The 121,896-nt window shown below is 38.8% G+C and overlaps 1 protein-coding gene across 1 annotated transcript; it reads right to left on the bottom strand.

Annotated features, from left to right (window-relative positions):
* Positions 1–653: 653 nt before the first annotated feature.
* ITGA8 (integrin subunit alpha 8) lies at positions 654–119,417 on the bottom strand. The gene is made up of 30 exons (XM_056336240.1): positions 118,771–119,417; positions 118,343–118,467; positions 106,955–107,055; positions 104,262–104,385; positions 101,925–101,986; positions 100,873–100,918; positions 99,756–99,881; positions 98,669–98,713; positions 95,629–95,672; positions 94,583–94,639; positions 94,341–94,393; positions 88,705–88,910; positions 86,336–86,527; positions 73,830–73,875; positions 71,776–71,883; positions 64,691–64,746; positions 64,021–64,175; positions 62,768–62,905; positions 62,239–62,306; positions 61,116–61,263; positions 54,532–54,624; positions 48,828–48,907; positions 45,750–45,830; positions 40,254–40,359; positions 38,786–38,944; positions 31,933–32,058; positions 28,544–28,657; positions 14,507–14,608; positions 6,066–6,188; positions 654–4,801 (listed from the first exon to the last, which is right to left on the bottom strand). Exons 1-30 carry the CDS (start codon positions 118,971–118,973, stop codon positions 4,715–4,717), a joined length of 3,174 nt encoding a protein of 1,057 aa, XP_056192215.1. The 5' UTR covers positions 118,974–119,417; the 3' UTR covers positions 654–4,714.
* Positions 119,418–121,896: the final 2,479 nt, after the last annotated feature.

Consider the following 121,896-nt stretch of genomic DNA (forward strand, 5'->3'; position numbering starts at 1 on the left):
AAAAATCAATAAGGCTATTTGAAGAGCCAAAAGCTATCATATATACTTCAAAATGTAAAATTTCTATAAAGGATATGAGACTCATGGCAACTTCAGAGATTATTTTCTGGTGCTGCTGGTCTAATGTGATAAATGGGCAGATTGCTTTTGCTGGGAAAATGTTAACCTTCAAGACCAGGAGAGCATCAGAAGACAGATGCTGTTTGTGCTTTTGCCATATACCTGATCTGATTGTCTTGCGCAGGTATAAAATGTGCCTTCCCCTCTTCAGCTTTGCTGTGGGGATTGCTCAGTATTTGGTCTTTATAGTGATGACAAAAGAGGGCACACTCTGGCCCCCCTTGCCAGGAGAAATGGCGAATCTAAGGTTGATATTTTGTTAATATGACTCTGAATACAAATTTGGGTAAACTGCTGAAAAGTAAGCTAGCCCCTGCAATGTACTGACCATTTCGCATAGCATCCTGAATTCTGCTGTGCTGCTGTTATCCTGAGCCTGCTTCTGAAAAAGCCGTACTGCCTGATGCAGTCCAGTTTTGGAAAGAGTTGCTGAAGTCTGCTTTACAAACCAGTACTGAAACAAAGAACAATACACAACCAAATGAAATGCGGTGCATCAGTTGAGCAACACGATGAAAACAAATCAAACCATCTGAAAAGTCAGTTGTACAATTACTTCCATTCTTTTTTTCTGGAAGTCACTGTGTACAGTAGGGTAGCATCTTGAATAGTTAAGCACCCCTCAAATACAACAATCAGGCGAAACAAGAACAGTCCTTCAACATTAAAAGCATTCCTGCTGTGTCACATCACGGTGCCTGCATAAGCTAAAATCAAGACTTTTTATTGTCAAGAGGCACTACCATTACACTACATTTTAAATATGGATCTTTGCCAAAAATCATAAATAAAACACTCATGAACCATTCCTAAAGGCAGAGTGTCAGACGGTATTTCAAGAAAAAAAAGAGTTTGCTATAATGCAGTGGAGTCCTGTAGGCCATAGCCAGTTGGGATTTTCTTTCCTCTGCATCTCTCTAGGTGTTCTGTCAGTTCCCAAAAGGCTTTTTAGTTAATGTATGCCACGCCTACCAGAAGAGCCTTCTTGCTAATAGATGAAAAAAATCACAGCTAAAAGGTAAAGAAAATCAGTGCCATTTTCAAGAGATGTCTAATGTGGGAAACCTATAAAAGCTGTCAGGGCAAAAAAGTTGGAGAAGACAGAAAGTTTGTAAATGAGTTACAGAATGGTGATAAGAAAAAATCCCTGTTAACAATCTGGTGGTTAAATAAGAATTATATTTGCTAAATACCTTTAAAGATTAAATCCATAAGTTACGACATATTCAAATGTACTGGTCCCCATTATGTAAATACTGAAGTTTTCGTAAACCATAAAATGTCGCTTGACACTTGATCCTCTTAAAATGTCTGCTGCATGGATGAAGTAACTGGACAGCCTTTCTCAAATGCAGCAAGAAGGATGTGAAATAAAAGATGAATGACTCTGTTTACTAGACTGCTGTGGTGGTTATATCAATAAAGAGTTTTAAAATGCTTTAATTTATGAAGTAACCTGTTTTTTCTGCTCTCCAGACTACTGCTATATTCTCAGCATTAGCAGCTCACCGCATACGTTTGGAAGTATAAAGCTGTATTGCTTTTACAGAAAGCTGCATTTAGTAACTCATTACAAGGCTGACATCACTGAAACAAAAGTTCAGTCATGTAGGGACGTGGCAGAGGTTATCATGCAGCACATTACTAATATACTGGAGGGAAAGATTATGTCAACTGCCTGCTAGTGTCCACAACCAGGATGCAATCTCCCCAGGGGATAAACACTCTTGGCAAGCAATGACACCCAGAAATCTTCTTCACAAAGCTGTTTGCAATTTGCAGCCAAAGCTATCCACAAACGCTGGGACCCAAGACTACAGTCCTTGACAGCACATGGCTCCAGACATTTCCATGGGGGAAGTTTAATCTACAAGGATGTAGAAATATAAAACAAAGTATTGCTCAAAGTAACTGTTTGTCAGATCATGTGCCTCTAATTTGGTTTCCAGTGACATTACACAGCTGCAGCCAATGGATTCCAGCCAGGCCCAGCAGTCAGTGATGTTCTTTTTGGTTTATATTTAGTATTCAAACATGTTTTGCCCATCATTAAAATGGAGAGTAATTGCTCAAAAGTGAACCATAGATGTTACAACTGCAAACAACTTACTAGGTCACCTAGTCCCATCCTCAGAGCAATGCAGAATTGAAAACACATTGGAACAAATACTGAGCAGAGCTGTGTTTGTTTTCATTTTTTCCCTACTCTTTTTTTCTTTATTGTAATTATTAATCAGTATATTAAAAAGTTTACAAAACAACCACAAATGCCAGTGTAAACATGCTTCAGGTATACAAGTAATATAAAGTATTGCACATACAAAAGTCCTATGTTCAGTATCTCCTTACGGTGTGATTTCATCAGAGCAGAGTTGTGCAGATGACGTGACTGCAATGAGCTAGCTGATCTTATTTTGGAAGCTGCTACACATAACAATTCAATATTTACAAAAGCTAGAAGCTCACTGTCTTTTTTATGGGAAGATGATTTTGCCTGGAATGTATGGGATACAGAGGTGTGCAAATATGGGACAGGCTTGCTTTGCTGTCATATTTATCAGCTGATTGCTCTAATCTACAATGGGTCAGCTCAAACCTGTTTGGGGGAAGGGGTCTGTTAATGATTTTCTGCAGGACCAGGAAGTAGCCAGACCTCCCCATCCTCAGAAAATGGAGGTGCTACACCTCCGTCTTCTGAGGCACGTGTCTCCTCCTCTCGTTAAGTCTCATGGGCACACCGCATCTGATAAGCTAAAGACTCCATAAAGGTCTTCTTGCAAATTTGTCTTACATAGGGAGATGGAACACACCTGCTCAGGTTTCTTAGCTTGTGCCTGGATTTCACAGGACAGTCTGCATGCAAGAAATGGTAAAACTGTAAAATCTCCCATCAGACTGACAGAAGTGACAGTATCTCATGGCTAGTCCTGTCCCAAAGTCTTAGGAAGCAGAAGGACAGTTACCTAAAAGGAGCCAAGAAGTGGCAGAATGGATGAGGTCATTTACCAATCAAGAAGCTGCGACAGACTGGAAAGAAAAGGAGCTCAGAAGAAGGAAAGTGTGGTGCATGTTTCAGAAAATGAACAATCCCTCCTGAAGTTTATACAGTATAGCTAATTTCACACTCACAGGCAGCACTGGAAGATTCAAGCACAAATTTGGACAGATCAGAGCTTAAAGCCCTTGCTGAGATAAAGACCGTTTGCTGATAGAGGAAGAAGAATGAAGTCTCTCTTCTTCAGAATCCTGAACACAGAAAAAATTAAAAATTAAATGTATATTTTTACTCTTTACCTCAATCTCATTCCTTCTTTTTGTTCATGCTTGGCTGGCTGGCATCCTGTTCTACATAAATACAAATCCTGCCCACCTTCCCTGCAAGACTTTGCCTAAGAAATAATTATCTTCAGCCCTAAACTTTGCTGAACTCAACACTTTAAATAAGCTGCCAACTTGTAGACTGTAAAATAATAATAATAATAATAATAGAAAAAGCGAAGATTTCTTTAGGTGAACAGTGTTAGGGTCTGACACAAATTTAACAGAAGACACAATGGCAGAAGTCGTTCCATTTTAAGAGGCCATTTCAACAAAGAAACAGGGCAATGGCAATGAAAATGTACCCTAGCCCAAAACCCCCAAGCCTTCTCAAGGTCACCAGTGTGACTGTGATAATTTAAATCAGTGTTTCACAAATGACTGTACCCTGTGTCAGCTGTACAGGTGTCAGCCACCAGCAATGCAAGGAGAGGGTAACTCATCCCCTGCTCTATACTGTGCATGGATTTGGTTATCTGGGTGTGATACTGCCTGCTCTGGGTTGAGAGAGATACAGCATGTACTTGTTTGTCCTGTGTCTCATCTTGTAAAATGTTGAATAAGTCTCTTGCTTTGCAAAACACCTTGTATCCAAGAAAGATGTGTTCTGTGTGTACAATGGGTTTACTTTTCTATTTACATGCAAGGTAAGTACATGATTTCTACTTTTTTACTTCATTCTCTCAAAATCTAAGTTGATGATTATATCAGATACTTATCCTGAAAAGGTGGAAAAATAAATAATTGTGCCCCATCTATAAAGTTCTTTATAGACTACCTTTGTTTTTCAGAAGTACTTTCACGGTACTAATATATTGCTTGTCTCCCTGAGCCATAATTTCATAAAAGTTCTTATTCTTAGGGAGGTGTCAAAGGTATTCCACATGATACAGTAGTGTTCAGAAGTTTTGTCCTGGTCCATCTTCTAGACAATACAGCAATGCAGGTGTTCTCTCCTTGGGAGATTTGAGCTTGTTCTGGAAGCATCTCAGTATACCACACGTGTTCAAAAGCGTCTGCTGAAATGTAGACTGATTGGAATATGGGATAAACATTCTGTTCAGTGGTGAGTATGTTTGCAAGGCTGTAATAAAGCTGCTTTCCTTGGCAAAGATGGCTGTCATGTGGCATGTTCTCAGAACATTGCATAGATCAGATTACAACACTATGTCACTTGCAAGTACAAAGGAAGACTGGTGGAAGGAATCCTTCATTTAAACCTCATCATGTTTTTAGTCTCAGGCAGGATTCTGACTTGAACTGTCACTCTCTTCCTCTATGCATCAGTAGTCTTGTTATTTGTCAGTTGTTCCCTGTCAGCCATGTCATCTTGAGGAGGTCTAGCTCTGTCAAAGAAGCCACACTGCAGGAAACAATCAACAGAAACGAAGGCGTCATGGTAAGAGAACCACAGCAAGCTCAGCTGCAGTTTGATTCTTCAGTCAGTCAACCTGAAAGGTCGGATACAATCTGCAGCAGGCTGATAGACTTTTTTTATTTCTATTCAAGTCATTCCCAATGAAAAACGAAAGTTCTACGTGCAAGGCACCAAGTTCCAAAGTATAGCTTTAAGAATTCAAATTATATGACAGATACCTTTGCAGGAGATGTAGAGTTGGTCTGAATGCTGATACTTATTGACTCTCATGAGAAATCTGCTCATTTCAGTTCAGCAAGACAGTCGGAAAAGATATTTAGATTGACAAACAGTAATAATAACACAGGTGGAATATGTGTTGGGAAATTGCACAGGACAGTGTTGTGATCTAGACTAAACATCAATGAAGCTGAGATTCCTCTCACCTAACTTTAACTGCCTAAAAGTTACCCTTTTGATCAAAAGGTTGAAAGTCACGTAGGCTTCATGATAGGTCAAAGGAGAGTATCACCAAAAGGTAATTCCTCTCATCTTGCCATGTTTCAGATAGCTTTTTTTTGCTGTTGTTAACTGACTAGAAGAATCTGGAAATTTAGCATAGGCTGGACACCTAACACATAACTTTCAGGCAGCTAAAGGCAGGTAAGCCATATCCCAACTTAAGAAATTATTTCAGTTTTTTTAAAGTTGGAATGGAAAGGATGGCCAAAAGCTTTATAGGCTCCCTCTAATACAGCAGGTTCTAGTAACTTGTCTTCAAACTTGTCAAGGGAGTGTAACAACCAACACAGAACTAGAAAACTTTAAAACCAGAAGATACAACATACTAATATAAAAGGAAATCTTCTAAACATTAATTCTCAAAGCCAGGAGTGTTGTTACATGCTAACAAAAACTGGAAATTCCTGAAGTATTCAGAGAAAACAAAGTTAGAGTCACTTCTTTTTGAACCTAAACATCCTGAAAAAGAGGATCATAGGTCTTGGGAAACAGACTCAAACTCTGTAGGCCCATTTATAACCAGACTTTAATAATAAAGGAGGACTTTGAAAACAAGTTCCCTGCATAAAGGTCAGTGACACTGTCAGAAATGCCAAAACAAAAAAGACACATGTGCATTGTTGCTTTTGCTCCAAACTGTTAAAGATCACAAAAATTCAGCCTTTCTTTTTCTTATCTGTTAGTATCTTCCAGTAACTTTCTGTGTTCTTTTTTTTAAGGCAACAGTAACAGTAATAATGCAACGTACCTTCCATAAAGCTAGGGTCAACATAGCTAGTACCAGTAGTCCGAGAAGTATTGCTAGAATTATAACCCATAAAGGGATCACAAAGGAGACATTTGGAGTGGACCAAATGACAGATGTTCTGATCTGAAATTAAAAGAATGCATTAAATGAGCAAAAATTAGGCAAGTAAAGCAAAACTGACAGTTGAATACAGAGATTATAAGCATTGACTTCAATAGCATTTTGCAGATTAGAAATACATGTTGCTTTGAATTCTCCCATGTTAGCTTCATTTACTGCAAATTCCTTTCCACTTCTTCATAATAATTACTAGAAATGCAATTCGCACATATAAAAACATCTTGTCATATCAGATACACAAATCATTTTTGTAGAGTAGTAAAAATTTTGCAGAGTAGTAAAAAAATACTTTTCTATGCAGATGCTTTAAGAAGATTCAAGGAGCAAAGTTCTACTCACACGCATGCTGGTACAGCTTAGGCCAGTATAACTGACTTATGTTGAATTACTCTGAAACAATGGTTGACTTCAGCCCAAACCCTTAATTCAAACCACAATAGATACCAGTCACATTATTCCTACTTTAATTTCTGCTGACACACCAGCATACATTTTTTCCTATGACTTGCGTTTCAGCTAAGCAGTCCAAAAATGAAACTCAAGCAGAGTGCACTGTCCTTGTGATAAAGCCTAACACACAGTATGATGGTACGTTCCTTAAAAGAAGCCAAGCATACAGACCATTACCTAAATGGGAAATAAGCATGAAACGCACTCTCTCACTGTCTGGGGCTCTAGAAAGCAGTAGGTGCGTAAAACATGAGTTATCAAAGGTTTTAATTGACTTGGCAAACTTCTCTCTGTAGATCTTCATCTTGATCAAGAATAATAATAACCCTTCTGTACTTTTCCTTCTGGGACCATCCACATAAGTAACCTCCTCCTCCCTCTCCCTTCCATACCTTGTATCAATTTTATTCAATGCTTTCAGACTCATCTTGGAAGGCTTCTCAACAATGTCATTGAATATTTGCTCTCTCCCTGCTGCTTCCAAGTGGGAAGGAATGAGTCTGAGCTTTCCTTAGCTCCTCAGCCACAATTATGTCCCTTCAGTTGTTCTTTCAAACTTTCCTCTTTATTGTTAGCCTAGGAAGTTATTTCTCTCAGGTTTCTGTTGGACCTCTCTCATTTGCTCAAAGTCTCCCTTAAACAGGATAAGTATGTAAACAGATGGAAGTTATTTTCTTCATGACCAGATGAAATTTGTTTGCAATGTAAAATGACTACACAGACTCTCAAATGATCTTCCTCTTCAGTGGTACAGCTAGGAAATAGACTCTTCTCAGTACGTTTCTTGGATATTGCCCAGTCCCTGATTTGCACTCATTGCAAGTTCCCTTTCTACTTGTTTTTTTCTGCTATTATCTCACTGGTTGATGCACTGAAATTTAGCACAAGGTTCATTTTTGTTCATTCATGGAACAGCATCCTAAGTTTGAAGACTGAACACAACTCCAGTTCAAAATTAATTCCATTTCTGTGCCTCTCACTTCTCTCCTTTAAGATGGCAAATTTTAGCCTTTCTGCAACATCTAGCCCTTTCTTCTCAGACTCTTTCTGATGATCAGCATACTTGCCTAGGCTTTTCATTCTGCAAGCACCAGCAGATCTGTCTCCCAGCTACTGTCACACTTAATTGGAAGACACTTTGGATCCTACTCAGACACGGCACTTAGAAAAATGGTAGTCTGGTGAGGTTTACTGATGCATATATATATTTTTACAGTATCCCTCACTGTTATGGGACAGAGATCATAGTTCAAATTAGGCACAAACTTTCTATGTGGGACGCCACTTGCCTTCTACCAAAGCTTACACTGAGGGTTGTGTAGAAAATTCTGAGACACTGCTCAGTCCTTCTGAGGTTAGCACTTTAACATTGACCTGTACCCTAAAGACGAAGTGCTTGCAGTGCTGGCCATACCATCATTGACCTTACACATACATTCAGCTAATATACTTCTCAGGTGCAGCTGTAAATAGTTATTACTCTAAAAGACTTCAGAAATATAGCATATAAAAAGAATAAATGTTATCCAATTAAAGCAAGAAAAAAATATTTCAAAGCGAACAGGATTAGGAAAAAACTCCATGAAATCCCACCCCTGGGTTCCAACAGATGTCTTGCTGGTGTGATCAAGTGATCAACTATGCCACTGCAGGGATGCCATTCCCCTCCCCAGACTCCTCTTTGGGTTGCTTTTTAATCCCTGCAGAACTTTATAGGCTTTCTGTATCATTAGATTCATCAAGAGCAGTGCTCACTCAGTAAGGACAAAATGTTTTTGAATGGCTCTTCTTGTGTCTCAGAGCGGTACTGTATCTAGCATTAAAATGCAAGGGCAGAAAAAATGAGAAAAAGGTCATCCGAACTGTCTGCACAGAGAAAAGCCAGTTAGAAACAGATGAATGCAAGTAAAAGGCTTATCTGGCCAGGAAAATCAGAAGGGATGCAGTCATGATCGGCTACATGAAGCCTGCAGCAAGCAATGAGCTCAGCTGTCCAAGGAAGAAAGTATCTCCCTTCTACTGCTTGAAATTCCTCATGAATGCTGCCCTGAGGCAAGCCTTGAAGACTTGATCACATATAGCACATATTGGGAAGTGCTGATGAAAACTCAATGGGCCTCCCTCAAGACAGCGAAAACTGAGATTGACTAAAAAAACCCAACCCACCCACACTGTCCACCTCCACTGTTGGAAGACTGTGGCACTACAGGCAAAAAGTTATAATTTTTTAATTTATTATTTGAAAAGGATCTGTCATTATCAACATACAGCATACATACCTTAGTTATGTAAGGTTTGAGCTTCACTGCAGTCTCTGTTCTAACACTATCACTTGTCTAAGCATGATAAGTGATCGACCACTTACCGTAATCATCTTAACAAATATTTGTAAACAACAGTAAATAGCAAACCCAAGCGGTGCTTTCTGTCCTCTCAGCTTTGACAGAATGAGTGAGTCCATTTTACATTAAGATCAAATCTAAGGGAAGACCCATTTGCTTGCAAAAATTTGATCTAGCCATTTCTGGTATTGATAGCTTGAGCCAAATTCCTAGGTGGCATAATGTGACTGAGACAAATGCAATAGAAATGGAGTCAGCATTGCTGCCATGGGCCAGACTGTACAACACCATCAGGCCAGAACAAAAAGACTCTGGCAAACTGCTGGCCAACTATGGATGGATTGGTAGAGGGACAGTCTACTGGAACTGTATGTCTTGAATACAGGAATTATCAGAGCGGGCAAGCACTTCTGTAGGAAGGATTTTTTGTTTACAGGATTTCTTAAGATAGTATCTGACTGAATCACACCTGGCACCTTCGGCACCAAGTACATTTTCGTCCAAGTTAAGGCAACTACCTCAGCACCACAGGTGCTCTCAGACAGGGATAAACTAAGCTGCTGCCTGGTGTTGTCTAGGATCTGAACAGCTCATAGGGCTGCCTACTGATAGCACAGGAGCACAGCAACTGAACTCTTAACGTGGTCCAGTTCACTGTTCGAAATTAGGTGGGGTCAATCCAGACCTCAAGGCATGTTTGAGATCCTGCTGAAATCAGTGGAAACAGTCTATGTCATTAGGGATGGTGGATTTCATCAGGCTTTGGATAAAGCTGATAGTAGTGTACGCAACTCCACGTATCTATGTAGCCATTTAATGCTTTCTGTTATGCACCTCTTCCTAGATGTTTGCTGCGTTTGCATATTGTGTTTTTTCTCCTCTTAGTCTGTGAAAACAACAAAGCAACCTAGCTCTTCTTGTGATGCCTACAAAACACCTATCAGCATGGATCCAGATAAGGACTTCCTGAGGACACACTGTAACCGAGTGGTGTAGCAGTGCTTGTACTGCATCAGTTCACAACCCCCTCTCCTTTCCTCCTTCTGTTGTTCTGCCTTTACAGACAGTAGAGTGCAACTAACAATGTAATTTCAGTAGCTCAGCTGGAGCCTGGCAAATGTTGAAATCTAAACAAGAAACTAATCTTAAAGAAGTGCAGAGCATCGTGTTTATACTCCTTAGATTATCAGCAATGAGTAAAACAGCAGGAATTAGGTCTATCCTGTATCAAGCAGAACGCTGCTGCGAAGCTGTCTCATTTCTTTTGTAGGAGTGAGGCCAATGGCTAATGAAATATTTCCTCGCTAAAATCTTAAAACCATCTTGTTGCACCCACACACTTTTCCCATGAATCCTTCTGTGTCTTAGGTTTTTGAAAGCAAGGGAAGTGTTGTGCTAACTGCTTGAGATTTATTTTGTGAGCAGGGGATTATGTGTAGGCATCAGTCTCGCTCCTGCCTGTGTGCATTACCAGTGAATATAATGCCCCTGGGCTGCCTTTTATACTCTATACAATGACTTGCAGGGCTACTAATGCAATTCCTCGTGAACAGTTTGACACTGCAAGTCCTGAACACCCACAGAGCTGAGGCAGAAGCTGGAGGGGAAGAAAGAAACAAAGCATCCCTTCAGTTCTGCCTGCCTCGTTTCACCATTTCCACAGAAGACTGTCCCTCCTCCACCCCATGCTGTCCACAACAGTTTTACATATGATTTTGATTTAAGACAAGTTTGCATTATTCAGCTTGGATTTCTGTTCTTCTCCATGTGGTAGGTTTAGTGCTGCTGGATCAGAGCCAGGGAATGTTTTTGGGAGAATTTATCGGTTTTTATCTAAGGTGGCCAGTATGAAGAAATGGAATTTTTACTTGTTGCATGTTGGCACTGCATTTTAGATGCATGTTGGCTTTCCTCTCTATTCAGGACAAGACTTTCTTATACTGGACACTGAAAAAAATGGCTGCTTCTCTGTCAGGCTGGTGAAAAGCACACCCCACAGACCTGAGAGGAGCCATCTGACTTTCGGCCTTTCACACTGCTGAACATCTCATACCTTTTGTATGCAAAGAAGTGACAAGGAATTCCATCTAGCTCAAGCGCTGAGATGAGAGTGAAGCCAACCAGAGTGTTGCGGACAGAGCCTTTGTCTGCTATTGGAAATAAAATCCAAGTTGGTCTTAGCACAGATGCTGTCTGATAGTCTTAACTTCAGAAATGCTGTTGTGATTCCACAGGGTAGCTTTTATTTTCCTTTTTTAAAATACACCACAGTTAAGCACATTGAAAGTAGATAAAAGAAATATTGGGGGTTTTGCCATTATTTTTGCACAGTTTGGATTTTGCTCCTGATTTTGGTGCTACTCAGTGTGGCTTCAAAATTGTCTTTGATTCCACTGGAAGGCAGCACAATGCAGAGAGGAGCATATGGGGTAAGCTGATGACAGTTCATCGGCAGTCCCTTGTGGATGGATGGGAATTACGTTTTCCTAGTGCAAACATTCAGCATCTGTGGTCAGAAGTCAGTGCCTGCTAGTGGGATTCTCACAAAGCTGTTTTTTCCCCTCTTGTTCTTTAAAGGACATACTTTAAAAATAAAAACAACCTCTCCATAATTGTAATCTGCTACTTTAGGAAACAGTAGCTAAACTCATTATTATTCTAATGCTAACAGTTTTTCTGCCCATCATAATCTTCCTCTAATCTTTGCTTACAGAGACTAAGAAACAAGAGCTCTTTAGTACTCTTACATGCTCCCATCCAACCTCTGCAGCATGATGTTCTCTTACGCTCTGAAAAAAATGCTCAAAATAAAATGTAAAAGCTCCCTTGAGCTTGGAGTCATAATTAACATTAACATTTATGTTTACATTTTACAGGTGTTTGTGCAAATATATTTCATAAGGAAGAATATATGCACATTTAAAATGCAAGTACTATCACCATGTATTAGCTACAAAAAAACCCAAAAACGTTACAAGCCTTAATCTGAAACCAATTTTACTCACTATAGGACACTGGTCAAACAGTTTAGATAAAGGCATCCCCTCTGAAGATCCCATCAAACATTTAAGAAAAGTAATTATATTTTATTAAATTCCAAAACTGGTCCAAGAATTCTACACTAAAATGATTTAATAAGCCTGCTTATTCTAACTGTACTTTTTATAGTAAAAAGTACTTTCACCTTGTACATGAAATTCATTAAGTAGGATCGTATTATTTACCATAATGATACTTGTAGGAAAAAATGAGAGTTTTATCTTGAATGATAAAGCTGTTAGCAAGGAAATCCAACCAGTTGTACAATATATACCTGTAATTCCAAGCCTATCAGAAATACTTTTATTGATGTCAGTGGATTCTGGTTTAAGCTCCACTAAGTTCCAAGCTAATTTTCTGTTTGATGCTATTTTCACTCTAATGTTTTACTGCAAAAGATTCAGGTTTTCTTACATTTATACAACATTTCACACACCTATGTATCATGACCCTCTGTTCAAGACATAGACCTATATTCCATGATGATGGACATGAAGACCTCAGTGCTGCAAATATGACTACATGACTGTGTAGGTTACTGATGCATATGGGATTATTCATGCCATTAAATTTAAACACACTTATCAGCCTGCATAACTGGAATCCAGCACTGTATGAGTTAAATGAAGGATATATGATCTGTCCTTTTAGAATATATTGTCTTTACTATATAAACTGTAAAGACTTAACTGATTTTTAGATTTTTACAATTAATTTTAAAATATTAAAATCTTTATTCACTTCCACCATTGCATTGTCTGAAAAAATAGCATAAACTCCCAAATAAATCTTAGAAACTTTTAAAACACAAATGGTCTTTTTCAGGAGGAGCAAAAATATTAAGCATTGCCTAACTTCAAGGAAATATTTCTTCTTGCAAGTGGAGCATCAAAAGAGCTTGTGCATATAACACATAAAGCTGTAGAGCTGGCAAGCATCCACTGCCATGTCCAGATATGAAACTACATAAAAGCGCTATCATTTTTCAACATTTTACAGTTGCCATTACAGGCATTTTGCTGTAAATCATCTGCAGCAAATAACAAGCATTATACTGGCTGGAGTAAGAGAATAAAATGCTTATCTGATCATTTGGTAGATCATCTGACACTTGTTGAGAACAGCAGACTATCACCTGGGGTAAAGCACTTTAGTCCAGATGAAGGCACTACTACCAATAGAGTTCTGCACAACATGTGTTTCTGGTATGGAACACATGCTGCAAGAAAATAAAAAGAGTCTGAGTATATCTGTCAGCTTGGAGCCTTTGAACCTTTCTGGATGTTTACTGCATCAAGCATCAAATCTCTCTGGTGAAATCATGGTTCTCCTGATTTTAGAGGCTGGAGTCACTGGGCATATAGGACCAAATTTTCACCTCATGTCTTCCCAGAGCAAGTATCAATCAACCATTCAATCTGTGCCTGTTCAAAACAAAACTTTATAGCCTGTATCCTCTAAAATATATTCAAAGTAAGCTGTAAAGTGTATTGTTACTTTGGTTTTCCATATAAGAAAATATTCTACTACATGTCAACAGATTGGTATGATGTATTTGCATCACGATTTAACTTGGAAAAGTTTGTACTGAGCTTACCTTTTAAAAGAAGGACTGTAAATGATAAATCTTTATAAAGATGATAACAATAAGCCTTCAAATTTCAGAGTGCTCTTATACTAGAATCAAATTTTGCACTCATATTTTACTTAGTTCTATGAGTAATGACAAAATAGAGTGAATTTAAACCCTGGTATTAGACACGGTAAGAAGCCAATTCATTTAAAGTGCTCCCCAAATTCAATGCTTTGGCACCAGCAAAAAATTGAATCAAGCTTACACCTCAAAGATTAATTTTTCTTATAATAATCTAGGGTTATACAAACCTTGCTCTGCAAATAAGGCAAGTACTTCAGTATCTATCTATCTATGACATCTGTAGGGATTACCAGGACATTTCATATCTTGTACCTGATGTGCTGTGAGGCGGACACCCTAGAGATATATGCAAAACTTTCTGAAAATCAGGGTATCAAAGAATCTTAATACAGATAAGAGAGAAGTTGCCATAGAAAATCCATACGCTTGGGCGAGACTGCTGACTGGGAGATCTCTAAACCTGACAAAACCAAGATTTTGGATTTTGTACAGAAATTTCCTCCAGATTTCTCTTTACTACAAACAACACAATTAGACACTTGCTTTCACAGTTTTGTTGTTTTCTTCGGGTGACAAATCTGTCCTGATTGCAATAAAGCAGTCTGCACATCAATGCAGCAAGATGTTATTTAAAAATAGGAGTTAGTATCATATATCATCAACTTCCACAGAAAGCAATAAAGGTATTTCCTTTAGGTATTATTTCAGGAATTTACACTAGAAACACAGGAAAGACTGATCTTAATATTTTCATCTATAAAAATTTTCACAGCTGGGACCAAAATGACCACATACATGTGCTTCACACGAAGATATAATTTTTAGTTACTTACTGCTGTGCTTCCCTTGGGGAGCTTTGCTGGTTGCACTTTATATGGCATGCTTTTGACTTCGAAGGACACATTGGAAGAAAGAGTATAGAGATCATTCTTTCTCTGAAATTATATAAAAGAAGGTATTATGAAAAAAATTATTACACTTAAAAACATTATGAGAAACAAACAGGGAAAGAATACAGAGCACTGATTTCCTATGGCAAACGTGGTTTCTTTTGGTAAAGGGTACAGCAATCTTAGGACCTGTATATGTCCACAAGACAAATATATAATATAGCGTAAAGTTGAAATACAAGTACCACGTGTTTAAATGGGGAAGAAGAGTTAGATATGCAGAAAGACGCAGTTGTTTCTCATATTTCTTGCTGAAACAGGAGACTGGTGAGTTTGAAGCAGGGAGGAAGGTTTATGAGGTGTCTATGTTTTAAAACCTTGCCTCTGCTCACCAAGCCCAACAACGTGAGTCTCTTGAGATTTCCAAGCCCATGTTGAGACCAGGTTGGTAGAGCTCCCCGATGGCATCAAAGGACTGGCTGTGCCTTCCCATCAAAGAACAACAACAGGACAAACATCTTTGCACTCCATTTAAGAGTGTGACTGATTTCCTATTGCAGTAGAGCTCAGAAAATCCAGAACAACTCACCTTGCTTTTTTACTACTTTGTGCAAATGCAACAGGAATGTATGGCAATCATTGTTTAACTGGTTGCCTAGCAAAATATTTACCTAGTTCTCATTAAGCACTTCAACAAACCCAAAGATGTGCAGACAGAACATGTATCTTTCTGTCAGTTCTCTGCGTTTCATTTATACTTGCTTGTATTTATAAAATATTATTAGATTAGATCAGATGAGGAATTACCTTCCCTGGTTCAGAATGACTGAAAACTCTAACACCATATAGCTCACGCGGTGACTTTTAATTAGTGCTTTCACCTCATTTGGAAGCCAGGCAGGCACTGACACACTCCATGTGACCAATTGTGTCTCTCATTGTGCTGTTCTGACCTTGACAATAATATCCCACTGTAGGCAAACTGCCTTGAAATGACAGTTAAGTGCTGGTATATCCACTGGAAAAATACCTACCTAATTCTGTTATGAACTGGCATAAGCACTGACATATGAAAGTGCATGTCCCTTAAAAGAATCTTAATGGCTGCACCATTTGCTGCAAATGGATGCAAATATTTTCCACGCACATATTTGAATCCTGTTGAGCCTTGGCAATCTAACTGGAGTTAGTTTTGAAGGCTAAGTACATCAGGTATCATGTAAAACTTTCAGTTCACTGAATCTGACATGTTTCCATTTCACTGAATGTTATTTTGCTACAGACAGAAGATCCTGCACTTGAACTATGTCCTCTTTTTCCTTGGTTTTATCCCAAGGAAGGATGGCTGAGTGGTTATCATGTTTTGCTGGAAGTCAACAAACCTGTTTCTCATTCCACCTCTGCAACTGATTTTTTGTTAATGCTACATGCAACTTACCTTGTATAGACCATCCCATGTGAAGGTGGGGTAGTGGAGTAGTGATATGGATCTCCTGTAAAAGTGCTTTTATATGCTCTGAAAAGCATTAGGTAGTTAAGTGCTAATATGCCCACTGGAATCCAGAGGGCTAGGAATTATGACTATCATTATATCCCTTTACATTAGACTCCTTGAGGTAAACAATTTTAATCTTTTGGATGAGAATATTTTTGAAGCCCTTAATTTTTGCTACCTGTCTCAATCCTTTCTGAAATATGATGACCAGAATTCAACACAGTATTTCACTACTGACTTACAGAACGACAGAGCTTTGTAACAGCTTCTTACAGTCCAGTGTATTTGGAACGTTGCTGTCACTTCCTACATCCCCTTCTGCAAAACTTTCTCCTTCCTTCTACTTCTCACACATTTAGGAGGTCTGCTCCATTGACAAGACTTGGCTCCTATGTGATTACTCAATGTCTTTTCCTCCCTGCTAGGTGGTGTCTTTCTCTGGAATTTCCTGTTGCATCAAAGGCATAAACGCTCTCTAAGAATTGTTTCTCCCTTTTCAGCTGTTTTTTGGAGCAAGGACTGAGCTAAGACTGATAATTTGGGTTACTGCTCGTTTCCTTCACTGATAGAGAAAGGTTTGTGAAAATGACCTGAAATAAGCATAACTGAAACCTGGGAGCCAACTTGAACGCAGCTGAATGACGATGGCCCAACTCAAAGTTTTCACAGAACTGCTGAGGTTGGAGGGCACCTCTGAAGAGTGTCTGCTCCAAGCACATGCTCAGAGCAGGGCCAACTACAGCAGTATGCTCAGGGCTATATTCATATTCAGCTGGATTTTGAATATCTCCAAGACTGGAGACTCCAAAATCTCTAGGAGCAACCTGTCACAATGTTTGACTATCCTTACAGTAGAAAGTGTTTTCTTATGTTTTAAATGGAATTTCCTGTATTTCAATTTGTGCTTCTTCCCTCTTGTCCTGTTACCGGGTATCACAGAGAAGAGCCTGCTCTGTCTTCTTTACTCCCTCCTATCAGATGTTTATAGACACTGGTAACATCCCACCTGAGCCTTCTCTTCTCCAGACTGAACAGTCCCATATCTCAGCCTCTCCTTGTACATCAGATGCTCCAAGCCCTTATTAATGGTTGTGGCCCTTGGCTGGACTTGCTCCAGCATGTATGTGCCTTACTTCTCCCAGGGAGCCCAGGGCTGGACACAGCGCTCCAGATCTACCTCACCAGTGCAAAGCAGAGAGGAAGTCACCTCCCTTGACCTGCTGGCAATGCCTCTTCCTAATGCAGACCAAGAGGCTGTTGACTTTCTCTGCTGCAAGGGCACACACAGTGGGCTCATGTTCAACTTGGTGTCCACCGGGACCCTGAGATCCTTTACTAGAACTCTGCCTTCCAGCTGGTTGGCCACCAGCCTGTACTGGCATGTAGGGTTATTTCTCCTGTGGCATAGGACTTTGCATTTCCCTTTGTCACACTTCCTGAAATTCCTGCCAACCCACTTCTCCAGCCTGTCCAGGTCCTTCTGAAGGGCAGTACAGCCATCTGGTGTATCAACCACTTCTTCCACTACCATCTGCAAACTTGCTGAAAGTGTTCTCTGTCCCATTATCCAAGTCATTAACGATATTAAACAGTATAGGCCTCTCTCCCATCTTGACCTCTGGGGTACACCACTAGTGACAGACCTCCAGCAGGACTTCATGCTGCTGATCACATTGGGGCACTCTCCAAACTATCCAGCTGCAACAAGGTCTTCTACCGTCTCATACCAACATACTCTTCGTGCCCATCCCTCTGCTGCCTTCTCCTTGTCTCTCCTCATCCCAGGCTCACAATCTCTCTTGCTCACTCACTCACTCACTCACTCACTCACTCACTCACTCACTCACTCACTCACTCACTCACTCACTCACTCACTCACTCACTCACTCACTCACTCACTCACTCACTCTTCTTCAGCTGCTCCCTCTTCATTGGCTGCCCAACCCCTTAACAGAACCAGCCACAGCTGCACCTTATCTACATCGGCCAACCCACCGCCCCTGAAGCCAGCCCACAGCTGTATGTTATCAATATTAATTAACCCAGCTTCATTCCTCTACAATCACACACTTCCAGCCTGGTATTTCAATCAGTTTCAAATCCACCTCTCTGCCTACCTACCTTCATTAATTTTGACAGTGTCCAAAACCCCGCTAAAGTTAAGATAAAAACCCGCAGTGACTACTTTCCCCTTGTCCACAAAGATGAACCTAATTTATCTCATTGCAGAAGGCTATCAGGATGGTCAAGCATAATTTCCTGTTTGCAAATTCACACTGGCAACTCCCAATCACCTTCTCGTCCTTCATATATTTTCAAATGACTTGTGGGTTTTTTCCCTCTATCACATTTTGAGGGACTGAAATGAGGCTGACTGGCCTTTAGTTGTCTGGATCCTCCTTCTTGAAGATGGGTGTAATATTTGGTTTTTTCAAGTCCTCAGAAATTTCCCCCATCACCATGACCTTTCAAAGATGATTGAGGGGAGTCTTGCACTGATATTGGCCACCTCCCACAGCACTTGTAGCTGTATCCTGTCAGATCTGTTGTACTTTTCTATGTCCAACTTGTTTAAATGTTTCCCTAACCTGCTATTTCTCCACTGAAGGTAAATGTTGATTGCTGCAGGCTTTCCCCCTGGTCCAGAGGTCCTGGATTACTGTATGCAGATTTTATCAGTAAAGACCAAAGTGAAGGATGCACTGAGTAACAGCCTTTCCCTTGTCCTATTCAGAACAACACCTGCATTTTCCCTAGTCTTCCTTTTGCTGGTGATATAGAAGCCTCCCTGATGCCCTTTAAGTCCCTTGCTAGGCTCAGCTCCTGGTGGGCTTTTACTTTCCTAACTCTGTCCCTACGTGCTCAGACCACTGTCTCTACATTCCCCACCCAGCCCCTGCACTGTGTTAACTGACTCTGCTTCCACATCTTTTATGCTTCCCTTCTGTGTTTGAGTTTTACTAGGAGCTCCTTGTTCATACATGCAGGCCTCCTGCCACCTTTCCTTGATTTCCTGCATGTCAGGATGGACAGTTCTTGAGCTTAAAGGTGGTGATCCTGGAGAATCGCTAGTTCTCCTGGAGTCCGCTTTTCTCTAGCACCACCTCCCATTGAGTTCTTCCAAGCAGATCCCTGAAAAGGTTGAAAGCTACTCTCCTGAGGTCCAGGGTTGTTCTGGTATTTGCCTTGTTCAGTCTGTCTTCTTTTTAAAAAAAGCGTTTTCTCTTCAAATATGCAACTGTTTACTGATGAAATGAAGCCAGCATATTTATTGCCTTCTGGAATTCATTTGGCTATGCCATAATTTGGTTCTTTGAAAATACTGAGCAGCCAACCATTCAACCTCTCCTTGGGGCTTATATTAGGAATGAGCAATATGAAGAAAACTACCTCAAATGACTACGCAGGGATAGTCAAAACAGCTCCTTAACATAGAAGGCATCTAATGAAAGGGAACTACCTTTTCTATCAACAGTGTTTGAAATGAAAAATTAGATCGATTTTAAGATTTGACTTGGCAAATAAGTATTTTTTATACACCTTCATAGTGCTGAACATCTATGAGGTGGTCTTCAGAAAAAATATTTTCCCTTATCACAATAATTATTTTCCATTTTCAGACTCAAGCTGTTCTTCACCTTTTATTCTAGAGCGCCAGACTCCTCACACAAGGTCCTAGCATGTTTCTGTAGTTATGCAATGATTTGTATTCAGGAAAGAAGCCTGAAAAAAGCCTTACATTTTCAATTCTAAGCAAGTCATATTAAGCAGGATTCTGGATATGATTTATATGATTTATAAAAGTAATCTGTAATGGAGAGAGCAGGATATGTTATATTATTAAGGAAGTAGACATTAGACATGCAGCCTGATTGGCTAAAATACAGTAAAGGCATTAATTCCCTTGAAACATCATATAAAGGAAACACAACACTTAGGGAAAAATAAATCCTTTCACCTACTATACATGGCTTATTTAATTTTCAGCTTAAATCAGCAATAACATCAGAGGAGGGTACATCCTGTGGATTAACACTTGGCTGGGGTTAATAACCTTGCGTTGCGCCCACAGCTATTAGTTCTCCTTGACCCTTCATTAGGCTCCTAGAAATGCTGCACACCTCTGTTGCTTTACTGGAATGGAGAATGTAAAAGTCTAGAGAGTATTTTTCTGCATTCACAGATTTATGCGCTTGTGGCAAAGGGCTTTGAAACAATGACTGCTGCCAGCATCATTTCCAAACAGGATTTTCAATTGCACCAACACCTTGGAGATATGGGCAGCTATCTCTTCTAGCCTTCTTTATAATTCTCAAGTAATTTCTGAGACACAACATTTCTTTACCATATCATTTCTTAAATAATGTATGTTTAAATATTCAGTGTTTACTGGAAACAGCAGGATCTGTGGTTTCCATTTCAAGCCGAGGACTTCATTATGGCTCAGAGGAAGGAGAAGAAAGAATCTGATGTTTGCGAATGTCAGTGCCTAATGACCAGCAGCAGGGTGCCCAGCCCTAGCTACATTAGCCCTTTTGAGATTCCTCTTGATTTGAACAAGCGGAGCCTGCTCTTGCGCGCATTGCTGAGACAGTAGTTTGCCAATACCCGGGTAAGTAGGCAAAACATGGCTATCCCCTGTGTTGCCTGGGTGGTAGATCCCTGCTGGTGTATTTATTAAGGCTTCTCTCTCTCTCTCCACACTTTTGTTTTACAAATAGATTTTTGAACTGAAGCCTTTGTTTTCTTTAACAGTTATGAGACATAGAAGTGTTCCCAATAAATATTCAGTGCAGTGTTTCCCTAAGTAAAATTGAGGCAAACAGAAATAATGTGGAAAGTGCTGGAAGATCTTGGACAATTTGAATGAGAGTTCTCCAGGCTCCAGTGGAATGCTGGTGGTTTCTGCAGGAAGCTCAAGCAAAGACCTGAAGTCTCCCCAAAGCATGTTTAAGGCACGTGGAGGCATCCTATTGAGAGAGCAGACTAAAATGCAGGGAAAATCTGGCCCACAGGGAGCTAGACTGAGGGTAGGAGGAACTAAGCTTTTAGCGGCTTAGAGAAGTTTGAGAGGTCATTGTTCTTCTGCAGGTTTGAAGAGTTTAACTACTAGAGAGGTTCCCCAGAATTACTTTGTTCCATAGCCTCTATGGAGCATTGTTCAACTGCTCTGAAATACTTTTTTTTCTGGTTAGATGTAGCCCAGCAAAGTCACCCTAACTGAAGGGCAGCTACTTTCTCTATTGCAAGCTACGTGCTGTGGTGGAATCTTACCCCCAGAACCTGTGTCTGTTGCATATGGAGTTCAGTGCTATTATAACAGTCTTGGCCCTGCTTGATTAAAATTTGTTTCTCTTTGTGTCTGCTGGAGTCTGGCACATTTTAGAGACAAGAGAGTAAGCAATATGATGTTACCTTTTAAATATATGCTTTGGGAATTCATTAGCTTGCTTTCTTTGACCCATTCCTTCAAAAACCTAAACTACTGCCAATAAATAGAGTAGCTTACATAAATGCAGAGAGCAGAGGTTATGCAACTATTTGTTCTTGTATTAATTTGTTTAAAAATGTATGTATGACTGTACATGGCCAAAAAGTACTTGTGCTATTTGTAACAAGAGGGTATGTCCACCCAATGTATCTGTGACCAAAGACAACTCTTCTGAAAATTAACAACACATCCTCCTCTTTACCATTAAATCCTTACCCTTCACATATCTTTTACATTCATTTAAACAGACTATTTTAAATTAAAATAGAGGCAGATATTTTGTTGTGATTTCAGAACATTTTAATATACATATTTTAATGGTCATTGATTTAAGATGTTTATTTCTTCATATACCTAACATTATCTATATCACATCTAGCAAGAGTCTCATGTTTTGCTTTTGTTAACATTTTGGCACGATTTTAAATAACAACAAATGAAAACAAAACTGGCCCACACCCAAAGAAACTTCCAGCTAATTCAGCCCAATGTCAAGGTCTCTTTCTTTCTATCCTTCATTCCACATAAACAACAAAATCCAGTATAATACAGTATTTTTGGCCACACACAGTTTTCTTTTTTACTTTGTTTTTTTCAAATAACAGCAGTTGTTTTACGTAAAGGCAAATTTGACTACTTCCTCCTTTTGTTATTATATGTGGCTTGAAGGGCAGTGCATCAAATTTATGGCTTTTCATTCTCATTCTGAAAATCATATATTTAAACTTCCATATTTGGCTTATATATGGCAATTAATGAGAGAACAAGATATCTCTCTCACTAATTTTTCTGGTGCTTCCCCACTTCCATCCACAGATGGCTGCAGAGCTATTCTTCGAAAACACTAAGCAAGCTTCCCTTGACTGAGATGTTTTCCACTGGACACAGAAAGAGGTTCTGTGCTGGGGGATGCTGAGGATAGTAACTATTGTTCCTTGAGGTCATATCCCACTTACAGATAGAGTAATTGCTCCCATAGAAAAGAGAAGAGGGAGAAAAGTGATTGAATAAAGGTGCCTATGCAAGAGCCAGATCTCTCACCTCTCTTGGACCGCCTCCACCAGTTCACCTCTGTTCTGACTTCCAAGCTGCTGCAGACACAAATGTGGTCCACAGACAGCCTGTGTGGCCTTGCTGCACTGGTTATCTGCATTCTGCCTCCAATAGCCTTTGCCCAGCTAAACTGAATCCTTGTCCCAAAAGCATTACCTGGCCTAGAGAATTTCTACCACACTACAAAGTCTCTAAGTTCACCAGTAGTAAAACACAGAGATTCTCAACAAAATTCCTCATGAAGGAAGCACAATTAGAGCATGCACTCTAACAGCATTGATAGCTCCAGGTGCCAGGCAATGAAGGCAAAGGAGCATGACAGGACTGAGAGGACTTCTAGCTGATGGCCCAAAATAATAAGATATTACATCAGGCTCTTTCTTATTTTCTATATCCTTCCAGACCTCTCAGTTTCTTTTTATGTCCTTGTAAAAGGTGGAGCTTTGGCAGATGGGAATACCATCATTCAATAAAGCAGGGAGGTGGGGTTTCTTAAGCTGAGGAGGGAACTGAATTCACATCTTCCAGTCATGAATTCTCAACTAGACTGCCAGCTCTAGCTTCTGTCACTGAATATTGAATAAACTAAGTCCTCTTTAAGTCTTTCAACTAATGCTATAGGTACCTCCTAAGTAATTTTTGGATTCTGCCTTCTAAGAGGGTGCAAAGACTCCCACTTATTCCTGATTTGGGTGCCCATCCTCCTGATAAAGGGTAGCTAGCCTTCATGCACCGCCCTAACAGTTAGTGCAAGTCACTTTGTCTGAGGTACCTCATTGTCTCCATATGCTGTATAGGGAGCCTTAAGTATTTCATTTCAGGTTTTGGATACCAGTCTGCGGCCAGGCACTTAAGATGTGGGTGTTGCAGCACTCGCCACCTTTATGTCAAGCATATATTTACATTTTTAGGCATCTAAAAGGAAACAGGAACAGTGCCTGTGAAATGAACACTGAAATAACAAGTATCTAACAGAGGAGTCAAAGCATGGCTTTGTGTGTACCAAGGGAGCACTCAATTTCAGTGTAGCTCCCAGGCTGCTGTTGCTTTTCAGCTTTCTTAGATTAAAACTAGATTTTTCTCCCTTCTAGCTATTAAAGTTCATGCAGTCAGTGGTGCCAAATTTTAATATCTGGATCTGTCTAAAAGTCAAGAAAGAAACAAAACAATTACATTCAATAACACTAAAACAAAATAAAATAAACTTCAAACCTCTTGGGAACCTCGCACACCCTCTGTGGTTGTTTTTTTTTTTCACATTACTACCTCCCCAAGCTCTCCCAGAAGGAGATTTTTATCATTGTGAGGAACTTTCAATACAGGCTGAAATAATAGTCATGAATGAGCTGAGTTCTACTTCCCACAAGTGTCCAAAGAGCTTGAAGCCTGGAAGGATGTCACAAATCAGACAGATGGTACAGATTCAGCACTTAGAAATATATTTTCAAAGCAGATGTTTTACTAGCCAAGTCCTGAGTCCTACATTAAAAAGTACCCATCAGAGTTCAAAGAACACTGGACAAGCTCCCCTTGGATCTCCCTCTGATGACTCAGAAATACCATGATTAGACAAACGGGGACATAACAGAGCCCTAATAGAACACAACGTAACATAACCATGTAAGGTTGTTTCTCTTTTGCACAAATCAGGCTATTACTTGCTTGATCAGCAAGTCTGAATCCAAAAGTCAGCTTTACTAGAGGGCTCGTATTTACAGCCAGGCTTTGAAGTTAATCCAAAAAAGTCTTTGATTCTTCTTGGCCTTTGCACAATGTCTGTCTCTATCTTTGTTGGCCTATTGGGAAATTTGGGCTGCTTTATTTACTCAAACATGTCTAATCATTGCATGTCATTTAACTGTTATTTGTTGCAGGAGTTTGGGTTTTAAGGTGACAGATTACAACTGTCAAGAGGCAAAGGGGTCAGCTGTTGTCAGTTAAACTAAGTGGAATAGGAAGGAGTCACTCAATACGTGACTGATCTTTGTGGACACAAAATATACAGGCTGATCCATAAAACTTCAATGAGAAACATGAATTATTTCATCCTCTCATTAATCAATTACTTTCAATCAGTTTTTTCTTAGGTTTGCATTAACATATGTATGAGAAGAAAATACATAATGACAGTGTGTTCTCAGCTTTAGTGAGCACAAACAAACAATTTCTTCTGCAGATCATCATATCCTATTTAGATTATAACACAGTTGAGGAATGTTGTATGTCACCATTATCCTGCTTTCTTTGGCATATGAAATTTTTGTACATTAATTGCATGTGCAAAAGAGTTTAGGATGTTGCTGTACAGACAACTCTTCCTCTAAGACTCTTTACAAAACCATGAATGTGGAGTTCAGCCTAGCCCTTGAACAGTCCTTCCTGGTTCAGAATCATCACATCCTGATTATTTTGACTGTATTTTAATCCTCAGTTTGAATCTGCATATTTCAGCCTAGCATTTGTTTTTTTTTACCTTAGCTTACTTCTGGAATAACCTTAGGAACTAGAAGTTTACAGGCTCACTAAGAGCAGATTATGCCTTTTTTAGGCAACTAATTATGCTCTACGGTCTTTTATGGTGATGGCTGTATAACTGTTAATTTTAAAAGGGGCTGTGAGAAAAGGAACTGTTTGGAGGTGAGTGGGAGGACAGCAACTAGATTTCATCACAGAATTTGCTCTTTCCCTCTTCAATGTCTAAGTTTGCGTGTGAAGCAGGGGTCATGTTATTCTGGCAGCTTCTTAGTCATAAATGGGAGGATGCAACCGTTCCCTGGGGACTATCTTCTTTTTTTAACTTAGAAAAAGATCCTGTTGCTTTAAGTGGAGTTTCTGAACGTTTACAAGGCTGGCAAGTTACTACTCAAAGGAAACAGAAATGTTTCCTAAGGATACTGATAAAAGGTAAAATCACAGCCCATAAAAAGCCTTGTTCGATAGCAAGGGTATGTAATGACAGCAGAGTAAGCAGAAGATGTACATGTAGGAGTGTTTGCCATGAGGTCTCTCCACCCAGGGAGTCTACAGGATGGCTCATCCTTGCCCCTGCCCACAGGCTAGCATAAGGTTCCATCTCTGCCTTGAGCCCACTAAGCGAAGGGAGGTGATGGCACAGTAAACAGGATTTATTAAGGAGCGCAGAAGAGCTAAAGGGACTGCAGCACTGGCATTGCCTGGTGTATTTGCACACACCTGCGTCCCAAGGCACAACTTGGAACCTTCTTCACCATCCAGATCAGAAGAATGGCAGAGAAGGTGTTTCAAATCAGCTGGGTTAAGCATCCTCTGAAGATATCTCTGTCATTACTGGCTACAGAGTTAGGCAACCAGCTTCATCATCTACTTTCATCAGGTAAATTTACCTAAAAAATTATATAAATTACCTACGATTAGGTAAGATGATCCCACTGCTCCTGCATTAAACATGTCACTGAATTTCATGCAGCTATCCTTGTTCTTAACCGAAGTCAGGCTAGCTAAGCTGACAGTCTAGAAAAAGATTCTGTCTTCATTAAGAGTCACTAAGAAAAGGAGGATTCATGTCTTCTGCAGCTAGTTTGTTCCAACTGTTACACATCCTCTGTCACAACCAAAAAATCAGAGGAACACTGTTTGTCATTAAATTTGTTTAGCTTTAATCTTTTACAGTTATTTCTTATTACATACTAAACTGGACTTAGAAAAACTTTCATGACGCTAATTCCCACTGAAATAGCTGTACATAGCCTAGAAAATTGGCATCAAAGAATCTGCACAAGAGGTTTTACTTCTGTGTGTGTTTCTTCACAAGACCTTGGTTTTAATCCTTACAGAGTAAATTAGATTCTACCAGCAGAATGATGAACAGAAAGACTTGATTGGATTTGGAATATGTCAGGTCCAGTTCCCAGTAAGATAGCTAGCTAAGGGAGCTAAGCTTTATCTCCTGCTTGGTGAAGAAGATGGGGAAGGTTCACTGTGATACTGCTTGCACACTGCAGTGGTCAGAATTATCACAGATTGTTCCAGCCAAGGATAATATCTCTGCCTCTCTGTCTATGTGTTAGGAACAGTGAACTAGTGCAGTTAACAACTTAATTCCAATGAGACTATTTGGTGTTTGCACACTGGCTAGTGTGCAAACACCAAATAGTCTCATTGGAATTAGAAAAAAATTGAATAAAATTCCCATATTATTTTTTTATATATTTCCCAATTTATAAGTTTTTCCTATGAGTGCAGAGATGCTTTCATACGGGCATTTTCTGTGCAAAATTTTGTAAGATGGTTGCAAAAGCTTACATTAGATGTCCATCCCAGTTACCCAGAGCTCAAAGGACAGAGACATACCTAAGCTGCCAAACTTTTGGGCTTAAATTTGAAGCAGAGCCTGCTCTTTTTTCCCACTAGCTGATGACTCACTGAGCAAACCTAAATGAAATACATCTAGTCTAGTCTTTCACACAGGTTGCTAAATATACCTCCTATTAAAAGCGTTGTATTTGTGTTAAGGGAACTGAAGAAAAGGTATGGAATTTTCTTGGAACTGACCGTTAATAGAAAGAAAATGTACTGACAGATCAGGAATTAATTCACCTAGTATCTGAAATGATGTCCTTTGTTACTGAGCTAGACAGAAATCATTTCTCTCAAGCAAGGTCAGATAGTTCTATGCTCCCTTCAGTCATAACAGTGCTAACAGCTGTTGCAGAAGAAACACAGAATGTGACCTTAAGCCCTGACCGGTAGGTAGAAAAAACTTCCAAGTCATCCTTTTGGTAACCACTGCCATAGTCTCATACACTAAGAGAGAGCCGTGACCCCCAGAGTATGCACCCATTGCAGATTTGGAGCCATGACGGTTAGCTACTAAGCTGACATTCAATTTTCTGTAAAAACTGTCCCATCTGCTCTCTTGTTTCTCCAGGAAAGCAAGTTAAGCGACACAGATTTTCTTTTATCTGCTCTCATATTTGAGGAAAGGGAGAAAATAACTTAAAAGATATGAAGAGCTTAATTTAAAGCTGTTGTTACAAGCTGAAGATCCTCAAATCTTCTCTGTCTGGGGTAAGAGTTACTGTGGGGATAAATAATTCTTTTCCTACAGCTATGGGGAACACAGGAAGGTTCTTGTGTTCCAGGTAGAAAGACTGGGGAATTCTAAATTCCTTGAAGAAGGAAGGTGACAATCAATCAGTTAGATCAAGATAGGATCTGCAGTTATTACCTAGTAACATCAAAATGAATTATAAATTTCATGATGTACCGCCCAGTGTTAAAGAAATGACAACCACATAGTACTGCAGACACGTGGCCAGCTGTGAGGTAACAGGTCGCAGTGCAATCCCTCTGCCTTATGCAGCATAAATACAATTCTGAGAGCAGGTGAAGTTGGAAATGCAAGAATTTAGAAAGAGAAGTTCCTTTTTTCCATGGTCTGCACTGTCCCTCATTTTAGTGATAAGATATATCGGCATTACATGAGTGTTGTATGTCATATGAGTTTGATACATATTACTCTTCCTTAGATAAACAGAGAATGAATAACAATGAATTTTTAAGTTGCACATAGTGTACACCATATACTGTTTAGCTCCAAGCAAAACCTTTCATTGGGAGGTGTGATGAACGCAGGGCACATCATAGATACCTAAGAGATTGTTGATTTGGGCAGTCCAAGAGAGCAGAAACAAAACAAGGAAAGATGTTTAAAAATAATCCTGGAATTTTCAGGTAGGATTCAGGACATAAATTTGAGACACAGAAATAGTGAGAAAAAGAAAAGTAAGCAGCATGCATGTGACCTGAACTGGAATCAGTGAAATGTTATTTTCAAAGAAAGTGATAACAAAAAGGATTTTCATTTGGCCCATTTAATTTAATCATTTGTATTCTTCAATATCTGGTCAAATAAAAGATGCAGGGGTCTTTGTGTACATAAAGAGATTTTTGCATGCATTACCTCCAGGAATGCTTGGGCCCATAGCCGGGACCTGACTTTTAGTGCTGCACTCTTCCCTCTTTCCAGTTGTCCCACAGAGCAGGAAATTAGGATACACTTCACATTTGTACAGTTCTGTGTACAAAATAAAGGTAAGTCACATCTATGCTTTAAAAATGTATACAATCATTCTCAAATGCTATAAATTAGCATAATAAATCAACTTTCCCTTAAAAAGTTAAGTAGTCTGAAATGAGTAATTTAATCTAATTATACATGAGATACTCCATGAGAAATCGTGAGAACTATAAACCAAGGCGAGTATTTTTTTTTGCACCACCAATGAATACAACCACCTACGTGCAGTAATGAAGAGTAATAATTTCCAGTAATATCTACTCTGAAGAACTCTTAAAATGTCCAGGTACTTATCAATCCCTTGACACATGTGCTTTGTCTTCATCTTTTGGTTTCAGATTTTGACATTCTTTTTGCTTCTGTTCTCTATGCCTGAAGTCTTTATTTATGTCCTTAAACCTTTTCCCTCTTCTAACTTTCCTGGTTTTCTTGCTGATGTTTACATTATAACAGCCAGAACATTTGCTGAGATTCATTAGTTGCTCTACTGGAAATTTGTTGTCCATTAAATGTTCCTGATGAGCAGCGATTCTGGCTCATGCATGGTTTGAAGACAAAAGCCAAGCAATGCAACTCAAAACTACATACTCTTGTCAAAGTCTGCCAGAAGAATGTCACAAAAAAGGTTAAAAGCTGACTGGAAGCCCCTGAAGGGAACGAGCAGAGTCTTATGGGGTAACCACAGAAATTATACAGTTGTTTGGGGTATAAAAAGAAAGAAAGACCTCATAGAAAAATGATTCAAAGCATGTGCAAAAAATTGTATAGGTTTATATATACAGATGGGTTTTATCCAAAAAGGTTTGGTTTGATTCAGGAGGAAGACTGAGCTTTTAATTGATTCATATTTTTATAACAAAGAGAATCTTTCCCTTACAGGTGCTTTATTGACACTCATGACAGAAGGTCTTGTGACCTCAAAAGCAAAACTAAGTTTTCACAAGTATATTCCCTCAGGAGAGGAAGAATGGCTGCATTACCAAAGCCTATACTTAGGGAAACGAGATGATGATTTATGTAACGGATCTGAAAACACCTTTAAGGAATCCTGTATCCTTACAGACAGCCTTCCCCACAAACCTCTACCTTATCACAAGTTAAGTAGAAGCTATATGCTTAATCACTATTTTCTAAATGTGCTTGAAACTGAAACTGTAAACCCTGGAACATGCAACTATAAACCTTTTCTTGAAATGAATATCTCAAAGTATCTGTTTATTTGGTTTTTCATATTTAAACATCCTCCAACCAGATTTATTTATCTTGCAAGTAGGAGGAGAGCTGTTTTCATTAATCACGGCAGCCAAAAACACATATTAACTAAATAAATCATTAGTATGCATAAAAGCCTACTTTTGGCTGACATTTTAGGACCTGAACACATATTTCTATTTTTCTTAGTAATGCTTTTAGCCTGTAGTAATTTTCAGAACACTGTAACTTTAGAACTAATGGAAGAAAAACCAAATGTTTAATAAACAGTAAACAGAACAAGAGGTTCTCAGAACATTTTTCCTCTCTGTGAAAATGCTTTGATGAAAATAACTTAAAATTTCTGAGAAAAAAACCCCCAAATTTTAACAAAGAATTACCTTTGCCCAATCAGTCATTTACCAGAGCAACATTCACTTTCCATGTGTACTTCCAACATGTCACAAAAAAATAAAAAAAAATTCTGGATCTGTAGTATGCAATGCTGAAGGCACACAGAATTAGGACACCTTTCTAACCGAACAAATGATCTACTCCTTCTCTATGTACATCCTGGAAAAGTCCTGGTATATATCTAGTGGTAAGCACTGTACCCAATCCTATCCTAATTTGTGCTTATCAAAAGCATATTGTACTAGAAGGCTGCTTATCACAGTGCCAACTTTGTATTATTAAGTACTCAGCTAAACATATCCGTTTACATCAAGCAGCTGATAAATCTCTGCTTTGTATTTTAAGATGCAAACACAGCACAGAACTTTGTTAACCACTTTCAGTTGCTGCAGTAATTTCTGTGTTGGCAGCATATGAGCCTAATCACTGAGAAAGATAACTGATAATTAAGGTATCGCTGAAGAATGGTTTAAGTGTTCTGTGGTATTGACTGGTATGCCTTCGAAAGCCCAGGCATTTTTCCTTCAGCGCTGGTGGAACGAGATTCTGCCCAGGGTATCAGGTTGATGAAAGAATTACATAGTAATCAACAGTGATTATTGTTTAAAATGGGTTCATCTGTGATTTTGTTCTTAATAGCATTATGGTATTCATTACTTTCAGATTCTATCTTCTTCCTGTTACAAAAATTGCCAAATTAACTTGCAGAAGCAGCATACTTATTCTATTACTCCAGAATACTTAGGTCTGTGAGGTTCTTTTCTTTCTACCAAATTCTAGTGTTATGAAGGAATTCAAACATGACCTTGCAGTAAACAGCTTCATAAGAGACTGGACGGCGTGAAAGAAACTCTGCCTAAGGTTCATCAAAGTAGATGGAAAGTACTGACTGCATGAATACCATGCCGACCTCAAGGTCACCAAGTTTGAACACAGCCACTAGGTGAGGGGAGCTGACACCTGCAATGCTGAAGTACGCTAAGGATGGGACAGTGAATTCACGACTGGCAAAAACCCCAACATTCTGAAAATACAGCCAAGTCCAAATACTCAGGTACCAGACTGATCAGAACTATTTTCCTGGGAAAGAAGTCTTTGCTCTTGCTCCAGCATTGTCTGACCCATTTGCCTTGTTTGTTTTATTGTAAAAGGAAAGAGTCTTCCCTTTCCATGTGTACATAAGTACTTACTGGGAGGAACAAATATACTTCAGTGTCAGAACTATTACTTTACATGACAATGTTAATTTTAAGTGCGAGCTACTCTTTATGAAAGAGCCAGAATGTTAGGAGCCAAGCTAACAAGCAGAGACCTATCTTTCAGAAGTCAGAATCTGAAATTTAATTTGTGCAAGAGGGGCCCTTTCCCTAAACCTGTGCTGAAATTCCCTGTGGTAAGTGTGCCCCTGCGTGACCACAGAGGCTTGTCTGCAAACAGCCAGGGGTAAGACATTCAGGCATTTGGCATGCATGATCTTTAATGTAAAAATCTGTCAAACAAAATCACTAACCTGTGGCATGGTGATATGTAATAAAGAGTATTTTAAACCGAGGGATTAAAAAGCAGTTCAAAAATATTTTAAACCTGTAAATAAATGGCAGTCAAACCAACAGGCACCTTGATACACTACATGCATAGTTTCAGTTTATAGGTTTTAGATAGCTCACCCATATTTTTGCAGAGTTTTTCCTGTGAGGTTCTGCCACTGTGACATCCCTTCTCCTGATGTAATGAGAATTCGTGGAATTATATAAAAAAGCAGCAAGTTCAGGAGTGTCTTGTGGAATAGCAAACTGCAAAGAGAAAAAATATGAATGGTAATGGCATACTCATACAATGACTTTAACAGAATTGTTCCCTTCTCGGAAGTCTTGAATTCTGGATTAACACTGTATTTGTGGTTTATACAGAACAGCCATGAGAATACACTGTCTTCAGCTAGAAGCATGATGAGTGATAGCACAGCAAGATATTGCCCGGTTATAGGAATTACAGTAGGTGACATCTTTTTCCACTTTTTACTGGTAACAATTTCATTGCTGTCCTTAATTTTGTTAGACTCTTGGGCCCATATTTTGATCTCTGTAACAGGATAAATTCAAAGTTGCTGCATGGAAACCTGGCCATTTGTTCAGGTCAGAATCTGCCTATTGAAATATAATGATTTTACAAGCTTTAGAAAGTAAAAGAAAAAAAAGGAAATCTGAATTCTAGCAACACAACTTTTGATCATTATTTGTTACAGATTTCTTTTAGTAACAACTCAACTTTGTATAATGTAACAGTTGGTTCATTTTTAATCTCAAATTAAAATGCAATCTCTTCAGCTTTACCTTCACAGATTTTTATTCTCCGATTAAATCCTATTTTCATTGTTGGCAGTTTGTCTTTAGTTTCTACACAGAGCATTTATGGCTTCTCTCTCTCAAGAAGTCTCAAAGAATGCCTGGGCAATCTATCACTATGAAGGGAAAGATAAATTCTAATTCCTGACAATCCAATCATGTAAAATCACAATAAAATATAAGTGGAAGTTTGCAATAAGATCTCAACAGGGACTCACATAAACATAGGCAAGACTATTCATTAAGGGCCTCAGATTATGAAGAGCTACATCAGATCCATTTTATCAGTTCCTTTAGCCTCTGAAATCAAAATATCTTAAACAAATTCCTAAAGCAAATGTTTGCAATTGTATGAAATGTTGTAGCACTAAAGGGAAGAGAATAGCTATAAACACATAAAACCTTCCACACACTAATGCTGTGTAGTACTAGATCTGGCAAATTTGTACCATTCATCTGACCAAGATTACAAGGCTAAAGAAGGAAGTATTTTGACATTGTCTGAGATCTTCAGTCAAAAGCATCCTAAAAAGTGAAAGATACTATAATTTATTAACTGATGAAAACTCCTTAAGCAAAAATAAGTCTTTCCCCCCCCCCCGTCACTTAATTAGGTTAACATTGTCTTTTTGCAATAAAGGAAGTTAAATAGCTAGTAAATCTCCCCCTTTCAATGTGATAACACATGGGAATTCTCTTTCTAGGATTCCCTCACCAGCATGTACAGGCTTCTTTAATGATGATAAATTAAAAGAACCACAATATAATGACATGCCTTTGAAGAAGCCCTCAATACATGATCACGATACATATGTAGATCCACTAGGTGATTTTTATATTGAATTATTTTTTCATAGATCCCAGAGTGTTAACATCGTCAGTAGTGAATTATTACAGCAAAGGTTTGAAAACAGCCCTCTGTTTAAGAGAAAACATACATGTCTCCTGTAACATTTTAAAAACAGGGTATATCCAGTGGCCTAGATGTTGAGGTTAAAGATACTATTTTATCCTTCCTGAGCCAGTAGCGCGGAATTGTACAACTGCGTCTCTGTAGCTATTTCATATGCCCCATATTTAGCACACCATACCTTACTTAAAATGGATTCTCGCTCCCTCCCTTTAACTACAATGGACTGTCTCAGTTTCCCCACCAGGGAAAACTGTCGTGCTTTCTTTGCCTGAGCAGATTTTGAGATCAGTTCTTCACTTCTCATTTCAAAACCCAGTTTAGCTTTCCTCTTTTTCTAGGCAAGCAAAACCCTCTGCTGCAATGTGTAACTCCATCAGAAATGTTCTGGAAGAGGACTTTGTGTAAAAGCTGTTATACAAGAGATGTAAGAGACCATTCAAGAGCAATGCATTGGATGGTATTATTTTGTCTCCAGACCACGACTTACACACAGTAATAATGGCTCTACAGCATGAGGAGACACTGCCTCTGGAAGAGGTTAGCTCCTGCCAGTCAGTCATGTTGGTGGATGTACCTTACCCATGTAGTGGATTTTAGCAGCTATTTCTCTGCTTGCCTGACAGATGCCCTACAGTACTACAGTGCTCAGCTACTGAGAATGTGTCATGTGTGTCACTTTGTATTGTCTACCATAGTTGGAAACCACTGCCTATACTTCTGGTATTTACAGGCACAGGCTCCATAAAACTACTTTTTCCCATCAATCTGGGGGAGGAAAACCCAACTCGCCAGGAATACTGGCTCAAGCCAAAAGTCCAGCTAGCTGAGCCCTCTTCTCATCAACACTGCCTTTAAGCAGTTGTGGAAGGAAGACTAACAACAGGGCATGCATACACAACGCTCTCTCCTAATAACTTTCAGCTTCCAAATGTTTTCAGCTCAGGGACCTCCTGATCTGCATGAAGTTATTGTTTATTCATTAATCTTTACTGGACTCCTCTTTTGTGAATTGGTCCAGTTTCCTCTTAAAACCATGTAAACTTTTAATCCTGACTACTTCCTTTGGCAACAAGTTCCAGACATCTAATACCTGTCATTATGAACCACCATGTTCTTTTGCTTGTTTTGAATCTCGCTCTACAGGCTTCATTTGATGCTCCAATTCCTGTGCAGTGAACACACTGCATTCCTGTGCAGCAACAGGCAGAGAGCAGTCAATCCCCACCCATGCTCCTTCTGCCACTTCTGATCTTGTGGACCATATTTGCACATAGACACCTCCTTTCTAGATTGAAGCACCCTAGTGGAATGAGTTCTTCTGCAAGGGAATCCGTTCCGTATCTTTGATAAGTCCTTTTGCTCCTCTTTACACCTTTTGCAAAATTCATAATTTTATTATCCTTTCATGTCCCTCACTGTCTTCAGAGAAAGATAAGCTACTGAAAAGGAAAATTCCCTAAATAAGAGTCTTCCCATGTGTGCACAGGTTTGGTTTATCTTTGTGGAAGAACCAACAAAGCACAAAGGAAACCTTTCCACAAGAGAAGAAATTCAGCAATGGGGAGAAATATACCGCTTTGACTGAAACTGAACAATACAAGTAATTTCAAAGGGGAAATGCCCAAGCACCCTAAGAGAGCTAGGTTCTGAAATCCAAGAGGAGCCAGGCATATAATGTCCTTAGCCTTATTTGGAAATCTGTGCCAGGCATCCAGCTGTTTAGACAAAACCTGAAGGAAGCTGTCTCTGTATCCTCTTCCTATCTGAAGCAATAGATAAGCATTACATATTTGAAACGTGATTTATGTATTCATGCTGTTCAGTGCTTTGAAAAACTGAAATAAGGAAAAGATGTTTTAAGTCTTGCAATAATGATTGTACATCTAAAGCCATATTCTGCTAAGACAGATGGACCGTTATTTCATTATTACAGGGAGATTTCTCACAAGTCTCACAAAAATTTAGTCTTGTTAATGTAACAGATACAATCATTATCAAGTAGGAGAAGGAAAAGCAAAATTAAAAACCTACAAAAATCATCAAAAATTACATTGCCTGAAAAAGTGCTTAAGAACTATGGCACTATTCTGCCCAGAGCTCTGCTCTCCTGACTGTAATGCTCCCATCTCAGCTTCTTAATTGAAACTTAGAACGCAGTGGCTAGGGTAGGGGGATGCTAAATCTCCTTCTCATGTACTTTCAACCTGATCTGACCAGTGGCTTTGAGATACCAGGCTTGCAAATACAAATGTAGCACATCAGCTTCCTTCTCCTCACCACCTCTGAAAAATAGGTAGAAATGGGGCAGAAAAGATTAATGGAAAATATTCTCTGTTTCCAAACTTGCTGTGTTTTGGGTACAAAATGGAAACATTTTTCTATTTTCAGTTCCCTATTACTCATTTCATTTTTCTCCCTCTAGCAAAACTAAATAAAAGGGTGTAATCCTAACCCCTTTCTGGCTTCCTGGGTGAAACACAAAAATCTAGCCATAATGTATTTGGGATACATCAGCTTTTCTACATTCTTGTAAGTACATATTTTAGTTCTGCCTCTTTAAGCCAAAGACTTGTAGCCCCTGTGGTTGTGAGGAATAGCCTTCACCAGAAAGATGCCTCCACTTCCATCCACTGTATAGAACTCAAACTCTTCCTAGTATGCCAAAGATATATAGCACTTTTAACATTTGGAATGCAGCTCTCCCCACAAGATATTTAACAGGCTACTGGTTAAACTCGAGAAGTGTTGTTTACTCCAGAAGTGTCTGGAATCAGTTATGCTTAATAATTTGGATACCTTGTTTTTGATGGGATAATATGTAGAGCTGTGTTTTGCTAAATCTTCTGACTTGTAGCCAAACCAAGCTCTTTTGAGGGATCTGCCATCACAAACACAGATCTTGAAAGAGGCTTTTAGACACTGGCATACCAACACTGTACCGAGGAGGCCGCTACTGTGCTTCCCCTTGTTACGGTTTCCTGCAAACTCTGAGATCTACAGTTCTGCTAGAAAAGAAACATGTCCATGGAAGGGGAAGAAATCTGGACGGGAAACAATACCTACAAATAACACTTACCAAAATATTGGCAAGGGATTTTTTTTTCTTTTGGCTGGTATGATTAAAATAATTACAGAATCATTTCAAAGTAGAAAACCCAAAAGCCTGTCACGTTGCTGACAAAGTTGTAGTTTTTATGAGTCAATATAGATTAAGCCATAGAATAATTGTAGACTATATGAATCCTTTTATCAAGTGGCACTACATGAAAACTTCCATTTCTGCAGTATATTTCATGCAGAATTCCTGTTGATAATTTCATTTTATAGGGTATTCAAAGTATGTTCTCTGAAAAATTAAAATAAGACATGTAAAAAATATATGATTCTAAAATTACTCCAGTTTTACAGATTACAATTTCTCGTACTATGTTGAACTTAACCATAATATAATATATAGCATATGATATATAAAAATATGGATCTTCTCATATACTTGGTGCAAGGAAGTAGCCCCAAGAAGCAAAACATGCTGAGGACTGACAGATTAAGAAGCAGCTATGCAGAAAAAGACCTGGCTTAAGCTGCACATGAGCCAGCAGTGTGCCCTGTCAGAAGTGAGAGTCAGCAGCGTCCTGGGCTGCATGAACAGCAGCAAAGGCTGCTGTTGAGGAAGTGATGGGGGAATGTGAAGCTCAAGGGCAGCCTTGCTGCAGTGACCATGAAATGTTCCAACATTTCAAGACCCTTAGGACAGTGAGGAGGGCACACAGCAAGCTCACTGCCCTGGACTTCATGAGAGCTGACTTTGGCCTCTTCAGGGATCTGCTTGGTAGAGTACCATGGGATAAAGCCCTGGAGGGAAGAGGGGCCCAAGAAAGCTGGTTAATATTCAAGGATCACCTCCTCCACGCTCAGGAGCGAGGCATCCCAACAAAGACAAAGTCAGGAAAAATGTCAGGAGGCCTGCATGGATGACCAAGGAGCTCCTGGACAAGGCCAGACACAAAAAGGAAGCCTACAGAGGGTGGCAGCAAGGACAGGGAGCCTGGGAGGAATACAGAGAAACTGTCCGAGCCGCCAGGGATCAGGTTACGAAAGCTAAAGACCTGACAGAATTAAATCTGGCCAGGGACATCAAGGGCAAAAACTTCTATAGGTACGTCAGTGATAAAAGGAAGACTAGGGAAAATGTAAGTCCTCTCTGGAAGGAAATGGCAGACCTGGTTACCTGGGATATGGAGAAGGCTGAGGTACTCAACAACTGTTTTACCTCAGTCTTCACTGGCAAGTGCTCCAGCCACACCGCCCGAGCTGCAGAAGGCAAAGGCAGCAATGGGAGAATGTAGAACTGCTCACTGTAGGAGATCAGGCTGGAGATCACCTAAGGGACTTGAAGGTGCACAGGTCCATGGGACCTGATGAGGGGCATCTGCAGGAACTGACAGATGAAGTGGCTAAGCTGCTATCCGTCATATTTGAGAAGTCATGACAGTCCGGTGAAGTTCCCACTGACTGGAAAAGGGGAAACATAATTCCCATTTCTAAAACAGGGGAAAAAAGGAAGATCTGTGGAACTACAGACAAGTCAGTCTCACTTCTGCACCCAGCAAGATCACGGAGCAGATCCTCCTGGAAACTGTGCTAAGGCACATGCAAAATAAGGAGGTGACTGGTGACAGCCAACATGGCTTCACTAAGGGCAAAGTGTGCCTGAGGAGTTTGGTGGCCTTCTATGGTGGGGTTACAGCACAGCTGGATAAAGGAAGAGCAATTGACATCATCTACCTGGACTTGGGCCAAGTATTTGACACTGTCCTGCAAGACATCCTCGTCTCTAAATTGGAGAGACATGGATTTGATGGATGGACCACTTGGTGGATAAGGAATTGGCTGGATGGCTGCATTCAAAGAGTTGCAGTCAATGGCTCGATGTCCAAGTGAAGACCAGTGATGAGTGGTGTTCCTCAGGGGTTCGTATTGGGACCAGCGCTGGTTAACATCTTTGTCGGTGACACAGAAAGCAGGATTGAATGCACTCTTCTGATAAGAAGAGTTTGGAAACAAAACACATACCATGCAACACAACTGTCCCACTAGAAACATTATAGACTATCTATATCTTGCTTCTTACCTAGGAAAATGATCTCAGGGTCATTGTGAAGAATTCCCCAAAAGCTCCATCCCATTGTGAAGTGTAGGCAAAAAAAAAAAAAAAATCAAGCAAAATGCAGACATGGATGGAAATAAAAGGAGCTAACTTACCTTTATTTGCATTGTATTAATAGGAGAGCTCGTCTGACAGTGCAATGGTCCATGTGTCTGAATATGAAGAATATAAAGAAGAAATTCTTCTCCACTGGACACAGGCCAACCGACACGGAGAACTGTATTGTTGATGGCACTTGGTCCTATATTGTGCAGCTGTCAAACAAATAGCATCAGAGCTTTCCAAGGCATTTACAAAAATAACAACAGAAACCACAGTGACCACCACTTAGACATTTTACTTTGGAAAAGATGTGTAGGTTATTAATATAATTTTATTGATGGAGAATCTGTTGCAGGTAGGGGAAAAGAACCTCTACATGTTAGTCACAAAGCCTGGCAAATCTGGGAGAATAACCTTTTTTGTCTGTCTGTATTCAAGAAATCCTGCACCTTTCCCATTTTTTCCTACATATAAAAGAGACAGAATTACCTTAGAAAGTATAAAAAAACACATCAAAACACACTATACAAATATATACAATGAACCTTAACAGAACATACTTGAAAATAGTAGCTGAAACATCAGGACACAAAAGAATCACATTTCAGTGTGCAAGAACAGAAGGCATAGCAGAGCTTAAACTACGTTTGTGATTAGGAACACTCCTCAGTTCAAATTTCCTCAAAAGAAAAAAGGGAACTAGTTTTCCCAAAGTAACATCCCAGGGCATTATTCTTTTCTGGGAAATCTAGTAAAGATAGAAATAATATAAATTATAAAATCTGGGATATTAAGATGATTTTCTTGTATCAAAGTTTACAATTTGAAAACATCTGATGACCACAGGAAGTTTGGATATGTGTTAACACTAGGCATGAGAGCTGAAGAAGCAGAACACCATGGAGCTTTACTCAAAGATTCTAGATATGCGAGAACCTCCTTTTTTTGAGTGTGTAGAATTTTTGTGACTAATAAGCTTTATTTAGAACCAAATAAAACCCAATTTCAACCTTAAATCTTCTTCAGTAAAGGGTTTTTGGGTGGTTTTTTGACCTTTTTTATGCTTTGCTGATATCAATACACTATTAAATGTGGTTTCTTTAATCACTGTAATAATCACTGTAACTATGTCAATACATTGGAAGTCACATATATAGTTCCACAAACAGCCCACGTGATTGAGGCAGGAAGATTTGTCAGTGATTTTTCAGTTTAGAGAAATGTGTTAAGATGAGGAATTCACAAATAATATTTTGTATTTTACAGACTGATTCATAACAGCTTATATAAGTCATGCAAGTTGTTATCTTACACTGCTGATTCAGCTCAGTTGCTTATGTTTTCTTGAGTGCTAGTTTGTGAATTATAACCAGATGTGAAGCACTCTGTTTTATCTCCTAGAATAAAGGCCATCCATCAGATTCCAAAGGTGGCCTGTATTCCATGCAGTTCACCCAATGCACCTTTTTCTACCTGAACCCTTCTAGCATGAGGTCCTGTGGCAACATATAACATTTTTACCTCATAGATGTGTTCTACTAAAGGACCAAGTTCTTCTTCTTTTGTAGGTTCATCTTTGGGTTCCCAGTTATGAAGCGGCAAAATAATCGTTGGGGGGTGAGACACCCTGTAATATATAAAATAGGTTAACTCATCAACTGTTACCAGTGATTGGCTGCATCACTTTTAGAAAAAACCATGAAGACCACTATAGATAGAAACCTGAGCCCTTAAGGGCATTTTACTTGGGCACATTCATTAGAATTAGGTGAGTTGAACAATATATAATGCTTCCATAACGTACTACCCAGATCTTACAGACTACTGAGGGTGTGCATTTATTTTCATACTTCCTCTGATGGATGGTCCTTTCCAGACAAGGGGGTGATTTTTTCTCTATTTGGAGAGAGGAATGTAGTCTGTCGGGCATTTACATTCACACTGATGAGGTATCTGAATACATTAATACAATCCAAAAAACTAGAGTAATGATATGTAAATAAATTAATTTTCTCATTTCTATGTAAAGCCTGTAGATGTTTAATGCTATGCATTTTCCTTCCTTGCAATACATTTTTAGATATTTATTTAACTGCTCTGACTGTAAATTCAATATAACCTGTTATTATTCCTGTAAAAAACCTTGCAAAGTAGTCTATCTCATTTTACAGGTGGGAAATGGAGGTACTGTGACTTCCATAAACTCACGATGGAAAGCAGTGTATCAAGAAACTGAATTCAGGACTAGTGCTCCAAGCTTCCCATTTGCTTTGCAAATGAAGTGGCAGCTGAGGCATCCCCTGAAACACCGTTGCAACTTGCAACATGTAAATCAAACATAAACGAAGAAAACAGTGACTTAATATTTGACATCTTTCCATCTGCTATTTTATTTTTCCTTTCCTTCCCTTCCCTGTCTGACATCAAGGACCAAGTAGTCTGTTAACGTTTCTATTTGAATCACAAGCATTTTATTTCCTATAAAAACTATAAGTTCCTTGGCAGGGTCCCATTCAGATGCCAACTTTAACCTTATTCAGTTGTTGAGAAGTTGGGAAAATGGATCCCAAGAATTTCTTTTAGCATGGTCAGTGAGTTCTGGCACAGATATCTGCCATCTGCTAGTACTGAAAGTAGCTCTTGGTGCTAAACCGGTAAGTATTACCCTTCCTTTACAAGGGACGATGCTCACTTGGTTTTGCCGGTTTCCAGAATCTTTAGCTTAAAGAAAACCATAAAATTTCAATGCTTGTTCTGCCAAAGCTGGAAGTTTTCAGACAGAAAACTGTTAAAAGAATTGCTAATGAGTTTTTTCAGAATATAACATTTGACTAAAATGATGGACTTCTACCCACCAATATTAATTCACTTTCCCTTGATTCTTAACAGAGAAAGCAATACTGCAGATTGCCCCTTGCAGAAGAGGACAGAAGACTGGATGATTTTGTTGCAAATGCTGACTTTTAAAAATACTTTAGGAAGAAACAAACTGTTCTTGCTTCCAGCTCTTAATGTTGGATATAATGAATGAAATGTTTGATAGAAACTTTTCTACCAAATACAGCTTCTAAAAGCAGCAGGTGATCCCAGAGAACAACTTAACAGCATCCAGCTAATGTACAACTCTTCATGAAATTTAGGGTACCCTGGCATACCCTGCTAATTCTAAATGCTAACTCTAAATACTTCCCCAGACTTCAAAAGGCAGAGGTTTGTACTAACAAGTAAGCCAGGGGACAAATTTACAAGTCAAAGTAGTAAGAACAATGGAACATATTAATTAAAGGTAATTTTAGATGAGGTAGCTAGCCTAACTTATTATATTTCACAAATGGCCTTGTTTATTATAAGAATTTTAATTATTAATTGTTGGAGAATAGGAACTTTCCTGTGTTGTTGCAAAAGCCAAGACACAGAAACCCTTAAGCTACCACAAAAATTTGCAAACCAGAAACTGTACATAGAAAAAAAGAAGCAGGCACGAGATTTCAAAAATGAGTATTTTCTACTACACTCCCTGTGCCGTATTTTTCTTACACACAGACTTACAAAATGTGAAGTGTAAATGTAGGTGTTCAATTAAAACAATTATAAAGTAAATAAGAACATTTATTTTAACAGATTTTACAGTTATATTGAGGACTTCTGCTATTGACATGAAAGCAGCAAAATCCGATCAAATTAAACAGAATTCCCCTTTTGACTATTTTATTTTGCATTTAACTAAGAATATTTTTAACATTTGAGTGATTTATTAGATGAGAATTTTTCCTAGACTTTTAGGTGACAATAATCAAACAAGAGCACTGAAAAATAAGATAAAGGAAGTATGTTCTACAGAAAATGCTTATGTGGGATTTACAATAAGAATTCTACCAGCTGCAAATCCTCTCAGTCCAAATTACTTCCTTCCTGAATCCCTCATTCCTCTAGTGCTCTTTCAGCAGTGAGAAATAACACTTAAAACTTACATTTTTATAGAACAAAAGGTAGGCAGAATAATAAAATCTCAGTTATCAGAGCAACTTCTCATTGAATTAAATTTCTTTTGAATAGGATACTGAAGAAGATTTATTCCTTTCTCATAGAGGCAGTATTTGCATGGATCCACTGCAAATTTATAAGTATGTATACATATGCACAATTTCATAACTACTTACTCAGTAAAATGCACAATGATTCCAGTCCCACTTCATGCAACTCTGTGCAGAGCAGCAGGGAAACCAGTGCTAGATATTTTCCAGTCCAAATGTGGACACAGTCTCTCTTTTATTTTTATCTAGGAAATTGTGAGCAAATAGTTCCCTTGGAGCTGAATGCCTCAGCATCTCTGAGTAATTAACAAAATCTGTCAACAAAGCACTTGGGAATTTTCCTTGGTACATGCATGCTATAGCTAATAAGAAAAGACTTAAGAGGAAAGGAACTGGAAGTCGTTCAGTCAAGTAATTCCTCTGTATTTAATGACCTGTTTCTTAGCACTGCAGGCAGCAAATTCAAGCCACTTTTTCCACTTACGGGCAAGCTCTTTTTAAGAACCAAGAATGTTTTGGTCATTTTTTTGTCTATCTATTCACCTGTTACAGAAATTTTCATTAAAAGAACACGCTATGGCACAGAAAGTACATGAGAGAGGCAAAATGTTTCCAAAGAATACAAAAAGTTTGTACAATTTTTCTGTGAAAGCAATGAGCAACCTCACTGAAAAAAACAGAAACCACAGCACTGGAAGGAGCCCTTACTGAGAAGTTCATGTAAGTATCTATAACCATTTCATTGACTGAATTGAAAGTCCAGCCAGCCCTTAATCCGGGTGCCCACCCATGGCAACATCGAGCAGTTGCTGGCTCCCAACATTTTCTCACACACCCGCAGCCCACCATCTAACCCCTTTGATTCCTATTTCCTCTGCATCCACTTCTTTTTCTCTAAGAGAAATTTTCCCCCCTCATTCTGGATTTTTCACCTCTCCCTATCCAGCTCATGTCTCTAGATCACCACTAACTACAGAAAATGAAATACTACTCTCATTTCTGTTCTTGTTAAACATGCTGTCTTTCAACTGCTCCTTTTCAGAAATACAAGCATCAATATATATCTACATTGTCTTTAAGTGCCAGTCCTCTTTTTTTCCACCTAAAAGACTAGCCTTAGGGTTAGTCTTCTTAAGCTGGAAAATCCAAAATATGATGAAAATACTTCTAAAATCTCCCTGACTTAGATTAAATATTAGAGCAGAAAATATGATCTGCAAAATGATTGGACACTCTGCTGGCACTAGGTAGTCAAAGTATTGTCTTTGAAGTGATACAAATAAATGGATGTTTATAAATCCATAAAAACATAAAGGCATTTTTACTTTTTACACCTAAGGCAGCCCCTTGAGGTACATCATGTAAGGGACATCTACCCCTCTCAAATCAGCCACACCTCATGGCTTGACTGTGGGAGCGAAGCCAGGCCATGTTCCGCCTGTACTCCCCTTGCAGAGCTGACAATGGTTAAGGTCCACAGCTGTAGTTTGAGGAGACGTAGGAAATCTGAGATCCCAGACAAAAAGCATGTTTGGCAATTATTTGCTTTAAAAGAATATCCTGCCAACTTCCCCCAGGATGTCAGGATAGCAGTCTAATTCCAAGATTTTATAGGGTGGTCTGAGATTCTTACAGAATCATAGAATCATTCAGGTTTGAAAAGTGAGATCACCAGGTCCAACCATTAACCCAACACTGCCAAGTCCATCACTAAACCATGTCCCTAAGTGTTACATCCACACACCTTCTAAACACTTCCAGGAATAGAGATTCCACCAGCCCCCTGAGCAGCCTGTTCCAATGCTTGACCACCCTCTCAGTGAAGAAATGTTTCCTAACACCCAATCTAAACCTTCCTTGGCACAACCGGAGGCTGTTTCCTCTTGTCCTGTTGCTTGTTACAACTTGGGAGAAGAGACCAATCCCCACCTCACCACAACCTCCTTCCAGGCAGCTGTAGAGAGCAGTAAGGCCCCCCCTGAGTCTCCTCCCAGCTAAACACCCCCAGTTTCCTCAGCTGCTCCTCATAAGACCTGTGCTCCAGACCCTTCACCAGCTTCGTTGCCCTTCTCTGGACACGCTCCAGCACCTCAACATCCCTCTTGGTGTGAGGGGCCCAAAACTGAACACAGTGTTCGAGGTGCGGCCTCACCAGTGCCCAGTACAGGGGGACGATCACTACCCCAACCCTGCTGGCCACACTGCTTCGGATACAAGCCAGGATGCTATTGGCCTTCTTGGCCACCTGGGCACACTGCTGATTCATATGGTAATTATCACCTAATCACATTTTATAGTTTCTGAAACCATGCTGTATGTGAAAACAGAGATAGAAAAGATCATCTTTGATCATATCCTGTGCTTGTTTAGCTTCGGTATCCCTTGTGTCAACAGACAGGCACCTGCTTCAGACAGAAATGTAAGAACCATGCAGTAGTAGCTGGTTGACCTCTTGTCATAGCTCATTCCTTATTCATCCTTTCTGCAGATGCCTCACCCTGCTTCCTATTAGTATATGCCTGGCCACAACGTGTTTCATCATTCCAGTCATAAAAGCAGCAGCTTCTGCTTTGGAATTCAGAATTAAGTGCCTAAGTGGTTGCACAAGCAGACCTATGCATATGAACAGGCATTTTGTTCTAGAAACATCCATTCACAATTTGAATGCCCAAATAAAATGTTGGCTCTAAACGGTGTTACTGCAATGTGGGATTCTACAGAGTGCTGCATTTGCAGAGACACTCAGTGAGTTTACTGGAGTCCTTGTGGGCAGCCCTGCCCTACATGAGCTGGTAAGTCCTTAGTGGCTCTGTCCTGCAAGGCTTGCAGGGGTAAGACTCATGGGAATTCTCAGGTGTTCTGTGTGGATAAGGCATTGGGAATTACAGTATGTTAAAATATTCACTACATAGGATTATTGTATGTGGAAAGATTCAATACAAAAAGTAGTTATTATTATGAACTGAAATGGTTGAATACTTACCCTCTGATCTGTACTTGAGCCACTGCACTGATGTTGATATGGAGGTTAACTAAATTGCTGGTGGGATTAATCTTGTTAGAGCTGGAAAAGATATGTAAAAGGGTTAAAAAAGGTTATTTAGCAGAACTCTAGATTGTTACAGATAAAGCACTGAATGCAACAAGGCCTACAATTAGGAAGCTATGCCATTGGACGTATTACAGCAAGGGCTTGCTATTGCTACTCTTCAGTCTCTGAGTTCATCATGTGTTTAACAATATAATCAACTCAAACTTCCTTTAAAGAATCCTATGTGTGAATATGATAATACAAATTTATTTAGCTTAAAATATTATGTAAATTCCCTTGTTCAGCTTGGTTATCTGTATGGATAGGACTATGTTAATAGAATACAGTGGTGTTTCATGCATTGGAGGAAAGCAGTGTTAATGAACAAGATAGGCTTTCTTAAAATACAATTTGCATTTATGACTCTCCAAAATTGTAACAGTCTTTGAAGATAAAGAATCAAACTAAACTGTTTCTTTACCTTTCTTATTTTCTCCCCTCCCCTGTCCAGAGAGGGTTTACACTTAGTCCCACTTGATAGTGAAAACAGATCCCTATGTTTAAAGCCTAGAGCTGCCACTCATTTTACTGTCTTTTCTTATCGCAAATCCTTCATATCTTACTTCAAAAAGGCCATTACTATGACTATAGCCCATTCATGTAAAGAAAGGTTTGTAGGTTCAAATGCATGAAGACAGTGAAAATAAATAATTACAGATTTAGAGTTTATTTAATTATGGGATTAATGATACTAAATTTGGAGGCTTTTTTCAAGCAGTGTGGAAGTACTTCCTTGCTTCATGGAGACTAAGTTTCTATTGCTGTCACAGTTTACTGTTATCACATCTGGGTAGCATCAGTCTAATGGAAACATTCAGAGGAGGCCAGCATTTCCAGCAACCAACTCCTGAGGAGTAAAGGGCAATACTGGTTTGATCCAGGATTTCTGGTTACAGATTGCTAAAATTAGGAGAAGCTCTAATTTGTTTGTAAACTGGTGCAGATTCCCCTCAAACATTATTTGTACTTTTGATGTAATTCTCTATGGCGATTGCTTTGAGTACAAAAGTACAAACATTGCTTAAGTATAAAAATGACTATGCCACTAATTCATTAGAATAAGCTGCTCTCCAATTTGTGTAACGGTACTACTTTCCATAGAGTTAAAATACAGATTTTGGTCATATGTATTTGGTATTCAAATATTGTTTGTGCTCTGTTATTTTGTAGAGAAGAAAATAGTTTAAATAAAAGTGCCAGGACATCTCCTTCTCTAAGGGGTATATAATTGCCTAGAAAATTCCACATCAGAAAAGAAATCAGATTTCAAGACACTACTCAGCCTCTATCTTATTTCCCATAAGTAATGAACTTCAGTCTTACAAACCAAAATATTTATTTTCCACTTGATATTTTGAAGTAAATTAAAGGTTTCTCTTGAATAACTCAGACCAGGACACAAATTCAGATATGTTCTCTGCTTCCCTTTCCTGCCATTTAGGTAATTTCCTCTTTCAGCCTTAGGCATTTCTGTTTCTTTTTTAAGATTCTTTTACCTGTTCACTAAGGACATAGACATGCTCAAACTGTAGTGCTGCTTGAGAATGAATGTACAAAGGAGCGAGTTTTAACTGTAGGGTACACTTCCTATGCAACAAGTTTTACTTTTTTCTTTCTCTCTTTTTTTCTTTTTGTTAACTAGCTGGGTGTTCTTCAGCATTTTGATACCAGTTTGTGGAAATTGTCCTTTTTGGTAGCCCAGCAGATCTCCTCCCTTTACATTTTAGTGAGTCACACTCATGGAGAAAGCATCAGATGTTGCCATCTCCTAAAGTTCAGACTTATTCCTCAGTAAAGCCTTGGAAGTGACCTACCCTCAACTCTTATTACCTAGAAAGATCTAGCTACCCAAAAGGCTCTGAACCTCTCCAGTTTCACAGCATGAAAAGGATAGTGACAAGAACCTCTGATACACATTTAAAATCATATTGCTTTCATTAATGACTTGACAATAATAGCAGTATGGACAGGGGACCTACAAGCTAAGACGTTACATCTTGTATCTGCCTCTGGAGGAGCCCATTCCCAGGCTTGCATGACCTCCAGCTCACCAGCCAGACTCTTGGCAGAGGGCTGAGGCCTGACCAGGCACCTCACCATCTTCTATGGTGTTGCTGTGCCCTTCCCAAGTTTCTGTATGCCCTTTACTTCAAGGGTTACATTATGGAATTATGACTTAAACATTTTAAATATCTCCGTTATTTACTAGTGAACAAGATCAAGGCCCTCATTAAAGGCCAGACATTAGCAATTAAGTCTCTTTGTGTGGGGCCCCATTAGGAACTCCAGCGAGTGTTTGATAAGGACAGATGGAGCAGAAGCCCTGCCACCTGCTGAAGAAGTCCCAGGTTTTTCTTGCTGTTATCCTAACCCAGCGTGTCCTGTGGTTTTTTGTCCCTGTGGAGGAAGTACTGCTCTGCATAAAAAAGAAGCTTCTCCAGCAGTAATACTTCAGCCCCACAAATGTGGAAGAAACTAATGGAAAAATGGCAAAGGTTACCTGCATCAAACTGAAACAGTTTTCTTTCTTCATGCCAGTAAATCTGTTGAACAGATTTTAACTGCTCTTCTATTTTCTAAATCATCATTAAGAAGTTGCATGTCTTTTTTTTCTCTCCAGAGCATGATATGTTTTTAAATACACAACTTTGTTACAAAGTGATCACATCATTAATTCTGAAGTGGAAAACAAAGCGCAAATTTGACAGATCTGTAGAAGATCCTTGGATCACTGACCCAAATAAGTTAACCTGAATTTTAACAAAATAAAATTCTCAGAACCACCCTGAGACTGATTTTGCTAAAAGCTAACAAGACTTCAACTCCACAAATCCTCCTGAAGAAAGCTACCATAGGAAAGCCCATGAAATAACTACTCACACTGAAGAGTTAGTTACTTCTTATATAATAAAATTCAGATATCAATAGGAATTCAGAATTTAAACAACCACTCTTTGTAAAACATCTAACCTTTTTATTTGCAGTTCAAAATTGATGCTGAAATCTGCATTTTCAAAATGCTGAACAGAAAACCGAATGCCTGTAGAGAACTGAGAAAGAAACAAAACAACAGGTTACTAAAAATGGTTGATGTCTCCGTATGAAAAAAGCAGGACTGTTCAACATTGCATTTCACAGACTTATATAGGATACTGTTGCTTTTTAAAATTTGTATGAAATAATGTCATCTAGTTGTTTTCAGGAAAAACTACTGTTGTGCCTGTATGTGTTGCCAGATAGAAATCTTGGCTGGACAGAGGAAAGATCAAGAGAAACAAAGCAGCATACTCCCAAGAACACAGCAGTGGGCTCTTCTTCATCCAGACAGTCTTTGCTTTACTTCGCCAAGGCAAAAGAAAATAATAGCTGTCTGGCACCTCTTGTCCATGCCTCCATCCGTGCATGCCTTTGTCCAGAGCTTCCTGCTCCTCCTGTTGTCTCTGCAACTGTGACATATGAGCTGCATGCTGTAGGTGTTGCAGAGCTGACTGATCACCTGTGTTTCTTCTAGAGGCTAAATTAGCAGCAGCTTGATCATTTGATTTGGTTTGAGTTTTTTCATTGCAGTTCAGTTAAGAGGACTACAACTTCAAAGTTATCTTTGCAGTTCAGTTTGCCACAACTTGTAGTGTGTGACCACTGAAAGAGAGAGTAAAACACAGAGTTCCCAAAACCGAAGGACATAAGGGCTTCCCCTGGTGCTCCCTTGTGTTTATGCAGACCTTGCTTACTCCCTCTGTTAATTTGCTTTGCAAGAAGGGCATAGGGTAAAGCAGAACAAGTTAATTCCGAAGAAAGAATGGAATTGCAGGGCTGACTAAAGAAGGAATAAACAATAGCCTTTGGTGGGGTCTCTGTAATCGTCTTGTTGGACATATTTACAGCCCCACTTACAGTATGTAAGTGACAGGGAGGAGATACCATGTGCCCTCAACATTAAATTAATGGCTTTAATCGCCTCATTTCAACTGCATGTGTTTTAAATCTGGTAATTTTTTCAAGGTGAATTTTGCAGTGACACTGACAGCAACATCTACAGTCTGTAATCTTGAACATCTTCTCACTCCCCTCTACATCCCCTATTGCCTGGTGGTAGAGCTTCCTGCCAGATAACTTGCACACTGTGCTTTTATATTTTCAAAAAGGACGGTTACATGTGGATAAACAATCTTCCTGAGAAAGTCATCAAAAGGCATTAGGAAATGAGGACATTATTCCTTCACCTCTGCCAATATCTGACTAGATTAGAGGGTGGGGGGAAAGAAGGGAAAGAAAAAGCTGTCTGCTTGGCGTACTTCCATTAACATACTTGGGGTGGCATTGTCACAAGAGGACAGGATGCAACAATGTAGAGTGTTATTTTGGGACCTAGATTCAACACCACTGAAGAGGAGGCATTTTCCTCTGTGGGGCGGGTGTAATTTCAGACATTTAAGCAATTCCTTTTTTCCAAGCATTTCTTTTTTTAAAAAAAAAATTCATTCAATTCTCCTTCTTTCCTCACTTGCAGTGGAGCATCACTGAATCTTAATCCATCTCCAGAATGAGACTTAGCTAACATGTTTTGATTACTTCTTTCAGTTGTCCTATGCTGAAAGCAATATTGTCATTATAAAAGAAATGGCAAGTTCAAATCTTTGAATTCTGACCATTTTAATGTCATACTTATAGCTAATCTCTCTATTTTGATGTAAAATATTTTAAGATTAGAAGATAATAATTAAATTAAACAGAAGCTGAATAGCTGACTTGGAATAAATGTGTAAGCTATATTTAAGACCACTTTTTGGAAGTGATTTTAACTATTGATATTTCATTCACCTTTAAAAATATAATGATTTTTTTAATCTCTTGATACAAAAAAAATCCAAATATTCAGTTTGGCATTTCTCTTACTGTTTTTACTAATCAGTCCATATACATTTGCTTCCACTTATAGCAGTAGAAAGGTTTGGTGAACCAAAGATAAAATGTTCCTCAGAGCTGATATGAACTACAGTTTTGATGATCTATTATACCCCTGAGGCTTAATACCTTACTTAATATTGAAAAAAACTCCTACTGTATGAGTCTAATATGCTGCAGATGTTGCCTTTGTATGGTCACATTACTTTGTTAATGTCAAATAGACGTTGACATTGCTACTAATAATGGGGCAAAGATGGTCACATGCCCTTGCTGAAAACCTGCTGAGGCCAAAGGAGTTGAATTTGCTTGAGCTAGTAACTTAGCAATCAGTCAACCTCCTTATTTTAATAGGACATTCATTTTGTCAGAATAGTTTTCCAAGTGAACTTAGTTTCATTAAAATTGCATTGTCTTTCATGTTAGTAACACCACGTATCTTTGAAATACATGACATTTCTGCTATAACTGATAAGCTTTAATCTGCTATTATGTTTGACAGTATCTAGAAGTATGCTGGGAGACAGCTAGCTTTTTTTGAAGTTTGTTAACAGTGCATATGAAAGATAAAACCTCTGTGCTCTTGAAGAGTCAGTCTGATACATACCAAGAAATAGGCACTATCTTCCAACCCTCCCAGTCTTCTAACCTTGTTTCTATTCATTTCTATTTACTTCCAAATTGTTTTACCAGAATTTATAATAAAACCTACATCTCACTTGCTAAGGTCGCTGAATAGGCATTAGGAAGCTAGTCAGTCTGATCCATTTCAGTGTCATAAATAAGTACTTTGAGCACTTTTTGCCAGTGAGGTGGTATCGCAGGCATCTAGTTTGCATTCTTGGCCATATAGTGTCATGATTTTCCTTCCCATTTCTTCTTGTCTTCTTTTTCACCTTTTCATCTTTTTTTTAACCACAAAGATATTACTGGAAAGGTTAAGTAATTTTTGTGGCCAGTAAATAATTTTAAGGTCACAGATTTTCAAAAAGTCAGAGATAAACCAATTTTGATGACAGTAAAAGATGTGAAGTGTCAGACAACTCTGTAGCCCGCTGCAGTAATATCCCATGGGTTATACCACAAAATCCTGACATAACCCTCATATTCAGAAGCTGATCTTAAAGAGTTCAAGAATTCTAGGATTTCAGGGTGCTGAAAAGTCATTACAGTGACTCAATGGTTAAAGAGTTTTAGGAATGTTTGATTTTGACCTAATCCTCCCTTCCCACTCCCTCACAACTTCCACAAAGAGCCTCTTTCTGAACGAATATTTTGAGAATAACTGATCTCTTGCCAGAGCAGAATTGTTTTGCAAAACTGGAAATGGATCAGAGCAACCTTTCGTGATTTATGCAATTTGTACAAAGGGCTGGTATTTTGCTTTTGGAAGTACATTTGCCATGATAAATACATTTGGATCGAAAAAGCTCAAGTCCTTTCACCTTTACTAAACTTCCAAGAGAGATGGTTTCAAAGATAAAGTTAGGCTCCAAGCCTTCACTCACTATAACCAAACACTTTTGCCATCTGGCTTTGTAATGCTCTGCCTTCATATGCCTTCATTTCCAAAGGTTGGATTCTTTTGATATAAGCCAGACTATCCTTAAACATGTTATGATCTCTGCTGTTTTATTCTGCTATTTCCAAGTGTCTCTTTATGAAGTTTTTTGCTTAGGAATATTTGGTAACAGCACATTTATGGCAGCTGTAGAGCTGATTCTGAAGAAAAACATGGTTAGGCTGTGAGAATTCATAAGCAGACAGGTGAGAGCAGTACAGCTTTAGTGGCTACCAAATAGCATTCCTGAAGTCTTTGCACTACTAGAATTTTGGATCAAGGATGATGTAGAAGTAGGGCTTTGGATTCAAAGGGAGGAGTGTGAGGGGCTGTAGCCTAACACCTCCACACTCAGACCTCTCCATTGCTTATTTTTATGACCACATGCAAACCACAAAGACTTGCTCCTAGCTTGGTATACAATGTTAATGTCTCCTGTGCTTAGTCTTCCTTTCCTCTTCTAAATTTGTGGGGGTTTATGCTCTTCTTAACCCAACACTGCATTCCAATCAAGAGTCTTGTCTACTTCTGTCTGTATCTTGAGGATCTGCTTCTGCCATGAGACTAACCAGGAAATCATTGACCAGATATCAAAATTTGCTGGTTTTCCGGTACAGGAAATCATCTGCCTTGACTTGGAATTTATCTAGTGCTTCAGCCTGTCATTGTCTCCCATCATCCCATTATGAAAATTCCATTCATTGGAAATATTTTCAGTTACTCTTACTTTTTAGGAGTTTCATTTACTTGAGTAAAATAAAAACTACAAAATCTTTTAGCTCTCTTCCTTATGTCCTTCCCAGAAAACACTTATAGTACCCCCTTCAGACTTCTAGTTCACAGTAGTTCTACAGAGAAAGATCCTCACCAGGCAGGTTCCTGCTCCCAGTAGGTCCACCACCTAGAATACATTTTCCAGTGTTTCTAGGTCCTTGTAATCCCAGAGTCTCTCTGGGACTGCTTGTGACCATGAAAGAAGATGACTGTATTAGATACCTGGTCCCACATTCACTTTCAAAAGTTCTATTACTGATCTGAAGCTAACCATAAGATCCAAACAAGCTTGCTCTAGTCCCAGTCTCCTATTATATGACCCATTTGTTTTTTATCAAAGGTCAGATAGGAACTGCCTTAAGATAGATAAGAGGCCAGGAAAACACCCCATTACAGAGAGTCTGAAGACCGAAATATTGATTTTCCATAGGACAAACCTTAACTTGGTAGGAATTTTGAAAATACTACCGAGACTTGCTTTCATTTCTTTGCAAAGCTCCAGGTCCAATATGAAATGCAAACAGTGGTAGTTTTCATTTAAAAACTGTTGTTTATTCCTCATATATGTTCATGCTGTTGATTGCTTTATTTTTATTAGGACAGTTTTTATCTAGCTATAAAAGCCTGGATTATTTTAGTTAAATATTCCTAGCATTTATGAATTTATGAGCAGTGCTAGAATTCCTCTGCAAGGGTATCCATGGCCAAACATTCCCCACTTCAACAATTCTGGGATTGTCCTGAACTGTTTTGTCATGAAACAGGGAGAAGTGATGACAACTGTGGAATGGGTAGTACTTTCTTTAATCTCCAAACCTACGTTTAATCCTTATCTTCCATCCATCATCAGTCATTGCTCGGTTCCACTTTTGTCTAGAAACAAGGCTACCAATGTTCCATCTAATGTGTAGTATGATTTATGAGTAGCTGTCTTAGGAAAATGTTTAGAATGACATTAATAACTTGAAGGAAAACTTGCTTCCAATGACACTTTCATGGACATAAATCATGATTTGAACTGAGAAGACAATCCTTATCCACTCAAGATGAGAATCAGGCTAAAGAAGCTGTCATTTACTACATATACCTTAAGCAGAAAGATTACTAAAAGAGATAAATAAACAGATCACATTATGGATTGGGATTCTCAATATACTAGTGCAACTTCGGCAACTTAAATTGAGTCACTCTCATTTTCTTTACAGTAGAAGAAATAAAACACAGGCTCAAGAGTCATTAATCTTAGAAAAACAAACTTTTAGTTTTTCAGAAGCAAAACTCTGCCTCTTGTTATACCAAAAATTTCCTATCCAAGTCAATAATTTGGTTTATGTGCTTATGGGGACACTTTCTGCTAATTGAATAGGTTTCCATTTGCTCCCCTTTACAATTCAACTAGATAAAAATCAGTAAATGCATCTGGTTTTCCCTTACGTTTGCACCAGCCACCATGGGGTTCCCAAGATCACAAACCACCATTCTAGTTTCATTTTCCATCTTGTAATCACAGCTCAGTACACGCAGTGCCTGTAACAAAAGGAAACCAATATGGAGGTCAGAGATCACAGTGAAATGTATCCAGTTGGGAAAGCGATGCCTTGACTGTGACATTTCTTTTCATTGCAGACACCTGCTCAGTGCAGTATCAAAACATTTAATTGGTTATTGGCAGACAATGGGGGAAAACCGATGCCAGGGAAAAACAAACAGGAAAGTTTCCACTACCTTAAAAGCTATGGTGAATGAGATCACTCTTTTTTTTTTTTTTTTAGTTTTAACATACTGCTTTGCTGTTGTGAGCCATTCCTATAGCGATAATGACGCAACACAGGAAAAAAAAGAAAAAAAAAATTGGCAAAACTGGATGAGGGGAATATGCTTCACATTAATTACAATAGTTGTATTATCCATCACTACAAGTCTCTACAGTGAATTTATGGCATCGGCAGAACTTTGTTATGGACCAAATCTAGAACTTTCTTTTTCAACCTATGATAAAGTACTTAGAACATGAAATACTGCTGTAAAAACATAAACTGTTACCTGTGTTCATAATTTAGCAACAAAGAAGATAGATTTTCACATTATCAGAAATTAAGGTTTCCATTGTTTATAGCAATAAATAAAATTTAACTGTTTTTCCAGCAACTATTCATTCAAAGACCAGTTTATACCTAACATTTTTCAGGCAGTTTTTTTTGATAACTTTGAGGATACACTCATATAATTTCCCTCTAAAGCTCTTAATGTAAAATGTATCCTACGTTTTGGTGGAGTTTTTATCCCTTTAGTTTTTATCACTAGTTGTTAACATCTGTAAAAACCCCAGACTCTGTAAAAGGAGGAACAGCTATAGAATAGTACAGGTTAAGAGATACAGAGTAAGACAAAGCAACCAAAATTATTTTTTTCTGTTTTCCTCTCTGGCACACCCAACGAAAGAAAATGTTTCCATATACGTGCAGAAATAAACCAGCTTTGTAAAAGCAGGAGGCAGCTATTTGTTGCTATAAGGCGCTCTCATTGTTTCCTCTCATTTGTGACTTTCATATGTTAAGCAATACATGCAAAGCCATGTTCTTTATATAAAAAGACCTGGGGAATCTCCAGACCACTGACTACCAATTCATCCTGATCCGTAAAAGCCATCATGGACACGCTGACCTTATCATTTCCTTAGATTAAAAGAAAAGATAAGACATGTCCTAAAAAGAGCCCACGTGAAGCATGCCCTCAGTACATACCTCATTGTATACTGACACTTTTACAATTTCCTAGGAGGAAACCAACTTTGTTACACAGCACGTCCAGTGCACTAATAGCCTTTCCAAGCCTCTCTAGGGTTGAGAGTGGGAGAATTTTACACTCTTTCCAGCTGGTTAATTAGAGGTGGTAAGCAACACGTGGGAGAAGAGAGGCTGTTAACACAGTTGAAACTAAGCTTGTCTGGAAAACTCTTCATTTTAGCTTGATGTCTAGGTTTATAGTTTTAATTTTGGTTGGGGGTGTGTGTTAAAATTTAGGTCAAAATATTAGAAGACAAATATTCATCTATATTTGAAATTTGACAGTTTCTTTGTTAATGTTTTATTATAGACCAGCACAGAGTAAATCAGCCCTTACCACAAGTTTTTTGTCCCTCAAAGGCTGAGCAAAGAGGAATTCTGTGTGTAGGCTTTCTGCAATTTGGAGGCTATGCTCGTAGACTGAAAATGATTAATGGCACAGAATTTATATGACCAGCATCACAAAAGCTAATATTTGCAGCATAAGATGTGACAAAGGATCGATCACCTGTTGCAGCATGTCTTTGATACTGAGATATATTGCCTTTGTTTTCTCACTGATCGCCTTCTTAAGGTGGTCAAGTACAAACCAGAAAAATTAAAACCAGGCAGGAAGCAAGCAAGAGCAGAGACTTACACACCTAGTATTGTTAGTATCGAGTTCATATGTAATTCACCCAGACAGAAGGTTTAGCCACAAAACCCTTCTACCTGCCACTCGTAGCAATTTACATTTTTATAGCAACACATGGACTTTTTGGCAGTCTTGAGCAAAAGCAAAACCCCAGCAATTAACACATGTGCTCCCAGGGTCTCTTTTAAATAGAAAATGATTAGATGCTTTAAGTAATCCAGGCAGCCTACAAACTTGAAACTCTTTTCTGGTGGTCTTAGTGATGAATTACTAATTGATGCCAGAATAGTTAACCACAACAGGCTGCAGAGTAAAACACCTCACCTCCTTCCTTGGTCTACACCTTTCAATTTTATTTTTTGAGGAAAAGTGGATGGATTAGGTACCAGGTGCCAGAATTCAGGTTCTCATCTAGCTGATATATGAAGAACTAGTGTTTGACTTCACAACGCTCAAATCATGTCTCATCTGGTCAGCCAGCATGTGCTTATTCAAAGAATTTTCAGGTAAGACAATAAGGTTTCAGGTCTTTTTTCCTGTTTTAGAAGAGTGTCATGCTTTAGTTCAGAAAGCATGACAATAATGGCTCATAGCTTATCCACTGCAATATAAATCTGGTTGTGATCTGCAACAACTCTGCAGTTTCCAGCCTGAGCAGGGACAGTTATGCCAAAATACATGTTTTTGGTATGGAACAAATACCTATTTGGGCATTGTATTTGCCTGATGTACTTCTACTAATTATTCCATGAGAATTTGGGTTCCAGCCACTGCTACTAAGGTAGGATTGAGCAGTTCAACATGGGGAACTCCTTCACTGGACAAAGGATTATCACACAGTATTCAGGCAATGGCTTGGGGTTCAAACACACAATCACGCTACTGTAGTAAGAATGTACCATACAGAAAGTATATACTGGCTCTGGATCTACTGCTGGCCCTGGAAATGCAATATAATGTGGTTATACTTTTTTCACTGCAGCTAATTCCAGTAACTCTACACCTAATGCATATGGACAGTTATTACAAGCTAATGGGTTTCCGGTAACTACTAAAGCTGTGATAATTTACTTATTTACCTGGTCTGTGAACCAGGTTTCCACAATAAAACTAATTAATAACACATATTGAATTAATTGTAAGTCATTGTATGTCATTAATCAGCTTTTGACTGAAGGAAGTATATGTGCAAGAATCAATGAAACTTCATATCCTTGACCTCAGACTTTAAGATCACACATGTTCACTCAGCTCTCCACTTGCATATGATCACATACATCTCTGCAAAATGCTACTCTTTTGATAGGCTTGCACAGTCTATGTGCAATATGCTACAGAATCGGGCCTGAGATAACAAGATAATGACAACTGAGGCAGGTCAAACATTTGTTCCATAAAGCTGAAGGGACGAGGTAGAAGGCAAATGAGTTTTCAGTTAAGTTGTTGACTTTAACATTTTCTGAGTGTAATTCAAATGATATTGGATAACCCAATAAATTGTTTAAAAAAAATAATCAGGTTGGACAGGAAGCACTTAAGGGATAAATTTGTTTATTAGATAGCCCAAATCCACAGTTGCCCCATAATAAAGTAGCCTAATATCCTCTATGAGTATAGTTTCTCTGAAATGATGTCAGCATAATAGAATTATTTGATTCCAAAGATTTTTCACTTCCATCAGAAATGTATAAAGTGATTTATCCAGCTCATTACATTTCATTAATTCTGCTCTCAGTATACCTGTTTTTCTGGCTCTGAGGTGAGTAATCTCCCTCCTTAATACAAAGGATTCTGCAGTCTGGAGAAAAACAGCTACCCAGAGGACTGTAAACACTGATACTTTTAAGATTCAATGAAATCCTTAGATGCAGAGCTTTAAAAGAATAATTGCAACAGACCGTAGCATAAATCCACCCGTCTGCTGAAATTACTCTGTGTTAAATTAAGCACATTTCAGAAGCCATCACAGATGCCCCATTGGCAGGGTGCAGCACAACCATAAAAATAAGAAGGAAAATCCTGACTCCATTGCAACTAACAGAAAATATTAATTTTCACCTATGGGCCATGACTCAAAAGTACTCACAGACCGCGACACTTTTTCCATATACTTTGGTGTTTGCTGCATACCAGTGTGGTAATACCTTCTGTGCTCTTGTCAAGTGGTTTAAATTGCTGTATTTTTTTAAAGTCCTATGGGTTGAATTAATTGAGTTCCTCTTTAATTTATACTAATTTATACTATGATCCCTAAGAATTTGGTCATTCTGGTAACATATGAACCTCTGATCACTCTGGGGAAAAAACCTAAAAAACCTGCTAATTCTTGTTTTGAGTGGTCAAGTTACTTAATTTGTGCATTTAGACAGAATGAATTAAATGACAAAACAGAACAGGAAGGATATAAAAGAATGTCTAAGACTTAAAATGTTTTTCTTGCATTCTAAATTTTCTTTTTAAATTACAAAGATCATATATCCTTTGTGATGTTCGCAGCAGTTTTAGGTGACATATGGCCATACAGAAAAGCAACTGAATGCACACAAGAGCTAACCTCCACCAAGAGTTAAATGCCAGAAAATGTTAGCTTTGTCTTTTTGAAGAAAATTACGATATCAATTTTTTTCCCAAAGGTACTTAGAAGTGAAATTTTTAGGTTTTTAATGAACCCATAATATCATGAAGACCATAGTTTAAAAAAAATATGCATTTACAGTTTAAAAACATTAGAAAGAATAAACTTGTTTTCAGTATCATATGTAATCCTCATGAAAACTGTCCTTCAAATGCAGAAGGGAAGACACTAAGAATGATGTAGATAGTAGGACTAATGTTTTGATCCTTCTCAGAAATAACGTAATGACATCTCTTTGAATGGAATAATTATGAAAATTAAGAAATAAATAAATTAAATAAATTCCATGTTGTAGTGAACTAAGTAAATGCAGGCAAAATGAAGGCAATTTTCTTCTATAAATCCAGAAGCACTCAGAACTGGATTTGCCAAAACTGCATTTTATCTTCCATAAAATCTGAAGAAAAGTTAAAAAACTGCATGTTTCCTGGGTTTTTAAAAAATTGTTTTCAAAAGAAAAGAACATTAACACTCTTTCCCAAGCCATTCTAGCTTCTCCTTATTCTTCCAAAGCACCAGAATCTCCCACCTCTATTTTTCTTCCTTTACACGCAGTTCTACCCTGCTGGCACTACAAAATTCAGTTTTTCCTATAATAATGAAAAGCCCCAAGTGATTTCTCTCCAGCCCAAATGATAGATACATGGTAATATGTGCTGTGAGTTTTGAAACAAGTGCCTCTGGTGACATACTTGGTCATGGCCAAAAGAACAGCCAAAGATTCCCAAAGAGCAACAAAGGACAAATACGACCATGTGTAGCATAGCAAAGAGAACTTAAGTTCTGTAGATCACAGTCTGAAAAAACAGAGGCTATGCTAAAAGGAGAAATAAAAAGAGGCTAGTGTTTTTACTTATTTGTTTTGCGTACAAAGATATGCTCCTGAGAAGTGAGGTTGCAGACAAGTTCCATATTCTCATCTTCAGTGACATCGTTAATTCTTGTAATTTTTTCCCAACTGGGTTAAAAGCCCATTAATAAAAACACTGACAGAAGGAGAACAAGGAAATACTTTGCAAGTTACTTTCAACTTCCTTAAAAACATTTGCCTTTAGAAAGGAAATTAACTTGCTTTCTCCCACTCTCACCCTTGAGGCCCTTCTGAACATTCCAGGCACTGACAGAAAAAAGCAAGCTCATGTTGCAACAGCTTGGGAGATTTATGTGCAGATGAGGCAATGCAGACTTGCTGTCCAACAGAGAATACATGAACACTCTGCTTGTTTGCAGGATAGTGTTTCGTCTTTGCTCTTAAAAAACAAACAGACCCAAAAAGGAAACACTGTGTGTTCAATACAGCTCAGCAGGACCTCAATCAGCGTTAGTCCTCTGTGAAGGCTGGAACATTTTACATTGTAACTGCTTTTTTGGCCTATCCACAAGATAAAATAATGGGCTACAAAGAAACCCAATTTTGTCAAGTTTATATCCCAGTTCATGTTCAACTATTGAGAGTATCACAGACTGGGATACCCTTAATAAGGGTAAAACACTGGTGTGCTGGGAGCATGAGACAGCAGTGTCCGAGTGTCCGGGGTTCAGCAGGGCTCATTAACTCTGACAGAGCTGGTACCACAGGATCCAAGGCTGGAAGCACTCAGGGGGTTATGCACTATCACTCTCTGCTGCTGGTAGGGTTTACAGATTTTTCAAAATCTGAATGATGTGAATACCTCTAGCCCTAAGAGAAACGTGACAGTATTTGTGTGGTATTATAACTAAGTTAATAGCAAGGAGCTTGACCTCAGCTGGCTCTGAACAGAATTGTCCTGTCCTTCCCATCCTTTGGTGACATGGTTACTCTTTAGCCTGGACTGTGTGAGCAAAGACAGCTGAGAGTCAATGGGATCTCCCTTTCTAAAAGGCACTTCTCTACTTGTTGCTTTCAGCTAGTATAGTCTTTGTAGGTTAACCCTGCTCTCAGTTCTGCTTTATTATTGCTAACATTTTGATTTGCATTTACCTTGTTGTTGCGTTCAACCCCAGTGTAATCTGCTTCAGGTGGAATCTTTATATGTAGCTCAGCTTCATAGGCTCCTTCCCCATCATTCCTTGGATTTATTATGAGCATGATACAGTTTTCTCCTCCAATTATTAGCTGATCTTTATCTCTATATAGAACATACTAACTAGTCAGGAGTTAAGACATGCAGAATCATGATTTACATAAGAATAAAGTAGAACATTTTACTTTCATAGCATTTTTTCTGGAAATTATTCTGGGAACACAGAATAAAACATCTTCCATAAAAAATGACCCCATGGAAAATTATGCCAGCACCTGTGTAGGAAAGAGGTCAAGAGCAAACACCGTGGACAGGCAAAGTGGACTACCACAGAACCTGAAAGTTACTAGTATAAAATTTCAGACCCTGACTACTTTCTAACCAGAAAGAAGTATTTAGAAGAGGAATTACTTGCCACAGGGGTCCCATCAGCATTGTTTTCTGGAGGGCACAAAGGTGGTGGGATTCCAGTTTTCCGCTCATGCCCATTGTAAAATGAACAATGACAGATCTCCTGAGACCTGCAACGGCACTGTGCCCTTTCCTTTCACAATTACGTACTGATTTTGATGGCACAGAGTCAGATAACTGTCAGAGGTTCCCCACTTGTACTGCATGGCATACTTCTCCCTCCACTGAAGGAATTGTTGCCATGTTTTGAAATTCTTTTATTCTGAAATTTCTTTACTTCACTGCATAATGAGTTCGGGAGAATTCTGTCTCAGGTTCAAAATCACTGGTATTCTGAAGTAAAGAAATTTAAATTCTCCTTTGAACAACAATTTTTATTATCTCTTGGCATTCACAGAACTAGAATCAATCCTAACAAACACTTGCAAACTATACTTTCTGATAACCATTAAACACCATGAATGTGTCTGACAAAGATACATTTTCAAGTGTATATTTCTCCATTTCTCTGTTTTCTAGATGGATGTGCAAATTAAAATTTGGAAGTAAGGTAAGAATGAGTACCTATAGCAAACAACATAACTGTTTTCTACATATTTCATTTGGTTAAATCAGTTAGAGGTATCTGAATTTTGTTACATACAGCATCATTTATCTTATTTAACTTACGGCATTGCAGAAAGCTGCAAGTCAGGAATGCACAAATTGTCCTCCCCACAGTCAACCAGAATGTAAGCCTGTGTTGTCGCAAAACAAATAAAAAAAGAATACTACAGTTACGACACACTTCAAAGTCCAAATAACTGCATTAAGTATCACTAACAAAATGTCTTAAATATCACTAGCATTGCCCTATTGAATTAATCTTTCTCCTCTCTATAAGTTCCTTTCCACATGAGTAGTTGGAGACTGTCAACCATGTCCTTAGCAGAACAATATCATCTTTCAGGCTCTTTCCCACACTAACTTGGCTTTCATATTCTAGAATGCAATCAGAACTATGAATACAACAAAGTTTTGGAAATGCTTTAAAGGCCTGCCTGGTTCTATATTTATATTCAGTTTACATTTTGAATTAATTAAATCCTTGTTATGTAATTTCTGGCCATGATATTCTGTTTTAAGGAAGACGACACACATAGTATTTGTAAATGCTTTCATGTTTACATACAGAAAATGTGGCATGCAAAATTCATACCTGTTCTGTTACTGAGCTTTTCTGGTAATAGTTTAGTATTGGCTTCACAGTCAGGCTGTCTTCAAAACCGGATTCATCCAAACTATAATTCAAGTTTATATTGATGGGAGATAATTTATCTCTAAATTCTGTTTCATCCTGTGAGTGACAATCACACAAAAAACCCCAATGGTTTAATATAACTATTTCAGATTAGTATGGTATGGCAACAGGTTCAGGCTTTAGTCTTTATTGAAGGTAAAGATTTGGTTCTCTGGCAGCTGCTGACAAATTCTGGCTGTATGTAATGCCATTAGGAAAGCAAAGTGACTCACCAATAACTAGAATGCCCAGAACACATTGCCTCCCCAGCCCCACATCTGGAAGAAGCTGGCTGAGCTGAGTAGACTCAGAATTATTTCAAAGCATTAGCCTAAAATGAAGCTGTTCGAGAGAGATGCAGAGCCAATTCCTATCAGCGACTGCCCACCTTCCTTTTGGAATGGAGGTAGGGCATGTGTGGATTTGTGGAGGTAATGTTGGTTTGTTTCATAACCAAGAATTTACATAGATTAGCAATGGTAAAACTCCACCACCTTTATTGCCCAGATATTTCGTTACACACTGCTTGAGACTTCTCCATTTCACTTCCCACTGCATTTCTAGCACCAAACTTGGAATCTGCTTCAATTGCATGAGGTAATTCCAGCTTTTTTAATGACCCTTTCTCCCTCACAACTTCAGTTCTACAGTTTTAATTTTTCTAAAAGCATTTTAAAATATCTTAAAAATATTGTTTTAAATATATGAATTTTAGGCCAATATTGCTGGTGACACTCCTTTAAAATAGCTGTTGAAACTAAAATGGCATGACATTTAACATATTTAGTTGATCATCCCACTGTGGATACTACAGGGAGAGCAATCTTGCATTTTTGTATCAGGAGATGCAGTATCTAATCAGAATTTCCAGAAGAGCACAAAATCAATGTATTTGTACAGAGAAACTGTACACTCTTCAAAGGAAGTCTTTCTTTTATACTTACACTGACAAAAGATGAGCCAAAGATTCACATAGGATATTTTGCCCAGATAGAAGAATGTTCTGGACACTCAGACGATGCCTTTCTTATCTCACATTTCTGTAATATTGGGGTCTAAGAACAATGGAAATCTTTCTTCCTTTTCCAGTGACTCCTTTTTTTATTATTATCTTTAAATCCCTGACACTACTCAAATGATGATGGCAGGCCAAAACATTTTAAACAACTTACTCTGAGATAAACAAGAAAGTCCTGGCAATGGAGCTGTTTCTGTCTTTCTATCACAATGGAGAAGTAAAGATGTGACTGATGGTAATCAAAGAAGAGGGTCCTCTTAACAGCTCCTTTCTGTTTCAGTGAATCTAACTGCAATTCACCTGTCAGCACTAAAAGATAAAAGTAGATCAAATATTTATTTAACATAGAAAGAAAAAGTAGTAAACAATTCATTACATATTATAGTTAATTACTCTAACAAAGTCTTCCAAGCAAAACTAATTCTTGCTTTAAGTGTCTGTCTGTTTAGCAGCACACTATTTTTTGATCCAAAGTATGGAATACATGTAATTTAAACTTTCTAATTTTATTCACAGATCATACGTGTACAGGACTTCCATCTCTTAATTTTTTTTAATACTTTTTTTCTTTTTCAAAACAGTACATTCTCCACCAGGGTATTCTTGGTTTTATTTGGAAAATGGCTTAAACTGAATAAAAATTCCTTCAAGTGAATACTACAAGCTTTGTGTTTTATCTATATCTATATCTGTATCTATCTATTTAAATGCATTTTCTTGCCTTAGGAGGTTCTCACTCCTATTGCCTTTCAAGATGTAAGAAAAAAATACACCTGAAATTGAGTAGGCCAGAGTAATTTATAGCAATATAAAATATTTCTTACCTATCTCATCTGAAATACCTTGACCTTCGAAGTCTGCGCAGACTCTTACAGTAAAGCTACATATAAAAAAGTAGAATTATTAGCAGAAAGAGAGCTGACCCGGGAATCAGCAGTTCCCAAGTCATACCTTTCCTTTTCTTAAAAATGATTTTAAAAATGAGATTTCTACCTATGATATTCCCTAAGTTAGCAAGTCTGCTAGGCTCCACTAATAATCAAAGAAGACAAGGTCTGATCATCTTCCTGGGAGAGCTATGGAGAAGTGTCTCTGTTCCCGCTAATTCTTGAGGCAGCCTACACCCTCCTAATGCTACTGGCAAAGCTGGCTTCCCTATGTTAAGCTTTGGCAAACCACCTTTGTATGAGGCTGTCTGCAGAAGCCCTTTCTGGTTCATCATGCTCAAATAAGTAAAATCCTTGAGCATGCAGTCAACACTCAAGCTGTTTTCCAGCAAATCAAAACACACAGAATGCCAATGTGTTTCACTGGCATTACTGTAAGACTTTCACAATTCCAAGAGGCTACAATTCATTCCAAACATACCAACTGAATTGTTCAATCTTTGTGGCACAAGACTAACCAGAATGTATTGTATCTAATTTGCTAACTTTTGCAGAAGTTGGCAGGTACATGACCTAAATCAAAGCATAGAGAAATTCACGTTATTCATTTTATTTAGTACACTAATGCAACACATTCTACACAATGCAACATACTCTAAGATAATCGTTTTTCATTTGCCTATTCAGAGTGTATAGCAAGCTTTTTTGAGCCTAGCAATATTCACATCACAATTATAACTGTATTATACAAATACCACCTCAGCCATAATTAGTTATTCTTCATAATAAACATTTATTTCCATTTCTTTGTAAGACAGGCAACAGATTTGCAGTTATGCTCAACAAGTGACAGGAGAAGCCTTTCATAGTTTTATTGGCTGATAATTTCTAACAAGACTTACTATAAAAATTAAATTTAAAACCTGAAAATTATAAATGCTTATAGAAAAGTTTCACTTTCTAAGGAATCTGTGCAAGTTATATAAATATTTAACTGAATCACATTTTAAAAAGGCTTTCACAAATTACTCTGTGGATGGCCAAGGAAAGTTATAATGATGCTTGTTGATGCTAATGCAGGGCGTGCTTCCCTGATGAGTGCAAAAACAAGAAATCTGTCACTGGAAAGATGCTCTTGATTTTTTATTTTTGCTGTCGCACCACACAAGGACTTAGTTCTCCACACCATTACTCCTAAAGAAGTCCTGTATAACTAACAAAATTGCTCAGGTGAAAGATAATTTGCAAGTGTCCCTAATTAAAAGTCATTCTTAAAGAGTATTTTCATGGCTTCAGAAAATATTTTGTTTTGTATAAGGACAACTCAGCTAAACATGGACTGCACTGGAAGATGTGAAATCAGCTTGAGTTAAATAAAAACATTTGCATTACCCATTGCTCTTAATCTTCTCACTACTGTTATACTACATAATAATTTCTCCATGCAGTGGATTCAAAACCAGTAACATAACCTTTAAAATAACCTGTAATCACATTCTAATTGCATGTTTGTTTCCTCTGAGAAATTTAACTGTGCCGCATCTGGGATTCATGTCACTCCCATGACCTTAAATACTTTCCTCTTGGGCAAAAAAATTGCCTTATGCCATTAAACTCTACTTAAATGCAGCCTTCGAATGACGTTATGGTCCATGTAGAAATTGCAAATTCAGTCATACTCCTAATTCTTTACAATTATGAGCTAACACATGAAGAACCAATTATTTCCTAATATACAAGGACAAGAACAACAAAAATGAGAAAAGCTTGTGTAATCGCATACATGCAATTTAGACATCAGGCTTCACAAGTCAGTCTCACATGTCATAGCATAAGAGTGTATTTTCTCAAACGTAAACTCACGAACTGCCATCACGTATTAAATTTGGTGATCTCGCTTTGGAGGTCTCACAGTTTTTGCACTGTCATGTCTAAAAAAAGCTTGAATTAAAAATCCAGCCTGAAATGCTTTACTTGTTAAAGAGCACAATTTCAGTGTATGTTTAAGAGCCTAGATTTAATCCTTCCGCTCCAGGCAGAGCACGTCAAAACAGGAATGGCAGTGCAAAAAAGCAAAAAATTGAGGTTTATTAGTCTTCTAGCCTCTGGCCATGCAAGAGGCAAGACTATGGGTTTAGAAGAATTCTGCCACACACTTGTGATTCTATGGATATTTAATTCAGAAACAGTTCTAAAGACATCACAGATTTTGATCACAGATCCAGGCAAATTTAGATATGTTCATCACTTTGACAAAAAGATGCTGTGAAGATGTTGAGGGATGCTTTAGTCGTGAGAAAAAGAAAAGCAGAGGGAAAGACAGACCACAAAAGAGGACAGGAGTCTAAAGGATTTATGAGATTTAAGATCTGGCTCCTAGGTGCAGTAAGAAATATAGCTGAGCTTTTGAGCTTGCTTGTAGGAGCAATCAACCAACCAACTGACAATGAAAGGAAGAAAACTTCAGCAGGTAAGAAACAACTAGGAAACAGTCCTTCATCCTAAAGCACATGAACTTTTATGTGCTGTCAATCTTGCCTCTCTGAAGAGATCCCCACACAGCATTTATTCTGCAGTGTCTGTCTTCTCTATAAGCTTATGGTTTGAATAGTATTTCATTGTAACTACAGAATAGATAGCCTTAAAACTGAACATGCTAGCTTTTCCTGGTTATCTTGGGACAACAAAGCAGTCTGAAATAATTTTATGTTCTTTGGGTAGACTAATACTACTAGACGTTTTAATATTATTAGAACAAGAAGCTTAAAAAAATTCCTATTTCTTCAAAACTACTTATGGTATAGATGAGGGCAGTCTTTTTAGAAGTAAAACCAAATTACTTAATATTACTCAAAATTCCAGACTGCAGTCTGTACCAGAAAGAATTTATTTTGGTCTAGCTATTCTAGTAGGTGAAAAAAATAGGAAATTTGATTCAGGAAGTGAAGAGCAAGGAATTACCAGATCTAACCAGATGTCATTTGTTATTGTTAACAACTTCCCTAGCACACAGGATTGCACATGGAGAGCAAGAATGGACAATGCCTTAGCAGAAAGGCACTTTAAGCTCTGATGCTATGACTTCCATTCTGTGTGAGGCAGACACCAACCTGCAAGGTCCCAAACCTCTATAGAAGAATAGCAGAAGCCCTTATCGTCTACTGATGAATGACCTTTAAAGAAATTGTTTCTAATTCTTGGCCTGCTTTTAGATTTTCTTATGCCAAAGTCTAACCAGTGACCCACAATGACCAACACGGCGCTTTAAAGCTGAAGGCTTTCCATGGCTAGGCTACATCACGCGGCCAGGCTGTGGTAACAGAAAGGCTGCTAGATAACTCAAATGACTGCCCTTTGAACTTCTCTAGAGCTACTAAAACGATCAAATTACCCAGCTGCATTCCTGGCACAGCAGAGGTCTGCAACAGTGATGGCTTCCTGAGTAGCAACTGTTACCACCTGACTACTTTCCTCCTGTCAGCCCCTGAGGTGTGAGGTACGCATCTTCTGACTCTTGGCCATAAGACTTTGCTATCTGATTTGCATTAACGCTGGCCACCAGTCTATAGTAACTCTTACACAAATTCATCTCAACAAAGTACAAAGGCCCTTAGGTCCATATCCATGGGGCACTGATCACATCCAGTTTTGAATTAAGTCACTGGGAAAAGAAATTACTAGCATCAAAAAAGAGCAAAATTTAAAAAACAGCCCATAATTTATGCAGTTATAATAATAACAAATGATAATATTTTAAAATGCGCAGTTATAATAATATAATAAGTTAAGAGGGGTTGAAATATTATTATTTTTTATATTTTTGGTAGGAATTTTATATTCAGCTTTTTTTGAAGTGTCTGTAGAAAGATCTCATTTAATGAATCTAGCTGATTTAAGATTATAAATATTTTATTACTGGTTTAACAATAACAACACATTTGGAGATAAAAGAATGACAAATTTTTTCAAATTATTTTTTGATTTTTGATCAAGTTTTTGAACCTGAATATCAGAAATTTTAAACAGTTTGCCTCTCGTTTAGTGGGCTTACAAAAGGTGGGTAGCTGGGTTCCCTGAAGACGCCTACAAGGCACATCTCAGATTAGACATCCAAACCTGAAAAGCACTAACAAATAAAAAATATATTCTGCAAATTGACTTTTTATCATGATTGGATACTTTTGCACTACTTCTGGTAACCCATGTAACTTCTCTGACCTCTTGCTACTCTGCCAAATGGAAATAACAGTATTTGTGCACTACCTTAAATTAGAGATAGGAGGAGGTGTTGGGGTTTTTTTGTAGATACCATTTAAGCACAAAGTAGCAACAAAGTTGCTAGTGGATAATCAGCTCTCAACATAATAAAAATACCAATGCAGGGATAAAATAGACCTCTTGATGGATGGACTCCAGTCTTGGACATCATAAATCATATGATGAGGAAACAGCTTTTGAAAAATGTGAATGTTTGGTTTATTTACCCCTTTTTACAGAAATTAACCTGCATCTTTCACACTTTCAAGGAAAAAAAAAGGGGGTTACCTTTTGTTCAATAGCTTCAAAGTTGCAGAATTGTTACAAATTTGTTAGTTTCGGGAACTCATAAATAGCTATGTTTTAAACATAGAAGAGAAAGAATCATGTTTGTAGAAGTTCAGGACAATTCTCTTAGGACTGTGTGCAAAATTACTTTCTGTGTGCATGTTTCCTCTTGTGCTTCAGCTTTCCAATTTATACCAGAGCAAAAATAATATTTTCCTAATACTTGAAAATCTACAATAATCCACATTATTCATGCACACACGCAAACCTTCTGACACTTTTCTGGTAGGAGGTTTCCTTACATTCTAATTTTGCAGTGTCAGTCGGTAGACGTTTTATACAAGTTGCACAGCTGGCTAAGAGATACAGAAGTCTATCCCATGGGACTGCGGAATTCTTTACCTTTTGGAGTTTCCCTACTAATTGTTTTCATATGCACAATACAAGCTTACATCAACTAAAGAGAAAAATTATGGCATGGAAAACAGCAGGTGCTCTTCAGTCATTTTATAATATGAGCTAAATCTTTAGGGAAGAGTATTTGAAAATAAAGCAGACAAATTAAATTATAGTCCTATTAAAACTCTTGTAGATATAAACCAAACGTAACATAAAAATGAAAAGTAATGAAAAAACTACATGTTAAAGGAGCATACTTTGGGGGTTTTCCCCTTTTTTAAACAATATCTCACAGCAGGAATAATTTTTTAACAGAGAAGTTTTTATTTATTTCTCTTGTGAAAAAACCTTTTTCTTTTTCTTTTTACCAACAGTACCCTGTTGGCAAATGTTATGGTTTTAAAATCTTTACCATAACAGCATAAAGTATTCTTCAAAAGTCTTAAACAGTTCTGAAGAAACATAATTTGGATCAATGAACATGCTTGAGCCCAATGTCGGCATTTTAAACTCTCCATTACATCAACTATTAAAAGGTGCTTGAAATAAAAAGTCAGGGTGGATCTTGATCTGGATCCTATTCCAGAAAATCCAAAGCTTTTTAAAATTCTGGGACTGCATAGTATAGTTCTACTGAGTGCCTTCTGCATTGCTCTGTAGATGGGTGATTTTCGACACTGGATGTAGAAATGAGGAACATTATGACAAATACGACAAGTTCCATAAGGTATAAAAGAATAGAGCAAAAGCGAAAATCTCTTGACAGCCCCATCCCATATGCAGTGAAAGCCCACATATTTAGTGGTTTAAATGTATCAGACTTGAGTTCCTTTATGACTCTTAAATGAACTGCTTCTGATCATGATTATTTTTTATGGTTCATATTTACCAGTTTGTTCTAAAAACTGTTTTGCTGACTCTAAAACTTGAGATAATTTTTAGATTTATGTTTTAGTGTGGGGAATCCCTCTGATCACCTCTGGTTTAAAAGCAGTGCAAAATTTGTGCAGTCACCTTATCTTCTGGAATCCTCCTTTCCACCTTGGTATTCTTTCCATCCAGCACACACACTGGCAGGCTTTCTGCTTCTAATGTGTTTAAATAAATGATATGACTAGCTTTTAGGTCTTAGAAATCTGTTCCTCACAGTCTCTCTGGCAGGACTTACTGGTATTTTATATTTGAGTTGCAGGCATTTATGCTCTGTTTTGTTTTTAGTTTCCTCATTTGTTATGATTTCCACTTTTAAACAGTATCTTATGTATTTGTAATAGCCTCTTTTATCAACTGTTCCTGGGGGCCTTTCTAAGTGACTTTTTTTTTCTAGTGCAGTAAACGTGCCTTTTTGGTAGTATTATGTGCTATTAGAGACCCTCCAACTGTCCTGCAAGCATTTTATATTTGCATCTGATCTGAAATGGTTTTAATTAGCTTCAAGTTTTTGAATGTACCTTTTATTTTCGAAGTTAAATGCTACTGTGGTGGAGGGTTTATCTTTTAAAGATATATGCAACATTGTCCTGTACAATGCACTAAAAAAAGCTTTCCTCTGACCAATGACAGCCAGAAACAACATCCTGTGAACTGCTCTCAGAATGGCTAGCCAGGTATCTTCTCTCTTTCACAAAGGACCAAGACCTCTCTCTAACAGAAAATGGTGGGCCCACCAGCTCTTTACAGCACTTTCACTGTTACATTTTCTCAACAAAGACGTGTGTTTAGATGGATGAATATTTCTGTATTTTGTCTGTCTTAGCTGTTTCATGTTTCATTCACTCAAACATTGCCTATGAATTTGCAGCTTGATCCTAGGAGAGACTGAGCATCCTCCTACGCAGAAAGAGACTCAGCATAACAAAGGACTTTAAGCTATTCCATTTTGAGAATCTGTGAAGTTCTAGAAGATATCAGAAAGAGCTCTGTTCTATATGGTTTGTTGTTGTTGTTGTGCTCATAGCATGTTTTAACATTGTTTTTGAACTTTGAACATGTTCAACAAAAAACAGCAAGTAAAGTTAGGAATAGGAAGTTATTTGGGAAAGAAGATAAGGATTGTTTTTGTATAATCATAAACTTACCAGGCCACCAAAAGCTGAGAGCCAGGGAGCTGACAAGTTTTGTTGTCTGGATTCACAATCATGGGGTTCAGAATGAGCTGGGCATTCACTGTCACAACAGGTCTGGCTCTGAGGGGCAGAAATAAGGTTCACAGCATTCAGAAGGAGCACATTAGCACCCAAGTTGCAGCAGAGAAAACACTTAACTGAGATGGCCACAAAGAACCCATCAATGTAGAGTTACTTGGGAGAAAACACTTTTATAAAGTTGCTCCTACCATAAAAGAGCTTTTCTGATTATGTCAGAAACTGTGGTACCCCCTATTATGACATTTTGAAAGTTCTTCACAAAAAATCACAGGTTAACAGCATGACTATATCATGTATCCTATAGTCAGCCATCTGTTCTGGGACTAAGGCACATCAGACACATCTCATCACACTGGGTTTTCACAAAGGTACAGTCTGCCTTTTGGGACTTACATCAGTCCTTTGGCTATTATTTTGTACTGTTAGATTTGTTTTATACTGTCTCCATTAACAGTGACATATTCAGACTTGCTATCTCTGTTAAGATTCTTAAAAGAATAAACATAATTTGGTTAAAATAGCAGTTGATCTAGAATATCTTGAGCCAATAATAAAGTACACTCTGTCTGACAAGTCTTGAGACAATTGACTTTGGAAACCAGAAGTAATCATCACAAAATTCTGCTGAATATGTGAATATATAGCTGTGGTGATGTGAACCATCCCTTTGAATAACAATCTGTTATTAAGTAATGAGATAATCTATAACTGAGAGCAATTTAGAAGACAGATGAAAACAAGAAAGGGTCTAAATTCTGATTTTTTAGAGACAGCAGTACTATTTTTCAGTAAGTTACATATTTCTGTCAAAACCAGCTTATTACCAAATTACTTTCCTCATATTTCAATCCATAGCTGAGCTTTTATGATTACTTCCCTATATTACTTTGACAAGAAATTAAAAAAATAAAATTACTTTGGTTTTGTGCAACAGGGAAAACCTTTTTTTTTTAGCAAATCTCATTTAATAAAATTCCATTTCTCCCATATGGCAAGTTGCATACTTGATACACTGTGGCCAGGAAATGGCCTCCTGCTATTCACTTTCTTAAATTAAATAGGGCACATTTTTTAATTGCTATCCAAAATACACACTGGATCTAATTCTCCAATATTTCACATCCTATGCCGTCATTTATGCCACTGCAAACTGATGTACTGCAAAGTATTTGCATGATTCTATCATAGGGCAGTAGGAAAATCAGGTCTACTCACTGAACCTACAGTGTTAGCTAAAATGAGCTAACATTCCTGTTTTACAAAATTCTTGGGCTTTGACAAACATTCAGTTGGGAAGAAGAACATGCCTTCTCAGTCAGGTAGTGCTGGGAATACATACAACAAGAAGACAGAGAAGAATCCAGAAATATGATAACATTGTTGCAGCAACAGATGGTGAATATTTAAATGCAAGAACTGTGGGCACGGCTGGACTAAGAAAGCATCAGCAGATTTTTCTTTATGTATGTGGTAGTTTTAAATTATACCTCTAATCAAAAAGTGCATTTAGTGAAAATCCGTAGTAAGCAACAACTCCGTGATTTGTAAAACAGGATCTCATACATTTTTTTCTAAACTGAGGCTAAAGCAGCAGTCTTTATTTTCATTGCATAGTTCATGTCTTAACATACACAACCTCCACAAGAATCAGACTTGCTTGAAATTTTTTTACTAGCACCATTCCCCCAGGAAAGAAATTAATTATCAATTTTATGCTTTTTAATTTTCTTATACAAAATAAACTAAGGAGTCAAATATTCCAGAAGTTTTTTGAGGTAAGACTAAGCATGGAAATTTTCTTTGAAAATGATGAGTTTTGAGCATGGGAAAAATGCATTTGTTTCTCACAAGATGCTTGATCTATCATCTGTAATGAACATCTTTTATACACTGCGCCAGGGCAACACAGGAATGTGAAATTTGTTTATTTGCATATCTCCCACTAAAGCTGGAAAATAAAAACATCCGTTGTATTTGCCACGTACCTGTAAACAACTGCTTTTCCAGCTCCAAATGCACCTACAATTAAATCTGCAAAAACAAAACAGCTTCAGAAGAAGTATACAGAAGCCTCTCATACGTTTTTTTCCAGCCTAAATTAGATTACTTATATTAAAAATGCAGTAACATAAAACAGATGTGATAACTCCTTTCTAAATATTTTTTTCAAACATCTACCTGAAAGAAAATATTTCACACTGTCAGAGATGGCCTCGTAAATGTCTTGGTTGTATCCAGTAAGTGCCAAACTATTCTACACAAGGTCACCCATGCCACAATCTCGCTTCTCTGCCACTTGTATTAAAGGGGAAAAAGGATGCCATTAGCCCCTATATATTTTATTCAAAAACTTTAATTGTCCATTACACAAAGCAATTCAAACCACTTTTTTGTCACTCTCATACATGTCATGTAGAAAATTTATGGTCTTCCTTCACGACAATTGCTCCCCTCCTGCTTTGTGTTTTAAATAATTGTTCTTTAACTTAAGCATTACACATCTGCATACATAAATACAATGCACAGGTCAGAGGATGGCTGATTTTCGTAGTTCCTAATGTTTTCAGCATTGTAGCAGCATGTGCTAACGCTTACAATAGTTACCTGTCTAAAGCCATCTTTTACCCCATCAGTCACCATTTTGAACAGACGGAGTCATTGCTGACGAGCGTTACACCGTGCCTTGGGCACATCTGTTACTGAACACCTGCCTGGGCTGGGAATCCGCAAGCCCAGATATTTCCTTTTTTTGCCTGAATTCCTCACACAGGGCTCTCTGGAAACATCCAGACTGGCTTGCTGGACTACCCAGGCCTGCTGCAGAATGGCTCGAGCCAAGCAGTGAGGAAAAACAATCCACTTCCCTGCTGCCTTTATCTGGAACACAGTTCAAGAAAAGAAGCGAGCTTTTTTCATTTTCAACCCCCCTAATATCCGTCTGGGCACCCCTTTCACTCCACTGTTGTTATCATAAGATTTATGCCCAATTCAGTAGACAAGAGTCTTACAACAGACCTTGCAGTGGTACAGACTGGCAACCTAAATTGATTTAGATGAGTTAATTAAACCAGTACTCAGTGTTGTAAACAATCCCTTACTTGCTGCTTCCATAGTTTGAGCACTGGCTTGCTTTAAGAAGCCCTGAAGTCATTAAGTGGGGTGCAAATACAAAGCTTTGATGCTAATGAGCTGGGTGGGCTTGGGCCAGGTCTGGCAGCGTGCTTTCCAGTGCTCGCTCTGCCTTTCAGATGGCAACAATTTCACAAGTTTAAACAAGTACTCCACATAGGCAACGGCTTGCCCTACAATGAATTCCAGTGAATAATGTCCTAATACGAGCAGGCATGGACAGTTTATGGGTCTAATCCTCTTGTTGTACAACATTTACATTCTTTTACTTCCATTGGCCTTAGAGAGATATGCTTCAGGGTCAGGAACACTTTAAATAGCAGAAGAAAATTAGTGTTGTTTCTATCTCCTTTTTGGGACATTTATGAATCCTTTTCATTAGCAACTTTTATAGACAATTTGCACACAGTACCAAAACCTAAAGATGTTTCTCTCATAAATAAAAACTGACTGAAACGCAGCCATCACCATAAAGGCTACACAACACACATGGCAGAACTTCTCCTGGCAGCTCTCTGATAGCAACACCCATGGTAACCCCCCAAAAAGATGAAATATGCTGTTGATTTGGGGGTGTGTGTGTGTGTGTTGTGTGGTCTTTTTGTATTGTTTTTTGATTTTTTTTGTTAAGGAAAAAGACACATGTTATGGACAGAAAGTGAGAGACAAGAAGGAAGGGCTTTCCATTCTGTTGTTCCCAGCTGGACGCTCTTTATGAATTCTGCAACAGACTTAACTTAGGATATGTACTGTTTCATACTAGACTTGATTACTCAAAAGGCTTCATTACAGGCCTATGTTATGGTAGAGACAAAACAGGTAGGTATCCAAGACTTATCCAGATCTTAGTCTTGTGATGATTTAATAATCTGATCTTTCATTAAAAAAATAAAGCACTCCAACCCTTCATGGCCACAAGGCTTGAATGCACAACTTCAGTAACTTAACAAAACTGTCAGATACAGTTTGCCTCATTAGTATGAGCAAACTCTTAATTTCGGTATCTACAGCTGTGTGGACTTAGGTCCCCACTATCTCACCATGCCCACTTTAATATTAAAGGAGATTTTGTACATCTGCTTAATAGTTAAATCCTGGTTTCTCTGGGACAGAGCCAAACTTATTTGAAGACAGAGGAGCAGTAATGAGCCCCAGCCACTGAAAAAATAGTTTTCCATGGGCAGTCTTCTGCATTGCCACCTCAGTCAGGTTTGGAGACAAAGCAAAAAAGATGAGGACATTCAATCATGGCACCATCACAAAGGCCCTATTTAAGCATATTCCAAGGGCAGCCAGGACTGTGCTCATGTGCTCTCGCTTGGAAGCTCTGACCTTCCCCCTGACATTTCCTTTATTCTCTGGTCCAAGTCATGCTTATTCTTGACCCAAAGAGCTTGAATGAGTGAAAGTACTCAGTAGGAAAAGTGGACTTCAGAATTAATATGCAAACAATAAAACATACTTATACCTGGTAGTGTCATCTATGATCTAACATAAGGGCTAAGTCATTATACACTCAAGTAGAGTATTCACTGGAAGATCCATTAGGGATTTTTCTTTGTTCTACTTGGTCTGTTACAGAGCAGTAGTTTTATTCTTCTTTCTTCCATTGCCTTGTGGGGTGTAACTCCCATACTCATCATTGGAAAAAAACCATTTTTGACATTGATATGAATCCATGAGATTTGAATACACACCAAATCAGAGTACTTCTATAAGCAGTTTTGAATTTGTTGTGTATTCTGCAGAAGAAAAGTTATGAATCATTTCTATGAAAAAATGCATGAGATTCCTAAATTATCTGAAGTTTGGCAACTCTCCTCTCCTAAAAATAGAAAGAAGTTGTCTTTGTTCATTGCTTGTTAATGCTACGCACGCAATGTCACTATTGCAAAGGTCACCAGCTGAAAAATAAGGGTTTAACACATAATTTGGAATTACATAGCAAAAAAACCCCAGCTTAACTATTTATAAACCTTCCAATTAGAGCCTCAAGAAAAGTGTACAGTGTACAAACCCCTTTGTTCCTCTGCATTTGTGAGGTGGTTTTTTTTTTCCAAGCCCAGATTAAAATGTGTATAAAGAGAGAAAGGAAGAGAGAATCGCAAAGTCTCCTTCATTCCTTTTCTCATATTCCGTGTTTTCAAGAGGATGAGGGACCTCATAGATTTAAGTACATGACCTCTTTGCCTGTGTTGTCACATTGAGAAGATCCTTTATCAGTTGCTGCCCTTCAGAGAAGTAGACACCTGTAAGGAGAGGCTGGTGGCAGCAGTCATGTGCTTCTGCCTCATTGCTGTTGTGGAACAAATGAGCTGTGGGATGACAACCACACTGCAAAAACTAAGAGAACAAGCACAGAGTGACTCCAAAGGAATTTTCAACTTTTCAACAGAGCTTGAGGGTTGTATGCAGTAACATCCCAACTGGTGGAGTTCACAGAGCTTAATTCTGAAACAAGTGTCTTTGGCATGTATTTAACTGAAGTCAAGGGGCACTCTGCAAAGTTAAACAATCCTAATGCTTATTCCATTTTCTGAGATAAAATTATGATGAAAAGTTAAGGAAAGAGTATTCACAGATGGCACTGAAAGGCATGCTGGATTTTGTAAGTTGGTCTGTTCACCTGCGCCTTCTGCCATGTGGCTGTGCCAGACCTGAAACACCATGAAATAAAGTGCAGAAACTTGCCACGATGCTGACTAAGCTTTCACAAACTGGAGAAAGTAGGAAGATCAACAAAGTCCTACTTCCAGTCTCAACAAGATATATTCATTTATTAAGTTGAGCAAATTCTTTGATGCCCTGTGAGAGATGCAGTCCCAGGGACTCCGAGCAAGGAGGAACATGTGGCGTGCTCAGCACTCCACACCTGGTTTGAGTCTGCCCAGCAATCCCAAGAGAAGTTGCCAGGGCACGGTATCTCACTTCATGTTGGACAGTGGCCCAAAACGGCAGCAAATGAAGGACTACATAAGTGGCACACACTTCACTTGTGAAAAACCCCAAAATGAAACAAACAGTAGATAGCCAAGTCACCTGTCCACTACAACTCCACAAGGATACAGGCAGGGAAGTGTTAACTTTATGGACACAGAATGATTTGCTGACATCTTTAAGCATCACTTTGTGTAGGTTAATTGCATAGTATAAATAGGGACTAGAAAACAAATAGAATCCTATCTGAGTGCCTAAAAGAGAGCAAAAAAAAAAAATGCATAACTGGAAAGCTTGTTAAAAAAACCCAAACCTGTGAGCCTTTTTGGTTTTTATTTCCCTCAGTGGATGAGGGGATGAGCCCATGATCAGATTTGTATTTGTTTTCTGGGATTTCAGAGAGCATTACACTCCAAAATCTCAGTAGGAAAGGTCCAGAATAAGATCTCCTTTGAACAGCCAATACTTCAGGCTTGACCATAGTAAAGGACACAGGATCAGTTCTGCAAACTTTACTCAATAAATTTATTTAAATACTACAAACAACCACCACCTAAAACAGAGTCATTTTCTTTCAATCCTACAATTCTCAACTGCCTTGATCCTTCCCTGTTTTTCAGCCATTCTGGTAGCAGGTCTGTTAAGGATAACACCTAAGGCTCATTCATATCAATGCTCCTCTTTTGTCTGAATGACTCCCTTTCATAATACAATGTTATTACTCATCATATTACAAACAAATCCAAAAGAGAGCAGTTAATGTTCTATCACTTCAGTAAATCCCTGCTTACTGCGCTTAATTGCTATATGCTTATATTCCATTGGGCACAATACTGTGATTTCATTAAATATCTCAACGAATTTTTAAAAAGCATACCTGTAAATCACACAGACAATAATTTACCATAAAATGAACATATTTGTAGAAGATTCTTGGCTTGTCACTACATTTTTGATTGATTATTCACATGAAAACATAATCAGCTGGTAGAAACACTACAGCTTTTCTGCATTTGCTGGCAGAACCCACACCCTTGTTCTGGCTCCCATGTACAGCTGTCCTCTTACCAGAGCAGATGCAGCTTCTCATTGATTTAATTTGTTTGTCTTCCACAAATCTCCTGGACTAACTTAATAATTTAATCATCACTAGATTATGACTTGTGATCTTGTTGGCACAATGCCTATTGTTCTTAAAAAAAAAATATCATGAACATAGAAGAACCCTTGCCTCTCAGAAACTTAAGGATTTTCTTCCTGCTGTTTGAGTTAATGTATTTAGCAGATGGAGCTGTTAAATACTGCTATTTTAATAAGATTAGATTACTAACATTCTGAGGAAGTTTTGTCTGATTACCACACTTCTTTCCTTCTTAAAATGTTTCTAGAGTCATTTGTTTATATTAATTACATGCTATTCTTAAGATAATAACTGAGTCCAAAATAACAAGGCGTGAAGATGACTTTGTACATTTCCCTGTGCTGACAAAGGCTTGAGTAAAAACGATAACAAAAAGAACAAGCCAACAACTGTGTTTGTATAAAAGCAGAATACCTTGAAGATGAAGTTTCAGTGGCACTGACTCCACAGTGACTCTCTAAGTTAATAAGGAAGACGTATACAAGCATTTAAACAGGCAGGGAGCAGAAACAATAGCACATAATTTATTTTAGCAATTAACTAATCACAGTCTTTGAATAGTGAGTTCAGCCAGAGCACTGCTCTGGATCCACCCACACTGTTAAAAGAAACTGGTTAAATTACCCTGGTTCACAAACATTTGAAGAAACCAGTGTGCTGGAGGATATGCCACAAGAAGAAAGCAAGCTTAACAAATTGAGTAAGTTATTCATCATAAACTATTTGCTTAGCTATAATCAGCCATCGAGTGACTGAACATATGCTGAAATGTGAGGGTGGAAACTTTACAGCCTTCACATGCCTGAGCCCTGCAGAGATAGATGAACCAGCTGGAAGTGCCGCACCATTACCTAGATAACTACACTCCAAGTGCTCAGTGAGGACCAGCTTTGAACGGATGCCCAGAAGCCAAAAGAAACAAACTTCTTTCCCATTAAAGAGATTTATGAATTTCTTTTGTTCCTATGAAAACTGAGTTATGTTAATAGAAAAAGAGAAATAAAATTATAAATAAAATAAACTACATGTCAAAATACATGCCTAAGCTGAGGCTTCGTTCCCTGTTCCAGGCCTTGATGACACAGATAAAGCTCAGGATGGAGCAAAAGGGCCCTAAAAGCTCCAGATTTATTGGGGAGTGCAGTGGAAGCTGTGTTGAAAGTTATCATTTTGTTGCTCAGATGTTCCAGTGTAGAAGACAGCCAGGGGGGTTGTGCTGAGGCAAGGACTTCAGAAATTCTTCATGCAAACCTTGAAGACTTGCTATTACAGAGTCCCTTGGCCATGTAAACTGTCACAGGCCTTGCCAGTACAGCCTCAGATACAGCACAACGCTGCTCTGCCATGTCTTACCCTCAGCATTGAAAAGTGCAGCACAGAATCTTGCACATAATTCCTTCCAACTACCACTGTATTTACACTTAACCTGATGAAAAATGCCCGTCTTTTCCACTTCCATTTACTGCTCCCTTACTCCATTTCTCTAAATCCCCTTTATTCTTTTTACATGACTATCAATCCAGAATAATGGCATTGTCAGCATTTACTACAGCAGCCTAAGTGAGATCGGATCCCCTCCTTTGAATATGACCTTAGAACATGAGTTGTCAGAAAACTGTGAATGGATCGTCTGCTGAAAGATGTTACAATTATGTCAGTGTTAGTAAATCAGTGCCAGAAGATGTGCCTGTGTGCTTTACCTGCACTGCCTGTGGTGGTATCATCAGAATGGCCCTAAAGCTGTTGGCTCATGCCAACTACCAGTCTCCAAAAGAGAGCATTCAGCAACCCTGTTTTGGCAAGAACATGAGACAAGGACTTCCCAGTGACAGTTCAGAACCAAAGACAGCATATTTAATTTACTAGTGTAGGTGCAGCTTACTAGGATTAATTGGTCTTTTCCTTCAAATACTAGGTACATATTGTGTACTGGAGAGATACTAAGTATCTCAGGTAAGTCTGGTACAAAGCTGCTAAGTGTTATGCTTGGAAGACTCGGAAAGCTGCAGGCTGGTTGTTGCCCTGAATAGTTAGACCAAAAAGCACAGAGCTGGCTTGGTACATTCAACCTACCTGACTGATGTGCTTAATCTGCTTCCTGTTACTGCTTCCCTCTCACTAGCCTTATCCAACTATAAAGTTTGGTCAGGTTCTGCCTAACTTTTACATGACTACAGAGAAAGGAGCATACATCCATTCATTACCACCCTCACCACTGTTTGGCATTGCAGTTCTTCTAGATGAGTAACAGTGCTCTGTTCGGGGCTGAAGGTGATGAACACCACAACAGAGGGCAGCTGTGTGTCTTTAGAGCAACACAGCTGTTAGGATCATCAGCGCAGTTTTCTGCCTTTGGTGCTTCCCCGGGTTGAATGTTTCCTACTACCTCCAAGCCTGCAAAGCAGAGACTACCATATCACCCCTGTCTGTAGATAAAGGAACAGTTTCAGGTTCATAATATCTGGAGTGCCTGCAAGTATGACACAACTTACAGAAGTCCTTCACTGGAAAGCTGTGGAGATTGGTTGTTTTAGGTTTACATAACTAGGACTTCACTGGATAGAAAAACCCCTGTATTTTTACAATGCTGAGAGTACAGGTCTGTTACTGTTATAGTGATAACATCTATGCCAGGGCAACTGAAGCCAGATGGTCATTACAGTGACAGCACTGCTAATGAGAAGGAAAAGCAGCCCTGTCTGCTTGCTGACCCTAAAAGAGAAAGTTTCATTTTTAGGTATGATGTTGAGTAGGTAGCCATTCAGCTGTCTGTATCCTGTGCTTTGCGCAGTGAGAGGCTGCACAAGTGAAATTAAAATAAAATCAGGGCACAAGCTTGAGCGCTGCATTGTCCACATTTTTACATTGTAGCACTGACTCTGGTCTGATTTCAGTGTGTACAAATTAGTACTCTCCCAGACTTGGCCAGGAATGGTCTGGGGAATAGCCTAGGCCAAGGACCTTTCCCAAAATGCAATTTGGATATGACCAACCTGTTTCAGTGGACAGGAGGGTTTCATCTGATGATGGTGAGCTGTGCAATGCCAGGTAGCCTCAAGGCCAGACCACAGTTCCTGGCTCACTTTATTCACAAAAATAATCACTGATACCAACAAACAATACTTGGGATTATTGTTCTGTCATGTATTAATTCCAATTTTCTTCTCATTAGGGAAGATACAGCTTTTTTTTTTTTTATGTTGGGTAAGTTCAAAACCCAGGTCAATGGTGAAAATCTTTACCAGAAGCAATGCTTTAGTTAGACATAAGTCACACTTTACACATGCTCTTTACATAAAAATGTATGAAGAGGAGGCAGCAGTGATGGCAAGACTGAACCATTCCCTGGTACAGTGGGACTTGTGTGCCATTTGTCTCTGCACAAGGAATAATTAAGTAAATTAGGGTTCCTTCCATGGGCTAGCTAAAACATACAGCTGAGGGAGAGAATACGGCAGAGGTCTGTAAAACAAGAGTGGACTAAAGAATTGTTTACTGACTCTTCAGTACAAGAACAAGGGCACATTCAAAGAAACTGGTCCAGTGGAATGTTCAAGACCTGAATGGAATGCAGTGAAAAGGATTACTTCTTTGCAAAACATGTAGTTAGGCTGTGGGGCCTCTTGACACAGGTTGCTGTGGGTGCCAAAAGTTCAAGAGTTCTACAACTGATTGGTCAAATTAATGGAAGAAAAGTCTGTCCAGGGCTTCAGTATCTGAAGATGCCACCTCCGAGTCAGGGACACCTTGCTCCCCCAGTTGGTTAGAGCTGGGTGAATATTCTGGGGAATATCACATCAACTGTACAATTCCATGGATATTTGTTGTTGGCCACTGCTGGAGAAATGCTATGGTGCCAGACAGATCTTTCATCTGTATCAGTATGGCTTTGTTAGGTTCATTCCTGCCTGCTCTGATACTCCCACCATTAAACCTGTCTGTGATCAGTTTTCTCCCATATTTATTTTACTACTGGGGCTCTGGGGGACAAGAAAGTCTTCCTTGGCCTTTCCTAAATAAGACCAGAAATCAGGAGGTGGCCTCCCTCCCTTTGCTGGCTGGCAGCTGCAGGAAGAGGAAGAAAGAGAAACCATTCCTCCATCCACAGGAAAGCTGGGGGATTTGAAGAACACCGAGTATTAGGCAGCCTTTGTTTGCTTCCCATTTTCTTCTCTGTTCCTAAGCTTATACTGGCATTTGGAAAGAGAGAAAGATATCACTTTTTGGACCAAATGGCTGCTCTTCTCCAGAAGGCTGATAGGTAGATCTCAGCCTGAATGGAACGTTCAGCCAAGAGAGGATTTAACCTTTGTCCAACAGCAGAAAAGTCTGACTGTGATTCACCCTCCATTGTTAGGAACTGTATTCCCGAACTTGCAGCTCAGTCTCTAAGAGCACTGGTTCCTGGGCTCAATACAGCAAGCCCAGAATGAAGCTCAGTGGTCTGTGATAAGAAGCCACACAAACAGGTGGTATCTTCCGGCTTCCAGGTCTGCGACCTGCTCTAAGAACATTAATACATGGCCTGACTTAAAGAAGGTGGCATGAAACAATAAAAGCTCAGAAAATGCTACAAAGTGCGTCAAAAAGAAAATGGCAGGGTAACTCCCATCTCCCAGCCTCTCATTTCCCAGCAGGATATGCCTGCCTCATGAACGATGTTAGGTACAAGAGCTTGAGTAAATCATACATAAAAGCACAGCTATAGTTACATAAGTCCTCACAAACTGGTGTAAGTCCTGAACTTCTTGAAAGTATGATCTCTTTTTGAGCTCATTTGTCTTCACACACACTTGAACTCTAGCCATGGAAGAGCTACTTGCTTGGAGAATCTCACCTTAGATTGTGGCAATACATGTTTATACCTGCAGCCAGATATTACAGCTGGCTGTCATTTCCCAGCCTATGGAACTGAACTTTTGAGTGATGAATCAGCATAATTTAGTCTACTTTTTTGTTTTTATAAAATGGTTGATTTTATAATAGACACACTAAAACACTTAAATGAAAATTTTCAAGATTTTTTTCTAGTATCCAACCCTTCTTGAATCACAGTCATGACCAGTAGTTTGGGAAGCACTGAATTAAAGGCTAGTTTCCTAGACCTTCTATAGTCAGCAAATACTCTACCTTTCAAGCTGACATCTAAAATAAAACTTCCTTCCTACTCCTTCCAAGTTCAGTACCTCGCTTCCTCCTCGTACAAGAGCTGCCCTTCAGCATTTCCATCAGGAGGTGAAAAAGAAAAGCTCTTTGACACAAGAAGGATTACTTACTTCATCACCTAATGTGTTTGTTCTAGACTTGTATTTCCCCATATAATTTCCTTTCTTTTTTTTTTCCTTTTTCCCATAGGAAGGCATTCTATTTTTGTGCTAAAACTGTGCCATGGTTATGCTATTTTTACAGCTCTGTTTTGGTGCTTCAACTCTTTGAGAATTAAAGAAGTGGTTGACTGACAGTAAGGTTTTTATTTCTGTCATTTTCTGACAGATTCTCACCCGTACTCTGGACTGCTCATCCAGATATTCAACTGGGGGATGGAGGAAAAAGCTACCTATAGTAAATGCAGAGGGTTGGGGTTTTTTTGCTAAAATAAATAATTCATGTAATAAAACCAAACCATCTAACATTGAGTGAGCTGATATCACAATGTGAAATTCTGCACATAGGATGCATGTAGACAAGTAGAATAACTCCAAGAAATCTCACAACTGAATTGACTATAGCAGTTTCTCAGTACACATTTGGAAAGACTGAGACCCACCACCCAATTTTTTCACAAATTAGCTCAAAAGATGCTCCACATAAAGTGCTAATACACTGGTTAAACTTCTAATCTTCTTTCTTCCCCATGTGGCTTAAAGAAGACCTGAACGAATCTCTCCCTTCCCTCCCTCTATCTTTTCAATCTTAGAAATGTCAGGAATGCAATATCCTGTTTTCTTTGGTTTTGCTGGGGGGGCTTGTGGGTGCCTTAGGAAATGTTTAAATGCTGAAACTTTTAATAAAGAGCTCTGTTGTCCAAAAGAACCTCATTAGTCATGGACAATGAAAGACTATTAATAGCAGCATCAACAATATGCAAACAAAAAGTCAGAACAGTGTTTAAAAGCCCTTTATTTTTTCAAATGCTGAAGACCCCCTCAATTTAGTCTTGTGATAGCCTCACTTTATTACTCTGCAGTCAGCTTTTCTGTTTGTAAAACTGTAATTTCTATTGTAAAAACCCCTTCCCAGATATTTTCTTCCACTTTTGGAAAAATACATCTCAAAGTTTTTAGAATCCATCACAAAAGGTAAAAGAGATACCACTTTTGTCCCTTCGAAAATTATAATTTTAACTTTTGAAACAATACAGCTTCTAATAACACTAGCCTTGAAATAACTAACAAAAGTGATTTCATAGTAAGTTAGGGAAGTAAAGACAATTTTACTGTGAACGAACCTTTCACAATAACAAAATATGATGTTTTACTGCACTTCCTTACTAAGGCTTCTGAATTATGATGAAAGAAACAGAACAGATTTGCTTCTAGAGGAGAGATAGAGTAAATACAAGCACAATCAAAATAGCTCCAACATTCAGACTACTCAGGACACTAGGAACATATCTCTTACAAAAATAAATACCTCCCCAGCAAAACTCAACTAATGTTACAAACTTGGTAAATCTGAATGCACGTCAGGTAAACATATAAGGAACAAACAAAGCTAACATTAAAAGGAAGAGTCTGTATAGCAAAATGAAAAAACAAAAGGAATGGAAAGGCCCAAATGAAATATCTGCCTTTAAGTAATGTCTTCACATTCTCTCTGCTTCAAATGCAAACAAAGCCATTAAGAATCTATATATAGCTCAATGTCTCTTTGAGAGTAAAAAAACAACTTAGCAATACAACCAAGTCAATGCCTTCCTCTACAACACAACATGTTTTTAATTAAGAAAGAATGCCAGGATGAAGGAGACCTTACAAGTTCAACAAGCTGAAAGTGTTCAGTTTTTGGAAGTGGGGGGAAAGGGTTAAGCTTTTTATTATAAACTTCACATGGTTTATGTTAATGTGACTATTTAAGCCCTTTCTTGCCTTTCTGATCATGTCTTTTGACAGGAAAGGGAGTATTTATTTTGTCTGATTTTAACTCTCAGGAAAGCAAGCTAGAACTATACAAAAATGTATATTCTTTATTCTGACCTCTGCCCTCCAATAGGAACAGTTTAGACATGATGCATTTTCCAGCAAATGGAAGTATGAAATTCCCTTTCTAATGGAAAAATCTTACCTGGGTAATCATTCTTGTCTACATCTGAGTCTCCTCTTAGAGTGAAGCCAAATCCCGAAGGCATGGACTGTGAGGCCCAGGCTCCACTGAGAACCTGGGAAGGGTTATTATTTAACCCATTACTGTATCCATTGTAAATGAGCACTTTCCCTCTTCTGTCCTCTCCTGCAAATGGTGCACCAATAGCAATGTCTGCAGTGCAATAAAATAATAAAAATAAATGGACACAATTAAAATAAAGCAAAAATTAAGTCCCTGCAAGAAAAGAGACACAAATGGCTTCTGCTACATTCATGCAAGAACTTCAATGTTCGGTACTTCTGTACGGATTCTAGTTTTAAGGCAAATATACAAAAATATTTGTAGTGTCTTTTCTTGTCAAACTTTCATGACAAAAGCTTATAAAATCATCCTGTGAAGGGGTTGTTGCATTATACTAAATATCCAGTCCACACTGGATTCCTCTACCATATTTCCAGGGCATTTAATAAGCTTTAATAAACTAAGATCTAATGAATACCTGCTTTTACTTCCATATTTTTAAACAGACACAAATTTTCGTCCATTTCCTCTATCACCTAATTAATAAGGAATAGCTGTTAGATAAAATTTTCTTTTTCCAGAGAAAATATTCAACAGACAAAAAACTCCATCTCCTCAAACATCCAGTGCTTTGGTATGCAAAAGAGCACAATGGAATATAGTGTTTTCCTCTATACCAAGCCAACGTTTTATTGAGAAATGGGAATAGTACCAAGTCAGGAATTTAACAGAAAGCCTTGGGCATTACGTTTTACTGCATTAAACACTGCAATCCTCAGTAAATGAGGTGCCATACCCATAAGAGGGACTCAACACGCTCTTCTTAGGTCCTATGCATGGCATGTGGAGAGAATCAGGTGTCTAGACCGAGATTCAACAGTTGCACCAGCTGAGCTAGGTAATAGGAAACGCTAGAGCAGGACACAACCTAAAGCTCTTACTTTTAGGTTCTGATCTAGGAGCTGCTGCTGGACTTCTTTATTAAACTTGAATTCAGCACCTGGAATTTGTACCTTCACTCTATAAAGGCAGAAGTGCACCAAAGCTCTATGACTGGCACCTCCAGTTATGAAGCAGAAGACTTTGGCTCTAGATCCTTCTTAGCCTTCTCTGTACAGACAGAAAAGCAGGAATATCTCCTCTCTGCCTTACCAGAATGCTGGAGAGCAGGGATACCAACCCTCCCTGCCCAGAGAAGCTGAGGGCATCTGCTATTGCTCACAGGTAGAAAATGGGAAGTCTCCAGTGTGGGATCCAGCTGTGTTGAAATCCATGGCGGAATTCCAGGACAACTCAGTGAGGGTGTTCTCAGCAGTCACAATTCAGCAGTCACAATCCAGTGGCTTCTACCACAGGATGGCATTCGGATTTTGTGCATCCTGAACCCCAATACAATCCTATGGCTCCTGACATGATTTATCGCTTGCACAGAAGCCACACATGGGTGACACGGCCCTAGCATCGAATGGTTAGAGCACCATGAAAAACAGCCCTCAATGGAGTTAAGTCCATTAATTATTCCTTAGTGGACCAACTATCTTTAAGGCTACTATACAAAACACCTGCTCCACGTAAAACTCCTTGGGGTTTTAGATGCAGAGACGCCTGCTTTGCAGACCCTAACAACCTGGAAATAAGTAAGGGAAAAAATGCAGCAAAAACCAAAGTGCTACTGACCGTGTCTAGGTAGCTAACTAGCTCAAGGCATCCAGGCTACCTCAGATAATTAAATAGGTTTGTTTACTTGGACTGTTTTCTTGAATTTAGTCTCCCAGTTAATTTATATGAATGTTTTGTTGTGTCCATGTGCTATGGATAATTGAAAAAGGTCTCATGCACCTGTTTCTTTCAGTGTCTAAGTACCAATAGACATCTGACTTTAAAATCATACATCTGTGCTTGTCCAGTTCTTTCATTGTGGGCAAAATGCTCCATTTACTGAGCCTCATTCAATTCTAAAACTCATCCAAGCATTACAGGAGATAAGGAGAACCCTGCTTTTAAACAAATGCAACATCTTAAGTAAATATTTAAATGTATTTATAGTCATAAAACAACAGATAATATTTTTATTCAAATGAACACACCGATATTTAGTAAAAAATAGCACTGTAGTCAATGACTTCTGTCCTATAGGTAAGCTTTCCACAATTTGGCCCTCAATATCAATTTCATTAAGATTAGTGTAAATTCTTGTGACTTTCAAAAGCAGCTATGTGTAAAAAAAACTTTTTCAGCCACTGTAAGATACTTCATATTCACTGCTTAGCCATTTTTCATTTCAATGTTATACAGAGATAGATGTTACTACATTACGTATAAATTACCATTATATCCATCTTGATTGAGATCTCCAAGGTGCGTGATTGCACTGCCAAATCTACCAAACACTTCAGTGCCTGTCAGAATTTGTGCATCTCGGAAGAGGAAAGCACTTTCTTGCAGGTATAGATAAACTTGCCCAACTTCTTTAGGCTTGCTCTCAAATTCTCGTTCCATAAAGAGAGGGGCGCCAACTAAGATATCATCTAAACTGGAACAGTGAAAACAAAAACCAGTGTCAGTGAGAGATTGAGTGTAATCAACACAGCTCATGCATTTGTTAAATGGGAAGCTGATAATTATCATAGAGTCATAGACTAACTGAGGTAAGAAGGCACTTCTGGAGTTCTAGTTCAAACACTTGGTCAAAGCATAGTCAACTAAGGAAGGCTGCCCAGGGCCATTCCCACTCCAGTTTTAAGTATCTCCATGGATGGAGACTCCACACCCTTCCAGTGTTTGATCAGCCTCACAGCAAAACCACTTCTTCCTAGGTTTAAACAGAATTTCTTGCACTTCAGTTTATGCCCATAATAGACACTGAAAAGCCATACTTTGCAGTAAATGATCCACAACTCAGGAATTTAACTATGAAGAAATCTGTCACTACAACAAATGCTGCAGATCTATCCTGCTAACAGTGCTAGTGAGAAACTTAAAGTAAAATCTAGCTTTTAAAAATGATATGTCAGTAAGTGAACAACAGAACAAAAAATGCCACTTTATAGCAGCTTTTTGAAGTAAGATACATGAAACACAGGTAGAGCATCAATTAATAGAGAATGCCTCATCACTAATTCAAATGGAAGCTGGGAGACAAAGCCAAAGCTTTATTTCTGAAAACACTTCTGGTTGAATATTAGGTACTTGAGTAGTTGCAGTGCTCACATAATTTGCTGTATTAGGTATTAAAGAGAAGGGACATCATAAACCCCACAAAAATATGAGGCTTACAGGGAAAGTCCTTATGTTCATTTTGCTGCTTTAAGAAGAATAAGTAAAAGAAGACAGATTAATCAAAGGATATTTTGCATGCTGTTGTTCTAAATGGGGGTGGTTCAAAACATGTTACCACCATTTATTTAGTGGGGGGAAAAAGACCCTTTACTGGACAGTAAAGAATAAAATCAAGCAAGATTGATAGCCACATAACAAGCAGAAATATTCTTAATATGTTGTTCTGAGATATGAAATAATAGGATCAGATTAACTTCTGAAGGTTTCTCAAGTCCATACAAACTAACAGGATAATTCACATCATATTCAGCGGACACTGGTTGGATAACCAATATTAACCATATTAAGGAACTCTGTTACTGCAAATAACTAGTGCTACTTGATCCCAAAACTCTTAATTTGGAAAACATATTCTCTTCCTCTAATGTGGAACTTTGTTCAAACTTTGTAAAACTTGTAGATAACTTTCTAATCTCAATTCATCATATTCCAAATACTGATGTTTTCAAAAAGGCTTTATCCATTAGTAAACCAATTACTAAAATTGCACTACATTGTTTTTCCCAGTCCTGATAGAAAAAACCCCTTATGATTTAGGGGTAGCTCACCTACTACTTTACCATAGAAAGACACTATGCTTCTAAGATACATAGCATAGAATTTAGTACAGAATACCTTATCTAGAAGCCTTTTGATCACGTTATAAAACTTACACATTCTACAAATTATGACAAAGTACTTCTAGAAATGTGATTTTCCTATTAAGTTTTATTGTGTGTTTCCATAAAGGAAATTGTAATTCAGAATGTCAGGTCACTTTGGTACAGTTGTTCTGTTCTTTATATGTCAGATTTTACCCCACGGCACGAATGACTAAAAAAGGAAGGAAGCAGATGCTGACTTGACATCAAAGGTGGGATTTTCCTTTCACACTAAACATCAAAAGTTCTGTTGTCCTAATGGAAGATGTTCCTGGTTGGGACAGAATGTCAGCTAAAATGGTTGCCATGAAACAATAGCAACAACAAATACAGATAGTGAATGCTCTTTTTTATACAAGTTGTTTTATATATGCTACATACTAAGTCTTACACAGCAGCACTATCATCAATTACTATTTTATTACATCACAGTCCAGATATTCCCAGTAAGACTGGGACCCCCGTGGTGTTATGTGCTGTATAAACCATGAAATAAAAGATAAGCTTGGCTCCAAAGAATATTTTACAAATGAAGAATTGTAAGACTAAGGGAAGATTTTTTTAGAAGTGGTTTTGGTAAGAAACCAAAAGATTCAGAGCCAGGAAGCTCCCAGTACATAGACATAAAATAAGTAGATACTTTGATACCTTAAAGCAATATACAGAGTGCCTAAAACGGTGAAAAGAGGCAGGCTACCTATCATCCACAGTGGCCTAAAATTTTCTAAGCAGAAGCCTAACTCAGAATTCAAGATTCACCAGGTGAGACAGAAAGCAAGCAGAGAGAAGCTAGAGTCTGTTATGCAGGGATCACAGCATCTCAGCTGGAAGTACACAGCACTGGGTTATTGTTCTAGGAAAATTTCTACTTTGTTAAAATAAATTACAATGATTGTATAAAATGCATGAATAGTTCAGGGAGTAGGAACCAGAACCCAGTAGATGGTGGGAGGAATGTTGTCATCTAAATTACACTGACCTATTTCTAAACTGGTTACAGGCAGCAGAGCTACCTGGAACACCTGCCACGCTTAGTTTGCTGTTCCTCCAGGTCTTGGCATGTCCCATCCACATCAAGGCCTTCCTTTTCTCACCCTCTTGATTTTCCCCCTTCTCTATCAGTGCAGAGCTCTATAGGTCAAAGCAAGCTCTTTCAGCAAATCTTCTGCGAGAAGGAATTCTAGAGTTTGGGGCTCATTGTTTTGTTTGGGGTTTTTTTGCACAGTCAGAGCAGTGTTCTATACCCAAAGAAGGATTCTCCAGCTACCCTGCTCTCTCTGATACTCATCTACTTATTCCTGGTTTCTCTCTAACTGGATAATAAGCAAGCAATTGCTGGTTACAATGCTTTATAGTCAGTTTTACCTTCCAGCTCCTACAGTTTAAGCATTTAGAGACATCAAACAGTCAAGGGGGGTCACTTACTGGGTTGTAAGTACCTACACGATTAGAATGATGCATTTTTGTTGATGGAGGCTGTTTCAAGTGACTTTTAAATTGTAGGAGTTTCTATTTACAAAATTTGAGTTCTAAGCCAAATTCAGGTTGATGTGATCCCTTTTTAAAAGCCCATAAAAGCAAAGCAGAAACAAAAGCCCCTGGACAGTAATATTAAACCATAAAGTGCAGTGCAGTTTGCAGTGGTATTCTGAACTGGTTCATTAGATTTTTTTCATTACTGCACTAAGATGTCACAGTTAACATAAACTATATATTTATTTTTTTTCCAGCAGAGAAAGGTAACCAACCACCCAGTATTGCTTCCCTACTGATAAAAAAAATTAATTAATCTTTAAAAGGCACAAGTTGACCACCTGCTGAGACTGTATGCAGTTTCTTTGTATCCTGCTGAGCAATAAAAATCAGTAGTATGGGAAATGCCAAGAGGTCCAAGTATAACTATGGAAAGCTTTGATATAGGCCAAATAAAAGACCAGTAAACAGTTTATTCCACTATTTTTATTGGACTGTTTCAGTCTAAATTGAAAGTGTTCTCTCTTTTTCCTCTTTAATAGGAATGTAGTCTGTAAGGTAATAGCAAAGCTTGTTTTTAAAGTTTCATTGTGGATTTCTCAGTATTAGCAGCAGACAACTAAATGGTGGTTCAAACGATATCCTTAGTTTCCCTGATCTGCCTACAATCTTGATGTGGTGCAGATAAAACTGCAAGAGTCACCCTGGAACACCTGCAGAACTGCTGGAGCATAAGGTCTACAGAGGTTTTTTCCTAGGACAAGCCTAACCTTTGAGCCATGTCCTCAGTCTTATTACAGAAAAGCATAATTCCTATTAATCTTTTCTGCATATAACTTAATAAAGTTTGTCATACTGATAAGGCCATCACTACCCCTTTCACCCTTAGCTGCACAAAAAACCTCAAGTGAATTTGAAGGTCATTTCCCTTTTGCTTTTTTTTTTTTCCTCTCTGTTTTACTCTCCCTTTCAGATAAGTATTTCTATCGACTTTATGTGCAAACCAGCAAAGACAGACTACATATCTAATCAGACATGTTTATCAAGTAGAGCTTTTTATGTTTTGTTTTCTGTGGGATGTTTGGATCTCAGAGTCATTAGATTTCTTTTAAGATATAGACTGGGGGACCACACAGGTCTCAACAGCAGTTTGATTATATTGTTGACATAAACTTTGGTCTTAGAGGTACACAGAAAATATAAGACCTGCCAAGTAACCCTACGGTTCACAGGAAATAACCTGCCAGGAAATAGTTTGGTAAGTGAGAAGTTAAATAGCAAGTTCTCTGAAAAATTCTAATGTGTCTTTTGTAACTTAGATTAATGTTTCTCTACCCTTTCACATTAGTAATGCATTATGGTATGACCAAATTAATCCGGACTCTGTATATCATAAAAATAGGAATTGTCAAAAGCTGTGGTACAATGCAAAATCTGATTTCAGAATCTTTGAAAGATTTGAGTACTGTGAAACCACTACAGAAACTGTTAAAGCTTTTTTGTTTGATTGTTTTGTTTTGTTTTGGAACTGCAATAACATTTTATCACCTTGCTACTTTTTTTCTTGTATGCCTCACTCTTTAAAGGGTCGCTAGTCACTGACAGAAAGGAATGATTTAACCCAGCAACATTATTTAATGCATTATGTTTAAGCACCTAATAAGAAATAATCACAAGAAAAGAATATGAAGTAGACACATCTGAGACATTTTACAATAGGCAAGAGTATGCCACAGCTCTAAACATAATCCTGGCTTACCTTTGTGCAGATTTCCAAGGCTCTGAGCTTCAGGGATCTTTATCTCCTTGCTAGAAAGCTAGTATGAATATTCACTTACTAAAGTCCTGATCTTCTAAAATATTTAATCAGACTTTCCATGAGTTCAAATTTAGCAAGTGTTTTGTTCAACAGAGCCTGAAATCCCCAAGTGTCTTAGGCATGACCGTGGGAGCTGAGCAGCATTCTTCCTCAGACAAGCACAATGCTTGTCGTAACAACCATGGGCCACAGACAGTTTTTGGTGTTCTGGATGATGAAAATGGATGGCCAACAAGCAGGTGCTGCAATGAGGAGCTGATGATATTGGAAAGCTTTTGAAACTGAGAAGTGAAATTATAAATGGACCACAGGTACAGAAGACTTAGCCTGCTTTTGAGAAGGGGAGAATGAACTTTTGACTTTCACCTCTCTCTTCCCAGCAGTAGCTAGCACTGCTTATTCACTGTTCTTCTACATGGATCTGTTTCCTAAGACTTTGGACGTTCCCGCTCTGCCACACTGCTTTGAATAAATACTCAGGAAGACAAACTCACCCAAACTAGTCCTGCAAATACTTGTGCCACTGTGATTGCACAAAGATAAGCCTACATGAACAATTAAAATTAGAAAAGCAGAGAAGCCAAGAGAAGCACTTTGAGGTATGAAGCACCTGAAAACCTATGTTTATTAATAAGTATCAGGCATTGCTTCTATGAATGTGCAGTGGAGCTGAATATATTTGGTAACCTACCCATCATTGTTAACATCAGATACTGCAACAGTGTACCCAAAATAAGACGCCATCTGGAAATAAAAAACAACAGATAGGCTTTCATATCAGGTATCAATTTTTAATATCTTTTTAAACTGATAATCCTCTTTGTTTCTATGGTCATTAATTCTAAAAAATATTTTATATATTCTTGAAACTACGTTAATGAAACTGTATCTTCTAGAGATATAATATTTCATCACATAGTTGCTTGACATTACCTGTTCACCAGTGAAGTTCTGGATAAAGGTCAAGTCTGAAGAATTAATAATTGAGACCTGGTAACAGAAAAATATGGAAAGTTTCAAGCACATATGGAGATGCTACAGCATAACATCACTGCAAACCAATTTGACACACTGAAGGATGGTCCAAGTGGCCAAGAAAAAACAATTATTCTCTGTCTCACCACAGCTTTCCTGTATGACCTTGAACAAATCACTAAGATTTTATGAGTCTCAGGTCCCCCATGAATAAAATGGGGGAAAGACCATTTCCCCTTCCTTACTGAACACTGAACAGAAGCAGTTACAGACTATCAGTTAATCAGTGACTACATTATTAGGCATGAAAATATGAACCTAAAACAAAGAAAAATACACATAAATATATACATACATAAATATAAAAAAATAAACATACACACTTTTCTTCTGAAAAAATGTATGAATAAGCTCCAGAGACACAAGGAATTTTGGGTCCACAAAAGTAGAGAATGTCTGTGGCTGGGATTTCCTGTTTCCCAATCAGGTTAGTTCTGAAACTTTTTTCTCCTATGAGGTAAAAGCTCTATCCACACACATACCATTTTCTCCCTTCACTTTAAACTGCGTATCATGACTCTCTGCATCTGGTATTCAGTGTATATACTTAGAGCACTCAAAATAAACACTCGGTATGAATAACCTGAACTTGGACTTCTCCCGACTGGACACAGCATTGCACATGAAATATGCAAACCTATGGGTAATAGCTTAGGTCTGAAAACACTCAGTGGGTATAGGGATACTAGTCATACTCAATGCATTCTTGTAATTGCCTATTGAAAACAGACTTCAGAAGGGACTAAGCACTTCACATTCAAAGGCCAAACCAGTAAGGCATTTCAAACCAGCCAGATAAGCCTGAGGGTGAAATCAGTGGCAGTTTTCTCTGATTAGAAAGTTTAGGATCAAAGAGACAGAAAATATAATGTAGCCTTTAACCTTCCAAATAGTCTAATTGCCTTCTCATCATAACAAGGATAAAATGTGGGTCCAGTACATACATAGCCAAAGTTCTGTGCTCCTCTTGGGACTCCAGCAACCAGCTCTGAAAGGATAAATATCAACAGTGAACTGGTTATGCTGAGTCATGCGTGCAACATGCATTCCATGCCACTTAAATCTTCCTTGGTATATAACCCTTAGGATTTTGATTTGTTATCTGTATCAGAAACACTTGCAAATCACTTCAAGACATTAATTAATGAGATCTTAACATTCATTCAGTGCATCTAGTTGCATGAAATATTATATCTTAACTGTTGAATACACTTATCCAGGGTTCTCTCTCAGCCTAGCATTACTTAACATAGCACAGTATAATAAAGGTCTCAGTAAAATTCAGCTTGTTACCTGACAGCTTTGGATTGATGGAACCAGAGTTAGTTGTGGCATCACACACTAGAGTACAGAAGCTAAACACAGCCGCCCTTACAAATAACTTTTTTCTTTCTAGCTGCACAAAAGTTTGTCTCATCTATTATTTGGCTTGATGCCATGGAAGTGTTTGACAAGTTCTGCACAGACTATCTAAAAGCATCATAAGGAAATTTTTGTGAGTGGCATTGGAGGAATCCATTGAACAAGAACATGAAACACTGGACCTAGCTGCGTTCTAAGATGTAATTCTGCTCAATAGCTCCATGGGGAAAAAAAGAAGAAAAGAGTAAAGTCACAGCCTGCAGTCTTATTGTCTAAACCTTCCTTCATTAGGATATTCACGTCACGAGAGAGCAGCAGGAACTTTGGATACCAGAGCACCTCAGACACCTGCCTGTACTAGCCTAGCATTCCTCTGCTCCTGTCTGGGTTTATACACTCCCTTGTGGTCAAATGTGTAGGGACGATGGAATTAAACGAAGGATTGAACAGGACACAGACGATTCCTGGGTCAGCCAACAAAGCAATTCTTTGTGCCAATCACTCACATAAATTACTGATAAAAGAATTATCCATCAGAAAACTTTGAGTATGCATTAAAAAAAAAAAAAAGAAAAACCGAAAAAGATGGCTGCAGCCTTCTGTTACCAGGGACACATCTTTTTTACACATTATAGTGTTTGGCTCAAAATTGTGTCTTTTTTTTTGGGGGGGGGGGTTGGAACCCATAGTGGCACAGGACAGGACATTAACTTTACAGGGATGAAACAGCAGCAGTTCTGGGGGAGCTGGGCTGATTTGCAGAAATGTACTATGTCTCTATTGGCTTTGTGAGTCTGGACCACAGAGCTGTTCACCTCCTCAAGGAAGCTACCCCTTAGGCAATACTTTCTGACACACTGTCAGCCTTAAACAAGAAGTATTGCTCCTGCAGTATGAAACACCAGGGATCACAGATATTTTCAGCTAACTATATGTTTTGAAATCCTTTACAATTTCACAACACCTGAAAACAGCTAAATCATGGACAAATTTCTATTTATAACTGATTATTTTTAACATACTCTACCAAACAGCTGTGACAGGAGCTTTTCTTCTATGCTGGATTCAACTTGCAGAGACACAGGAAAACTAGTATTCAATTTCTAATATACCCACAAAACTTACTTTGCAACTTAAAAATCAGACAAAATTCAGCTTTAGTTCTCCTGCCACAGCACTTTGTGCTATGAGTTCAGAACATCAATTAAGTGACAATTAAGTAAGTTTTGCTCGTATTTAGTTAAAGCCTAAGTGGTGTTCCAGGAACTACTGCTGCTAAACCTGGCCTCTAGCAGGATGGATTGCTCTGACTGTGTCCTTAGAGAATTACAGAACTATGTTACTGAAGCTGCTGCCTTCCAGGGCAGTTTCCCCTGGACATGTGAAGCTAATAAATATCCTGTGTCACCTTTTGCCAGAGGGAACAACTTGAACCTTTGTGTTTGAGCTGAATTCTAAGTTATATAATGACATTCTGTACATTTAAAAAAAAATATACTGCAATTTTGGTCAAAACTTGTTCCTCAGTGCACATTGCTCTACATTATCAAATCATGAACGCAGAATCCTAGAAGGTGCTGTTTTACAGATCATGAAACATTTCAGGTGAAGGTTTCACAGTGATGATGTTTTTAAGCAATGCTATTAAGTCTGGTTCTTTGTGGATGATAGTTGCTTCTAAATGCAAATTATTGTAAATATTCCTGTATCAAACTTAATTGATCCAAGAACCTTTAAAAACTCTCAGGGATAATTCTATATTTGGAAATTTATAGTCATGTGCATTCAGCTTTTCCTAATTCATCTTCCTGTCAAATGTTTGCTCTCCCTCTAAGCCCAGATTTCAATAAAAGGAATTAAAATCTTCTGTTTCCTGTTGTTAAAATATAAGGCTTGGAGCAGGAGAAAGAGCACAGAGAACTTGTTCTTACTGCATTATGCCTGTGCAGGAAAATATAGCGTATGAAAAGGATCAGCTAATAAACTGCCTCAGGCACCCTATCCTTGGGGCACATGAACTGGAACTAGGGAAACTTACAGAGCCAAGAGCTGCTTTCACCAACAAGAGCTACCTGTGCCAGTGCAGACACAGGTTTTTGTCCAGAAGCAGCTGAATGTTGTCTCCTAGCTTGGGCTGTAATGTTTATGTGGTAGTCAGAAGTGTGCTTTCAGCATACACAGACATTTCCAAGCCATGTTACATCTGGTCAGCTGGACGCTGAGGTCCAGCAGCCTCTATGCAGGTGAGTGTCTTAAGGATGGACTGGAAGACTGTACAGGACTGCACTGTTGGCTCCACTTGTTACTACTGGTCACCAAACCGGCTAAATCAAGTGAGCCTGGATGTCTCCACCTACCATGTTGTCACAGCTATAACCGCTGAACAGATGCATGTGTACAATACCGTAACAACAGATTCAGACTTCTGAGTTACTTAAATCCTGCTCTGTTATGCTATACCTTCTAAGGAAATATTTACCTCTGAGAATACTGGGTACAGACAGATTAAGTGTCACCAGTGTTTCAAACGTATAAAAGGTACGTTCCTGCATGGAGATCCAAAATGAGGAATTTAATAGGTGAACAACCATATGGTTTCCATTCAAGTACATAGCTTCTTACCTTGTTCAGAATCCCCAGTAAATTCCCCAGCAGCCACTGAGTATCCTGTTTAGAGATAAATTACAAGCAAAATACTTGATAAACCATTTCTTTCAAAAAATACGCAAGACCAATCAGATTTATCTGTTCATCTGATCATCAGAATGCAAATTTTCTAACATTAGTATACTAAAACTGTGCGGGAAAAAAAAAGAAAATTGTTTATCACTTTATTATGACTAAATTAACTGTAGGTCTGAATGCATAATGAATCTATCCCTTTTCTCCAAAAATGAGATTCTAAATTAGGTTTTCGTTACTGTACCGTAATGTGTGAGTATTCTGTTTTAGCTCTAGATGGAGGACAGATTTCCAAAGATTAAGTTAAGTACCTCCTAGAGCTTTAGTAACCCTGTGAGATAATTGCTGTTGACACAATAAAGATTTCCGGATTGTATCGGGGACTGAAATTTCAAATCTATGGGCAGAGATAAAAGGATGCATCTTTGTCTGCAAATTCCGCTGCATCTTTTCCATGTGTAGAAAAACCTGTCTTACATGCAGAGACATATGACTATCATACAAATTCTTAAGAGATCAGTACTAACCAAAGGTAGAGAGCCTTTTTTCTGTTTTTTACATATCTTCAAACTGACTTTTGTCACTCCTTGCTTCAATTTTATCTTTTAAATATCAGTGAGAATAAATCGGGTATTTGTGCAGTACTGTAAAAAATACTGCAGAATTGAATTTTCTTTTATCTATTAAAAATTGTCTTTATTTAAACTCAATCCATCATCTTGGAATGAAAAAAGATATAGATGGGAAAGTTTTGTATTTCTGCTTGATTATTAAAGATCAAATAATAGGAACCACAGTGAGCCATTTAAGATCTCAACCCTCCAACCCTGTTGCTGTGCATAATTTTAAGAATATTCATAATCCCATCAAAGTAACAAGCAAACTACTGACTTGCTGTTGTGCTTAAGGCAAAACACGTTCAAATCCTCTCACAATTGGGACGTTAGTAATTTAGGGCTTGTTTTCACATTTGTATAAGCCCCATGCTTTTAGAATATATTGCTAACTGACACAGAACTTAGCTTACCCATGTAATTGTCATCATATGAGGGTGGTGCCACTCCTGTTTGCTTCTCTCGTGCCAGTTTCCTCAGAATATCCTTGAAGGAATAATTTGCAATGATATCCGCAATACTGGCAGTGATTACCTGACCTGGATTCAAACAGCTTCATAAATGAAAGGGACATAAAGGAGAGACAGTTTCTACAATATAGGGCTAGTAGAACATCAGAACAGAGCTGAAGGGAGAATATAGCACAAATGCAAAGAGTAGACGTCTCTCAATCTCCACCATTACCCTGAAAATCTCAAGATTTTCACATAAATCAATACAAGGCCTTGAGGCTCCATTGAAGCATCACAAAAACATCTCCAGACCCTTTCAAGGTGCTGATTCAAACTAAAGTATTTTCAGGCTCAGCTACCTTTTGATACTGTATTGTACAAATGTAGTGGACCAATGGAAGCAATTTCTCAATGGAGAATTCAAAGCTATGAATTCCCTATCATCAGAATCACCTAGATCTTCCTCCTTCCATGGCAATGCAAAACCACACATCAATAAGGCTGACAACAGGCAAGCTGGTAGGCAGAGTCTGGAAATCAGCTGTACCATACATGTCAAAACAGGTTAAAGCAATACCACCCTTCTAACCCTGTACCAAAATCACTTCAGGTTTTATCTACATGAGAAACTACATCTTGGAAACTACAGTGATGCCACAAATGAACTAAAAATACATGCAGATAGCAATAGAAATTTGTGTTCAGAAACAAACAGTGACAAAAACTTTCAAAATACTATATTTGCTGTACAAATACTAGCTATTTTTTAAATTTGTAGTATTTCTGTGGAAAAAATAAAAGTCAGCTTATTAATTAAATGACGAATGAGCTAAAATGCCAACATAAAAATAGTTATTTCTACTTGTTTCACTTCCTATACAACCTACATCCTGAATTTTCCCTGATTTATTTTTATACTTTGTTGCTTGTTCATGATTCTTCTGACTTATATTTCTTGAAAATAAGACCAGAGACTGGTTATCTTAAACTGAGAAAACAACGGAAATCTAAAACAACATTTTCCACAATGCTTTCTGCTTCACTTCTTAGATCAAGTTAACCAGCCAGATGAACATACCTTGCCAATAAAAACTACCAGGCCCGCCTACTATCAGGTCTCCATTCTACAAAAAGCAGAATTGAATAAAATTACACAACAAAAGAACACAACAAAATTAAGCATGCATGGGAAAAAACAATTTAAATGACCAAAAGAATACCAGAATCATGATAAAGGAGAATAGCCTTCAAAGAAAGGATGAAGGTGCATGAATGTGCAGGAAAATCCACAGTTAAATAAAGTTCATATCCACCCTATGCATCTTCACTTGAATGAAAGCCATGATTTTTTTAGCACTAACACAACATTCTAAAAATTGCTGATTAATTGTAACAAAACAAAGTCACTGTAAAACAGGGTCTTCACATTAAATGAAGGAACAGTAATGCTTTATAGAGAAGTATACTTTTGTCTACTCTACAATGAGGTCTTTACTCCTCAGCTATTAACATGAATAATGATGTAGCTGCAGTACACTGAAAACAATGGCAGTGATCAAAGTTTGGTGAGGTCCTGGAGCTGTAATAATGGCAGGGACAATAATAACAGTTGCAAAGTCTATTCTTTGGCCCACAATATTTTTTCTGGAACTTCTTGGCATATAAGTACAGCTAGTTATTTCCCTTACGCACTTTCACTTTCACCTCCACAGAACAATGGTCTTAATGACTAGCCTGCCTCCAAAAGCATCTTTATACAGGCCATTGTAAGTTTTTAAAACCAGCTGGTGTCTGCCCATTATTTCCTGAAAGTCAGGTCTCTGGAAAGAGTCGTAAGTGGGACACACTGAGACAGAAACACATACAATTTTTCACCCAGTTACCTATTTAGATTAAGCAGAGTAAGACTGGAGTGCTGCAAAGAGATAAACAGGTGCTGATTGCAGTATTTCTTTTATTAGTGAAATCAGAAAGTCTGAAACTTGCAAAGGAAAGAACTAGCAACAACTTCACGAAACATTCCATATGCAACAGCATGGGGATAAACTCTTGATCACTGAGACAGTGCTTGAACACTGGAGATATATCAGAATTACATCTGGTCAAAGTATATCAGAAGCAGAATCTTACCTTGTAAAAATCTAAGCTGAAACCTGCTTGACAAAAGCCTTGACCTTCGGGATCTGCATGGCCTGCAATCACAAAGGTAGATGCATTTTACTGATTTCACAGTGCATGTGGAAGACAGTTTACACACCCCTGGAGCTGTAAGGCTGCAAATGCACAACTACGAAAATACATGAAAAGGCATATATTCTTTTTTAAAAGAGACAGAGAAAAACAAGACTTCTACAAGATCCTGAACATGCAGCCCCCTTGTGAAGATTTTGTAAAATAGGACCAGTTACTTGGGAATTTCTCCTCTCATTGCCAAGGAAGGACCTTGCAACAACTTCCAGGGATTCAGTACGTATTTGGCTGTAGATACAAAAGAGAATAACTTAACAAGAAATCCTAGAATGGTCACCACAGTCTGCTCTGCCATAAACACAAAAATAAGTGTTTACTAAGACATCTCAAAAAATGTTGGCATAGTGGATGGGTCAGCATGGGTCAATGTTCAGAGAACATCTTGGTTATCTGCACTATGGCAAGGGAAAGCAGCACATGCCCTTCACAAGGGCCAGTCCTTAAAGTGATGCACATTTGCTCAGTGAGGACTGAAGTGTAATAAAATTTTGAATGCACATTTGTACATGCAAAAACATCCTTCTTGCTTTGTCCATTTTTATTTCTACAAATTCTCATATAATTCTACAAAGTGTGTTGGCGTGCATTTTAGGGCTTTCCTGTGAGTGCTGAAGTGCTGGAAGTCTGCAGGACTGGGAAACTGAGAGCAGGAATGGCTAATTGAACTCGTCTCGTCAAATGGTATAAGCCTTTAGCAAAGGCCCCGTGAGACATCAGAAGTACATGAAGCAGATGTTACGGGTATTGTTTCTTACAGATTCAGCTTCCTTTTGTACCTATCCATCCAGGGACAAGAATTAGACTTGAAAAGAAAGACAGCACAATTCAGTTTAGATCTATACTACAATGTGAGAAAAGAAAAGCCATAGAGTAGCACTGAATGTACACGCAAATATCTCACATTTCTCTAGGTGTGCAGATTTTCTGGTAGACCATGGAAAGCATTATTTGGCTACATTATTACACAGCTGTCAGACGACAGGAAAATTCAGCTACATGATATGATGCTGTCTCTACAGCTTCACAGGAAAGAGACCTTTCAATTATGTGAAGTAAGTGTCTACTTTTTTTTGTAAAATGCCTATTACTTTCTTGGCAAAATAATCCATGAGAAACTCAAAGGCAGGAGCACAGTTTGCAATAGAGAAACAGTTAAAAGTTGTGTTTTACAATCAGCCCGTGCACGTGGCAAGAACGCTAACTGCAATAGCAGAGTCTCTGTACAAGGGGTATCTTGTCATTCAGACTTGTCATGTTACTGGATAGCATATACAACTTGAAACAGCTACCCATCCCAGCAAAACTGAACATCATAGCTTTGCTGTGAGGGTTTCCCTTGGAAGGGGTAGGTAAGCCCATCATATTTGCTATCTTACACACATTACCTTTAGAAAAATAGCTGAAAGAACAATTCTCTGATCTGTGAGTGCAGAAATTGCCATAGACCTAGCCCAGCCCAAAGCACAGTAAAGTCACTGGACACTTCATATTGATTTTAATAATCTGAAGCACTGAGGTAATGAGGGTATTAATAATCATTATAAACACTTAGATGTAGGATGTTGAACAGGATGAATGACTGATACAATCTAATGTGTGGCATTTTCTGTGGACTTCTAGGTAACTGAACTTGGTTCTAAATATACATGCAGTTTTTCCCTATTCCCCAAGAAGTAAGGCCCAGAGATGGCTACCACACCCACAGAATAGCACACAGAAGAGCACAGAACAGCACTGCTAATGTGCATGGCTTTCTTCCATACTGGAAGTCCTCCACAGATGAGCTATTGTGGATGATATTGGCATGAATGGTGATACAGGCTTGTGTGTTTCTGTGCAGGGTCTGGTCTTCAGACAGTGTTCTTGTGATGAGAGATTTATCCTCAGCACAAGCATGAATAAGTAGTTTAAAATGCTGTCTGGTTCTTATCTAGATCCGTTTGCTACATTTTAAAGCCATTTAAATTGAACCAATTATATCTCATCACTATAACTGCATAAGCTTAATTTACTTAATTTCTCCTCTTTCAATTATACAATGAAGTATCCAATTGCAGGCATATAATTTAATGTTGATTTTTCTTTAAACCCTCATCCAATGCAATAATGTCATATAGTAATCTCCAGTCAACCAAGACAGTGTGAAGACTGAAAGGATGAAAACATTAAGTGCTGCACCAGTTCCTCCAGCACAGGATTGTTCCTGTTTATACTTACTGTTGCGACAAGGTGAATATTCAGCATAGGCACTGAAGTTCTGAATTGCTACGTAGCAGGTGCCAACAGGGTCCTTCTCAGGGCTATCTTTAAGGGTTCTCCAATGATATAAGGGAGCACAAGCCTATCGAAACAGAAACAGTGTTACATGTACCTTTGACACACTCACACATCTGGCAAATGTAGTTTTTAATGAACAGTGTAAAAGGATTCTCTCTGGTATTGCATCATTCATACAGCTATGACCATAACATATTGACAGAAGAAAATGAAGGACCACTGCTTCTTGTAATTTCATTATAACCTGGAAAGCATAGACTGATCTTTCACTTACAGCCCTCAGCAGGGGAAATCTGTCAGGGACTACAACTCACATTCAAACGTATGTTACAAATACCCTCCAAGCCTGCTCCACGAGTAATATGTTTGCTCTATTACTGCTCATTGCACAGGACTTGATCCCATAGTTCAAGGTGTGGATCACATACATGTGGCTGAAGACATTCCTACTTCTGTCTCACTGTGTCTTAAGATAATGGGCGTTACAGCAGAACTGCGATGATTCTACCCTGCTTAGAAGATTTGTCTGGGTGTTGTGTCATATTGTCTATCACAATCATCATATTGTCTGCCTTCTTATAAACCCCTGGTTCACATCTTTGCAGAGATGATACAACTATAATCCATTCAACAGTTTCTGAGCGAACAGGTTTTTGCTAAGTAAGTTTTGGCTAGTAAACTAATATTTAATCTTCTGTGTTATGGTAGTGGTGTTACAAACCATGACAGTGTAAGGATAAAAGACACACAAGCTGTGTAGAGAGAGACATTACCATTTTCAAAATGGTAACTGGATATTTTTATCCTGTTACTGGATAAATTCAGATAAATAAACTGGATAAATTCAGATAACTGGAAAAATAAAAAAGATAAGCTTTCAGGTATGCAGGTCATTCCTCAGGGGTTCCTGTGCCCTGAAACTTTTCAACTGGCTGGAGGAAGAGGAGGAACAAGGCACTACTCCCTACAGCCTTGCTGTACAAATCCGTCATCCGTGTCCAACCTTGTCTTACTTTTTCAATGAGAAACCTGTCTACCTCTGGCAAGGTATTGTTATTATTCACATTATTGCATAAGCTGTCGTTCTGCAATCAGTTCCAGCTGGATGAACGACTGTGCTACTCAGATCTTACCATTAAAGTCATAGCTTCTGGAACAATGGTTTAAAGATCAGGGACTCTTAACATGCCCCTGCCTAGATGACCTTACAGATTAAAACAGAGAGCAAAACCAGAGTGTAGCAATGAGGAGTACATGTCCTATGAGGGTGATTTTAGGTACATTTGACATCAAGCAAAACAGATTGAAACAAGAACTCAATATAATCATACACATTGACCTAATGCAGCTTACTGTCACATTTGTAGTTTTAAAAAAAAGTTTCTGACAGCCTGATGACATTTTCTTTTTCTCTCATTTCAGCCTGCAAAGCTTAAAAGAGAGTTTTCTAGCTTTGTTGTTCAAATCTTTGCCTGAAAACTGTTGACTATATCTCTGTTTCAGAAAGCCTGAGAAGAGTTATCAGAACAAAACAAACTTTGGTCGGTACAGACACAGCACATCAGTCAGTGATGAGGTTTTCTGCTCATTTAATTAAGATTCAGCAAATGATGGTAAAGAACTATTTTATTTCAGTGTGTGAACTGTTGTTTAGTAGAGTATATAAAATGAAAAACCTTCAGAAATTTTTAGAATTTTTTAGAATTTTTACATTTACTTAGCTCTGTAACAGAATAGGGTGAATTTTATTTATGTCAAAATCCTTCCCCAGGTTAACCACAAGGCATACTATACAAGGGAAAGCATTTTCTTTAGATACTTCTTCCCTTATGACTACTTAAGTAATAATTAAAAAATTTAAGCAAATCCCAAAACAGAAATTGTTGCTTTGCAATTGTAAAAATTAATAAAACTAATGACCAAACTAATTATTATCACAATTATTTCAGTGACATTTTCAACTTATACTTCAGCACATCAATCGTAAATATAAAATGTCTGTATAAGCAGCATCACCCCTACTTTACTAAGCAATAAAAGTACTTGTCTCCTGCTGGGGTCCTCTATCAATACAGGTAAAATGTCCAGCAAAACTGGAAAATAGACACTGCACTTTGACAGCAATCTTTATTTAGAGCTGTTTTATTATGACTTTTTCACAGCTGTTTTACCATGGCTATGACATAGCTGTTCGAAGCAATGTACATGTGATGAAAGAGGTCAGCGCTTTCTCTTACTAATTGATCTTCAGGGCAGGTTCTTGGCTTCCATTACATTCTGCATTTAACATTCCAAATGAGACTTCATAATACAAAACACTTTATAGCATATAGCTATCAGTCACTGTGTATCTCTAAAATGGTCACTATGTGTTTAAAAAAAATCATCGCTCACTTCCATAACAATATGGTATTCTGCTCTTCTCACATGGCAGCAGCATCATCTTCACTTGATCAGTTCAAACTGATTTTATAGACTGCTTTCATTTTCTGAGTTATATACATAATTTGTTTTATAATTCACGCACAATCATAGAGTTGTTTCCATAATCTACACATAGAAAACTATTAAAGATATACATTTGAGAAAAATAAACATTATCTCTAAATGAACACCAAATGCATACAACTTACCACAACTTTTTCTTTATGAGCTTTGACTGTTGCACCAAACCACTGATTTGTCTTAAACTCAATAGGTTCCCTGGTGCCATTGACTTTAATTTTCCTGTTGTCTGACAAAGAAAGATGCATTATGTTGACAGCTTATTTTAAAAAAGTACTACCCTGTGAATTACAGATGCAAGTGAAGAGACTAACAGATATATTACATTGCATCCACTGTCATCATCCTACCAGCTTAACAGCAAATGGACATTCTAGTATCATTTAAGATTTTCAGTGGTTAGTGGAAAACAGCTTAAATTCACATGTGAAAATTCACAGTAATAACAGTTATTAAACTCAAAAAACAAAATACAATGGACTGGTAGAAGAAACCCCATGTTTCCTCCCGCCAAAAAAAGTTTACCTGTAATTTATGATGAAGAATGAACGAGAATTTACAAAAATAGGTGAAAAGCCCTAAAAAGTTTTCTCATATGTGGTAGGAACTGTCCATATAAAAAGCATGTTCCACAATTAGCTTTTGTCAAACAGATGACACTTCTCAGCATGCTTGTTCAAAGACCAACACTACAGATAGCAAAGGACTTGGTTTTTAACAGAATTACATGTGTACACACTGTCACAAGAGACAGCTTCTTAATGTTGCTTTATACACACTCTTGCAGATGTCAGCTTAAGAGAAGCCATCTGGGCAAAGACTCAGACCAATTATAATGCATTTCAGGTTTTAATAAAAAGCAGACATCCCTTCCTTTCACCCTTAGTTCTCTGAAGTAAACTGATTTCCCATATGTTCATAAGCTATGCTCTACCCTTACCAGTCATTCCTAATGAACTTCTCAATTTATACATAAGCAGGGCATTACTCTTTCCCCCTTGTACCTGCATTCCTCTATGTTTGTTTCTGGTTCCTATCAGGAGAGATTTCACAAGAATCAATCCTTTTCATTCACTCTAAGTGAAAATAAAACCATATACTGCCTACCTTGGAATGTAGAAAAAAATGTAACATCAGATTATATTCTATGGATTTACACAATTGTTTAAAAAAAAAAGAGGAAAATGCAGCCAATCCTTTAAAAAGCCAACACTTCCTGGGATTTGCCCAACAGGAATAGAGGAGCTATCTGAATGCTTTTCTAGGATGTTGGATCACCAGTTACTTCAGATCGTGGTAACCTCGTAAATGTTACACATATAAACTGATTTAGGAACAAAAATGCATTACATTGGGATAACAAGGGTACTCTATCTCTGTATTTTTTTCTAATAAACATGAAGGGAAATTGAATGAAAATGAATCTGTGAAAGTTTGAAAGTCTCTGAGAAAACATCTTCCCTCATACAATTTTTTTTTTTCTGTGCTGCACCAATTACAGGAGCTAGTATGGAAATCCATGCTTAGAGAGATAAGAGAGATAAATTTCAGGACTATTTAGACCTCAAAAGTTCAGGAAGTGTAATTTAAAATCTCTCTAAAAGTATTCATTTTAAAAATACCTTTTATTTAAGTAGGCCTAAACTTTAAGAGTGTGTGAGACAGTGACTTTGACACACTGCATTGTAGGAGCTGCCAGCTTCTACTAGTTGTTGGCAACACCACTTTTGATTATTTTCGCCAGTGAAGTCAGACCATTTCAAACTTTAAAGGTCTCTTTTCTCTTTTTTAATGCTCTGGCAGATCTGAACATAATCAATGTCCACAGATGAGGTCCTGACAGAAACAAAGCTTTTGAAGCTTGAAAATCAGCCATGGTCAGCTTACAGCAGCTAGTGCTAGCCTACCACTGAGGATACTCATGACCAGTATTCTAAGTTAAAAAGAGCTTACATTTTCAATCAAAACAGCATACTTGTCTACTGGCAAAGTATACTAAAATGTGAAAAGAAGTTAGGCTTTAAAACTAGGACAAGCGTTTGCAGGATTTATAAATCCACAACTGAATTTACCAGTAAATGTACAAGAACTGTACGCACACATACACCCTCCCTGCTTAGTAGCATATCGTGTACTATGAATCCTTCATCACATGGCATGGGACTTTCATTATAAAATAATTAGTGAAATATCACAGACACACAAATTAATAGTTTTTTTTTTCCCTAGATAAATCTCTATTGACAGAAATTCTCTAATCACCTTTGTTCAGGATCCTTACTAGAACTATGGAGTCATATTCCCAGTTTCTGACGTTGTGCCTTAAAATACAGTTTAGTCTTTTGTATGTAACAATCAATCAGTATTTCACATCGCTGTAAAACAGCTACTGCTTCCCCTATAACTTTACCAAAATGAAGCTATACACAACTAACTTGTCTGAATACATGTGGACTGTTATTACTGTGCCCTGATTGTATTCAATTAGACAACAAGGCTCTGAATGAAGCCACTGCAAATGTCTTCTGAGGTAGTCATCCACTTACAACCGAGGACATGATCTAGGGCACAGTTCTTCTCCTCCTAAAGCAAACATCTGAGAAGGTCAGAAGAACCATGGCCTAAAAGAAGTACTTTTTTTTATTTTTTTAATCGACTGTAGATAGCCACAGATAACCAGCTTAGACTAGACTCAGATAAAAACTATTCACTTAGATAATTCCCAATCCAATTTAAAAAAAAATAAAAATCTGACTTTGGTACATCCCTCAAAATTGTGCAATCTAAGCATTTCAAAAAACAGTACGTCTGAATCCTGACAACACCATTATACGACAGGGAAACAGCTCTCCTAGTGTTATTTATGGGCATCTGAGGCCCCCAGGCTATGTCTATACTGTACCTTACCCCCAGGCTAAGCCATATTTCTGCGAGCAGCAAAAATTTGGCTTTAATTCAGGTTGCATTCAAATATCATCTTCTCTTCTGGAAAAGAATGCCTGGCCCCTTTTAGGAAAGAGTCCAAGCTATCTTGTATCAAAATACGTGACACTAGTGCAAGGATAGCTAGAATACAAGGCAGCAGCAGCTGGGCTGGGCACACAACGCCTGAGCCTGTCCACAGAGCAGTCCAGGGAGTGCCTGAGTACCAGCTGGATTGCTTCAGAGCCAGCCCAGGAGCTGTTCCAGATGGTCAACAGTCTGGATGACTCGCAAATTTGGCTTGATACTCAGCCCTGGAATCACTCTTAATTGTACTGCCTAAGTCTGTATTGCAGACGAAGGTCCAGAAAATGAGGACTAGCAAAGAGCAGAGACATGTGTAAAGAAGTATAAATGTAGGTGCAAGGACATCCTTAAACTGCATTTCAGCAACCTAAAAGCATTTCTTATTTTCTATTACAGGAGCCAAGATTCCTATGTATTGGTACTGCCCCACAATCCAGCTTCAGAAAGCAGCTCTCCAGGTGGCAAAACATGTTTCTCAAAATCAGCATTCCCTCACCCAGTCTTTTAGACTTGAGGTTCCTAGGGGCTACCAAAGGGAAAAAGGCCCCTTAAATTTGCAAAGCAGTAGCTGGACAAGTAGAAGAATTTGCATTCAGACAGTAAAAAGCAAAACTATGTAAGAACAACAATGCAGAGATTACTTTTCAGGAATTAATGCCTGAACCTGGAGCAAGTGTTAATGCAAATCCATCATTTGCACACATTAGACTAGATTTGGCACTTTCTACAGGGATTGGTCTCCTCTCAGTCACTGAGTCAGCACATTATAAACTGTTTAGCAGGCATGAATCCAACATTACTCTTCCAAATATTTCTTTGTTGTAATAACAAGGATTTGCATAAGAAATAGATGTATTTGCAAACACTGATAGTGGCTCATTGTGATCCATTCAGCTCCTGAAAACCAGAAGTAAAAAATGCAGCATCTATTATAACTTGAAAATGCTCAAAAGAACAAAAGCTAATCAAAATATTCTAATCAAACTTAACACAGGAAAACTGCTTCTAATCAAAGCAACAAATCCGGCTATGTAATATACCTGCAGCTCTTTCAGGTAAGTTCTCACTGTTCAGGGACTTTGAAAAGTATTATTTTTACTTGCTCTGTGCTTGTCTGCCTGTATGTACTGGATAAACACAGATGGCCATTAACCAGGCATCTGCAGCTGGCTCACTCTGCCCTCTAATCTTACTTACTCAAGACTATATCCAGGACAGCAAATCCCTTTCAAATACCTGTTCTGATATGTGTGTGTGTATCTATCTATGCACATCCATACATCTAAATAAATATATATAACACAAAAAATATCTATATTTCATATATTTATATGTAATGATGTATACACACAGAGTAGAGGTGAACAATCACCTCAACCTATTTGTATTTATATAAAATGGGAATACAAACATATCGAAACAACAAACATTTATATAGATATATACAGGTCAAAGAAAGTGAATACCTCCCTCAAATGGAGACAACACCTGGAACGCTGTGTCCAGTTTTGAGACACCAGGACAAGACTTGTGGGTGGTTGGCCCAAAGAAGAGAAAGCAAAGGAGGATCTATTTGCACTTTCTCCAATGTTCAATAGGTAGAGAGAACAGAAAGCCAAACTCCCATCTGAGGTATTCAGCAAAAGGAAAAGAGGCAACAGGCACAAGTTGCAGCAAGGGAATTTCTGATTAGATATAAAGAAACCACTCTTCACAGTGAGGGTGATTAAGCACCGGAACAGATTCCCCAGAGAGGCAACGGCATCTCCATCCTTGGGTAGTTTCAGAACTTGGCTACAGAAGGCTCTGAACAACCAAATTTAACTTTGAAATCAGCCCTGCTGCATCATTAAGGTACTGGCTTACAGAAGGGAAGAGAGAGAGGGAAGGGTTTGTACTGGTGTACATGGTCCTGTATTCTAGAAGTGAAGGAAGAGAGGCAATCTTACCAAACTCATCGCATGGCAGAGTGGTGTCTTTTTGGTATCACTACCGTAACAGATTCCAATGATACCACTCATTCAGTAACGCAAAGGTAAGTCAGTAACATTCACGGGGTCATTGATGTTAGGCCCTCAACAGAGAGACAGAATACAAATGCAAAGCTAAAAAATATGATCTAGGGAATCAAGCCAAGCAACTGCTTTCATCATTAATGCTGGAGGAAAAAAGGACTTCATAGTGTTTCGAGACAGTACGGATATGCAAACCCCTTGCACGACGAGAAGAATTGCTTCTATTTTTAGATTTATCTGATTCTGCAAACATCTATTTAATTTCTGGTTTTTATTGTGCCTTAGACGCTATTCGTATGAGTTATTTTAATTTAATAGATCATATCTAGAGAGCTTTAGTTGGACTTTCATTCCATGAATCAAGGAAAAAAGAATTATCAAACCAAATAGGATTTTTTCCCAAAGTACCATCTGATCAAAAACAAATTAAGACCTCAGGGCCTGAACTAACATAGCTAAGGATATTTTTCCCCTTCTTTAGATAAGGCTGAGACTTATAAAAAAAACTCAAGAGAGTCTATTACAAATTAGAATGCTACAAGTGAACCATGAGGCTCCATGTCTTACTGGCACAGCAGACTGAAATGTGTCAACAACATTTAAAAGTACAATGAAGTTTTCCCTCAGCACTCTCTCTTGAGATGCAAATTCTGTTTTATAACAGGATTCTAAGTTTTCCCTAGAACCTTACCATCTCTGCAGCTAATGATTTTTTCATGTAACTAAACCTCTTGAGTCCCACAATACATCCTTTCCTTATACAGTACCTGGGTTCTGTTACAATCAGCTCAACTGCTGGCTAGATCAGCTCATGTTTTTTATCAACTGCATGCTTGGTCAGAACTGATCTACATCCCCCTCCCCTGTTCCTCTTCAGAGGCTGTTCAAATTTTCTCCAGCTAGTTTAGAAAAATATAACCTATTTTAATAAAACTGGTAAAGTTAACTGATAGCAAAGACAACAACCCGGTGAATTCTGGAAACTTAGGGGAAGTAGTATCTAAAATTCTGCCTTTAGGAGCTAATTTAAAACATAAGAACGTGTTGCAGTCTGTTAAGTATTACAATTAAAAGTGACTATTATAATGAGTTTCTGAAATCTGAACTATTCGCTTTTTACCAGATTTCAAATGCAATAGTGCACTTCTAGGGGCATTTAAGTTTGCTCCTGGCTGCAAGATGATTTGAGTGGTTCAGAAGTTCCCCAGTTAATGAAGGAGGGAGAAAGTTCTCTTCATATTGCTCTCCTGCTACCTCTCCTGGCAGCTGAATGGAAAAGCACCCAGCTTAAACAAGGTAACTCTGCCTCAATGCTGAAGCAGAAATAGTCATTGTAAACCTCATTTCATAATGGAGAAACTGAGAAGGAGGATTCAGCTTTGTGTAGGTAAGCAAGAAAAGACAGATTACAGTTCTTTAATATAATGCCAACGCTTGTTCCCCTCTCCTCTCATTGAGTTTCAAAGAGTATCACAGCCCCACACTGCAATGCAACAGGACAGCTTTACAGAGCAGGGAAACAAGGGAGAAGAGTCTCTGCCCTTCAGGCTGTATCTCCTGGAGTAAGGGGATACTAAAAGCCCTTCCATTATACTTTATCTCAGTTCCCTGCTGCAATGGAGCAGGTTAAAGCACCAGTTGTGCTCTCAGGGGCAGTGCTTTCAGCTTCTTCCCAGAGTCTTAGCCTTGGTGCCCAGCTTTATGGAGCTTTTAAGAACTGCAAATACGGGACTGCAGTCAGTACTGTATCAACGGCAGGAAACACAGAGAGTTCCTGCTAAAGTCCCTTCTTGGCTGGAGGCCATTTCACTGGCCAACCCATCTGGGAATGCCCGGTTACATGATTTGCTTATGGATGGGTCGGCTCAAATACTACAGCATGTCAAAATTTCATCCTTCCCTCCTCTGCCCCCTGTCCCTTGTCAGGAACAATATTTCATTAAAAGGATTAATTATCGATGTTAGCTTGCAAGTAAATCATCTCAATGCTTTGGAAACCTCTGAATTAGGAACTAAGAAGAACAGAAATAGGTGACCTGAGAAATTAGTGACAATCTGGGAGAATTGCCTGGAGAACAATTTCAGACGGGTGGTATGAGTTTTAGGAATGGGCTGCAGATACTCCTGCACCTCTATTAACACTAATTAAGCCACCATCTCAGCAGGGTAGTTTAGCCCACACACATTTCCACATTAACACAAGTTATGCACCTGCTCATAGCATTCAGACCAGCTTGGGCATCCTAACATATGCACGGTGCCACAGAGATGATTTCAGTAGTAGTCTTGCTTTTGAGTATCGGTGCTAGTAGTAAGGAGCCCAGTCCGTGTTTGACAGCTAGAATGTGACACTCAGAAGTAATGACACATTTTTTAAAGGTGTTTTCATATCTTGCACTGGGAATTGAGTGAATAAGGAGTGTTCCTGTTAAGTACACATCAGCAATCAATGCAATATCCACTCCATCATGTGATCTTAGTTTCTGAGAAAAAAGGAGCAAGACAACTTCACAAACCACAGGAATTTGTATTTTGTCATTTAAAGATCACATGACACAAAAAATAGGGTTTAGCCCTGAGTGTCACACCCTGTGTGGTGGCAGGGAGGTTAGCTGCACCTTGCCAGTGACTCTGGGTGCAACCCTTGCAATGCCAGATCTCTGATCCACTGGGGAACAGCACAGCTGTCAACATCAGTGTCAGGATGTCAGGTCCAGTTAGGCTTAGCACTTGTATCTTCCCTTCAGGACTCTACGGTAGGATATAGAGTAACTTTCTTTAAACTATAGTTTTAGTTATTTTACAAAATAGAAAGATATTATTCACAGAGAAAAACAAAACTCTTCAACAAAACAGGCTTTACAGGACCAAAGACCATCCTGTCTCAGCTCTACTATCGTAATATTAACCTAACCAAGCCCAAGTTTTTCACTGAGGTGTCTGTCACTTACTTAGTTCCCTCAAATCACTTTCTGAACAAGTGCCCCCTCTAAGGAAATAAATGCTTGTGGAGAGAGATTTTGTTCCTTTTTAGTTTGTTATACTTTACAGTCCCCTAACAAGGCATATCTGCCCTTTCATTAAGTAAACATCTAAACATCTGTAAAATACAGGATAACTATACATTGGTACAAAGCAGCTCCACACTTGTACTAATGTACACACTTGTACACCACGATATTTGAAAATGTCCAGAAGCTTGACTGAAGCCATCACAGAATACTAGTCAGTGTCCTCACTGTTTCCATTTAGTAGGACCCAGATAATTAATAGTGTTAATATAAAAAACATAAAAGCATTTGCAAATGGAGGAACCCTTCTTGAAATTAGGTTTACTGTTCTTGTGGAAACAGTGAAATAATTTGTACAGTTACACATAAGTCTTACTAATTAGGTGCCCACTTAGGCACTTGTGGCAGTGTAAGTCCAAATAACATCCACGTGCACTGCATGTTCCCTCCTCAACGGCAGAACATAACTTGCATTGAATGCAACATATCTGAGCTTCATTTGTGTACCCGGTTCTCAGAAATGGAAGACATGAGCCCTCATGCTCATATATGATTTAAACCAGTGGTTTTCAACCACTTGGATTTGTTAATCTCTTGAATTTTTATGTTATGGTGGAAATTTCACAGTTTCTGTGACCTGCAGCAATTTCACATATATAACTTGGGACATAGTATATGCGAATCTGCTTTTCTTTTAAAAATTCTTTAGAAGTCCTCCATTGAACTCTTGTGGCTGAAAAATACTAATTTCGTAAATTCTTCATCTATTTGTTGGGTCACACTGCCTTTTAACTGTTACATTACACTCTTCCTTTCTTTCTAGTTCCACTCGATTCTTACTTCTGAGCTTAATTAAAAATGCTTTCAATTATTCAGCAGGGGGTTTTTTCCTTTATTGTGCTTAGTGAAACTAACTGAAAGAGCTGGTATTATTTTGTTAGAGTTAAGAAAAAAGTACTTAGAAAAGGAAGCTTTGTATAAAAATGCATCAAAATGAAATCTTCCAGCTCTGAAGCAGCCTCTGTAGTTCTTGTTCTGTTTCAGAAAACATTCCCAAAACTTTCCAAGACTTTAAAAAATCTCCTACGAGGCATGAAGCATTAATCTTTAAAATTAAAGCTGCTAGAGCTGAATTTCCACTCTTCTAACAATTACTGGGTGGTTTTGGTTTGGAAGAAAGGATAATCTTGTGGTTAAGGAACTGGAGGGAGAATAAAAAATCCCAAGCCAGCTACCAGTATCATCACCAGCTTCATGTATGATCTTTGACAATCCAGACTGACTTCTTTGTGTTTATTAGAATAAATGTAAAAATGGGAATATAAATATAAAATGGGAATAGCAGCATTTCTGAGTGATGTCATAGGAAGCAGGCACAGTGAGTTCAAGGTGCCTGTACAAGCAAGTGCCATAAACTCAAAATACCCCTCATATTTAATAAGGACTAAGTCCCACTAGGCATGCAATGGCCCAAAAGGAACTGTGTGTAACAGACTATTTGAAGCAGTATCATCTAGGATAGAGCTTGTGTGGACTACTCAGGAGGAATAGTGGAAAAGATGGAAAACTTTCTCCTCTGAGTAGCGTATTTTGGAGATAAAAAACTGCCATGAAATCTACATGCATACTTCAGCAAAAAAAGTACCTAAGCCTATTGGAGTTGGCATTTATGTTGCTGGCAATGAAGAATAGGTGTCGGCACAAGCTATGCAAACCCTCCCGGGATCTCAGTCTATGAGGGCAGTTGGCCATTGCTCAACTGTGCAAAATGACACCTTTGCTGCCCTTGGTGCCAGAATCAGACAGCTAACTCCTAAACCTGCCTATGCTGCAGTCCCTCCTCCAAGTACAGTGTATTTACATCTACACAATGGGCGCTCTCTGGCTTAAGTTCAGCTGTTTGCAAGTCAGGCATCTATCCGGAGGACACAATTACCCATCTCAGGTAGACCAAACGAACTTTGGAGATTCCAAATCACACAAATAGTTGTGTGATACAGTCCAAACCCTTGTTAATATACTTACTCATCAGCCTGTGGTTGTGCATATTCAAAGCATAGTATCTGCATAGGGATACATCTGCCAAGAACATGGATTTGTCCTGAGTTTCCTACAGGAAAGCCAGATGCCCTTCTATGTTTCATCACTAGTTTTTCATTCATTTTTCAAAACGCCCCTTCATTTTTCAAAACGCCCCTTCAAAATGTGACGAAATTTTTATTTGGTCTGAAAGTTTTCTATTCAAACCTGAAATTAACTTCTATAGATAATATACTCCACTTCTGTCACTTGAACTACTTGATCATAAGATGGAAACACATTAATATTCCCTAAACTGGTTTTATTTTAAAGACGTACACTCAGGACATATTGAAATAAAAATATTGTATGCATACTGTCTATGTCTGTACATTCACATTTATACATAACTATACGCTGTACATGGTACTACATGCCCAAGTAGCCATACACACACACAGGAACCATCTCTTACCCTGTTTTGAAGAACGCCCAGCATGATGGGAGAGTCATCCTGAGCACAGTTCCTAAACACTAACATAGTAATAGGACGTGTGGGTGGCTGGAGCTGGAAGGGGTAAAGAACTGCACTGCTTACTTGCTACGTTTAAGTAAGCTCTTCTAATTTAATTTGGAAAAAAACCTGAATTGTATTGTGTCTGCACTTAAATAAACCACAAATGCTAAGATTAAATATAACTTACAGAGTTATAACTTGTGCTTAACGATTAAACTGTCAAAGTCTGCCTAAATAAAGGCTTCAGTTTTAAACTCCCTACAAACACTAGGTTTAAATTATTTTCAAGACCTATAAAGAGACAACAGAAAACATAAACAGCCTGAATTGTTTAAAACGTGTGTTCCCTCTAATTAAATAAGAAACATCTGTGTTGGGGTTTTGGAAGTGGATATAATCTATCCACATTGTGCCTAAATCGGTTTGCATCTAGATTCCAATATTCTGAAATAAAATTCTTGCTTTCTGAAAAGAATTAAATAAGCATGCCACATGAGGTACTTCATCCCTCTGAACAGATGGAAAACCCCTTGCTAAAAACAACAGCAAACACTAGCAATCCTGTGATTTCCAGGATTCGGAGAAGTGTATGAGACATGGATTTGGGGGTTTTGCCTTCTAAGCACTCAGGGGAAAAAAGGTATTTTCAAAATGAGTTATCTGCCACAAACACCTTTCGGTAAAGCATTAAAAAGGGGGGAAAAAAAAAAAAAAAGGCAGCTGCTAAGATGAACGACGCACAGATCCTGAAGGTCATCCTCCCGTTATTTCTCTGGGGACCGTTAAACCCTTCCCTGCAAGCACACAGACTCCCAGGAGCCGGATTTCCCAGCGCTGCAGATGCTCAGATCAAAGTGACACAAGCACGGCGGGCGCGGGGGAAACTCGTGCCGAGGGAGCCCCGAGCGCAGCGCGACACACGCGGCGCCGCGGGCCGCCACTCACTGGTGTTGTCGAAGGGTATCTGCCGGCAGCGGGCGGCGGGCCAGGCGCAGTGGTACACCGCTCCCCCCTCCACGATGTCCGGCTGCGTGGTGTTGGCTTTGGGGGCTCCCACCAGGACACTGACCCTGCAAACACACCGGGCAGTCACCGCGGCGATGCGGACCGGCAGGCGGCGGCCCCGCCACGGCGGGCCAGGGGCTGTCACCTCGGCGACCGGCCCGCGGGACGCCGCCGTTTGCCCCCCGCCTTCCCCAAAGCCCCCCCAAAGCCCCGCAGCCCCGGCCAGGCGGGGGGGGCGGCCCGGGGGCGCTCGCTCGGGCGCAGCCCTCACCTCGGCACCCCCGGGGAGCCGGGCGCCGCGCTGAGGGGAGCGGCCCGCTCAGCCCAGCCCGGCCCGGCCCAGCCCGGCCGGCGGCGGCGACACTCACGTGCTGGGGTCGGGGATGTAGAAGTCCACCGAGTACCCGAAGTAGCTGCCCGGGGGCCCGCTATACACCGTCAGCTTCTCCTCGTCCAGGTTGAAGGCCACCAGCGCCGGCGCCCAGAGCAGCGCTGACAGGAGGAGCAGCGAGCGCGGTCGCTGCCGGCGGCGGGCGCGGCCGGCCCCGCGCCCCCAGCTGAGGCGCAGCATCCTCGCCCCCTCCGCGGCCGGCTCCCGCTGGCAGAGCGCAGCGGAGCTGGGGGCAGCTGTGCGACGGCCGTGCGGTGCCGCGGCGGTCTGGCTGCCGCCGTGCGCTGGCGGCGGGGCGGGGGAGGCTCGGCCCCGCTCACCCCGCCGCCGCCGCCGCTGAGGGGCGAGCCGCGCTCGGGCGCCCCCTGGCGGCCCGCGGCGGGCAGGGCTGCGGGGCGGTGCCGCGGGAAAGCGCTTCTGCTGCGGGGCGGCGGCCGGTGCGCCTGTGTCCGCTGCCGGGCGGGGCGGGCCGGGGCCGGGGCCGGGGCCGCCCTCGCCGCGCCGCCCTCGCCGGGCCAGAAGCGGTCCGGGAGGGGACGGTGCTCGCAGCGCAGCGTCCGCGCTGTGGCTGTCGGGGACCCGGAGCGGCCCTCGTCCCCCAGCGCCGGGGCCCAGGCCCCTCCGTCCCGGCTGCACACGGCGCTCGGCGGGTGCCCGGGGAGAGCCGCTTGCCCTGCAGGGCAACGCCGCCGGCGGGGCTGGGCCGAGCGGGGCGCCCCCCGCGCTGCCCCGCGCCTGTCCCTGCTCACCAGGGAAAACAGAGCTGAGGCCAGTGGTTTCGAGTTGACTTTCTCTTGGCTTCCAACGTTTTCAAGAGTTTAAATTGAAGAGTCTGATACTTGAAAATTCCATTAAGGAAATTAAAGTGCATGGGGGGGCGGAAATAGACGTTCTTTGGATTGTTACGTGACTGCCAGGATGGCTATTATTAAAAAAACAAACAAACAAAAAACAAACGAACCAACCAAACAAACAAAAACCAACCAAAAAAAATCTACCCAAAGCCCCAACAACAAAAAACACCAAAAAAGTCCCAACAAACCAGTAACCAAAAGAGCCTTCTAACCACAGTGAAGACGAAAGCCCAGCCACACCGTTCAGAGCACGTTAGGAACTGCATTCTTCTGGAAGTTTCTTTATTAGCACTTACCGGGCTACCTAAAGTTTTACTGTGCTGAAGGGGCACCTCACAAAGGACAGCGTGGCTGTGGGCCCTCACCACAGCACCACGCCGGAGCAGGCGCCAAGCCTTTTTTCTTACGGAAATAACCAATACTACTCCATCACACGTGGCATTAAACGGAGCTTTTAGAAGGCTCCTCTTATTATTTCTTCCTAAAAGTGATTAAAACCTATGAGGCTATATAACTCCTGTTTTGAATTGTTTTTCCCCTGAAAGCTTCACAATAGTGTTCTAGCTCTTTCTTTTTTTTGTTGAGGCAATGTAATGCTGCCTGCCTGAAATGCTCCCTTCCCCTAACAGCTAAATGGGGCATCACGCCTAGGGCTTGCTGGAACAGCACTCTTACTATTTTTTCTGGCCAACTCAAAGGTAGGACGAAAAGGAGGAACATTTTATTTTCTATGTAATCAACTCTGTTAGCAGGAAAAAAGGATTCTTTTTTCAACATTTATAATAGAGAAAGATCAGAAAAATAGAGAACCCATTTATAAACATGCTACAGTAAAGCATACCTGTGAAAGCAGCTGGGAGTAGTTTGTTTTGTTCTGAGGTCCTGGTTTCTTTACTTTTATGTTTGTTTTATTTTAAATGCTTCATGGCAAGATTATTCAGATAAGACTGACATTCCTGTTCACGAAAATAGAACAGTGTGTTTAGTTCCAGCATTAACTGTATGACCCTTAGCTGTCCCCACAAGGCTTGTAGTATTCCTTAATTCTGCTCGCCTTACATTTGTACTGGCATTACTCTTGCTTTTTATTAGACTGAAACATCACCATTGACATTATTTCACTATTTTACATTGAACAAATAACTCCTAGAGATCTAAGCACCAGTAATAAATTCAGAAGTACCTCAATGACCTGTAGGGATAATGCCTACTCTCAGAAGTCATACAATTTTAAAGCAACTGAAGGGATTTGAAATTTGTGTTGCTTTTTGCTAAATAATAATAATAATAATAATAATAATGCCTTGCTCTTATTTAGCACAACAGTCAGTTCCATTCCTGAGTGTCACAAGTGAAGTTTCTGGGGCTCAGAGAACCGCTCAGAGGGCACACCAGACCTGTGGCACTCAGGGTAAGAAGGCAGCATATTCTGGTGCTGTATCCACCTTGTACACATCTATCCAGAACAGAGGTAGAATTCAGCAGTTAGCATAGTTGGAGACAGGTGACTGTTCACACAAATGAAAAGCAGAAGGGGCATAGCAAGAACATAGACAGTTCGCACTTGTACTCCTCTTGTACCTGTCTTTCAGTTTGAAATATATGCCACCTAACCTGGTTGGTTTGAACTAAATTTAAGAAAGGAAAAGTGTTTCAAATGGCTATCAGTGCTAAAACCTGTATGGAAAGGAGGGTGGGACGGAAAGAAGGGAATCTCTTTCAAGATCCTTTTACACCCAAGGTGTTAATACAGAGCAGTCCCCTGCCCCTTATCTTTTCCCTTCCCTTCCCCCCCCCTTCATATAAAGAAGAGAGACGTGGGTGTAGGATATTCCAAATCAATTCAAAGACGTAAACAAAAAGAATGATCTTTTCATTTTTCAAAGGATTTGTAATGATCCCCCAAATAACCTGGACCTGTTCTGATCACTAGAAGCTTTTTCCAGATCTTGGTTTTCTCAGACTTTAGAAATTTTTTGAACTGGAGATTGTGCTCTGCACTGCTCAGGAGGTAAGCAGTAGACTGAAGTTTGGCCTTTAGCATACCTGTGGCCTGATACATTAATGGCTTTGGATATTGAACTAAAAAGTCTTAATAGGCTCTAGAACCTGACCTGGAGCCAGGACAGAGAGCTTTATAAGAATGGAGCTTATATATATATATATATATATATATATATTATATATATATATATATATATATATAAAAAGCACTTGTATAAGAACATTTAGTCAGCAGGCCAAAAGTC

This window comes from Falco biarmicus, chromosome 4 (genome assembly GCF_023638135.1).
Source record: "Falco biarmicus isolate bFalBia1 chromosome 4, bFalBia1.pri, whole genome shotgun sequence".
Taxonomy (NCBI): Eukaryota; Metazoa; Chordata; class Aves; order Falconiformes; family Falconidae; genus Falco; species Falco biarmicus.

Bases quoted from the DNA above. Each gene is read 5' to 3' on its own strand.
- ITGA8 (XM_056336240.1), bottom strand. From the start codon at position 118,973: ATGCTGCGCCTCAGCTGGGGGCGCGGGGCCGGCCGCGCCCGCCGCCGG. The intron at 107,056-118,342 runs GTGAGTGGCGGC...TTTCTTTGTCAG, and splicing joins GATACCCTTCGACAACACCA to ACAACAGGAAAATTAAAGTC. The intron at 94,640-95,628 runs GTATGTACTGGA...TTCTGTTACCAG, and splicing joins GAGCACAGAACTTTGGCTAT to GTCTCAATTATTAATTCTTC.